General features: G+C 40.2%; 2 protein-coding genes and 2 long non-coding RNA genes across 5 annotated transcripts; 3 read left to right on the top strand and 1 right to left on the bottom strand.

Moving 5' to 3' along the window:
- The first annotated feature begins 7,749 nt into the window (after positions 1-7,749).
- Positions 7,750-12,937, top strand: LOC145458275 (uncharacterized). The gene is made up of 13 exons (XM_080336607.1): positions 7,750-7,954; positions 8,048-8,151; positions 8,299-8,364; positions 8,422-8,472; positions 10,345-10,389; positions 10,585-10,620; positions 10,685-10,735; positions 10,873-10,908; positions 11,162-11,209; positions 11,276-11,308; positions 12,485-12,532; positions 12,606-12,638; positions 12,753-12,937. Exons 1-13 carry the CDS (start codon positions 7,819-7,821, stop codon positions 12,819-12,821), a joined length of 756 nt encoding a protein of 251 aa, XP_080192733.1. The 5' UTR covers positions 7,750-7,818; the 3' UTR covers positions 12,822-12,937.
- Positions 12,938-17,043: 4,106 nt separating this feature from the next.
- Positions 17,044-68,397, top strand: LOC145457911 (uncharacterized). Of its 2 annotated transcripts, none has more exons than XM_080336215.1 (19): positions 17,044-17,149; positions 39,054-39,189; positions 39,711-39,840; positions 42,055-42,266; positions 45,412-45,604; positions 46,198-46,346; positions 46,525-46,584; positions 46,653-46,726; positions 47,864-48,021; positions 48,394-48,546; positions 56,419-56,517; positions 57,007-57,135; positions 60,888-61,049; positions 61,885-62,040; positions 62,434-62,574; positions 63,108-63,351; positions 63,940-64,036; positions 66,051-66,253; positions 67,429-68,397. In XM_080336215.1, exons 1-19 carry the CDS (start codon positions 17,089-17,091, stop codon positions 67,809-67,811), a joined length of 2,940 nt encoding a protein of 979 aa, XP_080192341.1. In that variant the 5' UTR covers positions 17,044-17,088; the 3' UTR covers positions 67,812-68,397. The 2 variants fall into 2 exon arrangements, with proteins under 2 accessions (XP_080192341.1, XP_080192334.1); XM_080336208.1 differs by having other exon boundaries at positions 47,852-48,021.
- On the bottom strand, positions 26,456-31,550 carry LOC145458389 (uncharacterized). Its single transcript, XR_013921129.1, has 2 exons — positions 28,921-31,550; positions 26,456-27,478 (listed from the first exon to the last, which is right to left on the bottom strand). It is a non-coding gene; the product is annotated as an uncharacterized LOC145458389 (long non-coding RNA).
- Positions 33,032-38,126, top strand: LOC145458383 (uncharacterized). The gene is made up of 2 exons (XR_013921128.1): positions 33,032-35,661; positions 37,104-38,126. It is a non-coding gene; the product is annotated as an uncharacterized LOC145458383 (long non-coding RNA).
- Positions 68,398-117,343: the final 48,946 nt, after the last annotated feature.

Below are 117,343 nucleotides of genomic sequence, written 5' to 3'. Positions count from 1 at the left end.
ATTAATCTTGGAAATTTTCTTCGCGCTGCGCGCTATTCACTGTGACTTCATTTTTTGATTTTAATACAGTAGCTCCCTTTGCAATCTGAGCCCCACAGTCGACGCTAACAGCACAGGAAAATGGTGCACCCCATATACAAATATCAACTTGGAATCATGTGCTCCTCACGACAGAAATCTGTTTCTGGTACGTTTGGGCGATTCCAATGTCTTTCCACTATACCGACAATCCTGATGGGAGTTCAAGAAATACCAGCATGCAATAAAGTGACCAATACCAATTGGCTCACCCGAAGATGAATCATCATTTATAACTAGCCCTAAATTTTCGAAAGCACCCCCTTCATCAACTCTACCTGTGAATCTGATCACAAGGGCTGAGAAAGGATAAATATTTGATAGTAATATGTGAAACTACTAATATTAATGACGAACATAACGAGTCCCAGTAACTATTGATAACATGACCAGATTGACCACTCGCGATTTCAGTGCGTCTAGTACGCCGATATCAAAATGTAGATTAGTCCGGAGTTCACCGGAAATGGACATGGCAGTTTAACATGGGTATTCGGCGTCCTGTTAGTTCATTGCGGCCGTTTCCTGGAATGCGGCCGTAGGCTACACAAGTAATCGAAATGCGGCCGTGAATAGAAAAAATGTTGCTCACCTCTGCTTTAAATAATATAATTCACACTTTTTCATCACCATAACTTTTAATATAATGTAATTTGTGGTCCAACAATCGCTGTAAAGTGAAAAGAAAGGAAAAACTCGAAATGACTTGGTGTTGTCAATCAATCAAACCGCAAATTAGGCCTGCAATTCTTTTACTGTAACAAATAGAATAATGCGTTTTCAGCAGAAGCTATTCGTGCGATTACGTATAAAAAAGTCTGTGGAATCTGCTTTCCTTCATAACAGCGGCTGACAACTATATAAAGTTCGATCTCTAAGTGACTGCTGCTGCGTGAAGTTTTTGTGGAAATTTCAATAAATTGCAGCTCCATTACGGTACCGTTCTGAAGAAAACAGCTGCGGCAATTTTCTTTTTTCGTTTTGCCCTTCAATCTGAGGCCACATCATTTTTAAAGTGCAGTGCCCCTTTAAGAAACTGTATTCGAAAAGCTAGAAACGAGTTTGAGTGCGACTGCCGTTGTGCTTGCGCGCTCTCTCGAGTTTTGGAGCTCTATGGTATTCAATGAAGCTATTAGGGCAGTGGCTCTCAACCTTTTTGTCTTCGCGGACCCCTTTTGGACTGTCACGGACCTCCGCGGACCCCCTTAAGTTTTGGTTCAAAATTAGCTCAATTATCGTGCAACCGTCAACTGTCTTGTGCAAATAGTAAATGTTTGGCTAGTGATAAACAGCCACAAAATGACTTTTCTTGAAAATAACAGCACACTATATGCAGAAATTTGGTGGACTTTTATTATTTCGAAGGTAATTTTACATCCGTATTTATTGTCGATAAAATCTGCGTATTCGATTTGATATGAATGAGCGCCGAAAATCCATTTCGACAAAGATATATTGGTCGCGAATGTATTATTAACGCGTACCGCTTCCGACTACAGCTTTTGGTGTGAGTTTTTAATGAACATACCACGTGGGCCCAGCCCATAGTCATTTCTATATAGCATCTCATATTGAAGTTATTTAGTGGTTGTATCACACGAGAAAATGGATTTCGTGGCGAGGTTTCAATTCCTTCATCGGGACATATTCGATAAAAACTCAGGAATTTCAATTTCAAACGATTGTTTACTAATTTGCTGAAACTGACGACTCCAAATCCGAAATGTTTGCTTGTCTGACCACCACATCTCCAACATTTCATTTTTACACAAACCCCAACAAAACATCCGTGAACCGCAATATGTTCGCATCAGCAGGCTATTAAATGAGTTTGAACAGTCGGATATTTCAACTCAGACGACAATTTCAATGTTGTGAGTCCTAGAGTTTTAGCTATTATGAAGCGAAACAGGTCAATGCTTTTACTAATTAAAAAATGAAATAAAAATTAGGTTATCAAGCATTTTACAAATTTAGAGGCTTCGCGGACCCCCTGAAAAAGCTTCACGGACCCCCAGGGGTCCGCGGACCCGCGGTTGAATAACACTGCATTAGGGTGAAGTCGGTCTCAAAATGCGAGATTTCAGCAAGCGTTCTCCAAGTCAAGCCGTGGGCAGACTTAAAGCCTTACTCATTCTCTTTTTAGACGGTTTGGCCGCGGATACATCGTACAAATTGTACTGTGAGGATGATTGGTAACTGAATTCACGATTTCAACTGTAATAGCCTATATATCAATCTGGAATGTTGTAAGAAGGACATCACGTTCAACAAAATATGTAGAAGCAAATCGATGATGTTACTGAAAACCGCCGCACATGCCGTTGTCTACAACAGTGGTTCTAAACCTTTTTCACCTCGCGGACCGGTAAAATTTTAAAAAATGTCTGGCGGACCGGTGCACTTCGAAAATTGAAATGAAGCCAAAATGTAAAGTATGCAGCCGTTTTTTTGCAATTATATGGTGCTAGAGAGTGACATTTAAAGGGGTTTGATCGTAATTAATTATCTTCATGAACGCATCCATGGGATTTTATGGTAGTCAGTCTGCTGACTCGAAGTAAAATTGCCTTATCCAGATAAACGTGCTACCGCCGAGAGTCGTTTACAGTCTTTGGCGCCGAAGGCCGTGGGTTTAACCGACCTCGCCAACTCGAACCAAGTCGAACTAAGCACTAAGTCGAACCAAGCACCTTGCCGTGCTACCTTGCTCATTGCCCACTTCCATCAGACGCATACGCTACTCTGGCAACTACGAATACAAAGTGTGCCGCAGGAAAACACCTTGTAGCAACTATATACCGGCCATCCGGTAATCCGGGCCGCAAAAGCACTTCGTTAGTCCACCCCGAAAAACGTTGGTCTTGGTCACCCACAGGGAGATAAGCCAAACTTCCGGGGGATTCACCCCCAGACCCTGCAGTTCGGTGGATGTTTTCACTTGTACTTGTGAGCACATTCATTCTACTCGGTGTAAGCAGAGAGTTTATGTAGCTTAATCGCGGCAATACCGAATATTATCGATCATTAATGACTGAATTGGTTTTCTCGCTGCCGAATTTTTGGTACACACTTCGGAGTTCCATGTTAGCTTATACTTCATCAGGGGTTGGTGCGTCGTGGCACGGTAATGGCTGACTCCGAAATACCTATTTCTATAAATCATGCGTATATCTCGGAGAACATTTAGTGACACTAAATCAAGCAAAGCGCGAAAAGAAATTGAAAAATGTTGGAAAAAGTTTCAGAAAAATACGTTATGATTTAGGTTCATTTGCAAAATAATTTTGGGCACTTTTCAAGCTCGACCCCTCTCCAATTAGGCGGTTTTTGGTGCCCCAGTTACGGTCCTACACAAAATGAATGAATCGAAAACGAATAATCGCGCAAACTGCGCTGTTTAGCGATTTTTCGGTTCGTACCTGTTCTGTACTTGTCGCTCGTCAAATAACACGCCTTCAACTTTAAGTCAAATCGAACATGTTTCACGCCCTAATGATACCTCACGAACTTCTGAATTATATTATAATTTGATGTTTTATTTATTCTATCAATGGACATCCTTCAACATTACATCTTGAAATTGAAGTATAAAATTGTAATATACCTCGCGGACCGCTGAACCACTGGTCTACAATCGCTACTTTTCAGTCTTAACAAGATCCGAAACCTCGGCGATGCGTGCAGACAATATGGAGCCAAAGCAGACAAATGCATTTTGTTGTCACAGCATAATGGGATTCACAATTGCATATGATCTGACCCTTGCTGAATGTACGCAATACCGCTAATAAAAAAAACCCTTTCGCGTGTCTGGCCGAATTGTCAACAACACCGTACCACTACTCATCATCAGTAATCCAATAAATAACTTGAGCTTGTTTCTGAAGTCAGATATTCCATTATTTGAAAATATTTGTTTTGTCATAAGTAGGACAAATAGTTTGCTAAATTGTGATTAAAGTTTGGAGATACGTATTATATATCTTTGACTATCATAAAATGAATATTAGGCCTATGCGGCGAGCTATAGGCTACCTGAATAGAGACAGCTATATGGACACTAGTGATTACAGACAGCACGGTATTATTTCGTCGCTCCCTCCACTGTACAAACCTAATATAATGTGTTGACGTAATTGTAGGCAAGCCTAGGCAACCAACATAGCATCGATGCCCGCGGAATGCAAGATGCCAACAATTAGCAAGCACCGCCACCGTCTGTAGGCCGTCGTCAACTGTCAAAGCTATTGAGTATTGGTGCTAAAAGTTGATGATGCATCCTTATTTACCTTTTGTGGTGCACGTCATTTATACTTTGGTACACCTATTGAAGGGGTGTCAAAGTCAACTTGGGTCGTGGCCCGGATTCCGAAATTCAGGTTGCTTGCAGGTGGACAAGTAAAATGATTTCAAACTGTTACCTCCAAATCCATACCTTTCTTTGTCACTGGAATGCTTTATTATCAAGCGTACATGCATATAATAGTCCTGTGAATTACATTTCGGATCGTAGCCGCTATATTGTATAGGGTTACCGTATTTTTGAAACCGGAAAAGAGGACACTTTTTTAAAATCCTAAAAAAAAATTGTTTACCGAAATTGAAAACAGCTGATTTTTTAATAATAACTGGAAATCTTGTTGTGTTGACTAAAAAAGGCCATCCCCCGCATTACCCACTTTTTTACGATTATTGTGGTGTTGTCTAAAAGGATAGTCGCTATTTTCACTATAAGGTCAGTTGCAGTATCAACATATCCAAGGTGAGATATCACAGTGGTGACCCAGTCCGAACACACCTCAGACGTGATGTCCGAACACGCCCCAGACACAATGTCCAAATAGCAACACAGGGCGAACACATCCCAGACATGATGTCCGATCACGCCCCAAACACGATGTCCGAGTGTCAACATAGTTCGAACACACCCCAGACATGATGTCCGAACACGCCCTAGACACGATGTCCGAGTGTCAACACAGGCCGAACACGCCCCAGACACCATGTCCGAATGGCAGCACAGGGTGAACACACCCAAGACATGATGTCCGAACACGCCATAGACATGGACATGGTGTCTTGGGCGTGTTCGGCCTGTGTTGATACTCGGACATCGTGTCTGGGGCGTGTTGGGATATCATGTCTGGGGTGTGTTCGGCCTGTGCTGCCATTCGGACATGGTTTCTTGGGCGTGTTCGGCCTGTGTTGATACTCGGACATCGTGTCTGGGGCGTGTTCGGACATCACGTCTGGAGTGTATTCGGCCTGTGCTGCCTTTCGGACATGGTGTCTGGGGCGTGTTCGGCGTGTGTTGACACTCGGACATCGTTTCTGGGGCGTGTTCAAACATCATGTCTTGGGTGTGTTCACCCTGTGCTGCCGTTCGGACATGGTGTCTGGGGTGTGTTCGAACTGTGTTGACACTCGGACATCATGTTTGAGGCGTGTTCGCACATCATGTCTGGGATGTGTTCGCCCTCTATTGCCATTTGAACATGGTGTCTGGGGCGTGTTCGGCCTGTGTTGAAACTCGGACATCGTGTCTAGGGCGTGTTCGGACATCATGTCTGGGATGTGTTCGGACTGGGTCACCACTGTGATATCTTGCATTGGATATGTTGATACTGCAACTGACCTTATAGTGAATATCGCGACTATCCTTATTTCAAACATGAGACTGACCTTATTTCTATCATGACTATCCTCATTTAAAACATTAGACTGGCCTTATTTCGAACAAAACTGACCTTATTTCAAACAAATCGAACCAACCCTCCTCGAATGACCCGCTCGAACGTCCGCATTAACCAACTCGCCTCATTTATGTCGATTTTCAGTTAACCCTGTCCATTAGGGCATTAGCCTAGCTGTAAAACTGTAAATGAGGATGAATTGTAAAAATAGCGGACATTTAGGCGTCCTCGGAGGACATTTTCAATATCGTAAAAAAGGAGGACAAATCTCCCTTAAATGTGTATGAACATGGTCAGCACATTTTGGCAGCGTGCAATATATCAATAACTAAGGTTGCATTTAAAACAAATGGTTGTTTAAAACACTTTGCTTAAAGCATGTTTTAAGCAGTGTTTAAACAAAGGCCTTTGAATAAAAGAAAATTGTAATTTTTTCAAGTTGCAAAATTATGCCATAATTGTGTAAATACTCTCCAAAACACATGTTGTATGAGCCTACGGACAATTACCACCCGATATAGCCGACGTATACGATATGGGATGGTTGCAACCCTCAAAATAATCGGTTCAACAGCTATAGTACGTATACGTTTCGTCAAAGGAGCTATATTTACCCTATATTTTCAAATGCCAATGCCAATTCAATATGACGTCACAATTGAATATTCGTGACGTGGCTTGAATAAACAAAAACATGTTTGTTTGAAATTGACTTTTGTTTTAAATGCAACCCTATCAATAACTATAGAGATGATCAATAAATTTGCAAATGATATTCGTGATCGTCGACCCGTTATTATCCAAGATCACCCACATTCGTATCGGAAAGGAATTGGCCGTTGACCAATATAATCACCAAATTGTGATATATCTTGGACTATATGATAATTTTCGGTCCATGGGTAGGACTACTGAGCGTTGGATTTAAAACAAAACTCAATTTATAACAAACATGTTTAAAACATCATGTCTCTTGTTTAAAACATGTTTGGTATTGTTTTTTTTTATTAGCCATGACGTCACAAATCTTAAATTGTGACGTCACAGTGGAATGACATTGACCAATCTCAAATTAGGGTAAATATGGTTCCTTCGTCAAAATAGGCTTCCGACCTCTGTCTTGAACGGACCAAAAATATGTTTGACCAGGTATTCATTGAAATGCAGCATGCTTACGGTTTGCGGTCATCATTATCAGAACATCCATTCCGTACCAATTATATAAAATAACGTGCAATAACCGTTGAAGCAATGACGATTTCGAGGGTTTCAACCAGTCCATATCGTATGCGTCGACTAAATCGGGTGGAAGCGTCCGTAGGCCCACACTAAATGATTTTTTCAAAAGTATTTACACAAGTATGGCATAATTATACAACTTTTGAAAAAGAAACACAGTTTTGTTCTTTTTGAAATGGCAATGTTTTAAAAACAATGTTTAAATAAAACATGTTTCAAACAAAGTGTTTTAAAACACCTTTTGTTTTAAATGCAACGCTAGGTATGACGTTGTGATTTTTGAAAATGTGCATGTTTGTGTGCGGGTGAAATAACCGAACTACTATAATCTGCATCTGCGTTAACAATTTTCACGATAAATTATCAGAATCGTCACATAATTCTGTGAAAGTCAGCAAGACACAAACATATCCGCTGCGTGTACACCACCAGAGAAATTAAAAGCTGAGAAAGAACCCTATTTGATGTGATAGCGATACCCATATTGCGGAATTTCGATTTCTTCGATTGTAATTAGTTTCGACTGCACGAAATATGTTGGTGTAATGCGTGTCCAAAACTCAGACGACCCATACCATGGTATTACTTAATTTTCATTTGAAACGGACTGTTCCGGAAACTCAATCCGATAGGTTTTCGATTTGTATAGGCTACTTTCAGAGAAAACCGCAATTTCACTGGACCACATATTGGCGGCACACACTGCAGAATTCCCCACAAAGTAGTATATAATATCAGCCAACCACGTAAAATCTCTATATTGAAACTTCGGAAAATATCGAAGAGACAGAATCAGGCATAAATCATGATAAAGACGACAGTTGCTCTTTTAGCCTTTGCTGCTGCGCTCCAAGTCCAAGCTGCTACTTTGCCTTTGCGAAGATGCGAGTTGAACAGACTTGTTCTTGTCCATATAGGCATTTGCTCCACCGACATGGAAGGTAAGCAGTCCATTTAGGAGTCGTAACTCCCATGTTGCAAATTCGTATTGGAAGCATTGGTGGTCTACTTTCACTAATTAAATATGTATGCAGATGCGTGCGTGGACCTCTGCACCGGAGAATCTGTTGACACCGCTGACAAGTGCCTTAAGACTCACGAATGCTGCTGGAATGGCGTGAATTGCGTTTTGAAATCGGTAAGTGGAATTTGGTATGCCGCTTTATTGGCAATTTGCGCTCAGTTGCTATTTCGGTTCTCCCCGTTACCAACCCTTGTGACTGGGACGCATTTAACTGAATTATCTTTCCTGTATGACGCCAATTTGATTCGCAAATCGTTGCAGACACCTCGCTTTGAAGTGCCGGATGATGACAAACAGCGATACGATGAGCATAGCGAACCGACTATGGTAACCTGATATCCTTTTTATATTCAATGACCGCGAGATTTATGATTGCTTTTGTAGCCACGACGCAGAACGAAGCGACAAGCCCGTGGAAGTGTCGAAGGCAACATTGTAAGTATAGTAGGCTACTAAGTAAGGGAATATGGACACTAAACAGCAGGGGTGTAAAACTCAACTTGCGACACGCGCCGGATTCGAACCTTGAAATCGCTCACAACCGGACCCGTATAATGGTTTGAAAGTGTTACCTCAAAATCCACGACCTTGTTTTTCGCTTGAATACTTCAATATCTAACCCAGTGGTTTTTCCTAAACCATTTCTAGGTTTTATGCAGTGCTCGCGTATTACCACCTACATGAGTTACGCGTGCCGAAGGCGGTCAAAAATGTTTCTACCGTGAATAAAATGCTCATTATACGGCGCAGGATATGATTTCTGTATTGGATCCATTTGGAATTCTTGTGGTCAAATATAATAAAACGGAATTTAATTAGGTGAAAATCTCAATGCTTTACGACTATATCTCTTGCCCGTAGGCCGTCATTGGTGGGATTGCCCCTACCCACGACGGCTTTAAAAAACCCACCCCACCTGAACTAACAACTCCCATCGGTCTAAAGAAAAGTATAATATACTCGCGTACCACCTGGAAGACCACTGATCTCCACTGATATCCACTGATCTCACCTATATACAAAATATTATAATATATTACATTGCGGATCATTTCTATTCTATTGTAACAATGGAATCATTCGCAACAACGGAATTGGCAAATACTCAATGATTGGCCGGTTGAATACAGTTATTAACCGCTAAAACATAAGTTGGCAAAATAAATATTTAGCTGGCGGCCGGGAATCTTTTGAGCCAGAAGTGATACCGCAGAGCGACCACAGAATATTTAATTATACTTTTGTAAAACTGTTATATTCTGCCTTTTTGTTAATATTTCATAAAAATCGGAAGTTAATGTTCACTTTTTTGCGTTTTCGGAATTGCCTGTCAGTGTCGCCGACTTGTTTCTGATGGTAACTAGAGTGAAACCAAAGCACCGGTGTCGGATAGTTTTATTGCGTCTTGTGATTTCGACATTGCTGTATTGCAGGAGATATTTCTTACTATAAGATCTCAACATTTGTTAGAAATGTGCTGGAAAATACAACTTTTTTCAATCTACTCAGAATTGCTTGGCGGGCCGGATGAAATCGCCTGGCGGACCATATGTTTGACACCCTCGCTCTAGTCTATACATGTGCTATATGATATGCAGAAGTAACAATCACATTGTGTAACCTTAAGGAACTATATCTCTGGTGCATGGCCGTAAGTGAATGATCAAATTGATCGTGATCCTTGCATATCATGGACATATTTTTGAAAAGTAGTGAATTTTGTTGTTGTCAATTTCCATGCAATCCAAAACAATTTGATATGTTGGATGGGAATAGGGAGCTTTGATCTATCACAATCGCGTTCAAAATTGTTCAAGACATCTAAGATGGACATTAACATTCTGTGAATATGTTTCAAGGTGCATCTATAAAATTACTGTCGACTGATTTAGAGATCTACCTAAACGTGTTTCGAATATATCGTTTGATCTTGATATTATTACTGTTCTGCCTCGGCTAAATAAAAGTATAACTTTTATTGAAGAATGGCAATCTAGGCAATACTAATGATGGAATATATGGGGAATTGATAACAGATCACTTTATTGTTACGGTTTGAAGATGTACAGACGTAAACAGTGATCGTCTATTAACGACAATCACTTCTTCCTGGGATCGCCCAACATGCAGAAAAAAACTACTTGAGTACCCGGAAAAAGTAGCAATAACCCATTACCGACCGCTTTATTGACTCTAAGCGCTTTACAATTGTGCTGCAATGTTAAGAAAACGTTCAATTATGACTCCGATAAAGTCGGAATTTAGCCAGGTAGTATTCTGGTTTTGACGATTTCTGTTTTATTTCAGGAACATAATAGATCAGGAACTACGTTTAATGGACGTTTGAACCGGGTATGTAGGAGATCGGGTGTGTTCAATACCCACTGTGTTACATTCCATATACGAGACGCATAGCTAGCATAATCGTTAATGAGGATATATCAGTTTATGAAAGCAAGATCAGTGGTATGATATATTGATGATCTACGGTATATCATGCAGCATAACCTTTCGACATAAAACTAAATTTTAATTCTCGATTTTCAGGGTGTCGGCAGGAATGGAAACACCTTTTTAGGCGGGGTAAGTGTTTACAATTATATAATCTGCCTCACTACTAAATCAGTAACTTACTGTGTCGTTTCAGAGTTTCCACCATCCCAGCAACACGTGGCAGCTACGTGGAGGATACGAGCATGTAAGCATTTATAAGCAAAGACCTCTACACCATCTATCAATCAGTGATGGTCGTCTCCAAAATTGTTGGTCATCAGAAAACACGGAACGAGTCATCAATGAGAGTAATTGTTGAAAGTATCTTTATTTCTATTTCAGAGGCTACCAAATAATGGAAGAGTGTCAATATCTGGGGTGAGAAACAATTACTATCTTGAGTCGCGTAATATAGTAGCCAACATGAATGTATAGTAACACTCTGTAATGCAATTTACAATGACTGCTGATGCAATGAGATGTGAATAGAGATTAACATGGTCCTACGTGGAAACGAGTTTCGATTCGAAATATATACGATATATTTTATATACATACCAGTGATTATAAAAACGAATGAGTTTTCATTCCCAACTCGAAATCATTCAAAGTATTATCTTATTGCAAACAGAATAGAAACTCATACGGTGGATACGGGATGAACGCTGGATATTCCGGGGTAAGATTAACAACAATCGATTTAATCATAGCATACGATACGAGTATCCCGATCTTCTTTTTACAGAGAGCTTTTGGTGGACAACTTGGTGCTTCGGCGGTGAGTGTAAAGTAATTAAAAAGACTACCACCACGATCGAATGTGTGACGCGGCCTTAAAAGACTTGCCTGGCTGAAGTTGTAATGTCCGAACTAGGGGTGCAACTCGAACGCACTCTCATACCACATCAATGGTGACAAGCGTGGCCTCTTGTTTCAAGATGTGTCCTCACTTTACTACCGAAAATATTCAACACTTTCAAATTCACCCCGAGGTGTCCTCCCTGATGGTTTTCCATATATAATAAATTAATCAGGCCATCGCTTACCCCGAGGTGGTCAGGAACGAAGTACTTCTAATTTTTCGGAGTACCAAAGTAGACATACTCACTCACTCAAGGGCAACGTTCCCTCAAATTTCTGCCGAGTCTAAGCACACTCACCTACTTACTGCGCAGACCCTTGGACAACAGTGCGTAACGACTAAAAAAAGGTCACCACTTCGGATTTTTTGTGCGCAATTTAGATTTTCTGTGCGCATAGACCGTGTCAGCATTGCGCATTTGCACAGGTGCGCAGCTTAGAGGGAACATTGCTCTAATGCCTAGCTTTTTAAACTAACACCACTTCTACTTACCTGATTTAGGCAAAAATACATTTTGCAATTTTTAATTTGAAAAGCAGAGAGTAGTGATTGGATAAGTTGGAGTCCCTTTTATAAGTAAAATTGAGATAACAACATCTTTAAATAAACTAGGGTTATCATATCTTGGAAAACTGAAAAGAGGACACTTCTTGAAAATTTTCAGACCTAGTATGCCGGATTAAAATACGGAAAAGTGGTAAATTTTTCCCGATTTTGTGGTTGGTTGACTAAAAAAAGGTCGTTTTCTGGCTCAAGTCCCGAAAAGCCCGTCGGACCGTCAATTGAGCGCTGATTTACTTCATCTCAGTCCAATTTCCACGTACATTTACCAATAATGTCAAAAAAGAGGACATTTAGGCGTCTTCCGAGGACAGTTTAAAAAAGTCAAAAAAGAGGACAAATCCTCTTAAAAGAAGACGTATGGTAACCCTAAATAAACCATGTACGAGGAAGCTAAACCTACCTCCGGAGATTCCACGAATTGGTAGTGTCAATAGTCAGACATATCTTGCAACTTCGGAAGTAGCCACCTTCGAGCAACTCCGAGGATTCGTTAAACGATGAATACAATACGTTGCATTTGCTTTCCAGTACGCCAATTCATTTGGAGGTCGTGGTGCAAGTGCCGAGTATTCCCGAGTGAGTAATTGTATCTTGACGTGCCTGTGAAATGAATCATGCGCTCACAAAACCATTTGCTACTTTTTAACAGAAATTTGTAGGAGGAAATCTCGGAATAAATGCGGTAAGTGATAAATGACTATACATCAAATGTAAACATTTCCTACTCGTCTTAGACAAAAGGAGCAGTAGCTGCTGGATTTCAATATAAATATGATACAATATTTGTAATATACAGGGCGTTGAAAGAAATCCGTCTGGTCGCACCAGTCCCTCGTTCCAACTTCGCTTCTCAAAACGTTTCTGAAAATAAATGTCGACTCGAAACAAAGAAATGGATGATGAAACAACTATATTTGCTATCAAATTTGAAATACTTTGGAAGACGATTGTTTTATGAAATATATATATAATAATGACAAATGATGAAATTTGTATTTGTTTGTGAGTATTGTAGTGACTAAAGACAGGTTATTGTCATGGATTTATTGCAGGCTTATTTTTGAAGGACATTTCAGCAATGTAAAGTAGTCAGGAATGGTGTCTGAAAGGACAGCAAAAGGTTGTGATATTATGGAGACTATTGGTGGTACAAAACCTCGGTGTACCTTTGCATAATTTTGAATTTATACTTCATTATCATAATTCATAAAAATGTAATATTATCTTCAAACTCGCATTAACTCGCCCAGAAAAAAAGACTTTACTTGCTGAAGTCAAAGTATTAAAATTTCGAATCGGCCCTATACAGTTACAAATCGAACAACGTGTTTTCAGCAGAAGCTATTCGTGAGGGCAATGTTTAACTAAGTAGTTCGAGTCCGCGTATTCTAGATGATGATATATTCCTTGATAAGAGTCAGATTGAAAAAACTCGTATGAAAAAAAGTATTATTATAAACTTCAGTTTGCTATAATATACCACACATGAAAATGGCTTCACTATTGTTCGCTATCGCTCGTTTAAAATGATCACAAGTCTGATGGTAAGCTGCCCGTTTGGCATTAGTCAAAGAATCGAGGGTAATGGTCAATTCGAATGTTTTCTGCGGCGCACGAATAAGGGTGGCCGGAAATACCATTATTGACTTAATTTAAACGTGCAATTATGATAATTTTCGGGTGTGAAAATCCTAGGTCTTCTGACGATTGAAGGGTATGATGTCGTAATTGCTTGCTGTGTGAGTGTTTATGCCTGGTTTAAAGTTAGGGTTTGCAGAGAGCAATGTAAAAAGTGATCAGAGTTCCGCTGTAGTGCATGATGTCGTATATTCATATATCATATACAATATATCAATCGATTCCTAATGCATATTTCTGCAGTTGATCTTGCGATATAATGGAATATAGATTTGTATGGGTTTTATCATTCCTCTGTGTCAAGGTTAATATAATAACAAAAACTCATCACGAAAGAGTATGACGAATTCGACAACGAGGGAAAGTGTGACGCATAGAATTTAGAAAACTTTTATTTACTTTGCCGATTGTAAATTGCTCGACCCGTTACTTCTACCTTGTTGTCATATCTTTCGAAAGCACTCGTGGTCATAATCAGTGTACTCAAAACAAGCGTAAACAAGATATTCAGCGCGAAACGGCATTCTTGACGCCAAATTATCGCCCCGAAAGTTGTTGAAGTGGGTGCATCTCACGCCGATTTTTAATCAATTTGTGAAGTAGCTGTACTGTGTCTAGCAGATTTGACATACTACTGGGAAATTACGTTTATGTGCAAGGTGGAGATATTTGGTCTATCTGAGTTTATTGCGATATTTTACACTTGCTAGTGTGTGACTAGGGCGCGGATTTTATATCTTGTAGCTGGCTTCTTCGTATACCTCATTAACACATTAGTCACTTAAACGCCGTACATACGTATATATTTCGAAATGGTAACATAAGGCTCCACGTATCAGTCATCGCCTTCTTTTTTGCGTATTGACGAACGCAACCTGGATAATTACAAGCACGCATTACGTATTCACTATGAACAAACGGGAGACTAATTTTAATCTAGCTAGTTAGCAATGGAAAGTCAGGTAAGATCTGAAGTTTGAAATATCTTATGCAAAATTATAAGAAAAAAGGTTAGCTATATATATTGTTATTTCAAATAATGCAAACTGTATCAACTACAATATCATTATTGCGTTTGTCTAGTGATGTTAACTGCGACAATGCTATGATGAATATGGATATGACACTGACCTAGTCACAGTTTTAAAAATTACTAAAGTACTAATTAGAGTTTGGTGCGTGCCAATCACGCGGCTACCATCGTCTTGGCTACATATCATGATTTGATTACTATCGTTTGACGGCACTTGCGGGTTCTGAATTTACGAAACGTAATTAGGATCGATTGCATGTAATACAAACGCCAATGCCTTATTCTCCCGACTTCACGGATTAATTCTATCGATTCGAACTGCACAAAGCAGGCATGCTATCGCTTAAGAAGGATAGATATACAAAGCGATGCAATAGAGATTTTCCGAAGGAAATTGCATTGCCATTGACTGGTGGATTTAAATCCCACTTCGTTTACATATGATATCCGAGTTACGAGGATCTCGAAGGAGCGATTGGAGGCGTAAATACTGTTGATTCATTTGTAATCGTCATTTCCTGGGGAATATGACCACATCAATGCATGCATTTACATGCATGTATATTGCTTTCAGCCGATTACCTAATTGGAGATGTTCGTTCCATCACAGCATTAACTGAGAAAGAGTTCTTGTGTCGTATCAGTGGATGACAGATGATATCGTAACAATTAAATTGCAGATAAAGGCTATATGAGACGACAGATTTGAATTTCCTTCATGTATTGCGATTGGGTAAACGCAATTGTATATGGAGATCGATAGAGGCGAACGAGTGCTCATTAGTCTTATCCATCGCTACAAATTCAGTCTGAACAATCGAATGCACCTGTGCGTGCGGATGAGATGAGATAATGATCTCGTCGAATCAATATAAGTCCACCATAGGCGCGTCCGATGAATCGCAATATTATATGGTTGAACTATACATTCAATCTTTTCGTTCTCCGCGGTTTCTCCACTAGTCAACTGTTTTCATTAGCAGCTCTTGATCAGGGTTCGCCGCACGTCGTACTTATCAGGCCACTTTCGACGGCCCATCGCTGGTTTGAGATTTCACATAAAATACGTGATAGTATGTATTAGGGATGGTGTGAACCTCTAGAAGGTTAAGGTTCGTGTGAACGCGCACCATTTTGAAAGTTTCTATGTGAACGCGAACCTATGACGTCACGTGACGTCATAATGCTATTTCCAACCCTACATTTCAGTGAAGTTATATATACATATATATGCACACGATGCCAAGCGACGACTCATGCCACATTATGCCACAATGCTGAAGTACAGGCTAACTTATTAAACGTCACCAAGTGTATCAACTGCTGGTGCAATCAGTTGGTATAATAATTCCATAAAATCAATATCTTCCGTCGCTTTGGCAATAATTTCGACGAGGACTTGCAAGGAAATATAAACTGATCGGACAATGTATTCGACCTCTGGCAGACTATTACTAAATTCATATTAAGCAGAGTGTAAAACATGTTTTTATACCTGCTTCCGATTTTACCCCATTAACAAGCATAGCCAACACCCCAAACGCACTGATTTGGTTTTTATGATGCAATAAACATATAAAATCAAGATGGATCCCTATACGTCTGCTAGATTTTTTATTACATTGGAAAGCGTATTCTTGATTAATTTAATTGATTAGCTGAATATGCATCATTCGCTGACTACCTAGTGTATTTCGCTCTTATGGTGTCATGTGATTGCGGGCAAGCTCACAGCAGAGAGTCACAAAATATTCATAAACGAAAAGCTGGATATATCGAGCATACTTTTGTAACAAGCGAGTAAAAGTTTTGAAATTGGCAAGGTCCATGCTCGTTTAGTGTTGATTTTTTTATGCTGCCAGCGCCATCCGAAGAGTGGCCCGAAGTTGAAATGCAAAGAATTCCAACCAAAGATGTTATAAGGACGTGCAAAATTGTAATATATGAAAAATGTTCACAGTACAGAACCTGCCGAGGTTCGTTTGTGAACGTGAACCTCACGTTCACACTATCCCTAGTATATATCAGAAGGTGGAAATGAATTCAGCTTCGTAACTGTGACCAAGATCATAATAATATCATATCATAGGCTCACTCCCATCAGTATTCAATTTACAATACGCCTTTTTGGCAAGAGAAGAGTCCTCTCGGAGTTGAACCGGCTAATAGCACTAGCAATGGACCAGACGCAAACATAATGACCGGCTAACAGCAACGCAGTCTGACAATCTGTATTATTGAGTCCTCAGCATTATTGAGTCTATACTGCACATAGCTTTGAAATACCCATATAGATCTAATGACGTTGTGCTCAGGACTCCTTTATATGACAACGATTTTTCCCCTTGCCGCTGACGAGTGTCAGTGGAAATATTCGGGTTTATTTTATTATGAATATATTTTTCAATTGCATATTGAAGTTCTGTATCCCCAACAAGTTCTTCCAATCCACATTTCAGCTATGTTACATATAATTCTTGTGGTGTGTTTCTATCTTGGTATCGAAGCCTACGGAATTCCAGGTAAGTTTATTAAGGTTGCATTGAAAACGAAAATAAATTTAAAACAAACATGTTTAAATCATGGCCTTTGTTTAAAACATGTTTTCATTGTTTTTTAGTAGTTTTTAATGCCCTGCGTCACGAGTCTTAAATTGTGACGACACATTCCGGTGATATTGGCAATTTAATATAGGCCTATAGGGCAATATGGCTCCCTTGACGGAAAAGGCATCCGACTCCTTTCATAAACTGCAGAAAACTAATCTGCCTAGGTTAGTTCTCAGTACATGAACGGACCAAACTATCTTTAAGCAGGACTGCATCGTTATGCAGTTTTACGATCGGCGATCATCATCACTCCATTCCGTACTGATGATTTATTGGTGATTTCAAACCGCGACTCTCAGCCGCATGCGGCTCCGAGGTAGCCTTCTTGCGGCTCTGATTGACCTCCAAATATGCCACAAAAATATAAAAGACTACAGTTGTTGTTTGTTTCTATGAACAGTAATAGTCAATTTATGTATATGAATGCTAAAATGCGGGATATTAGTTATGTCTGAAGCCGTCCAAGGCAGCTTCTGAAAATCGAAAAAGAGAATTCCTGCAGACTAGCGTCCAACGCATGGATGAATACCCGCCAGACAAGGATACATCTTGAGTTCTGCTAGTCATACACCTTTATTTATCGTCTCTGTGAATAGTAAATTACGACACAATTTTATTAACATAAAAATAACTGCTCATAGTCAGGTATAAATAGCAATAAGTCCAATACGATTCAGCGTATAATCCCCCGCAAACTTGTGCATTGAGTGCTAGGATGTATGAGGTGAGGAGCTATCACATAACGACATAAAAGTATGATGCAGTAATGATGTGCATTTTCGGTTTATTTCAATGTATAGCTCTCGCCAATCTGCCTTTATCAATGCTAAAATTACCGATATAGAATATATAGAGTCTATGTGCATGCTTCTGAATTAGTTGGATGGTGAGATCCATTGGTAGACTATGCTACCGTTAAATTTTCGTTATAAGTAGCCTACTCGAGTGTTTTCATGGGCTCCATATGTGTTCTGAGTCTGAAATGCGGCTCCGACATTTAAAAAGGCTAGGAACCACTGCTCTACACTATACAGTAGGCTAGGGTTGTCCATACTTTGGAAGATCTTACAAATCCTCCGTTGTAATGTCTTATTCTATAGATTATTGATTAAAAATGACACTGAGCCTGAAAGAAGCTCACAGGAAGGCCGTTAAGATTTCGTGCAAAGCGTTTGAAAGTAGCTGCCGAAGAATGGGCGTGCCACCGACCATAGAACGGCGAGAAGACTAGTAATCACGAAACCACGGCTCTTGATTGGCTAATCGGCTATGCTTCAATGACCACGACAGCAGCAGCTTGCTAATTAGGTGATAAAAAAGACTGCCACCGGCTACGATTCTGACAGCGCATTGCATGGAGGTTGACAGATAATGATTTAGGATTGATTAAGGGTATGTTGAGGTACGAAATACATGATGAACAAACAACAGCTGCTTCATAAAAACGTGTAGAGCAGTGGTTCCCAACCTTATTCGTCTCATCACCCCCTTTTGAAGCTCCACGCCGATCATTGCCCCCCAAATTGTTAATCCAAAAAATGGGCATACAATCTGGGATCACCGGCGAGTTGACTAATAAAAAAAAGTCAACTTTTCGGCTCGACCTCGAAATTACACTTCTACAGCTAAATTTTCGTGAGTTGACTAAAAGAAAGGTAATTGCTCCAACTTGACTCCCATCAGGACCGTAACAGCACTTCGTTAGCCCCCCTCCCCCCCCCAAAAAAAACGTTGGTCTTGGGCCCCGATAGGGTGATAAACCAAAACCCAGCCCCCCTCAACCAGTGGGCTTTTTGTCGTTACATATCAGCTATACCCTAATTCGTGTACTGTTTGGTGAATCTACGTACTTCGCCTAAACGCGCGAAACGCGACAAATTTATATAATTCATGTTTGAATCGGTCAATATGGTCGGGAATTGCATATATATTGCTGTCAATTTTTTATCCTCTCTCTGCTCACGTAATCAGATTTATCGGTAGAGCTGAGTGTGGTGTGTTGGAAAAGGTAGGAACCCTAAATAATAATTAAACATCTTCGGGTGGACCCTTTGTTATATTGACTTCGTTACATGATGCTATTTCGTTACCTCCTATATCTGCTATGTCAAAAGATATGGATATCGCCAAAACGTACCAAACTAAAAGACGCATATTGTTTCAAATGGGTATTTCTTTAGTGGCTTATAATTTTTCCCTGCGGGGTGGCATTTGTCTTGTCGGGTTCAGATCGCCAGGACAGGAACATTCGACGCCAGCCATTGAGGCGCCTAAGGACAATTAAACATATATGTATATCGAAGTTTTCGGTCAGCACAAGGGGATTCCTTTTCGTCCAAGGTCTTCTCGCTGCTGATCGTTCTGGCACACTTCTCGGAGTTGCATGTTACATGGCCTATAACTTCATATGTATTGGTGCGTCGTGGCGCAGTAATGGCCGATGCCGAAGTCTCCATTTCCATAAATCATGCGCATTTTTGTTGGGGGAAGGGTACCCCAAAATCAAAATATATGACAATACTAAATCGCGCGCAGCACGAAATTTTTTAAAAAAAGGTTGCTTGAATTTCTAATAAAATACTCTATATAATTTATGTTAATTCACGAAATAATTTTGGGCCCCCTTCGAGTTCGGCCCCCAAATGGGGGTTTGGGGTACGGCAGTTACGGTCCTGACTCCAATATAGCCGTTTTAACGGGCCATCGCCCCCCTCTATCGCCCCTTCGTTGTTTTCGCCCCCTATCGCCCCCTTCGTCCGCTTTCGCCCCCCTATCGCCCCCTTCGTTATTTTCGCCCCCCTAGACCGCCAAATCGCCCCCTGGGGGGCGATATCGCCCACGTTGGGAACCACTGGTCTAGAGCATGACTGCTTTATTGTGAAGGAAATCGCCGTAGCCTATATGCCTTGTTTTCAACGAGGGAAAGCATAGGCTCTTATGCAAGTGGTGACGGATTCCTAGTTTCAGAAAGAATATATCATTACTGAATACTACGATAAAGCTTAACAATGACACTATAGTTTGCGTGATCTTATCGGGCTCAGGCTGTAGTACATAGTTGAAGTTTTGAAAGCTCCAACGGTCGGCTGAATCAGCGTGTTATGCTTGACACTTGTCAGATGCTTGCATCAAACTGTATTCACTTGCAAGTGCTGTCAGAGTTCTTGATGATGACGCAGAAAAGAGGTTTAAAAGTAAGCACATAATATGATGGATATGATATGTCAAATTCCTTAATAATCGCGCAGAAAATGGGTGTAAAGGTAGGGTTAACATACGTCCTCTTTTAAGAGGATTTGTCCTCTTTTTTGACTTTTTTGAAAGTGTCCTCGGAGGCCCTTTGTCCTCTTTTTTGGGATTTTGTCCTCTTTTTTGAAAATTTAGGTCAGATTTAGAGGAAATTGCGAGTGATATGCCGTAAATTAGCACAGACGTGACGGTCCGGCGGGTATTTCGGAGTTAAAAACGTTTTTTTTTTTTTAGTCATCCACCAAGAAATGTGGAGAGAAAAACGGTATTTTGAGTTCTGAGCGGACCGGTTTTGCAAGTCTCAAATTTCTGAAAAAGTGTCCTCTTTTTAGATTTCCAAAATATGGTAAGCCTATGTAAAGGTAAGCACAGACAATGCTGCATAGTGCATAGTATCCAGCATAGTTTGTATATTATATCAAGTAGGGTCTGTCTGTGCTTGCATTTAAACTTCGTTTATGCGACATCATTAGGGACTTAGAAGACATTTACAAGTGAATTCAATTTGCTGCAAACATCTGATAAGTGCCAAGCCTAACCGTCTGATTCAGCCGATCGCTAGAGCATTCAAAACTTCAACTATGTACTACAACCTGAGCCCAATAAGATCACCTAACTTATAGTGTCATTGTTAAGCTTCATCTTTGTATTCAAAAATGATATATTCTTTCTGAAACTATAGAAATCCGTCGCCACTTGCATAAGCGCCTATGATTTCCCTCGTTAAAAACAAGGCATATAGGCTACGGCGGTTTCCTTCACAATAAAGCGGTCATGCTTAGACGTTTTTGTGAAGCAGCTGTTGTTTGTACATAATGTATTTCGTACCTCAACATACCCTTAATCAATCCTAAATCATTATCTGTCAACCTACATACAATGCGCTTTCAGAATCATCGCCAGTAGCTGACTCTATTACTTCGTTTCCACGCTCGGCCGACGGTCGGTCGAAAGGCCATGACGCATGCGTTGTACATGTCGGCCGTGTTTCCTTGACCAGACGTAACCCAACCGTGACTTGGCCGAACTAGATGGGCGAAGCGTTCGCGATGAAGTTTTTGGCTTACTTACTCAGTAATAATTTCATAATAATCACAAGATTGCGATAAAATGACTCAGGAGGAGTGAGCCGAGACGGCTTGGAGCGGTCATTCAATCAAACAACCCGCCGCTTTGACCTTGAACACGGAGGCCTAAATCAATCCAGCATGTAAAATGGTCATGAACAGTGATTCCCAAGTGCGGCCCCCAGATAGCCTTCTTGCGGCCCCCAAAATATATTGGGAAATCGATTTATGGCAAAAATTAAAATTTATATTTATAAAATACTCTTGCTTTGCTTGGCCTCTGTAGCTTCTATTTATAGAATTGCAGGAAAGTTGTGAGTATAGACTGCTAACGTTAAGCCACTGCTGTTTCAATGCAATGTGCCCTAACTTTCCAGTTGAACGAGCAGTAGCTATAGATATAAATAGGTATTGATAATTTTTCCCACTTCGTGGTCGCTGGACTAAAAAAAGAGGCTCAACTCCAGGAAAATACAGTTTTTCTTTCACATTAACAGGTTGTTGACTGAAAAAAAATGTCAATTTTCCGGTCCAGCTCCCGAAATAGCCGCCGTAGCCTTCCTACAGTGCTGACTTAATGTATATTAGTCTAATTTGGCCCTATATCTAACCAAAATCCTCAAAAAAGAAGACAAAATCTAAAAAAAGAAGACATTTGGGCGTCCTCCGAGGACACTTTAAAAAAAATCAAAAAAGAGGACAAATCATCTTAAAAGAGGACGAATGGTAACCCTATGATAAACTAGATGTACAGCCCGTGACTCACGGTTGAATACGCCGAGATGCATACTGCTTTAGCCGACTAAAAGCAGCATAATTGGTAGTCCTATATTCATTGCCGTAACTGCAGCACCCCAAACCCCCTAGTTGAGGGGGGCCGAGCTCGATGGGGGCCCAAAATTATTTCGTGAATTAGCATAAATTATAGAGTGTTTTTTGAAAATTTATGCAACTTTTTCAAAAAATTTTCGCGCTAGGAGCGATTTCAATTCGCCACTATATCTTGAATATCGGGTACTCTTCTCCAAGAAAAAATACGCAAGATTTATAGAAATGGGCTTATCAGCGTTGGCCATGACCGCACCACAACGCACCAACATATAAAGTTTTAGGCCATGTAACATGTGACTCCAAGAAGTGTGTCAGAACGATCGGCTGAGAGAAAGCCTTGGCCGTAAAGAACTGCTTTAATGCTGACCAAAAACTTCGAAATACCAAAAACTTCGTTATATATACAAAATACATATAGGTTTAATTGTCCATATAGGCGCCTAAATGACTGGCGCCGAATGTTCTTGTCTTGGCAATCTAAACCTCACAAGACAAATACCATGCCGCAGGAAAGAAAACTATATGTCAGTGAAGAAATACCAATCTGAAATCGTGTGATCTTTCAGTTTCAGCCCCCAAGGGGGCGATTTGGCGGCCTAGGGGGGGCGAAAATGACGAAGGGGGCGATATGGGGGCGAAAATGGACAAAGGGGGCGAAAATAGCGAAGGGGGCGATAGGGGGGCGATAACTTGTTAAAACAGCTACCTTTTTTTTCGGTCAACCCACGGAAATTTGGTTGGAAAAGTGTAAAATTCGACAACGATACGAAAAGTTGACCTTTTTTTTAGTCAAGCCGCCGATGACTACGGATTGTATACCGATTTTTCGGTTCACAAAATCTGGGGGGCGATGATCGGCGTTGAGCTTGAAAAGGGGGCGATGAGTCGAAAAAGGTTGGGAACCACTGGGCTAAGTCGAAGTATTCACTCGATGGCCGACGTGGGTGTGCTTGCGCAACAAATTTCTCTCGTTCGTCGGCCGAGTCTCTTGAAAATGGGCCCATCGGCCGTGCATGGAAACGCAGTACTTGATCACCTACTCAGCAAGCTGCTACTGTCATGGTCATTGAAGCATAGCCGATTAGCCAATCAAGAGCCGTGGTTTCGTGATTACTGGTCTTCTCGCCGTTCTATGGTCGGTTGCACGCCCATTCTTCGTCAGCTACTTTCAAACGCTTTGCACGCAATCTTAACGGCCTTACTGTGAGCTTCTTTCAGGCTCAGTGTCGTTTTTTTTTTAACAATAATCTATCGAATAAGACATTACAACGGAGGATTTGTAAGATTTTCCAAATTATGAACACCACTACTATACATGCTATAACTGTTGAACCAACGACGATTTTAAGGGTTCCAGCCATTCCATTTCGTAAACGTCGACGAAAGCGGGTGCCATCGTCCGTATGCTCGTACTACATGGTTCTTGGAAAGTATTTACTCCGGTGGTACATATACTTTATTCTCCCAGCGCTTCATTTCGGAAGTTTTCATGGTTTGCCCCCCCCCCCCCCCATATTTTAACGTTTGCACTGAAGACGATGTGGTAGAGGTCCAAAGTCCGGTCGATGTTCTCGAGTTTGGATGCGACTATTGGAAATATTTCACGCTTGAATCGCACGAGATGACCACTCGCCTAATTACCGATCTGACAATTGTATGTACTATTTTCGGGATTAAACCAATGTTCTTATAACAACTGTTGGGTACGGGCGCATGCCTATCAGGTGAGAGCCCAATGTACACACCCAAATTTAGTGACGTTGAATTTTGTAGCTCTCGAAAACCTGGATATTTAGTTTATCATTCTTTTCAGAAAGCTTCTAATCATGTGTACTGTACCAATGGCTGTCGCCCTCAAAAGTGGTATATAAAATCACGCTTCCAGATTTCGAGATGCAGTGTGCTGCAGTATATAACACCCAGCTCAAAACATTTTGTCGGCAAAACCCCTATATAGTGTGATTGAACTGCGTTGAGGGATAATTAGCTATCTAAAAGTACACGCATGGAGCATAAAAAGCACATTTTAGAGGGAATATGGTATAACCACTGCATTCGTGGAAACATAACTACATCATCGGTACTCGGTATATTTCGTGCAAAGCGCGGATGATTGGTAAATTTAGAACTCAAGGATTTATAGAAACATAGTATTTTGTGACCCTACGGGAACTACTACACCATCTGTACTGTTCGGCACCTCCATAACGCCATAGTACCGCCGATATCGCCCCTGAGTGTTTCCACTAACTTTGAAATCTAATTGTCCCCAGGTGGCGCTGGCGACATGGCTAAGAACCACTGATTTACACAAATCTGACATACATATTCAACTTTAAAAAAAACGCAATGTTTTTTAATGGCAATTTTTAAAACAGTGTTTAAAGCATACTTTCAACAAAGTGTTTTAAAACACCATATTTTTTAAATGCAACTCTAATAATAGCACGAATGAGATGTATATCCTGAGCAATACAACCTTAGTACAGTAGTTACGGAGAATTGCCAGCATCAATTCGATCATTATCATCGGCGTTTTCTTTCTCTATTGGCATTCTCATTTGGTTATCTTACGAAAGTGACGGTTCCTAATAATTCATGGTGCAGGTTCTCAACTTTTTTATTAACGCGTACCACCTCGATGTCGTATCTTCCCCGCAATTATCGGTCAACGACAATTTATTGGTTAAACTCTGAAGTTACTGCTAGCCTTTACAATACAAATGGAAGATCCGTATTCATCGTTGCGATCCCGGGAATAATCATGACCTTCGCTGACGCGATTAATTATAAAGTTTATCATTTAACACAATGATTTATCCTTGAATGATTAACATGTACCATTGTTACGGGCAAACATTTATGTGAACTCCCTTCGAGTGTTCAATTATATAGTTCTAACTCTATAGTGCACCTTCCCCTAAATTTAACAAGTGCATAGGCCTACGTATGTTCCCACTAAGCTGCGCGCTGGCGCGGCCGCGCATTGCTGACAGAGTCACCGCGCACAGAAAAATCTGTGCCGTTGACAGATAACGCGAAGTGATTACTTTTTTTGTCGTTACGCGCTGTTGTCCAAGGGACCGCGCAATGAGTTGGTGAGTGCGCGCAGACTCCTGAAAAAATAGAGGGAACATTGTACGTAACCATAAGGAAAGAAACAACACGAAAACAATACGTATATTGTTCCTACGTGATAGAATGCATCAGTCTAATCAGGTTAAACATGTCTAGCAAAATAGCGAAATGCATGTGCTGTGCAATCATTAAAGAGCCGCAAGTAGTAGGTATGATCGGTCGCGATTCGTAATGGGCTCTTATGGGTGCACCCGACCGGTGCCGCGAAAACTCGTCCTGAACCGGTGACCCTTTCAGACCCCCCTTCCACCCGACCGGTGCCTGGGTTGGTATAGGCATCTCTCGACCGGTAACCCTTTTCGGTATAGGGATCTCTCGACCGGTGCCTCGAAACTCGTCTTGAACCGGTGACCCTTTTCGGTATAGGGATCACTCAACCGGTGCTAGTATAGCCATCTCTCGACCGGTAACCCTTTTCGGTATAGGGATCTCTCGACCGGTGCCTCGAAACTCGTCTTGAACCGGTGACCCTTTTCGGTATAGGGATCACTCAACCGGTGCTAGTATAGCCATCTCTCGACCGGTAACCCTTTTCAGCATAGGGATCGGTCGCACGCGGCTTCGTTGTTGGCATATCGTACTTTTGGGTATAGACATCTCTCGTGTGGTGGCTTATGGTTGTGTTGACATGTCGTACTTTTGGGTATAGGTATCTCTCGACCGGTGTTGAATATGTATCAAGTAAATAGTCACGTGATTGGTTCTTAGTTAATGTGTATATCCCAAATTATTTTATATGACCGATTCGAGTTGAGCCCAACGTTTACGGTGAATGCGACTTTAATATATCGTTATTCTTATGGCCGCGGTTGCATGTCGTACTCTCAGGTATAGACTGCGTTGACATGTCGTAATTTCAGTAAAAAGGTGTGAAATAGTTGGATAAATCTAGGAATCAGCCGCATGATAATGTTTTGGTAATTAGTTTGCGATAGAGCCGGCGTAGACGGCGATTCGAATACCAACAATATCCGCGTTCACAAACTGACGACGATTCGAATACCAACAATAACCGCGTTCACAAACTAACACTCCAAAAAGGTGCGAAATATTGGTAAAATCCCGCGATCGCTCACAAGATAATACCTAAGACATAACCATCGCTCGCGACTCGCTGTTACATACATGCCGATCGTTGACAATGTAATATTTTGGTAATAAGTTTGTCATATAACCGGCGTAGACGGTGACACCAACAATAGCCGCGTTCGCAAACTAACACTTCAAAAAGGTGTGAAATAGGTTGCAAATCCCACGATCGCTCACGAGATAACACCTAAGACATAGCCATCCCTCGCAACTTGTTGTTACATACATTCCAATCACCACAATGTAATATTTTGATAATCAGTATGTCACAGAACTGGATTTCACTGGTAAAATTTAATAAGTAACGAATAACAGAACCGTCGCAGACGGTGATTCGAATACCGACAAATTCTCACTTATTTCTGATCCAACCCTAATCCTCTGTGAAGTTGAGGCTTATTCAAAAAAGGTGTGAAATAATTGTAAAATCCTACGTCGCTGACACGATAACGCATCAGACATAGCGATCTAGTTTTAGTACGGTGTCGGAATCCATTCGGGTTCTATATAGGTAAATCCAAATAATCCAAAATGAAATATTTGGACTTTGACATAGTCTGAATTGAAATAGATTGACAAACATGACTACCAACTTTCCCGCAGTCCCATTTCGATATTATATGCACATTGATTTGAAACAAGTAATGAAACATTACAACTCTATTCGCGATCCCGCTTTCCGTTTGTCAAAGAGATATTTTAACATCTTACCATACTCAAAAGAATTCTTCACAACATTAACAATTGTTAAAAATCTAGTTTTCACTTACTTGATTATATCACTACAACTCACAAACTTGAATTAATTCATCCTGGCTGTATTCGTATGATCGGTCTTTTTTATTCGATTGTAAAGGTCGTTACTATTCTGAAGACAAAGTATTTACTAATCGGTACATATACGATTTGACTTGGACATATTATATTTTGAGTATACGAGATTTGAATGTCCGAACAATAACTGAGAATTAATTTATCACAATTAAATCCGTATATTACAGCGTAAAAGATATTGGGGGGTCAGCAACTCTGTACGATCGTAGTTACAACCACATTAACTAATCTACTCAGGTAACTCGTCATGATCATTCCTGAAATCAACACAAACACGACCACTGACTTGAGTTAACCGCGAAACAGCATCAAGTTTTAAATCCGCTTGCAGCTGACGGATTATTCGAATGCATCGATGGAGAATATTATTGAACTCGTCGGTATTGTTACTTCAACAAATTACATGACAAAAAAAAACATTACCGAGATTTTATAAACTAGTCATATTACTCTACACATCTATCAATATCAAAATGCGAGTCATCCAATTTTTCTACTAAAGTAACATTGCACTTTCGGATTCGGTATAGTCATACAAATTGTATTAAATCCAACATCAAAACAAAAGGATTTTTTTTTAGTTTATTGAAATCAAATCATTCGTCTTCGACTTGTGCTTTTCTAGATTGCAAGCAATAATTCGTTACGAACGAGCTGTAACCAAAGTTAAGAATTCTTTGTGTCCACAGATATAGAAGATGAATATAGCTAACACAATCGCGAATCGATGTTTCAGAGTATTTCACGGATGTAATAAACTTGTTAGTGTCGCCTATCTAAAAGTATGCATGCGTTCGATTTCCATACCGACTGTTGCGATGTTTAGGATTCGTTTACAATGACCAAGAGTGAGGATTTAACATCAATGTCGTTACTGGAGGTATTCACAACAGAGAATCGAAACATTACACAGTGTGAAAATATATCTTTGATATCAAAGCACTATCCCAAGTACACGATTAATACTCAACTCCGTTCACACTTTCTATAGAACGTGCTAAATGTAAAATATCACGAGGTTGCACTCTAAGACTTTGATCATTACAAAAGTAAATTGAATATGTTTGCTCGACGCATTCAATTCAACTAGAAATGTCTAGTGCACAACAATCGTAATATTAAGGAAGTACTTGCTACACTGTAATTCACTAAACGTGTTTTGCATTGTTGTTCATTTGTAGCATTGATTGAAATTGAACCCTCAAATAATAATTCCCGACACGAAACCAAACCGCTGAAAGTCGTTACCAACACAAAGAAACACTTTGTACGATGTTTGCCAAATGTATCCTATGGCTAGGTGTACTAGAATTATTTGTGTAACACATACACCGACAATGTAATCGAAAATTTTTCCGTTGTCATTCGCTAAAGTAAATGTCATCACAATACTCTGTCACTAAAGATCTTACTTGTATCTGATTGAATCACCGATAATTAACTCGCTAAATCAAACCATAAGGAAATTTCACTCACTCATCAGATATGAAACAGCGTCGCTTAATCGGTGTAGATCGTTTTTCTAAATGCAAATCATACCTGACCAACAGAAAACAATTTTCACTCACCTTGTAATGAAACCAAGTGGCGGACCTTCGTTCAATATTTTGTTTGTGTCAAATACTTTGCAATAAACACAGTGGAGTGGTCGAGCTTTACATCAGCAGACTGTAATCTGTAAATCAAGCTTACATCCGACTTGTAACTGTATCGTTTACCTAACCGAGTTGTATGCACAGTTTAATATTTTTTGTTATTTGGTAATTGCTGAATATACAACTTCGAAATACTCCCTTGAACGTAATTTCCATCATCGTAATAATCAAAGTACATTTGTGTCGAATTCGTAACAGCCGACTATGACATGATAAATTTTTGACAAGTTATGCTTGGAAGATTGGTTGTATATCACGAAAATAATTACCGCTCATATTGATACTGTTATCCATTGTTCGGTATTTTCAAACGAGTAAAATTTATTACTTGAGTAACTCCGCTTAATGCAAATGTAAACACAACCGTCTTTCAACATCACAAAGACATCGATACAAAGTATACAATCAAACGCAACAAGTTTTACTTTTGTAGGTTGTGTATGGTTATCCTGCATAACTCATTTCTTACCAAAGTCATATGAAATATATTCATGTTACACGAAAATATTCACTCATGCTACAAACCTGTACAATGATTGGTGGTGCTTTCAAACTGTTTCGATACCTCAAGAACTTTATTGTCTGAATGGTTGTTCATGTATCGTAATAATCAAGTAGTTCAACACAGAACTAGTATTAACAGAAACACCAGAGTTGTTTACACAAAAGTTTGTATGTGTACAGTATACGAATACCATGTGTAAGTCCAGCACAATTGTGGTATCCATACGAGTTTAGTTAACACAATTTACGACACCGAGGTCGCGTCATCTTTCGTAAGACAACAAACCAAGGCTTCAGGATATGTCCATGTCATAGCAATGAATCGGCTACTCCAACAACAGAGTGCATATGTTTTCTAGTTACGGTGCTTACATCTTACACACAAATCAATCTACTTTGCTAACGAAAAGTGGTGAGTCATCATATGGTTATCCTCACTAGTAAAACATACTATCATACAAAATGGTCGTTATAGTTTGCACACCAACGGTACATCGTACAAGTAACAAGTCTCGAGAATCCAGTTATTCAAAAAACGTGAAAGTATTTCTACACCAAGTCGTTATGTTGACGAAAGCGTATATTGTAATATCATGATCGATTTGCATTCGTTGGTCACAAACTGTCACTACTCTAAATAATTCTTTTTCACTCAAACGCATACTTGTCACCATTCGTTTTCATCAAGTACGAGTTCAAGAAACTTACTACGACATGAATTTTTATTTTTATGTTGTGTAAATAGGTAATAATTAATTCAAGTAACACTATATCAACATCATCGAGTTGTGCTAATAGATTTACATGTGGTCTTGTTCATCGGGACATACAGCACGAACTAACTGTAGACTCCTCTCTGTTGTACAGCTACTCGGTAATCGAAATGCATTAACATGTAAACAACGATCTTGTTTCGTCACACCAAAAATATGTTCACTATCGCGATACTCCGCACAAGACGTGCATAGCCTTTTCACAATCGTAATAGTATACCAACGTCAAGCGATAACGTTTAACAAGACCAACGACACTGAACCCACGACGTTTACCTATGTAAAATTACCACTTTCACTTGCCAGTCCATCGTTTACCTGACTAAACATATTATTTTCCTTTGGAGATCTGATGTTTACCCAGAGTAAGAAACCTTTTTCACTTGGAAATCTATTTTTTCCTTGGCTAACAAACCTTTTTTCACTTGGAAATCTATTTTTTCTCTGGTTAACAAACCTTTTTCCCGGGTAACAAACCTTTTTCCCTGAGCAACAAGCCATTTTCACTTGGTGGTCCGTCGTTTACCTGAGTAAAAATATCATTTTCCTTTGGGGATCTGGCGTTTACCCGGTGTAACAATACATTTTCGCTTGGAAAAATACTTTTACCTAGAGTAACTAATCATTTTCTCCTGGGTAACAATCCCTTTTCGTCTGGAAACTATCATTTAACTGAGTACCAATACCGTTTTCACTTGGAAATACATTTTTTTCCTGGGTAACAATACTATTTTCGTTTTGAAAACTGACAACCACACCGGTCAATTTGATATTTTTGTATATTGTTACAACGAACAGTGACGGAAATATACACAGACTACCGGTTTCAGAGTACACCCCATCGGTCGTATCACGTCAATATCATCGGTTAACCACATACAATATACTCTTGTACACCGAAATGCACGCTTTGGAAAATTGGACAATAGGCTGCGATAGTTCTGTGATGTCCGGGTTCGTGCTTTAGATTTTCCAGAGTCAAAATGTCTGAATAAAACACCTCCTCGACGACGGTTGGTATGTGGATAACGGTGTTCGGAAAACGGTTGGATTTATGTCGCCCATTGCGATAACAATTCCTGGTCGAGTTTTCCTCCGGCATGTTTGCTATATTGTGTCTTTATTGGTCAATGTATGTCTCGACATTCAGTTTGAAATCGGGTATGATAAAGTATGTAACCGGATCCGGATATCAACTCTGAATCGATAAACCAATGAACAATATTCAAAGTAAACATGTCACACCCTGTGTTTCCACGAAAAAATACCATCCAGACATACGTCGCGCTTGTTTGCCCACATCAGTATACGCGCAAATGGAGGTGTGTGACATTGCATGCAATGTGTTGGTATACAAACATCGATCCACAGACATTATCATAGCCGTTAGTTTTGATGTAGATCGAATGTCACCCGATAACAATACCAATAAGCCACATTGCAATGACTCTGAGTCCGCGCTATTACATCGATATTTCGACACCGTTCGCTGATTTACTCGATGGTGTTATCGTGTTGTTACATTGCAAGATAGTCATGACCCTATCTCCCGACAGATCACCCAGACCAATTGGATACATCGTCAATATCCGTCGTGTTGTCGACACCGAAATTTTCTGTTGTACAGCGTTTGACCAATGTGAACTATCGAAGTACGGTGCTCGAAATGATTGCGATCAGTCTTTCACTAAATCACGGGATGTCGCTACTCCCACATAACGACTCCAGGTAAATATCGTGAACAGTGATTCTGAAAATCTCGGACTGATACTGTGATCCAATAAGGTGTGTGTTTCTGTGGAATCTGCAATCCTACACCACAATAGAACACTACCTCGTGATTTCACACGCAATCAAAAAACACACTTTTGTAAGGGTCCAGTTCATCCGGTGACATTTCGAAACGGTCATCGCCACAAGAGATCGGTAACATTTTGAAACGACATCATCACAAGGGTATTGACATCAATTCTGCTGGTCATATCGAGGAACATGTCAATCAGTTTCGCAATCCATCGTTTTTCGAGTCCCTGCACCATAGTGTTACGACACAGGCAAGAAGCGTCGGTGGAAATATTAAAACACGGAAGACACACTTTGGTGTTATTTGACATGGATTTTACACCCGACGAACCTCACATTCGAGCGATGCATTTGAATGGCGATTGTAATATTGATGTCCAGAGAAAAGAAATGTATCGATTTATTGGTTTCGTACATATCCAGCAAAAACCTGGGTATATGATTGTGCACGGTTCGCATATTTGACTGTGAACACTCTACTGGTATATGCTGTATAGTTCACTTTCACCGTCGTGCGAATACCCATGTTACGGTTTCTATGTTTGTGTGTCTGTATGTCATGCTCAGACGGACTCAGAGTCATTGCAATGTGGCTTATTGGTATTGTTATCGGGTGACATTCGATCTACATCAAAACTACCGGCTATGATAATGTCTGTGGATCGATGTTTGTATACCAACACATTGCATGCAATGTCACACACCTCCATTTGCGCGTATACTGATGTGGGCAAACAAGCGCGACGTATGTCTGGATGGTATTTTTTCGTGGAAACACAGGGTGTGACATGTTTACTTTGAATATTGTTCATTGGTTTATCGATTCAGAGTTGATATCCGGATCCGGTTACATACTTTATCATACCCGATTTCAAACTGAATGTCGAGACATACATTGACCAATAAAGACACAATATAGCAAACATGCCGGAGGAAAACTCGACCAGGAATTGTTATCGCAATGGGCGACATAAATCCAACCGTTTTCCGAACACCGTTATCCACATACCAACCGTCGTCGAGGAGGTGTTTTATTCAGACATTTTGACTCTGGAAAATCTAAAGCACGAACCCGGACATCACAGAACTATCGCAGCCTATTGTCCAATTTTCCAAAGCGTGCATTTCGGTGTACAAGAGTATATTGTATGTGGTTAACCGATGATATTGACGTGATACGACCGATGGGGTGTACTCTGAAACCGGTAGTCTGTGTATATTTCCGTCACTGTTCGTTGTAACAATATACAAAAATATCAAATTGACCGGTGTGGTTGTCAGTTTTCAAAACGAAAATAGTATTGTTACCCAGGAAAAAAATGTATTTCCAAGTGAAAACGGTATTGGTACTCAGTTAAATGATAGTTTCCAGACGAAAAGGGATTGTTACCCAGGAGAAAATGATTAGTTACTCTAGGTAAAAGTATTTTTCCAAGCGAAAATGTATTGTTACACCGGGTAAACGCCAGATCCCCAAAGGAAAATGATATTTTTACTCAGGTAAACGACGGACCACCAAGTGAAAATGGCTTGTTGCTCAGGGAAAAAGGTTTGTTACCCGGGAAAAAGGTTTGTTAACCAGAGAAAAAATAGATTTCCAAGTGAAAAAAGGTTTGTTAGCCAAGGAAAAAATAGATTTCCAAGTGAAAAAGGTTTCTTACTCTGGGTAAACATCAGATCTCCAAAGGAAAATAATATGTTTAGTCAGGTAAACGATGGACTGGCAAGTGAAAGTGGTAATTTTACATAGGTAAACGTCGTGGGTTCAGTGTCGTTGGTCTTGTTAAACGTTATCGCTTGACGTTGGTATACTATTACGATTGTGAAAAGGCTATGCACGTCTTGTGCGGAGTATCGCGATAGTGAACATATTTTTGGTGTGACGAAACAAGATCGTTGTTTACATGTTAATGCATTTCGATTACCGAGTAGCTGTACAACAGAGAGGAGTCTACAGTTAGTTCGTGCTGTATGTCCCGATGAACAAGACCACATGTAAATCTATTAGCACAACTCGATGATGTTGATATAGTGTTACTTGAATTAATTATTACCTATTTACACAACATAAAAATAAAAATTCATGTCGTAGTAAGTTTCTTGAACTCGTACTTGATGAAAACGAATGGTGACAAGTATGCGTTTGAGTGAAAAAGAATTATTTAGAGTAGTGACAGTTTGTGACCAACGAATGCAAATCGATCATGATATTACAATATACGCTTTCGTCAACATAACGACTTGGTGTAGAAATACTTTCACGTTTTTTGAATAACTGGATTCTCGAGACTTGTTACTTGTACGATGTACCGTTGGTGTGCAAACTATAACGACCATTTTGTATGATAGTATGTTTTACTAGTGAGGATAACCATATGATGACTCACCACTTTTCGTTAGCAAAGTAGATTGATTTGTGTGTAAGATGTAAGCACCGTAACTAGAAAACATATGCACTCTGTTGTTGGAGTAGCCGATTCATTGCTATGACATGGACATATCCTGAAGCCTTGGTTTGTTGTCTTACGAAAGATGACGCGACCTCGGTGTCGTAAATTGTGTTAACTAAACTCGTATGGATACCACAATTGTGCTGGACTTACACATGGTATTCGTATACTGTACACATACAAACTTTTGTGTAAACAACTCTGGTGTTTCTGTTAATACTAGTTCTGTGTTGAACTACTTGATTATTACGATACATGAACAACCATTCAGACAATAAAGTTCTTGAGGTATCGAAACAGTTTGAAAGCACCACCAATCATTGTACAGGTTTGTAGCATGAGTGAATATTTTCGTGTAACATGAATATATTTCATATGACTTTGGTAAGAAATGAGTTATGCAGGATAACCATACACAACCTACAAAAGTAAAACTTGTTGCGTTTGATTGTATACTTTGTATCGATGTCTTTGTGATGTTGAAAGACGGTTGTGTTTACATTTGCATTAAGCGGAGTTACTCAAGTAATAAATTTTACTCGTTTGAAAATACCGAACAATGGATAACAGTATCAATATGAGCGGTAATTATTTTCGTGATATACAACCAATCTTCCAAGCATAACTTGTCAAAAATTTATCATGTCATAGTCGGCTGTTACGAATTCGACACAAATGTACTTTGATTATTACGATGATGGAAATTACGTTCAAGGGAGTATTTCGAAGTTGTATATTCAGCAATTACCAAATAACAAAAAATATTAAACTGTGCATACAACTCGGTTAGGTAAACGATACAGTTACAAGTCGGATGTAAGCTTGATTTACAGATTACAGTCTGCTGATGTAAAGCTCGACCACTCCACTGTGTTTATTGCAAAGTATTTGACACAAACAAAATATTGAACGAAGGTCCGCCACTTGGTTTCATTACAAGGTGAGTGAAAATTGTTTTCTGTTGGTCAGGTATGATTTGCATTTAGAAAAACGATCTACACCGATTAAGCGACGCTGTTTCATATCTGATGAGTGAGTGAAATTTCCTTATGGTTTGATTTAGCGAGTTAATTATCGGTGATTCAATCAGATACAAGTAAGATCTTTAGTGACAGAGTATTGTGATGACATTTACTTTAGCGAATGACAACGGAAAAATTTTCGATTACATTGTCGGTGTATGTGTTACACAAATAATTCTAGTACACCTAGCCATAGGATACATTTGGCAAACATCGTACAAAGTGTTTCTTTGTGTTGGTAACGACTTTCAGCGGTTTGGTTTCGTGTCGGGAATTATTATTTGAGGGTTCAATTTCAATCAATGCTACAAATGAACAACAATGCAAAACACGTTTAGTGAATTACAGTGTAGCAAGTACTTCCTTAATATTACGATTGTTGTGCACTAGACATTTCTAGTTGAATTGAATGCGTCGAGCAAACATATTCAATTTACTTTTGTAATGATCAAAGTCTTAGAGTGCAACCTCGTGATATTTTACATTTAGCACGTTCTATAGAAAGTGTGAACGGAGTTGAGTATTAATCGTGTACTTGGGATAGTGCTTTGATATCAAAGATATATTTTCACACTGTGTAATGTTTCGATTCTCTGTTGTGAATACCTCCAGTAACGACATTGATGTTAAATCCTCACTCTTGGTCATTGTAAACGAATCCTAAACATCGCAACAGTCGGTATGGAAATCGAACGCATGCATACTTTTAGATAGGCGACACTAACAAGTTTATTACATCCGTGAAATACTCTGAAACATCGATTCGCGATTGTGTTAGCTATATTCATCTTCTATATCTGTGGACACAAAGAATTCTTAACTTTGGTTACAGCTCGTTCGTAACGAATTATTGCTTGCAATCTAGAAAAGCACAAGTCGAAGACGAATGATTTGATTTCAATAAACTAAAAAAAAATCCTTTTGTTTTGATGTTGGATTTAATACAATTTGTATGACTATACCGAATCCGAAAGTGCAATGTTACTTTAGTAGAAAAATTGGATGACTCGCATTTTGATATTGATAGATGTGTAGAGTAATATGACTAGTTTATAAAATCTCGGTAATGTTTTTTTTTGTCATGTAATTTGTTGAAGTAACAATACCGACGAGTTCAATAATATTCTCCATCGATGCATTCGAATAATCCGTCAGCTGCAAGCGGATTTAAAACTTGATGCTGTTTCGCGGTTAACTCAAGTCAGTGGTCGTGTTTGTGTTGATTTCAGGAATGATCATGACGAGTTACCTGAGTAGATTAGTTAATGTGGTTGTAACTACGATCGTACAGAGTTGCTGACCCCCCAATATCTTTTACGCTGTAATATACGGATTTAATTGTGATAAATTAATTCTCAGTTATTGTTCGGACATTCAAATCTCGTATACTCAAAATATAATATGTCCAAGTCAAATCGTATATGTACCGATTAGTAAATACTTTGTCTTCAGAATAGTAACGACCTTTACAATCGAATAAAAAAGACCGATCATACGAATACAGCCAGGATGAATTAATTCAAGTTTGTGAGTTGTAGTGATATAATCAAGTAAGTGAAAACTAGATTTTTAACAATTGTTAATGTTGTGAAGAATTCTTTTGAGTATGGTAAGATGTTAAAATATCTCTTTGACAAACGGAAAGCGGGATCGCGAATAGAGTTGTAATGTTTCATTACTTGTTTCAAATCAATGTGCATATAATATCGAAATGGGACTGCGGGAAAGTTGGTAGTCATGTTTGTCAATCTATTTCAATTCAGACTATGTCAAAGTCCAAATATTTCATTTTGGATTATTTGGATTTGCCTATATAGAACCCGAATGGATTCCGACACCGTACTAAAACTAGATCGCTATGTCTGATGCGTTATCGTGTCAGCGACGTAGGATTTTACAATTATTTCACACCTTTTTTGAATAAGCCTCAACTTCACAGAGGATTAGGGTTGGATCAGAAATAAGTGAGAATTTGTCGGTATTCGAATCACCGTCTGCGACGGTTCTGTTATTCGTTACTTATTAAATTTTACCAGTGAAATCCAGTTCTGTGACATACTGATTATCAAAATATTACATTGTGGTGATTGGAATGTATGTAACAACAAGTTGCGAGGGATGGCTATGTCTTAGGTGTTATCTCGTGAGCGATCGTGGGATTTGCAACCTATTTCACACCTTTTTGAAGTGTTAGTTTGCGAACGCGGCTATTGTTGGTGTCACCGTCTACGCCGGTTATATGACAAACTTATTACCAAAATATTACATTGTCAACGATCGGCATGTATGTAACAGCGAGTCGCGAGCGATGGTTATGTCTTAGGTATTATCTTGTGAGCGATCGCGGGATTTTACCAATATTTCGCACCTTTTTGGAGTGTTAGTTTGTGAACGCGGTTATTGTTGGTATTCGAATCGTCGTCAGTTTGTGAACGCGGATATTGTTGGTATTCGAATCGCCGTCTACGCCGGCTCTATCGCAAACTAATTACCAAAACATTATCATGCGGCTGATTCCTAGATTTATCCAACTATTTCACACCTTTTTACTGAAATTACGACATGTCAACGCAGTCTATACCTGAGAGTACGACATGCAACCGCGGCCATAAGAATAACGATATATTAAAGTCGCATTCACCGTAAACGTTGGGCTCAACTCGAATCGGTCATATAAAATAATTTGGGATATACACATTAACTAAGAACCAATCACGTGACTATTTACTTGATACATATTCAACACCGGTCGAGAGATACCTATACCCAAAAGTACGACATGTCAACACAACCATAAGCCACCACACGAGAGATGTCTATACCCAAAAGTACGATATGCCAACAACGAAGCCGCGTGCGACCGATCCCTATGCTGAAAAGGGTTACCGGTCGAGAGATGGCTATACTAGCACCGGTTGAGTGATCCCTATACCGAAAAGGGTCACCGGTTCAAGACGAGTTTCGAGGCACCGGTCGAGAGATCCCTATACCGAAAAGGGTTACCGGTCGAGAGATGGCTATACTAGCACCGGTTGAGTGATCCCTATACCGAAAAGGGTCACCGGTTCAAGACGAGTTTCGAGGCACCGGTCGAGAGATCCCTATACCGAAAAGGGTTACCGGTCGAGAGATGCCTATACCAACCCAGGCACCGGTCGGGTGGAAGGGGGGTCTGAAAGGGTCACCGGTTCAGGACGAGTTTTCGCGGCACCGGTCGGGTGCACCCATAAGAGCCCATTACGAATCGCGACCGATCATACCTACTACTGCCGCAGTCACAGGTTCACATATCTGCTCTACAGTACGCTACGATGCATGTATATGAACTTACGTCATATAGATTTACTAAGTTCCTTGTATTCCCTCGCTATCAATTCGATTAAAATCAGCACGTGGTTTCAGGTTTACAAAGATTCAAATGTCGAAACGGCCGAGCCATTCAAATTGATCTATTCTGCGACGGGACGGACGACTGCGGTGACGGCAGCGATGAGAAGTCTCACTCTACCTTATTCGACCAGTTCGCGGAATGGCAGAGGTATATGCCCATATTCCACTTCATATTTCTGTATTCCGCTTCCCTCGTAAATTTGAAGGTAGTCTTACATTGGTTCGCCATTCGGTGAAACAACTTCACTTGCATTCCCAATTTGCCAAAGTGGGGATCCGTGACATATGCAATTTACATTTGTCTTTGCGGCGCCCCGAGCAAGGTCTTGCCATGTTCAATTTTGGAACCGCCGCTACCGCAGCAGCTGGCATCATATTTTGAATCCCGCTATTCCTTCGGAGCCAGAAAGAATACTCTTTGCTGCGTATCGCATTTGAGACTATATTAGAAATGTACGCGTTTTTATAATTGGTCATGCTAAGTCCCTTGCCTGCAGAAGAATATCAACACATGTAAATCGACATTAAATCATAAAATTGGCCTTTTGAACTTTTCGAGATAAGAGTGAACTTATACTAAATATGATGTGCTTAGGATCGCCAGGTTGTGGTACCAAACAGAGAATGAACTGCTGCGCAATGAATTAGCCTCGATTACTACCGTTTCAGCTGCCTCAATCCATACAACCTATTCAATGGTTCGTGTCTCGTACAGCGGCAGCTCGTATGTGATGATGAAGTAAAATGCATTGATCTGACGCCGTGCGACTTGAAATGCGCTTCACATTATAAGTGCCAGGTTGGTGGAACTTTCTAAGAGTTGATAACGTCCTTGGACTAAGAAGTCATCAAGCCTACTCTTAGGATTAGGATCATTTGGTAGTAGGATAATCCTTCGGCTTTTCTATTGTAAATAGGCCTCTACTGTCCGGACGTAGGCCTACTTTCCTTGGAGCATGGCAGGGTTGTAACCAAGTCACACGGTTCTGAGTCACGAGTCAATTTTACTTTAGTGGTATTGACTCGAGTCAAGTCGAGTCATTTTCAATTCATCACCGAGTCGAGTCCGAGTCCAAGTCACCGTTTAAAGGGTCAAGTCCGAGTCATAGTGTTATGACTCGAGTCCGAGTCCAAGTCTCAGCATTGAAGTCATGTTCAACTTATGTATTCAATCCTGAATTAGCTTATAGCTGATACAGAACCAACGAATTCACGTCTAGATACCAGCTGATAGAGAATCAACAGGTGCATGTTTATGTAGAGGTACAGTTTTTATTTCAGATTATCAGGTGGATGACTAAAAAAAGGTCAGCTTTCCTGCTCAGCTCCCGAAATAGCCGCCGGAGCGTTACTACTATCATAGAAAATTTTGGATTAATTACAAATAGAGATTTTCGAATTTGACCGGCTACATGAAATTGTTATATTGTGTCAAATATGATTCATAGCAAATTGGGCTCAATTCCAACTAGCAAAAGCGAATTTATTAGAGTGGAATATTTTGGACACGAAAAAATAGTTGGCTTACTACTAGTAGCCTATGTAATTATATTATGTGCAAGAATTTCTCACTAAAAACACTCCATTTATTTTCAAATATAAAATTTTCTCCTCTCATATCATTGATTCTACTTTGTAAAATTAAGCCAGATTGAGTGTTCTTTTTATGCAACATAACAATTTTATCAAGTAGCCACCCAGTAAAATAAAAAAGAAGTTATTTTTGAACAGCCCTATTGTACAAACATCACACAACATTAGCCATTCATTAACACTCACGTGCACAATGCACATACCTAACAAAACGCCAAATGGCGGAGGGTATTGTGTGTTTTCATAGACAGCAGATCAAATCAATGAGTTACACTTCAAAAATACTAAAGTAGAAAGGAGATCCTCATATATGTTATAGCGGCATGGCCTTAGAATAAATCCACATCTACTGAATACACGTAAGGTGCACTAGATACAGGAATTGACAAGCATTTTTGAACCACATTGAAGATCATTGGACTCATTATTTCTAGTCGCCCAAAAATGCATAGAATCATCGCCTTCAAATCAACTCATGAGCTTATCAGTCTCTTACAAGTAGGCTACTTGACCATCTGAGTCATTTCGTCGGCTCTAATTGAACGTTGCTGCGATTGTTTGCTTGTATAATTGAAATGTCTTGAGTACTTTGATTGCGGAGGATATATTACCTCTTCATCACAGGATGATATTGTACAATGCATTGCTACTATATATGTACCATTATCTGCTGTTTTTACGGCGGCATATCTGGTATCAGTCGAGTGCAACGAAAGCAGTGGCGACAAATAACGATGTCGGCAGAATTCGACAGATGCGTTGATCTAGCCATTACGATTCGCAAATTTCTTCATCTTCAAGTCATATAAAATAAGCCGAGTCAATGACTTGGGTCGAGTCATGCGTAATGCCTCGAGTACAAGTCGAGTCAATCCAAATATTGACTCGAGTCAAGTCGAGTCACAAAAAAATCGTGACTCGAGTCGAGTCATGACTCGAGTCATTACAACCCTGGTGCATGGTCGCATATATAACATATTATCAGTCGCCGGGTTACTGCTGTAGATATAGATTATAGCAGGGCCGGCCAACCCCTGGCTTATAGCAATATTAGACATCACTTAATTTAAATTATTCAAAAACAAAGAGTGTATGAATTGGTTGGTGCCAATGATACAATGTAAGTATGACGAATGGACACAGCTATCTAGCGTGAGACGTCACTTTCCCTCTATTGTCCGCAACAGGGAGTCATCATTAAGTCGTCGTGAACTTTATTCTTCAATAAAAAATTATCGACAGTTCAAACTTATGAATTTCGACTACAACATGGTGACGTCATTGGTTTCAGTGTGTCACGTTATATCCTATTATGAGTCATATAATTGTGAAATGTAGCCTATAACAGTCAAGAATTTTAAAAATACACATCCTTCTTTTTTCCTGGCTAATCTGCTGCCTTTTCGGAATGATTTTCCAGGAATGGAATGATTGCGCGCCCCGTTCTACGATTTGTAACCATGACTCGTGCGATGGATGCGAAGAAGATCACGGCTGGAAAAACGGCCACGGATTTAAATGCAGACGAAACGGAATGGAATGCGTGCTACCGCAACAGCTTCTGTACGATGACATTTCAGACTGCGACGGCGGAATAGATATTTGCTTCAGTGGCGTCGATGAAACTTCAAGGTACCGGGACCAGTGTTTTGTATATGACTTGTGCAAGCGGAGGAATGGTAATTTAGTTTAAAGTTAACATATAGATTATCCAGAAAGGGTCAAAGCAGTCATTGTCGGTACTCAAGTAAAAGTTAAGGAACGCCGTAAATTTCCTTACAATTGTTTGTTTGTTTTATTCACAACATTGGCGCTTATCGCCTATAAGGTAATTTGCGCCAAACACGGTAATTTCATTAACATCAGTTTCTTTGGCGGTCTTTTTCTCGTATTACGGACGACTTCCATGCTGGCTCTCTCCCACCATCGCTCACTCTCGTTTTTCGCATGTCCGCATCCTGAGTGTTTGCTGCCTACTTTCGGCTCGGCTCTCCTTCTCTGGGCTTTTTCATGCACTGCAATCGCATCGTGGTTAGCGATGAGGAGTCGAGACCTTTCAATTAGAAGTAAAAGTAGCGACTTACATGGCATGTCAAAACGGGTCCAAAATTAAGATCAGATATGTACTCGAGTAAGTATTGTTTCAAAAGAAGAAGTTCTTCGATAATTACCATCTCTGATATTATCCAACGTTGATATTTACAGAGGTGGTTTGTACAGAAATAGCAGATATACTAAATTAGAAATCTCACCCCTGTTCTGGACTTGAGTTTCAAATTCAAGTTTAAATTCGAAGACGATCATGATTTGCAATTAGGTCCAAATACGAATCCAGTAAAGAATCGAAAGTCCAAGTCTGCGCAAAATCAGCGGATCCAATCCAAACCGATGCTTGTTTCTTGTCTCTCGAATTTTCAGACTCTAGGCATCGTTGATATCGTAGGTTATAAACAAACGCAACAAATGCCATGCCGTATTGATATACTAAATTGGTTTTAAGTACTGAGGATTTGATGCACGCGTATCTGGCGAAACAAAATTCCAGGCGGAATTCATTCATTTGGAATGTGAAATTCAATGCTATGGTAATCCGTACCGCAAACGATCTGTTTAATAAGTACATTTGCAGAGTTAACGATGACCTTACTATTCATACATATCCTTTACCAACTTATTTCCAAACTACCAAACTGTTGAAGCATTTCGACCATTTCTAACCGGAACTTCGAAGCCACCATAATGCACAATTGCACATGCTCTTAGCTGCAAGTGTAACACGCAAAATGCCTCAATCCATAGTTGATTAAATTAGTCAATTTTGGTGATCAAGCAGCCTATTTACAGGTAGGCTATAAATGATAGCGCGAACTTCTACTCATTTTAAAGTAGAAATAGATATTTTCAAGTCATGTGAAAACCACCTCAAATGGATGTAGCAAACGGAAAGTCCGACAAGTAATGAGGTAAACAGTTCGAGAAATTAGATCTAGTCGACGTGTTGCAGATAAGATTACATTTAAAACAAATGGCTGTTTAAAATACTTTCTGTATCAAACAAGGTCCTTTTTTTAGAAACTAAAAAATTGTGTTTTTTCAAGTTGTATAATTATGCCACAACTGTGTAAAAACTTTCCAAAAAACATGTTGCATGATGCTACGGACGATTACCACCCGATAAAGCCGACGTATACGATACGAGATGTTGGAACCAGCAAAATAGTCGGTTCAACAGTTATAGTACGTAGATATAGATCCTTGATACGGAATGAATGTGCTGATGATTATGACCGCCGACCGTAAAAATGATGCATGACGATGTAGTCTTGGTTGAAAATATTTTTGGTCCGTTTATGACAGAGGGTTGGAAGCCTATTTAGTCAAAGGAGCTATATTTACCCTATATTTTTAATTGACAATGTCAATCCACTATGATGTCACAATTAAATATTCATGTCGTCATTGCCCAAAATCAACAACCATAAAAAAAAATGCTCTAAACAAGGGCCTTTTTTTTAAACATGTTTCGTTAAATTGATTTTTGTTTTAAATGCCGCCCAAGTGGCAGTATTATGCTAGCCTGTCGGCGGTGACAATTTTTAAATTTTCATATGCATCTTCACGACTAGCGACCATTTACCAAGTCGATGAAAATACCTGTATTTATCGAAGGTATAATCTTATACCTCTATACCACCGAGATTCTCAAATTCAAATGATCTTCCGCGGCAATTTCCTACTTTTTGATGGCGCCGCGGCCCGCAGCACCAATAATAGGGTAATTCAATGTATTTCCAAGTAGGCCTTATTTGACGGCACCTAGCAGACTGACATTCCACACGCATCGTGAAAATGTGATTAACTATTGTGAATTCACTCCTAGCACGTAAAAAAAAATCACATTTTAAAATATTAGAATAAAATTGTTACTGTACTTGCCATAGTGGCTGTATATTTAGTTGTAGACACAATGCGAGAGTACAAATGCCTCAGGACATCGTAAAAGCTATCGCGTTATAATTTCCAAGGTAGCGGACATTTTACGTGTCACAATCATAGGTAAAATATTTTAGAATTTTGCAAAGATTAATCTGATATCAGAGCATTGGAGTGGTATACAGCCTAATCCAGGTTTCGAGCGTACCCCTGATAACGAATAGGCTATTGATCATGTCATTACCAAAGTTAAAGTAAATCAGGGTTAGATTTACCTCCGAATGTTGGAACAGATCTATAACAACTTGAATACACTGATTAATGTGCCGTAGCAATAGAAATATTCAATCGCCGAAGAATCCATAGGTGTTATAGCTGTGAAGCGTAGGCGACGACTAGGTTATACTCGCCACATTTACTTGGCGATAATAACGCTACTCAACTCGAGTCATTTCTATTTTATCACCCAGCCAGTCCGAATTCGAGTAATTTTCAGTTCCGAATCATCAACGGGTCATGTTTTGCCATCATGAACAAGTAATGTGACGCAATAGTTGATCTTCCACGGCGTGGTAACTTTTGAGAGTGATGTAATAGTGAAGTTTGATGAGTAGTTTCAAGCTACTGGAGTAGTTTAAGAGCGAATTTCCAGTTCTCAAATTGAAAAAAGTTATTTGGCGGTTAAATATCGAATACTTCGAAATCCAAAATGCTGTCGTGGGCCGCACAAAATGGTCTCGCGGGCCGCGTGTTTGAGATCTCTGCTCTATACTGTCCCTCAATCCCCCAGTTTTTATGGCAATATCATGGCAGTATCCAACGAAATATCGAAATATTGTTTCAGGAACGAAAGACAGCCGGCTAGTAATATATTACGTGACAAGTGTTTCCAATGTTTGGACAACAACATGATCATCCCTTCGTCCAGTGTTTGTGACGGAGTGATCGACTGTCCTGATCTTTCCGATGAATGCCTCTGTGGAAGAGTGAGGAGAAGGCCGAAAATATGCGATAAAGTCGTGGATTATGTTGACAAGGTACATGGTGCTAATTTCATTATTATCAATTTAACCCATTGAAAAACATTCCTTGCAACATGATGAAAGTTAAGTAAATTTCGAAAGTTGCTGTAGAGTGTAGGCTGTCTCAAACATAGAAAAAACTTCGCAATAAAAATTAAAGAGTTGCCTTATATACATTTAAATAAGAACTTGTTTATAAGTCCTTAATTGTAGGCCTGAAAACAAACGAAATGAATTTAATCTTGTAATACATGACACACATTTCCCGTATAATATTTATAAACTGAATCTCACGTGTTTTCCATGTTTTCTGTCACTCTGTCTAGCGTTATTTTAAAAATTATCTTCATGCGTCATGCTTCACGGAATTGGTTTTCATTTTAATCTCTGTTCATATGCCTGTTATTGTGCCGTTAAATCTTGCTAAGACACACACGAAACGTCTTGTAGTTGAATAAATTATATCGCCATAAATGTAGTCCCTAAAGCAATACTCAAATTTTATACCGCCAGCCCCCTTTTGAAATATTATATAAACTTGATGCGCCTCCAGTCAGGCCTAGAACCAATGCTATCACGGCAGCATGTAAATTGTACATCTGTCACAGACAGCAACGTCAAACAATACCGAAAGCAAGAGGTCGGGACTCGAGATTGCCGCAACATGTCCAATCGGCCACGTAAAATGTGGCAGTGGGAAGTGCATAACACGACGCTCTGTGTGTGATGGAATACCTGACTGTGACCTCGACGAAAAGTGAGAGTCAAACCTGTTATTTAAGCAATAATCATGGGAGTGTGTCTGTGTGTGTCCAGTGAAAAGGTTTATGACTAACATTTGTATCCTATTCACAGATATTTATCGAGTCAAGTTTCAGATGTAAGCAATTTACAAAAGGCTTTTCATTAAATTGTAACATTTTCAACCTTTCTAGATTCCATTACTGTCAAGGGACTATCAGCTGTCGCGATGCCGGGAAAAAAGAAAGATGTCGGTACGCCTGCTTGTGGCACAGACCCCTGTTTTCTTCACGTGATGATTTTCACCTCAACTTTTTATCAGGTGTCACGTCAGTAGGAATCGGTGCGAAAATTTGTATGGAATTGCATGCGACGGAAAGGCGGATTGCCCAAGTGGTAAGTGTATCAGGGTGAATATATTCCGAGATCTGGGTCCACGGTGGGATGATGTCTTGGCCTACTAAGCCTGTGGAAGGGGAGGCTGAATAGGTTTCCAATATACTCTGACTTGGGGCAGAGACAGACAAGTCATTGATAACCATAGATTATATGTTTTTTCGAATCCTGGGGTGCTGACTGGGTCGTTTCATATAGCTTCCAAGCACTATTACTTGTTATTTTATAAATAGGCCCACTTTACCCGCATGTTAACCTGGGCGGATATACCGAAGTCAGATGATGCGAAATCATCCATACAAGCATGCTTTTCAGTGTGACTCGAACTGCCACCCGTTAGCATGTAGCATGCAGCGACGGAACTGCCGTATATGGTATTGACAACCTCTCAAGAGTTTTAGGCGCGGCACAGAACAGCATATATGGGCCTGCCGTAATATTTAGAACAAGTATGGTCACTGTTTAGTGATCACCTATACATGAGACAGGGATAAATTGCGTAGGCTATTTCGTATAGGCAACTCCACAGCATTGTAGTGCAATGGTTCTTAATCAGTGTTCCACGGAACAGCAGGGGTTCTATCAGACGATGTTGGGGGTTCCACAGGAGGTCAAGACACACAGAACTCATATACATTTGATTTGTGTCGACTGGGGCGATGTTTATACCTAAAAACGGGAGATTTTCACCTAAATAATCAAAATTGTGACATTTTGCGACCTTAAAAAATTAATTTTGACCCAATTTTAACCTAACGTATGCAAATTAAGTATTTCCCGACATAATGTTAGAATTGTACTATACTTATCTTCATTTTTGGTTGGAACTATTTGTCCTTACGAAGTAGTTTGGCCTGAAAATGGTTTGGCCTTGACTATTGTTATGTGTAGCGCGAAACCGAACTTTATTGATGAATAAGACGGTGTGCATTGTAACTCCTAGACATCCTACTTGCGGTCCACAGTTGCACATAGTTAACCTGTAGCCTGCTAACGACAGGTTTGCGCACCATGAGGATATATGGTCGAAAGAGTTATAAAATGGAACAGATATTGTAGTAATAACATCACTAGCCGTGTATGCATAGTGCAATCCTAGACAGGGTCAGTGATACTGTTCGTTAGCTTTTCCCGGAGACATGGACACAAATGGTCGCCCGGAGGACGAATGTGATGCGTTTTGCGACGAGGTCCCGAGGTGGAATTACCAATGCGCGAATCTGATGCGTGGATTTTCTCTCACAATTACACAAACAATTCCTTGTAAACCTGTGGCGACGGACTCATTAACCTCGGTAAGTCCAACCTTGGAGAGATTGATCAAGTCTTATTTCCATCGGTGTTCCTGTTGCTGTAACCCTAATCTCCTAAAATTTGATGACAGGAAATTCATTTTACAATCAACAATGCTTTTTGGATTAAAAAATAAATTCAAAATTCGCGCGAAATTTGGATGATACTAGAAATTTTATTTATGGTTTTTACGACCTAAATTCCAAAGAAAATTGTTTACATGTGGTACGTGAAATAATGCCATATAGCATGGTTGGAGTAAAATCTTCCTGCACGCAATGTAGGTTATATCACTTGGACAACGTACGCTATGCGTTATAAACACGCTGCATATTTTGCAGTCCAATTCACAAAATGTTTTACTGCAATTTTAGGTCGGAGTTTCAAATTTCCTAACGGCGTACAACGAATCGCACAAGTGCGACGGAGTTCAGGACTGTGCGAAGGGAGATGACGAAGAGAACTGCCCGAATCGCTTTCGATGTGACGTCATCAATGGGATAATTATTAGCATTGATCTGAATAAGGTAAACGTAGGACAGGGGTTGGCAAACCCCGGCACGCGTCCCATTTGTGGCACGCGAGATGATTTTTTTGGCACGCCAAATGATTTCACGCAAACGACATATTAGGACCATGTTTTTGCAGAAAGTGAAACAGAAGTTTCCAAAATGTACAAAGCTCGTAGGCGATCCAAAATTATTTCGTAAATCAACATGAAATAGAGTCTTTTGGAGCAGATTTTACTTATCCGAGCTTCTCGCAATTTCTTGGAACCTGATGTCTTGATTTTAATGTCGGAACGCCCAATAAATAAAGATATATGTATATAGAAAATGTTTTTAAAAACTATGCATTATGAACAGAAATGAGTCAATCGTATTAGCAGTTATGAAAGAACGTCAACCGAATATCGTATGAAACCGTTCGGATCAGGGCTTTGAAGCAGTCGTAAATTTTAAACTGCTCCAGCTCCGGCTCCGGAGCTCTCTTCTATGATGAATTAGCTCCGGCTCCAAGCTCCGAAGCTCATTGATACAACTGCTCCGGCAACTATGGTTCGGTTGTAGCCGTCGCAAAGAACCAACATTTTGTGGGGGTATGCCCAGTCCTGTGACTTTATAATTATTTCGTGTCATCTGTCGATGACGTCATATCTGCTCGAGAACACTATTTCCTCAAATTGGACATTGTACACATGATACGTCATTGAAACAGTGACGTGATGATTTTAATACCGGTACTGCGCTCGTTAACATCGAGCCATGCACTCTCGGATATTTTGGAAATGGTGCGATTTGTACAGATGTAACTACAGAAATGAGCGCATGTTGCGACCTTATCAGCAGAAATCAACTTTTTAACAAATAAGCCCAATGGCTTCAAATTCGATGTTGCTGCGCTCGTTACCAGTTCGTACTAGCTTGCATCGCGGCAATTGTATAGGCTATCTAGGGGTGGGCAATTATTTTTCTCCGTGGGCCAAATGCGAATCATAAAATATGTTGGCGGGCCGAGTCAGAAATTTTAGCTCTATTCTCCAGCGTATTGCTTTTATTTCTAAATTGTTGTTTTTATTAACTCATATAATTGGCGCTTGCAACTCGTGGTTATTTGCGCCCACACAGTAAATTTCATAATCGCATAATGGCATGTCTTCATGAACTTCAGTCTTTTTTTCGGCTCATTTGCTGTGCCTCCTTTCACGAGTTCGGCTCTCTCTTTGTCTGGGCTTTTCAATGCGCTGTATTACAGCGGGATCGGCGATGAGGAGCCCAGATAAACCCCCGACACATAGAAAGATGGCAGAGCCGAGACTCGAACCATCAACCATCGATGTCGTGACTACAGCGTTTAACCAACTGCGCCACTCGCTTCCCCAACGGAAAGCAGTGAATTTGACTAAATCGTGCTCAGTGGATGTGTTGATATTGGGGAATGAGAAAGTTACAGTTGATTACAAACAAAAAAAGTATTTATTTGCCGTCATATTTTGAAACAATGTTAAACATGATACATTTCGATCCTTCTTTAAACCCCTATCCGCGTTTTTCTATCAATGCATTTTAAAGTGTTTTGGATGGCAGAAACAGCCCCTTGTCAGCCCCCAGACTTTGGTCTTGGGCCCCCCATAGAGGTATAAATCAAACTCCTGGGGCTTCGCCCCTAGACCAGACCCCATCGGGATGCACGTTTTTAACACTACTTCTGAGCGAGATTTCTTGTATACACTATGATTGGCCATGTCTTATGCCCTAATCGCGCGAAGCGCGGAATTTTACAATGATTCGTGATTCAATCGGTCAATAATATTGATAATTGCATATATATTGCTATATTTTGTTAACCTCTCTCAGCCCACGTACTCTGTTTTACGGCTAGAGCTGAGTGAGGCGCTGTCTTGGAAATATTCGAGAGTGTCCGTTCGTTCGCATAAATACTTCGTTGCATGCTGTTATTTCGTGACCTCATGTCTGCTATGTGAAAAGATATTGAAATCGTCAAAGCGTACTAAACCAAAAGACATAAGGGCAGTTCTTTTCGGCCAAGGTTTTCTCGCTGTCGAGCTTTTTCGCCTTTACTCAGTGAATTTGATCAGCAGTTGCAATTGAAGTGCATTCTCGTTATCCCGTGTTGGCCTAAACTTCATATATTTTGGTGAGTCGTGGCGCGGCAATGGCTGACGCCGAAATGGCCAATTCTATAAACCATTGATCTCTAAATCGCGCGTATTTGAAAGAAGTTGAATAAATTTCCAAAAAATACTCTATAATTCATGTTTATTCACGAAATAATTTTGGGCGCCCGTCGAGCTCGCCTCGCAATTGGGGGTTTGGGATGCGCCAGTTTCGGTCCTTGGGATACTATAAAGCTTATTGTCTTGATAGCTGGTTTTCGAGAAGTCTGCAGCTTACCGAAATGGCCTTGTTATTGAGCCAAGCTTACAGTTATTCCGAAATTCGCCGTGTCTTAATCGAGTGTATGTCTTCGTGATTTTGTCATAGAACCGACCTAAATTATACTCCTTAAATACGGCGACTTTCTCGGCACTAACTCCTAAAAAGACGGGTAGTAAACAAATATTTAGTCCTCCGAACCATCTTTGAATTTAAGCTTTCGGATTTCTTTTTGACATCCTTTATGGGTGGTGATATACTCATAGAAATCACGGACACTGTTTGACTTGTATTACGAATTAGGGATTTGGAAACGCATCACGTAACAATTTGAAACACAGACCGTGTAATGCGTAATGTAGCAATGGCAACAAAGCAGGTTTGGTGACTTCTTGTGACTTTAATTGTAATGACATAATTTGCTACATTGACTTTACTTTGAATCTGGATTAGGCATGTGGGGCACGTATGTAGGCTGCGTAATTACGGCATGTTAATGAACAGGCTTGATGGTAAATTTCAGGTTCAGTTTATACATCCTATGGTTTTAGTCCATGCAGCAACATTAAAAAGTAGGTTTTATATTTTCAATTTCAAGCAACCTTTCGCGGGCCGAACAGAATAGCTCCGCGAGCCGCACTTTGCCCAGGCCTGGGCTATGCAGGCAGACTACAATAGAGATCTGGGCGGCTTCGATGCATTTCCTTATTGACGTTCGCAAATCGTTACTGGAGTAAACGATCGTGCGCTTGAATGGATTTCAATTCACAGGCGAAAATGAAAACACACTATCTAATTTGGCGCTGCGAAGCGATTAACAAACTATCAACGAAGAGCGTGCATTTGCTCGTCCAATTCAGAAAGAAGAGTGGAGACAATGTTTCTCGGCGTGCGGCATGCGCGCCTATAAATCAACAAGTGCCCTGTGCAATAATGCCACGGTTATATCCTATGGCGTCGCTTTTATATTCGTCTCAATACTAATTAGGCATATAGCTTATCTCACAAAAGCATCAATCCCGTTTTGTAACTTGCATGGTTCTCATTATTTTTCGAACCACACAATTGGCCGTCGATGTTGTGCTGATTACGAATTTGAGGGTATTCCTATAATGCAGTAATGACGGGGCAAGCGCGACAAATCCAGCCTAGCCAGGTTTGGCGCATGTGTATAAGCATTGAACAATTAAACTTGGTTACTGGTTAATTAGAAAAGGAGGTGCCAACGAGGCAACAATTCCTAATTTTTTGAACGATTATCGGAAAATTATGTAAATTCAGTCATCAGTAAAAGCATAGCCTCATATGCAATACATCGGAGCCCGAGCTACTCTTCATAAAACCGGCTCCTTGCTGCGGATCCGGCTCCAAAGCCCTGGTTTGGATGCTTTAGTCTAGGAGTGTTATTCAGTGTGAAGCCTACACGAGCGCAACTTAAGAATCGGCATTCCGGCGCTGGGCATTTTCAAGCTATAGAAGACGCGGCCTAGACATAAAGTTTCGGACAACATGCGACCATGCGACTCCCATGCGGTGTATGCGTTGCCAAAATGATTAGCGGCGATAAAACCTTGAAACATAATAACCGCCGCATGCTGGCCAAAACGTTCAACATTGATATGTTCGCTGCCAAGTCGCCGAAGTGACCAGCGCCGAATAGTCCAGCGCCCGCAGCTTCAGCCGCACGTCTCAAATGTGACCTTCGGGGAGAATAATGAGCCCCGTTTCGAAATGCGAATTTGGAATCGTGGTCGCCTTTCGGAAGGAGATATTATTCAAGTTTCGTCTAGTGTGCAAGCGATTCCATTATATCTGCAGCAACGACAATCTTTACCTCATTACCGCGACTTTTGCAGACAAATCTATCGCTATCAGTGTCAGACCGACCTTAATATGACAACAAACCGACTTGAATGATACAGGGTTGGGCACATTTTCATCATCATCATACGATAACATGGTAACGACACTGATTGGCCTGTCACTTATCGGATCTGGTACCGAACACCCTGGGCTTGGAAACGACCAAATCAACCACAGAAGATCGATCATTGCCCTATTGCGCGACTGAAAATAAATTATGTAAACATCACGACATGTAAACGACAGGTCGGGTGCGGTAGCGACCAACATTTATTCCCTTCGCGACCAATCAAGAATCACTGGCGTGACGGATATGCCGTTGCCCGCTGCAGAAAAACGGTTGGTGGTATTCCTTGCTTGAAACGTTGAATGTTAATAAATTGAATGTTTGGCAAGCAAGCTGATAAAAAATGGACATTTTTGACATTTTGGCACGCTCCACACAAAAGGTTGCCGGCCCCTGACGTATGACCTCCGAAGAGTGGAAGGAGGATTTAGCTTTGGATTGGAAAAGAGCAATAGTAAAGACTGTGAATGGATTATAAAATTACCTACGGTTTTGCATTTACAATGATACGACTGCTGTCGTTTGGGTATCGGCATTGAGTGTAAACATGTTTCAAATTTCATCCGACTTTTAAATGAATTTGAGACACGGATTTGGACATGGATTTGAAGCGCAATATGAAACGTGATCTGGATTTAATAAAATTAAAGTCAATTCCAAGTCATCTAATGTAAGTTGTTCGGGTTACCGTTCGGATACGGGTGTATTTATACATACGGCGTGTCAGTAATTTTAAATGTGGTAGCATGTCATTTCAAAATTTTCAACACCATATAAGTCACGGGATATTTATGTAAGTTAGATGCCCTACACTATTTCGATGAATGAACATAAATTACACATAATGTTATGACGACTCCCCCACGAAAAATACGCATAATTATAGAACATAGAAATAGGCGTTTCGGCGTCGGCCATTACCACGCTACGATGTACGAAGACATATGAAGTTCCGGCCAATATGGGACTCCGAGACGTGTGCCAAAAGATCGCCAGCGCGACAACCTTAACCGAAGAGGATTGCCCTTATGATGACCGTACACTTCGATGTATATAAGTCTAATTGTCCCTAATAGGTGCTTGAATCACTCGTGTCGAATTATCATGCCGTAGCAGTCTGCACCCCACAGAACAAATATCATCCATCAGAAAAAAATTATCAGCCAGTGAAGAAATACCAATTTTGAATCGTATGCTTACTTCAGTTTAATACGTTTATGCGTTTCAATACCTTTTGACTATATAGTGGACAAGAGGTAATAAAATAGCAACATGTAACGAACAGAGGTGTTCAAAGTAGTCAAGAAATCTACTCAAGTAGAAGTAGAAGTAGCGACGAAAAAAATCGACTCAAGTACGAGTAGAAGTACTTCTTCCATAAGCAACCTAAAGCTAGGCCTACTTGAAGTAGAAATATAAATGACTGACTTTAAAAGTACTCAAGTATGTAAGTAGTTATGAAAACGATCCTAATTCGTTCACAAGGATTGTAAAAAGGTGCAAGTTGAGCTATGCGATAGGTGACGAGCTTGATTCATATTGATGCATACCTGCAGGTATCCAATTCTCGATAGCATAAGTATTCGTCCACAACATGGGATGAAAATGATAGTATTGATATGGAAATGCGATGCTAGTCCTCTGTTTTCTCGAACAGCACGTTTTAGAAAATAGCATGATATGGCGCCATTACCCATATTATAAGGCCAGTATAGTTTAGTCGTAGAGCAATACGGAGAAGTTGTATAGGATACGGTGTAAACGATTAGTAAACGTTAATAAAAAATATGGTGGACCTTAAAATGCCATATTGCGTAGCTTTATTTCCAGAAATTAAAGGGATTACTACACTTGCTTTTATACTTCAACATGTATGTTATCCAGACAAAAGAACTGATATTAATTATAACTCAAAGTATATGATGCTGAGAATTGAAAGTGAAATATAAATACTACTTCTAAAAGCAGAATATTCATTACATGTTATTAGTCCAGAAAGTTTCAAAGGTGGTATGCTAAAACAGCTCTAAAACTAAAAAAAAAGTCGGAGTCCACTTTTCCAGATTTGGACACGCCATGGACATGCTAGATTACGATATGACAAGTAAATGCTAGATTACGAAACATCAGTTTCAAACGTTATGATGAGCCATATATACTGTGATGAATTATTTGATATGGGCGAAGGGCGACAATGTGGTGTGAACGGAACCACGCCAACCCTTTAGCTAAATTATATTCACCGATACTTCCGTGAAATCATACTGGTCACTCCGGATCTACTGCGCGCGAAGCGCGACGAAAATTCTGGGCTTTACTAAACTTTTATGAAAATTAAATGTTGATACTCCGTGAAAACAGCCCCGAAATTCCTCAGGCTATCTTCCTGATTGGGAGATTGAACTACTTCTACTTGACAAACTGAAAATAGCGAAACGTAAGTAAGTAGATCACAAAATATTACGAAGTAGAAGTAGAAGTAGCGAAAATCAGATCTACTTGAGTAAGTACCAGAAGTAGAGGGAAACTACTTTAGTACTTCGAAAAGTAAAAGTACTTCGTTACTGACCACCTCTGGTAACGGAATAATTGTACCAACGGGTATACGCCCGAATATGTTTAATCATTATTTACGTGGCCTTCATCTTCCAAGACAACACCTCACTCGGCGCTATTGGTAAATCTGATTACGTGGACTGAGAGGATAAAAAGTTTATAGCGACATGTATATGCAATTACCACGTATTCATTCATGCATTATCGAAAAATTTTGCGCCTAGGGCGACCAGGCCACACATACTTTGCTGACCATCGAAACCACTCCCCACAAGTCTGGTTTATCACGCTATGCGTGCGCTAAACAATCGTTTTTTAGGGGGGCTGATGAAGTGCTGTTACGGCCCTCCCTCTTACCCCTTGTCTTTATTGCAGTCCATACAATATAGGGGGCCCGATAATTTTTGAAAGGGGGCACTGGAGGAAAGAAGGTTAAGAACCACTACTGTAGATGAAACAGGGATGTATCTGCATGAATCGTGTATTTGTGACGGCTAACATGTAGTCGCAGAGAAAATAAATTCCCTCACTGATGTAGTTGTTATATATAAATATATATAGTCGCTTCTTACGCACTCTGCGTGTGAACAGTGCTAATATGACGGCAAACAAGTCGCCAACTGAATCAGCTTCCATTTTGGGTAGGCTATATATATTAGTAAATATGACTGTAAAGGGGTCGATTCCTCACCAACCATGAACCTCACCACTCGTCACTTCTCCTATCCCAACATTTCTCCTATACTGTTACCAGTCGTGAAGTCAGCCCAGGAACATGACTGCCGTCATCCCAACATTGCGTCGTCATATCTGGTCATTACATCGAAGTGTGTCGTATGTATTGTACATTGCGTGCTTTGATCAAATAAGGAAAATAAAATAGCTGATTATTATAAGTTCAACATCACAGTCCAAATCTTACTCTACGTTTAACCTAAACATACTTCTGAATCCAAATCTACTCGAAACCTTTAAATCCAGATACAAAACATGCTTATTCCTCATCTCTGTTACAGACATGTGACGGACACCTGGACTGTCGTAACGGCACCGACGAAAGCGAGGAGCTTTGCGGAGACTCACGATTTCAATGTTCGGCTCTAGGTGGCGAGAAGGTACGAGTAGTTGTGTTTAAAGATTTATTTTCGTGGATTGCAGTAGATGAACCTGTAACACTTATTTCATATTCAGTTGCTGCAATGGGTGGGATTGTATTTTGTTTTCACTGACAATGTCTTAATTGCGGTTTTAGTGGTGGATAGAGCAAGCAGCGTGTCATATTGAATATCCACGACACTGCGCTGCTTTGTATCTAGGAAGTAACAACAATGATTAGCATGACAATTTCCTTAAGGTTAGTGTAGGTTTTCCTTAATTCTGCCAAAATATGGTCAGACTATCTCTCCCAGAGCTCAATCGGGTCATCGTTTATTTTTGCAGCTTCAAATTCAATCGATTTTTGTTATGGTGAAGTAGTCGTACATATTATAAGTGTTAATGAATTTTTTCATGGACCCCCTGAGAAAGGTCCACAGTTAGGGAGCTCCTGATTTTGAGTGTAGTGCTATGCTTGACTGTTTGTATTTCGTTATCATCGAACGTAGGTGAATATAGACAGCGCCCTTGTATGCGATTTCCACATTACTTGCGACGATGCCTCTGACGAGAAATATTGTTCGGACGGACGATTTTACTGTGAAAATGGGGAGCCGCTTTTCGTGCACCAAAGGAAGGTAATTGGAGGTTGTAGATTTCTGGGAGTTTCTGAAGTGTGAAATGTTACATTTTATACATTATAATGACGTTGGTACATTTGGGCGAAATTGGTATAGCACATATTCGCTAAAATCCTAATTCTAGATCAAAATCGCCGAAAGTCTTCCTTCGTGGCTATGGAATCGAACAAATGGGCAATTTACGGGGTACGAGTTGTCATACGTCTTCAGTGTCCAAAGACTAGTTGAGTTTGGCCATCATGATCTATGCCAGTGGTTCTTCACCGCCGGTCCACGGCCACTTTTCTGCCGATACGCAAGATAGATTAAAATGGTATACCCTACTTGAAAAATGCCAGCTGTAATGGCCCATCAATAAAATAAATGAAACATCAAATGTTAAACAGACTCTGAACTTCGTCAGTTCCTGTAGCATTGTGAGGTAACATTGAGCCTGCCACCATGTTCGCTTCGACTTGGGATTCAAACTGTCACAGGTGAAGATAGGCGCGTGACAACTCCCAGCTCACTCCCTAAACTGCGCAGTTTACACAATCATTCGTTTCCCATTCAATCATTTTTTGGATGACCGAGTGTCGTTGTTACCAGATGTTTTCTTTGGCACTGTATTGTTTTCGTAGTTCGGTCAGTTGGAAATGAGCAAGGTAACAGGACTAAAAACGCTTCTCGCGACATTGTCGAAAAGAAGAAGATATTTCGAGTTGACGTAGTCGGTTAATCAATGGCCTTTGACGCGAAAGATTATCCAGGCCCGTTTATCTGGGTAAGGTAATTTGACCCCGACTCAGAAGCAGACATGGGGTAATCGCGATTAGTAATCGTAATCGATTACGACGATTACAGCATTTTGAAGTAATCGTAATCGCAATCGATTACATTCGAAAAAATTCCGAAGTAATCGTAATCGTAATCGACTACTTACCATATCTAATCGATTTCTTTGTGAAAGAACGATTACTTTTTATTTGTACAAGGACTATGACATAAACTGAACATTCTCGAACAATGAAGAGATATTATACCACGCTCGTGATAACACAAACGTCTGATTTTCAAATGCCATTGCTCATTATCACGTCAGAAGTACCATATTAGCTTTGCTAGTCATTGCGTAACAAGTATCCACAGCAAATAGATATATTCGATGTACGTACATTAGTCTGATCGTAAGAACACCTACCGTGCTGTATATCAGGTTATCAAAACGTTTCACACGCCAGTACCTCGCAACAGGATACTTAATCACCACTCTGCCTAAGTTAAAATAGTAACTTGTGTAATGTGTATTGATGTTTGGTTATGCTTATAGTTAAACGCAGTTTGACCGATGCTGCTTTGCGAGCAGTAGGCCTATGTAGTACGTACGTACACCGGACAAAGATTTGAAATTTTGTACTCGTCTAATAAAACATTACGGTTTCTACAACGAAGCATTGAAAATCAACAGCTGCATCATTACCGAGCCGTTTTCGCCGTTTCTCGTAACGGCAGCTTGCAGTACATTATCTGTATTAAGTTGAATGCAGAATTTTATGAATGAGAATCTTATTCTCATATGACTCTACTTGAAACGGGCGCCAATCCTCATTTCACAATTCTTTACTCAACATTGGAACCTGCCGTCATAGCCATGGGCTTATATATCATGTTAGCGTGGGTTGTAGCTAGAATTAGCGCCAAAACAGCAACTCGTCCCCCAGTCCAAACGTTGGTCTTTGGCCCTCATAGGGTGATATTTTCAAGTCGAAGTCTGAGTTTCGTCAATAATATTGGTAATCGCATTTGATTATTATTAATTTTTAATCCTCTCTCTGCCCCGATATAATTACAACGTCTGGTATCCTGTTTTACTTTAGTGTATGTTGTTAATTCGTGACCTCCGGTCTGTGATATATTCAAAAGATATTGTTGTATCTCAAACGTAGCAGACTAAAAGAAAAACTTTCGTGAGACGTAGACATAAATTGTCATATCTTTAATGCTCTGTGGGTGCCCGGGTGGCATTTTCTTTGTGGGCTCAGATTGGAAGGACCGTGGACTACTAGTCACGCCCACCCAGCGCGGCTATTGGCAATGTACACATACCCTAAGTTACGGCCAAGGTCTTTCTTTAGTAGCACACTTCGTGAAGTCGCGTCTTGTGGTCGAAACTGCATATGTCTTTTGGCGTGTCGTGGGCTCATGGCACGGTATTGACTGGAATCTAAATTCCTATTACTATAAACTAAGGTTGCATTTAAAACAAAAATCAATTTAAAGTAACCATGTTTGAATCATGTTTTTTGAGCCATGACGTCACGAATTTGTATTGACATTGACATTAAAAAATATAGGGTAAATATAGCTCCTTTGACGAAATATCTGTCGTATAACTGTTGAACCGACTATTTTGAGGGTATAAACCATCCCATATCGACGTACGTCGGCTAAATCGGGTGGTTACTGTCCATATAGACTCATTCAACATGTTTTTGAAAAGTATTTACACAATTATGGCATAATTTAACAACCTAAAAAAACACATTTCTTTAAACAAAGTGTTTTAAACAACCATTTGTTTTAAATGCATTCCTACAATAAATAATGTAGGCTATGCTTTTTTTTGTTGAGGGGAAGACGTATGTATTTCAAAATCAAGCTTATCTAGAGAGAATTTTCAAGTCAATTTAATCTCTCGAAAATACTCAATAATTTATGTTGGTCTACGAAATACTTTAAGTCATGTTCGATCTCGCTCCTCACCCTATTGAGAAATTTGGGGTGCGGCAGTCAAGGACCTGGCCAGAATGCAAATCGCTGGGTACGATAGATCGTCCTATGTAAAAATGGGCAATAGGTAAGCTCGATTATGACGCAACAAGCAAATAACGCATCCTTTTTAAATGAAGTGTGTTATCTCATTAGGCCTTTTCAGCGCAATCCATATATTGTCTTCCAATATAACTTCTAAGATGCAAAATAAATGTAATCGTGAGTAATCGTGATTACTTTTCCAATGTAATCGTAATCGTAATCGACTACTTCCGGATTTTGCTGTAATCGTAATCGTAATCGTAATCGCGTCATTCGGAAGTAATCGTAATCGCAATCGATTACATTCATGAAGTAATCACCCCATGTCTGCTCAGAAGACACACTGCCGTGAAATTATCATCTGACGTCATGTAACGTCAAAATGGGATTAAAACACTTTTGCTATCCTGTTAGCGGCCCCGTCTAGATATTGCCGGAGTAGTATTGATTGTTCTTTTACGATTGTTGCCATTCGAAAGATGTTACTGATTACGATATGAGTAGAGTGAATTGTGCTATGATGATCTTATTACAACTTGTTGGCGAGATTAAAGCTTTGTGGTGGGCTGCAAAATACCCTTCGTTCGCACCCTGCAGTATTTCAGAGATCCTCAGGAAATCTAAGCCCAGGAACAATTCAGCATTACGGGGCCAATATATATCATTGACCAGGAATGACAAACTCTGCAATCGCCGGAAATAATAAGTTGGTCATCTCGAATTCAAGGGCAAAGTTGCAAGTTCAATGTTGCAAAAATGCGATATCCAATCCCACCTTAGTACCAATCGTTAACAGAAATTCTGTTTAACAATTAAAACAATTTTCGGTCCAAGCCGAATGTAAATCCTTACACGTGCCCATAAAGTTGAGCAACTACAGATTAACTTTATTGCTAAATCTATAGTACCAATATTTGAAATGTTCTTTTGGGCACTAAATACAATTTCCGTTACAGATGTTCAACAGACGCGCTGATTGTTCGGACTGGAGCGATGAGTGTCCAACCAGCGACGCTGGTACTACTGACATGTTTTCGTCACGGTCCGAGCTGATTGCAAATCCTATCCTACGGGCACTCGTGTGGATCATGGGAATTTTGTCGCTGTGCGGCAACTCTGTGAGCTCTTTATAGTAGCTAACTTCGTTACGTAGCGTGTTGCGCATAGCTTTACGAGACGACTAAAAGTTTGAAATTCGCTTTTTTTGTTGTCATTGCCAGTAACACCATGTCAACCTTGTTTCATTTGACCTTTTGATCGGTAGGCCTATAAAGTAGGCTACAAGCTGTAAAATGTCAAATGATAGGTTAACCGACAGTGCAAACATCTACGATGCACGCGATATGAAGGTTGCAAAATAATTTTGACTTTGTAAACAATTTTTGCAATCGCCCTGATTATCACTTAAAAGTTTGCGGGTCGGGCATTATATGGAAAAGGAAAGGAAAGGAAAGGACGTAGTTTATTTTTGTCCTTGATGTTTTTGCGGCATATACACCGACTCATGATATACATACACACGATCTGCGCATATGCATACCATGAGTGCATGATGTGCATATGCCGCTGGACAAGGCAGTGCAGATATAGCCTTTACGACTTTCTAAGTCATGCACCACCCCTCCATGCTATCCCTGTAATGCATGAGCGCCAAGCAGGGAAGCCATGGATACCAGTGTTACTAATCAGGTCTTTGGTCTGACCCGGCCGGGAATCGAACCCACGACCTACCGATCAAGAAGCCGGACGCTTAACCATTACGCTATCTTGATCGGCGACGGATTCCTTTTGACGTCGGCATGCCTTCTCCAACAAATCATTGCTTGCAAGCCCTAGAACTATATACGCGGTTCGGGTGCACTTTCGGTGACAGTGTAAGAAAGTGAAGCTGCATATTTAGTACAATATTTTCAACGAATAATCTTCATACTTCATTTATGGCATATGGGGCAGACGGTTCTTCATCTTGAATCGAAGAAACTAAGAGAAAACCACAACTTGACTCCGATTGCTTCGGCAAACCGACTTCTCGTGTTAAACCTCGCTGCATCTGATATCCTCATGGGGATCTATCTCCTGTCGCTCGGCATTTCAGGGTTGCTGATGCAGGTATGCCGACACACTGTTTAAAGGTTTTGTGCTAAGAAAAACTATTTTCTGATGTGCGACTTTTAACCCTCATTTTGTACGTTCATATCAAGTAGTTTGACACATCTTGTACATTGCTATAATTCTACTTGTAGGCTATTTGAGTATAGAAATTTACGGAGCTACGTCTGCTTCTATACTTGAGTACCAACGCGGACTACTGACCCCCTCAGATTGTGATTAAGTGAACACCGATGACGAGATCAGGGTGAATTCAAAATTTTGGAGGGATTTGTCGGTAGTTATATATAACTAATATCGGCTACACTCTATACCCATCAACATAAAATGACATAACATTGCAAACACTTTATTTGACATGTGCCACGACAAACTTTTGTTGTCCCGTTGCAGGGGAACTACTGCTCGCAGAAGCTATTATGGCGATCCAGCACATCCTGCGTAGTCTTGGGAGTGTTGTCAGTGCTATCCAGTGAAACATCCGTAATCACGATGATTATGCTCACAAGCTGCAGACTGTACGCTGTGTTGAAGGTGTGTTTACTGGAGGGTTTTATTTCAGTATATAACAGACTCATATATGTTGTAAAACTAGTCATTGTTGGTACATAACTGCGCTACAAGTAGAATGTAATACCCGCATGTCCACTCCATTACAAGTATGTAGGGATTCTATGAGATGAACATATTCCGTTACAAGTGTAAGCAGACTGACAAATAACCAAGTAGTAAAGACTAAGTATCAAAGAGGCGTGACAGAAGTTTCTTATCAGTCACCAGCAACATTTTTGAATATTATGTTACAGTTTCTACATTGTCGAACTGCTGTGGCAGTTAAAATGTTGACATTGTTGAAAAATAAAAACTAATTTCTATTTGGACAAATCTGAAAGGTGAAAAGCAATCACAGTTTGACTACGGAAACTGTTGATGTAGAAGTGGAAGTATGGTGTAAAATTTGAGTAAATATTTGAAAAAACCTAAACCCAGTGGAATAGTGAGAAAATTAAATTTACATAGTTACCTACCGGAGACAGAGAAATTAATCAACTCCGTTTTTCAAAAAGCCGTTCCAATCAGCTTGTCATCCTCGTAAACGCACGGTGGCGCTGATGATCGTTGCATCTTGGTGCGTATCTCTCTGCTTGGCTCTGGTCCCATTGCTGCCCGGGCTGGCGACAATCTTCGTCTCACACGTTCAATTCAAGGAAGACATTTTCTTCGCCAGCCCCCGGACGAAAATTACTAAAGCCAGAGAGTTATTTTCAAGTCTCCTGACGTATGACATGCAGCCTAATGTGACGATACCTGGTTAGTATTATTTCATTTTATTCACTCACTCATATTCCGAGGCTGATGCTGTGAGATAACAAATTTTATATGTATCTAGTTTCAGTGTCTTTTGTTTCTCTCTTTATATATTTCCAAAGGTTTTGGGTGATTATTTTATACGTAATATATTTTTATCGTTCTCCCGATATCATTGTAAGTCCTGAGGACCAACTACACCCGCGCAGTCAAGCTTTTCATTGTCAGCACATGACGCTTACGTTAACTCCATTCAACTTCTCAGCCTTGAAAGAAGATGGAGTCATGGACGATAGAGTTGTTCCACGAACATAATTATTTACTAAGAAACAGTTAGTAGCAATTAATCAGGAATACCAAAGATGACTCCAGCATTTAACGGAATTAGGGGGGAAAGGGCTATTAAATAAGTCGTGAAAGATTGTAGAAACGGAATCACTTGAGTAGACTAATAGAAATATAAAATTAAATATTTTCGTAATCCAGAAAAGTGGAAGTATTACGTTACTAACTTGCTTTGCCCAATAACGATGACTATCAAAAAGTGACATTTCAATCCCAGTCGGTGATCAATTTCCGTTATGTCGACAGGGAATCTGAACGTCGAGGAGCTATCTTGGCATGAGATGAGGAGCTGGTCAAGTAAAATCTTTGTACACGATCATTTCGAAGTCAGTAGATCTTTCGGGTGAGACACATCATCTCAAATAGCTGGACCTTTAGGTCCGCATCCGAGATTCTCTTGTTTTCAAACTATCAAACTCGTGGTAAACTAAATGTCTTTTGCCGTGAGTGCGACAGTGTTGGGATCAAGTCACTACCTTCGAGTCACAAGTCATTCGACATTTTGACACGAGTCAGCCAAGTCACTCGATTTTTGAAGGGGACTCAAGTCAAATCAAGTCACTCGATTCACTTAAGTCTGATTTGTGATAAATATTCATTAGAATGTTTTCATTTTACGTGAATATTATATTTTCATGTTTTATTTATTATTTTAACACTCCGTTGATGCACAGTTGATTTTGTGCACGTGCAATCTATAATATTGTATTTGATGTTCTAGTTTGATGTGTAGTGTGGTATATTTTGGATATTTAGGCTAGCTTTCCTATATAGTGACTCGAGTTCTCAAAGATGAGAAAGATCTGAATCACCCGAAATCGATACCATCACAGAGCAGATTTCGCAACAGACCTGGTCAGTTCGATTTGCGATAATCGTCGCCAAGGTTGCGTTACACGCAATGCGTATTCAATTGATTATTAATTATGCGTATTTAAACTTCCTCTCTTTCGGCTGGCTACGCGCCTCTATTAGGGATGTTTATCTTTTCTACAAACACCACCAAGACATCTGTAAATAGCAGTTACGTTTGTTTGAATTGGCCTTCCGTCGACTGAATGACTTCGGCAATTATAATGAGTTTGCTTAGTAGAATATTTTATCTCCAAAAAGGCCGTTCTGCGCATGCGAACCCTGTAATTTTAGTAGCTCCAGCCAAGGCTGCTTTATTGTTGTTGTTTGTGGTATTCATCGTGTTTGTCAACTCCTATAGTCATTTACCCAGACCAATTTTCTCTAATTTTATTCCGAAGCTGCGGCTGACTTGTAGCAAGGCCAACTTTTAGGCTTTTAAAAGACACGCGCTCACACGGATGAGGTGGCGAGGAGGAGCCTAGATAAACATCCAACACGTAAATAGGAATTCTGGGGTTGACCTTGGTCGGACGAGAACCCGCAACCCATTGGATGCTTTATTAGAGCTACCGTAGACAGAAAATAAATTACGTTCTCAACCTCGTTGCAGATTTAGAGGTCACGAAGATGATCTCTACTTTAGTTAATTAGTTTGTATAAAAACACAAGACATAAAGAAAAGCTAGAGTAGCATTTTTTTTTGGGGGGGGGCTAAAAAATTTGAGAGGTCCCTTCCCATAAATCTATGACTGTAGAAGAATACAGTAAAAAACGATGTTTTTTGGCCTTATTTTGTGATGAACCCAACTCCCGGGGGTAATTCTTATACATATATTTCACCCAAAATCACAGTGTTATGTTATATTATTATTATTAGAGAAAATCAGTGTGAATATATTCACACTGCGCACTGCGCAATATTTCACTCTCCTGGTCGCATTTGTGCCGCGGGACTCAGAGTGCCAGGACAGGGCCATCCGACGTGATCTTCGGCCACGGTTCTATCGCCGGCGATCTTTCTGGGATCGCACTTCGTGCTGGCTAAGACCTTATCATCTGCATTGGAATATCTTTTTTGGGGCCGAAAGATGGTGCCTAATAATTCCGCAACCACAGACACCTCATACGAATAAAGTTATATTCAATTCTAAACATCAGGCGAAGAAAATACTCCACCTTATGTCAATTTACAAAATGTTTCGAAAGATTTTTGCCCTCCTGCTCCTAGCCCATTTTCTTTGTGATGTCGTATGCGTTTGGGAAGACGAATAAGAGAGAAAGAAAGTCGGTTGTGTTCTGTAATCATTGGATGTCTTTAGTTTCTATACATCAAAAACCAGGTTTCGTGACCCGACTTGTTATCAGGTCATTCCATAGTCGAGTCGCATTTGGCTACAGGCCTATTCATATCGCTATGTCAGCCCTACTTAGGATAATCGTGTGCTGTAAATTTTCCTTCGGAGTTCGGATCACAACCAGCCATATATTCCATTTCTTTTCAGATATTACAGCATAAACAGCGTGTGCATTCCGAAGTTTTTCGTGAAGTCTTCCGACCGCTCTTGGGGATTCTCTTTCTTCGTGAACCTCTTCAATTTTTGCTCTTTCGTGTTCGTTGCCACTGCGTACGCGGCGATTTATCATCAGTCTAGGAAAAGAGCGAAAGTTCGAACCGTAACACGAAAAAGTGATAAGGGAGTTACTGGTACAGTGGTTTACATGTCAATTCTTCCTTCGTTTATTGGACAGTATAGAAGAGTAAAACCATTGCATTAATGTGAATATCAAAATTGATGAGTGCCAGTGATGGGCATCCGACGGATTCGAATAGGGCTCGGACCGGATTTTAAACAATTTTGAGACAGTCGGATCGGATTCGGATTCTATCACGAATTTCGTTTCGGAAATTTTCGGATAGTTCTGACCAGACGCGACTTTGGATTTCAAGTTAAAAGAAAAAAATCGTCCGCTCGACAACCAAACATGAACAGTTACCACGTTTTGATATAGAACCGGTGGCACTCTAAAGTTGTTTTGCTGAAGGTCCAAGCAAATATAAATCATCTAACCCTAGCCTTAGCCTTTGTAAAGACCATACTATTCTGAGATGTAGAATTACGATTCTTCAAAAAAGTTATTCGATTCGGATTTGTCGGATTCTGGACGGCATTATTCGGACTCGAGTAGATTTTTGATCCCGATTGTTCGGATTGGGACGGATAGGTCCTCAGGTACCCGGACTGTCGCACGGATTCGGATTCTCAGAAATCAATATCCGCCTATTCACACTGCCGCAAGATGTTGCGATGGTGATACATTCTGAAAACTACTGTCTTCATACCCTTGCCAATCGATGTTTGACTCGTGAAGAAATATTCAGCATAATAAATGACATTCACTCCCGGATCACACCTGGCAATGTGCTTGTATTTTCATTCTGTAGCGTTATCCCACCTCTCGCATTTCCGACAATATAGCGCATTATCTGATAATATGGTGCAATATCACCCATGTCAATTTTCTGAGGTAGATAGCAGATATCGTCGCAGTGGAATCAAAGTGACTTATGTCCATTTTACACATTTTGAGAAAATTGACTTTAGGTAAAGTTTTCATCATCTTTCAGTAACATATTGGCCCTGATTAACTTTGAATTAACGAAACAGATATAACCATGGCCAATATATGTCCGAAAATAATTGAAATATTTTCAAAAACTTGATTTTCGTCAAGTTTTAAAAATGGACCTTCAAAATTTGTAAACAGGACATAAGTCACTTTGATTCCACTGCGACGATATAGGCTCTGAACGTTTCTTTGTATATATTGCTACATGTCGACACGATGCTGATTTTAACCTTGATGTTGCCCGAATTACAGATTTACAGAAGAAAATTCTCCGTCTTATCATAACGGACTTTTTCTGCTGGATTCCCATTTGCATCATGGCGTTCGCCAAGCTTGCCGGAGCTCACATTACCGAAACTGCATATGTTATCGCTGCCATCGTACTGCTTCCGATAAACAGCGCGCTCAATCCAATCCTATATTCCGCCTTACCGGATTTTCTTTACCAAACCGCAATGTCGAAATTCAATCGAGCACCATCCAGCGTGGATAACAACGTTTCGGACCAATCTTCATCGAAGGCCGAACGCCGAGCGACAGACTCTAGTCTCGTTATGAGCATTAAAAAGTCGTTCAGTAATAAGAATTCGAACAACTCATCGCACAAATCGAAGTATGCATCGTCCGCGAGATAATGCACGATCCATTCTAGTTAGCTGTTTGTCAGAAGTGGTCCGGGTATGCAGAGTTTGTATGTTTGTTTTGTGTGGTATTCATGGTGTTTGTCGACTACTATGGTCATTTACACCAGGCCGATATTCGTCATTATTTTCAGTAACCGCCGACTTATAGCACGGTCCACCTCTAGGCTTCCGTAAGACACCGCTTACGCGGATGAGGTGGCGAGGAGGAGCCTAGGTAAACCTCCAACACTTAGATATCGGAATTCTGAAGTATTCAGAGTTGAGAATCATCTACGACAGTGGTTCTCAAACTTGTTTTAGACACGACCCCCTTTATGATAGTGCAAAATTCCGCGCCCCCTATCGTCATATCACAAAAATGCAACCAGAATGCTAGCAATACCAACGGATAGTTTGATGACATGGAAGGTTATGACAAGGGCAAGTTTTCGTTGCACTAAAATCGCGAGAAAGTTGCATTTTATTTTAACAAAAGTTGCAGTAAAAAGTTGCATTGATAATTTTTTCGAATTATTAGGGTATGAGAAACTCGAAAGGCTTCGTTGTATAACCTAGTTCCTGCAGAGCTGTCAACTATGTTTTTGCAAGAAAATTACGCAATACGGGAATAATTTTCCCCAAAAATTCCAAACAGCATAGCGATAACCCCTCCCCCTAAAACAAGTAGAATATTACACCCCAAACCGCCTAGGTCCGTGAACTTGACCCAAGGCATCACAGAAAACTCACTCTTGACGACTTTAACAAAACTAATAGCCTGAAGAAGGGGACCAAGTTAAAATGTAATTTTCGGCGGTCTCGTCTGGGCGTTCGTGAAATGGGAAACTATTTCAAATTTAAACGACAGAATTATTGAAGCGATCTATTTACATATTGATCGGGCACCGTCGTGCTTGGCAGGGGAGATGAAATTCTCTCCATTGTGTCATAGATAACAGTGTCTTTGTTATGCAAATCGAAGAGAGTAGAACCATACTAGAAATCGTTTATAGCATGTTTTTAAATCACTCCTTTACATTTCCACGCAATATTTGATAAAAGTTGCAGTAAAAATTGACTATGAAAAATAGAGAAAAATTGCAAAATGTTGCACTATAAAATATCTACAAACAGCTTAAAACAACATAGTACATAGATACTGAGTATCTGCGAAGCTGTCGGAAGCTGTAAAAAAAAGTGGCTAAAGTTGCGCAAAAACTTGCCCTAGTTATGACTGTTGATGAGAGAATTCTAAGATATGAAATTGGGACTAAACACGGAGCAGGATTTAAAAAATGGAGGTAAATCGAGCCCACCTTCAAATTTTGACGCTCCCCAAGAGGGATGTGCCCCCCAGTTTGAGAACCATTGATCTACAAGATGACTACGAATCTCTATACCCCAGCACAAGTAGAAAAAGCACAGTTTAAAGCAGGTCCAAACCATTCCAAGTGAAGGGTGAAACGAAATTTCTCGAATGTAATTAACATAGCAGTTGAAAGAAATAGATTGAGACGAGACATTGCTAATTTTTACCATCAGCAGTGACACTTTTCGAAATTTCTAGATGTATCTTTGTTATTACTCTAAATGACATCGTTTGCATCGCTCAATTGTGCCAGTCTCGCTCATGAAAATGATGAGAATCCATCTATATCGTGCGTTTTACGTGACAAACTCCAAGTTAGAGGTTTACCTGTAAAATCCGCAGAAAAAGCAGTGGAATTAATTTTGCATCATAACCGCGCGACCAAGTAGTGGAATCAGACGACAACCACTTGAGTTGCTGCTAAATGAAGGATTAATACCTTACTCACCACCTCTGGGTATTCGAGCATAGGACGTACCTGCGAGCGTATATTTTATGTGAATAAGATCGTATATTGTAGGAAGTATGCTGGTCTACTTTCGATGACAGCGAGTTATTTGATTTATATGCACCTAATTGCACGTATCTTTTCCAAGGGTCCCGCAGATGTATGGTTCATCCCGTAATAAACTCAGCTATACGCACAATTTAGTGTTGCTTTCGTCGCTTTCTCGCTCGATATTGTAAGAATGGTTGACTGTCTATTATAGAGTATATGTCAGCCCTGATATGACTCCGGATTTACGGCTTGCAAGATCATTCATCCTTCATATTCAAGTGATTTTTATGAGGTACGTGATGATTGGAGTTCCAATAGGCAGTTGAAGGCCGAACTTATATTTTTCTATGTTATGCTTGGCAAACAGCAATGCGATTGTTGTCCTCTCAGTTTGTTAAACAATGTTTTAAAAATACCATTTAAATTATTTTTTCAAAGGTTGTATAATTATTTGGATGGTGTGAACGTGAGATTCCCGTTCGCGTTCTGTGTGTGAGCCTTGGAAATATAGAGGTTGACGTTCACAAACGAACTTTGGTAGGTTCTGCACTGTGAACCTTTTTCATATATTACAATTTTCACTTCATTATAACATCTTTGGTTGAAATTTATTGCATTTCAACTGCGGGCCACTCTATGCATGACACTGGCAACATAAAAAATCAATACTAAACGAGCGTGTACCTTGACAATCTCAATAATTTTACCTGCATTGTTACGAAAGTTTGCCCGAAATATGCAGCTTTTTGATTGTGAATATTTCGTGACTCTTTGCTGTGAGCTTGACCCACAGTTGACACAACATCGAGAGCGAAATACACTACATGTGGTCAGCGAATGATGCTTATTCAACCAATCAATGGAATTGATATCGTTGTCGGATGTAAAAAATCTAGCAGGCTTACGTGGTCAATCTTGACATCATATGTTAATTGTATCATAAACACAAAATCCGTGCGATTGGAGTGTTCGCTACTGCTGCATAACTTGTTAACGTGATAATATCGGTAGCAAGTATAGAAACCCGATTTACACTCTGCTCAGTATCAACCTCGCAATACTCAGAAGCCGAATACATTGTCCGTTCTGGCCTAGACCGTTCAGGCAAAACATTGTATTCCCTTCCAAGTCCTTGTCGAAATTGTAGGCATAGCGACGGAAGATATCGATTTGATGGGATTATTATATCATTTGATTGCCCCGGCAAATATATTTGGTGACATTTAAAACGACAATATGTACTTCAGCATTGTGGCATTATGAAGCCCGAGTCGTCGATAGGTATCGTGTACATGTACAATTGTACTTTAATATAGGCTATCACTTCACTGATATGTATGTTTGTAATTAGCAATATGACGTCACGTGTGGTCATGAGGTTCACGTTGGCGTTCACACAGAAACTTTCAAAAAGGTTCGCGTTCACACGAGCCTGAACCTTTCAGAGGTTCACATCATGTCTGCCTCTTATCCATTGTTTTTACCACAGTCTTTAAAATATGGGGGCGCCAGAGCTAGGCAATTTTTGAGAAGGGGCGCTGGAGGAAAAAGGTCCAACAACCACTGGTGTAGAAGAATCCGGGATTGTTGTTGTGTTTTTTGTATTGATAGTGTTTCAACTATATATGCTCAATTACACCAGGTCGATATTCCATATTATCCTTTGTGATCTGAAGACTTGTGGCACAATCTCAACGAAAAGAGTGTGTCTTCCCACCCAAAAGCTGTTACACGAGAACACAAATTAACTCCAAGGAATTCTTCCCGTTTGAACGACGCGTCGGCCTGTAGCTAGACCGCGAGATAACTGACCTACGTATGACGCCACTCTGTTCAATTAACAGCACATTGATACCGGAAAAAAACATGTCGACGATAAAGCTCATTATATAAATATTCATGAAAATCCGCATATCCAAATACAAATGCGATCCGAATAAATAGCATTCTCAAATTATAATCCCGCTAAAATCACCTCATTGCAAATCCAAATGCATGCTCATCTCCGATGGCCTGGTTAGGATAATCCCACTCGTGAATTATTCCGACTCTAGGAACCGTCGAAAGGCAGCGTGTTAGCATTATTGTGAATAATATTCACCACAATGACGGTCGCCCGTATCGACTATCTAGGACAGGGGTCGGCAACCTTTTGCTAGTCGCGGGCCAAATTTCAGGTGCACAACATTTTGGCGGGCCGGACCGGAATTTTTCTTAATACTATAGTTAACAGTCACGTCGGTATATTACCCTACAATGCTGCAATCTCAATCATACAAATCACAAAAAGAGCAACACACATGTATTTACACTTCAACAACGCAGGATAAATGTGACACTTGGCGCAGCTTGCTTTGTGATAGGTTTTCAACTTCTGGCAACAAGTCAGATGAAGCTAGAATCAGGCCATATTCAGAATGTGCGTTGGGATACGTGATCTTAGCTTGCTCTTCGTGAATTTCATTGTTGAAAACTATTGTTCACATGCGCCCGTGCTACCCCAAAAGTCGATGCTACTTCTTTTGCATTGTTGGTCAAGCTGGGATGAAGACCCATTTCAAGAACGTACTCTTTGTCAAAGTCAATCAGCGATATGCTCTTTGTATGAAATTTGTCATTCAATTCAACTGCATGGCATTTCAAATGGGCCCATTTGAAATTTTCTGGCAATGGTATTGGCGCCCACATTAACCGGAGTACTGGGTAGTCAGAATTTATTTTGTACAGAACGAATGTCGGAAAAGCGGATGGAAATTCATTAATTAAATTTGGTAAATCACAGTTACAAATGTATAGTGCTGGTACTAGGTTTACTCTCCTCCAGTATAGGAAAGTGAGCTTATTTAGTTGTTTCCCCCTGAAGTTGCAAATTCAATTTGTTTAGATGTGACGTTAAATGTTCTACGAAAGCAAGATTAGATACCAATTTTCGATGACAAGATTATGAGTCGGCGATGTTTGTATTTTCAAGGAACGTTGCTATTTCATTTCTCAGTTCATACACTCGTGCAAGCATCTCGACGTAACAAAGCATGTACCCGTTTTGCCAGTGACACTTGCAACCGACGGGTTTGCCCAAGACACAGAAAACTTCAGAAGAACGCATATTGCTTGGAATGCCGAACAGCTTCTTGTAGTTGAAGTGCTATATGTTTCGTTGTTCTTGTGTTTGAAATATACGTGACAAAGCAATGCTTATTAGGGTAGGCCTATCTTTACTATTGCTTTTGGTCTGCATTCATTACAGTGGAACATATTGACTCAAAGGCTTTTCGCGTGCGCCTTGTCAGGAGTTAGCGACACAAGAAGAGCTTACTGAAATATAGACATACGAAAACCAAATTGGCAAAATATGACGTAACAAGGCAATATTAAAAAGGATCGCTAACAGCTGTACCGGTACTCCGGTAGTCATAACAAAGTGACAAGAGAAAATCAAACCATACAAAACACAGACAATTAGCGGTATTTTATTTAATATTTTAGGATTGCATAGATAGGCCTACTCTTTGTGCTTGTTATTGTGCCGTTAACTTTTTGATGGGGGCACGCGGGGGATCTTTGAGGTGATGGATTCTGCTGTGGTGAATGTGGTTCTGAGAGCAATATTCAAGTTCAGTGCCGCCAGTAATATTTGAGGTATCTCTGCGTTTCTCTGAGAGCTATTAAGGTGATTAACATTTAAAAAGTGGTATTCTGCGACTCACGCAGCAGCCTGATTCTAAAATCGGAATATGACGAACCCGGACCAGTACGGGGCTCGTTCACTTTCGGACCAAAAACCCTTTTTCTCCGTAACGCTGTACTGAGTTTGGTCCGAAAGTGAACTAGCCCCGTAGGTGCGTGAATTACATGTTCCGGAATCATAATCCGTAAGTGGAAGAAAACATTATAAATTTTGACATTTTTCGAAGCAGTGCTGCACTGCAGATTGGAACTCATTACGAAACGGCGGGCCGTATTCTTGTGGTAACGAATCATTTCGTCGCGGGCCGGACGATTTCGCTTGGCGGGCCGGATCCGGCCCGCGGGCCGTAGGTTGCCGACCCTTGATCTAGGACATATGCGCCACGTCAGTAGATTTGATAGCGTCTATGCAGTGTATTTGCGATGGTGCGACATCACGGAAGACTTCTCGTTCCCGCGTATTCCCTCTTTTCATTATTTTTCACATTCGCTCTCGCTGCTGTCGACTTAAGCAATCGGCTCTCTCTCCATTGTACAGTCTAGCTAGTATTTGCCGCAAGTTGCCGCAATAGAAACTGGTTACGAAATCCGGATGATGAAAACGAATTTTGCACATATGCACACAGAGAATTGCCACTTGCACATATGATTATATATAATAATTCAAGATATAAGAATACAAATAAAACATCGCAATCGCTACCTCATCGTTATCGGATCCACAGCATTAGCGGTGTTGTGCTGCAGTCACGAAAGAAAGTAACCGATTGACCGTGCTATAAATCGATAGCTCATTATTAATAATTAATAGAAATATCGGCTCGATGTAAAATTACCTTAGAGATTAAAACACAATCAATTTTTAATAATAACAACATCAACAACAACAGCGATACTGGATATCGGGATCTCCGTCGAAATTGGTGCCTAAATAAATCTCAAATATCCGTTATCTGGTCTTATTTGGGCCCTCGTTGCTTTACCGTGCGCGTTAGCTGTGATTTACCAAAGCCCTGAACGCAGATGGTCAATTGGTCATGCTATACGTCGGCAGCCAACTACTAATTTCTAAACGTGATTTAAAAATATAATTTTTAGGGGTATCGGCGCGGTTTTACATTTCATAATGAACATGGACGTGGAAATGCAATGAATACCAAGTAATAACTAGGGCAAGTTTTTGCAACTTTTGCAACTTTTTTTTACAGCTTCCAGGAGCTTCCTAAATACTCAGAATATATGTAGCATGATGTTTTTCACTGTTTGAAGGAATCTTATATTGAAACTTTTTGCAACTTTTATTTAATTTTTTCATGAAACTTTTTAGTGCAACTTTTATCAAGTAGGGGAGATGTGGTACCGATGGATCAAAAATTGCAAAATGATCTCTGGCCCTCAAATCTTCAGCCGAGAATAGCAGATCTTTTGTTGTCTCAACACTTCGATACAAGCTCTACCTATCGCAGACATTTACATGAATATCCGCCTTTTCAAAAAATATTTATAAACGTTTAAAATTTGTTGCTCGAACGTGTCATCGGTCCCCACCCGGTGGGTCCAAAGGCACACGATCATGGGACCTATGAGACATACGCTCAAAATCTCAAATTTGTTAACTTGTTTTGTTGTGTACTATAAGCTAAGCTACAGCAAGCCAATGAAGAATGTTTCGTCGCGACCTTCAACAATAAAATAGAATATATCAAGTAAAATGTTGGCATAAAATCATGTTTTGATTTACGCCTAAACTTACAAAATTAATGACACATACATATTACCAGCAAATCGACAATTTGACTTTCAAATACCTCGTAATAGCGATAAAACACCACAGGTAACTATGATTTACAGCCTATATATATGTAGGCGAGATTTTGTTGTTAAGTGATTATAATGATTATAACTAATTAGTTGGTCCATCTATTTTGCTTGATTTGGCTATGGTACCATAGGTCCCCCACCCCATAAATATTGTAATCGACTTGAAAATAGTCCACTCGAGGATGGTATTGATTCGAAAAATATGTGCCATTATATACCCTGATACCAGCTCAATATTTCACATCAAAAATTATGGCGGGTTTGTTAGTCTGAAAGGTGATATAGAGAAATGCAAATGTCGATCCAAATTTACTTTACACCCCTAAAACGGAAATCATTTTTCACAGACCCCATAACTCACGCAGGTCGAAATGTTTTTGCATGTGAGGGAAGATTCTGTCAGCATGTAATTGTAGACAAATTCACGGAGTGTAATCATGGAATTATCATGGAGAATTTTTCAAGTATTTTCGGTCTCGGTACCACATCTCCCCTATTGCACAAAATGTAACGGAGTGATTTAAAAAACATGCTACAAAACTATTTCTAGCATAGTTCTCCTTTTGATTTGCTTTAAAAAGAAGTATGTGGTGGATTAGCGGCATCACAATGTTATCTATGCGAGAAGTTCAACAACCCGAGTCAAGTACGACAGTGCATGAACTATATGTAACTCAATAATTCGATTAAATCACTGTTGTTTAAATTTGCAGTTTTATCCTATTTCACGGACGCCCAGGAGAGACCGCCGAAAATTACATTTTCACTGGGTCACCTTTTCAGGCTATTGATTTTGTTAAAGTAGCCATTACTGAGTATTTCTGCAACGCCTTCGTTCAGATTTGCAGACCTAGGGTGTTTGGATTATGGTGTTTGACTTTGTTATGGACTAACTAGAATATTTCCGCATTGCGGTATTTTCTAGTTGCATACAGGAAAAATGTAATTTTCGTCGGTCTCGCCAGGCCGTCCATTAAATGGGGAATTACCGAATTTGAAAGCGAAATGCTGCCATGTAGATTTGAAACCTAAAGAGCATAAAGTGTATGCATGATCAATTGAATAGCGAAGAAAGAAACGAAACAAGCAGATATCCTTTAAATCTTAGACTGTTGGCGTGTTGGGTTATACAACGGAACCTTTCGAGTATCTCATACCCTATTATTTCTGAAGAATTATAAATGCAACTTTTTACTGCAACTTTTGTTGAAATTAAGTGCAACTATCTCAAAATTTCAGTGCAACAAAAACTTGCCCTAGTAATAACAGTGACTGCAAGCATTTGCTAGACTTGAAGTAGTAGCGCGAATATATATTCAGGTTATTGAAAATATTTGAGCAAAAATATTCATGCGCAAGGTAAGCATATCCATAGGTTTGTGATTTGCCTATTTTTATTCATTATATTACACTATTTCAGCTTGAGCTCAAACCGATCACTCCAGTTGACACCTTTTCTGCATGCGTATTACACTAGAAATATCCTTTCGCCAGAGCATTATGGTATGGTATAGACCAGGGGCTACCAACGCGGTGCCCGCGGGTCTCAGGTAGCCAGCGAGGTCTAGATGCGTAGCCCGTGAGCCTGTTCTTTAAACAGATCGAATAGCAGAATTCACCAATATTTGTCAGATTATTACCAGTGAGCTTTTAAATATATAGATTGAATAAGTTAGCTTTTCTTGTTTAAATCACTCTAACATGTAACGTACCAATAACAACACTTATATATAAACACCTAAAATGACGATATCAAATATCCTCAATTGCAATTAGTAATTTACCAACATGTAATAGAATCACAAGATATCGAAGACGTAGGATACGGCGCACTGTCAATATTGGCAACATAACGGAATACCTTCCACGGTCTTCTTGAAATGGCGGGGGGTTCCGTTACGGTAGCTCGACGTCAAGGACAATGCCAAAGTATAGTCCACAACATTACTATTCGGTAGCAGATAGCCATGAAGTACTAGCACAGTTTCAATATCTGTATTCCCGTCACGTAATGCATCTTTTGACACAGCTTGTTTCTCTTAAACTCAACGCAGTTTAGTACCGTGCTGTGTAATCGTTGCTGCTGTCCGGTATAATGAAATCTGTCATGTCCGGATGCTGAACAGTTGGATATCGAAATTGTAGCACTGCGAAATGACCTTCACCTCAAAGACCATCAGGCTGCAGAAAACCAGCAAACTTTTGATGCTATGTTGATATGAAAGAGTACAGTGGTGTACCCGGAGCAGCTATGAAGGTTGCGAGCGTGTTTGGTTTTGTGAATTAGCCTTTTCGGACATGAACTTCATCAAAAACAAACACAGAACACGCCTCACTACTGTACATCTGGAACACTCGCTCACAGTTGCAACGTCAAGTTACATTCCCCAGTACAGCGCACTAGTTGATAGCATATAATGCCAGGCTTCCCACTGAGTGATAAAGAAACAGATAACATCATGTCCAATCTAAAGTGTGACATGATTATTTTCAAATTTGAGTTGACTGTTGTTGTATAATTTATACAAATATGGTGCGAATTAATTAATGATTTCTTTAAAAAAATCTTAGTGGCTAGCTAGATGAAATGAGATCTTTTGACTCTCTCAGAAGTCTTACCGCAATGTGATTCCTGCCCTGTGCTATGAATGTCAAAGCGGAAATTCAGTATTGTACGGATAAACGGCGGGAGTAAATGGTAGACCGTTGCTTCAATAGGTAACCAAGAAGTAGCTCTTGGTTGCAAAAAGGTTGGTGACCCCTGGTATAGACCATATAACGAGATGTAATGGAATATGGAAATATGCAAGTATGATATATGGCAGTGGTCGGGAACGTATGGCTCGCGAGCCATATATGGCTCTTTTGGGCATAAAGTATGGCTCTTCGCGAAAATTCTAATTTTGTGCATAATTTATCAATATTGCAACAACTTGTTATTAAATCTTCAGCATGACCAGTATAATTATTCTTGTGGCGGTATAAACATGTCTTTGAGAGGTGAATACAGTGGCGTATTCAGGGTTAGGGGCTCGGACCCCGTTTCAAAATCCTCAAATCAAGTTGCTGTCTCGCCTGCGCCACGAAGTCTCGGATTGCACGATGCTTTGATTGCTCAATGAGAAGAGCAGACAAGGCGACGCCTGTATGACAATGCAGTTTTCAAATACACATTGTCTTCCTGATCTACGGCGAGAAATGAACTCCGTGGAAGTGACATTCTCAGCGATTACAAATTCAAATTACAAACAACGCCATAGGGATCCACGTTCTTGATTGAGAACGTAGCTTTGTAGTTGCTGTTCAAAAGTAGGCGTGTGGCACAACGTTGTCTTACCGCCGAATACTTTGAAAATTGAGAAATCGAATCGGAATTGGTGCAGCAATTACATTCAATTATTACTTTATCAATTATCAATTTATCAATTATTTATCAATTACACTGGCCAACAGAACGTAAAAAAATTGGGCAGAACATCTAAGAGCCGTTTCTGGGGTTTTCGAGGTTGCTGATTACGAATATCACATTAGTCATTAGAGATTGGCTCTTGTACCCCTAAAAAGTCCAAAATTACTGTATTTACCATTGAATATTTCACTTGGCTTAAAAAAAATCGTAGTTTTTGGTAATTTTTACTGCACTTCAGTAGATAATAATTGACTATGAAGAACCCTCATGTCATACCCATGGCCATGGGTTATCTCCAAAACAAGATCCAATTTGAAAAAAACTAAGGTAATTTTCGGAATCAGCGCCGTTCAGAACCACCAAAACTCTTACTTTGTATGCCTAAAATATGTGTTGACCAGTGTTATCAGTTATTATAAATTCTATGATATTTACGATTAATTGCGCTATGCTAATCCCGGCCGTGCCTCATCCATGCCTTACCTCCCCTTTCACGCTATATTATCGAACAATAAATATGCAAGTTGCGTGTTTTTCGTAGTAAAAATGTTCAAAATCTAGTAGACAGATAAGGCACTGTCGCACGTGCCTCCCCTGAAACCACGTCACTGACGCATCACACATTACAGTGGGTATGCATGCTGCTGCGTATTGACTATCATGTTTGGTTCCGCCTACTTATGTCCCCATGAGTCCTCGCATTTAAGAATATCGTCAAGACGAACCTGATCTCGCATAACTGACGAAAGTCGACGAATTTGCGCTACCATGACGTCACGATCTTTCAATTGTAACGTATTAGTTGATTAAAACGTATGGCTCTTTTGAAGTTAAGATGGAAAATATGGGGTCAATATGGCTCTTCGGACAAAAAGGTTCCCGACCACTGATATATGGTATGGAGATTTCCAGGTATGACATGATGACTTGTTTTCATACATACGTACTTTGGCTGTTTTGCCAGAACCACTACAAAGATCCTACTTCGGATTTGTCAATTCTATGGTGTATATCAGACAGTCGTTCTCTGATAGATCATTGTTCAAATCTTAATTTCCATCTCCTAGACTCACCCACCATGGTGGGGATATTATTAAAGCAAATAACGTTTAGAAACACGCATACGCGGGAAAATAATACATATGATTAATATTTTGATATATAGAAACTAAGCATATTTGATCGCTGCAGCGCTATATAATGGATATCGTAACTTCCACTCCGCAAACTACGAATAAGAGTCATGAAATCGTGAATAATGAGTTCGTCGCCACTCGCTTGAGAACCGTCAAACTATCTCGTAATAATATTATGAATATTAGGGTTGTCCAAAATTTGAAAAATTTCGAAAATGCTGCGTTGTAATGTCTTATTCTATAGATTATTGATTAAAAACATCAACAAGCCTGAAAGAAGCTCTCAGGAACGTCGTTAAGATTTCTTACAAAGCGTTTGAAAGTAGCTGCCAAAGAGTGGGCGGGCCACCGACGGCGAAATTGCAACTAGGCGGGCAATGACGAAACCACGATTCTTGATTGGGTAATCGGTTATGCTTCAATGATGACGGCGGCTGTCAGCTCTGATTTGGGTGCTTCACCGTGTTTGACAGAAGAAGTAGGTTTTGCTGCTGCTGAGTCTGTTGGTGACGGCTGTAATACTGTAAAAGCGTGTTGTGGTTTGATGAGTCAATAGTAGTAATGTAACAGTGGTTCTTCGAATGTATCAGTTGTAGCAGTAGTTTCTGTTTTGCGGAGGTCGAGTCTGTTAGTAGAGACGGGAATTTGTAAAGCGCATTGTGGGTTGATGCATCGATAGTTGTAATGCAACACTTGTTCCTTGCTCAATGTTTTAGTTGCAGCAGCATTTTCTGTTCTGATGAGGTCGATTTTGTTAGTAGTGGTTGTGGTTATGTACAAGGGCATTGTGGGTTGGTGAGTTAATAGTCGTAATGTAACACTTGTTACTTAAATGTTTTAGGCGTAGCTGTAATTTATGATAGAAGGCAAAAATATTACTGTCATGGCAGAGGCAAAACGGCGGAAGACTGTGCACTTGCCACAGAGAAGAACAAGATCTCGATCTGAGCATTACTTGGTCGGATATGCTTGCGATTACATCTGTGGCTCGAGATTACCAACCTTGCGAGAAGTAATGAGTTACTTTCTGCATCTGAAAGACCATTGCCCTCAGTCAACCCCTACTCGTGAGCTATGTAATGTGGTGGTTCATGATGTTATGACAGTGTGGCAAATGGCGAGAATTGCCACAATACTTAAAGGAAATGCGGTGAAATTACTTGAAAAACTGAACAAAAAATATATTTTTCTGAAGGCGACCATGAAACGGGAAAGTGATCCCAAGGGTAAGAGGAAAAAATTCACGGAAGATTTGGACACGTTGTGGGATATTGGAAGTACAGATGCGATAGCAATAATACAAAATGACATTTATCTATCACATGATAGAAAGCTCGAAGACATTGCATTCTATGAAGATCAACAGCAATCTCGCAAATGCATAATGTTGGGAAGAGACAAGATTCTCGCTAAAGACATCGAAAAGAAAACAGCAACCATGGCGGATAGAACTGTTAAAAACATTCAACATGACTCAAGTGATGACTATGTTGTTTTAGCATCTTCTTCATCTTCAAAAGAGGGTGATAGTTTGAGTTCAAGTTCTGATTATGATGCTGATGTTGGTCTTGGCACCTCGACAGCCATTAAGCTGATGGCACCTAAAAATATTATGAATAATACCCATGTGTCCCAAGCTCTGGATCGATTGCAAATAACAGACAACAAGGCAACAATGCTGATCGGAGCATTTATTACGGCTTGTGGCGGTGACATAGCAATGTTCTCTCTGTCAAGATCTTCGACAAAGAGAGCCAGGGAAACAAATCGTCTTGAAATTTCCAAGGATATTTCAGAAAAATTTGCAGAAAAATTAACCTCAACATGTTGCTATTCATTGGGATGGAAAGCTCACAGAGGATAGATTAGGAAATCGGTATGAGGCTCTGTCAATTGTCCTATCTTGTCATCCTCAATACTCAGAAGGAAAACTACTTGGCATTCAAAAGATGCAAAATGCTGCAGGTCAGACGCAAGCAGAAACCACTTTCAACATAATTGAAAGTTGGAATATAAAAGATGCTGTAACAGCTTTGGTTTTTGACACTACAGCAAGCAACAGCGGCTGGAAGAAGGGTGCGGCAAAGATTCTTGAAGACCTTCTAGGAAGGAAGGTGTTCTACCATGCATGTCGGCACCATGTGTATGAGCTGGTAGTGAAAGACGTTTGGAAATCTTTATTTGGAAAGGCCACAACTGGACCAGAGAATGCATGGTTTGCCCACCTTAAAAGGAACTGGAGCAGTCTTGACAGGGAACAGCAATTCAAGACTCTGACTATTCCTCTATGTTTTGCTGAACGAGCTGCAATGATAGTTGATAAGTTCAAGCTACTGTTGAACAGAAAAGATTTTTTCACACGGGATGACTACAAGCAATGTGTGACTAATGCTCTTGCTCTTCTCGGTGCAGATGAAGATATACGTCATCACAAACCTGGTGCAGCACACCATGCGAGATGGATGGGTACAATTCTGTATGCTCAAAAGATGTTCATGTGGGCCGACCAATTAGATTACAAATCTGAAGAAGTTGAACTGCTGCGCCGCTTCAATTTATTTTTGGTTCTCTTTTATATCCCTGCGTGGGTGGATTCAAGCATTGGTCGTGATGCAGCTGGTAATGACTTGAGATTCGTTCAGCACATGTTGAGTTATAAGGAATATGATGAGCAAGTTTCCACAGCTGCTTCACGAAAGCTTTTGAAGCACGACTGGTATATTGTTGAGGAAACCGCTGTATACGCCTTGTTTTCACCGACGGAAAGCAAGGAAACCCGGGAAAATATGGCAAAGGCGCTCCTGCAAGTAGAGCGAACTTCCAGTTTCAGAAGGGGCCCACCCTCATTGAATGCAACTATACAGATCAACAAGGACAGTACGTTGTCTGACCTTATTGGGCCCCAGTCGTGGTACATATTTGAAGTTTTTGAATGCTCTGGGGATTGGCTGCGTCAACCGGTTGATGATTGGCACTTTTCAGATTCATTCAATAAAATGAATTGCTACGTTAGTTCTGTCAAAGTCGTTAATGATGCCGCAGAAAGAGGTGTCAAGCTAAGCACAGACTATGCTGCAATCTTGACTGACAATGAACAGCAAAGAGACAGTTTGCTTCAAGCTGTGGAACAGCATAGGAAGATTTTTGGAGACAGCAGGAAGTCTACTCTTATCAAAGGCCAGTGATCTGCAACACTGACCCTGCGATATACTTTTTAATGATGCCTTTTGTAAATAGCATTTTTGCCTTTGTTAAATCTTGAATAAAAAGTGTAATATGCGTTCGTTTTAGAGAGAGACGTCGACTTACCATAACAAGCCATAAGGAGAAATTGACTACTGGTTTGCAATTTATGAGTTACAGTCGTTGTCAACTGGTATGTTTTAGAAGGCTCGAAGGTAGCACGATGCATGCATCTAGTTCATTCTTATCTTAATTGGCCAAGCTCCTGTGCAAGAAGTAACAAAACTGTTATACACAGTGTTCAGGTAGAAAATATATTACTGGATCGTTATGCTGTTGTCGATGGCAGCATTAACAACGTCAATTTACCATATCGCCAATGCCACGAACAGAAATGGCTGCAAACCAACACAACAGAGTAGAACGAAATCGTGACCAGCAATGATCACAAAATCAGTATTTCAGCCAATCAGTAGCTTATTATTACAGGTTCCAACCAATCAAAATTCTAGGTTCGTGATTGCCCGCCCACTTCATCGATTCCCCGCCCACATGCAGACGGCTACTTTCAAACGCTTTGTAAGAAATCTTAACGACGTTCCTGAGAGCTTCTTTCAGGCTTGTTGATGTTTTTAATCAATAATCTATAGAATAAGACATTACAACGCAGCATTTTCGAAATTTTTCAAATTTTGGACAACCCTAATGAATATCATACGTCAATAGCATGCGCGCATCGCATGTTTAGGACTTGTGCGCCACGACACTGCATTTGATAACATCCATAGTCTTTGCGTTGGTAATCGTTCATGGAAGACTTCTCTTTCACGCGCATTCCTTATCTTCGTTCTCTGTTACTATCGCGCGTCCATCTTCAGGTCTCTTACACTTATTTCACAGAGAGACTCTCTCTCCATTTCGACCTTTAAAGACGCTGGCACATAGGCGGTCTCCGTGATAAGGAGCTCCGGTCTTGAGCTCACATGACGGAAAAGGAAGTGTCACAGAATAGTGAAGAAAAGTGATATCGCTCTATCTGAGCTCGCAACATAGTGTGTTTAGAGCAGAGGTTACGAATCCCTAGTGCATGACTTCGCACTGTCACTGCACATTACACATTAGCGGAAGATGGGGTGCAATGGACTAAAAACACATTTTTAGTCAAATAATATTTATAATCCATAAATACTAATGAACTTAAAAAAAACGATGGATGAACATGAAACGCATGGGGGAAATGGAACGTTATCAAAAAACTTATCCCCAAATGAGTTAGCAAGAAACTGACTACTGTTAAAAAGAAAGAAAAACCAGCAGGTCTCCAAGACCAGTCTTGCTTTACATTCCAGAGTTTAGAACCGCAATGAAACTTGTCTGAAGACAACTGACGGCTCGTCGAGCCACGTTAATTATAATGGGTGGCAAAATAACGTTAATGTCATCCATTTAATGCGTAACACTCAGAGAGAAGTTTTTTTATGCGCGTGCTAGTGATGATCTTGCTTCTGCGCACTCTTCTTCCCCACCCGGTGGGTCCAATGGCACACGACCCGGGGACCTATGACACATATACCCAAAAAACTCAGGTGTGACAACTTTTCTAGCTCAGTATTATAATCTAAGCTACAGCAAGCCAAAGAAGAATGTTTGATCGCAACCGTCCAAAGATAGAATAAGTATTAACTCAAATGTTGTCATAAAATCACGTTTCGATTTAGGCTCGGACTTATAAATTTGAGGGTACATACATATTGCCCGTAAATCGACAGTGTGACTTCCAAATACCTCGTTTTAGCGATTAAACATCATATGCAGTTATTACATAAAGATTTTCTGTACGTAGGCAAGTTTCATTTATTTCATGATTAGTATGCTTGATTTTTTGCTTGATTTGGCTATTGTATCATCGGTCCCCACCCTACGAATTTTATACATGAATCGAAAAAAATTCCACTCAAGGAAAGTACTGAAAAACATAATAGGTGTCATTAAATAGCCTGATACAAGCCCTACACTTCACAATAAAAATGATTGCTGGTTTTTTCGTGTTGAAGGTTACAAAGAAAAATGCATATGTCGATCTAAATTTACTTTACACCCCCCAAAACAAAAAACATCTGTGAGAGACCCCATAGCTCGCGCACGTCGAATTTTTTTGTATGTAAGGAAAGATTTTGCCAGAATGCAATTGTAGACAAGTTCACGGAGTGTGATCATGGAATTATCATAGAGAAGTTTCAAAGTATTTTCGGTCCCAGTGATCCATCGGTACCACATCTCCCCTAATCATCAGCTACACTAGTAGATAACACTGGTCAATACATATTTTTAGGTAAACAAAGTAAGAGTGATTTTGGGGGTTCTGAAGGGCACTGATTCCAAATATGACCTTTATTTTTTTTTTCAAATTGGCTCTATTTTTGAAGATAATCCATGGATCGATTTTGAGTAAAATCTCATATTTTCACTGTATGGGCTGGATAAAAAATCGGCTCAGTCGTACTATAAAGTTCAGAAACTTAATCTACTTGTTATTTTGACTCGCTGAAGACTGTTTTAAATGAAAATACATACACAAAGTTATATTTCCGGGTATTAGATTTATCATAATTGGAGACTTTGACGGATATCACGTACACAAATAAACTACAATCATGTATATAAGTATTTACCTAAATACTCAAATAACGTTGCATTAATTAAATCAGTTTTAGGTCAACCACCTATTTCAAATTCAAAATAATCAGTTGGAATATAATATTAATAACTTATCCTGAAGCAAAATTGGTTCTTTTACTACTATTTTCGGCTGTAAGCAGTTTAGTGCAGTTTTTCGGAAGGTTCTAACAATAGTCTACCATAATATGTTCGTCGCATCTGCACTGATATCTTTATTTTGTTGTTTTGATGTATTGAGGGAATCTTTCCCCTCCTTTCTATTCCCTCTAATCAACAGTATTATCAGAAAATATATCAAAATGACTGAATAGAAAGTGAGAATAAATGCTCATGTTTGTTCCAAGGTTTCCATATGCAGATACAAATTCTTAGACCAACTGTTTGTAGTTGGTTGCTTTATGATCTTCCAAAAACTTATATTCACTAAATCCTAGAAGGGATTCCATGCAGTGAGCACCTTTCTTAGTATGAAATTGTAATCTTTAGTCCGTATTCGAATCTGAGATCCTTCAAAGATTCCAGATTTAACTTCTCGTTTGATATGGATACTAGCTTGACATACCCACTCTGTCGGCTTTACGGAAAATTATCCAAGAAAATTTACAAGTGAAAGGGAAGAGACGCATATGAGTATAATAATTAGGCTTTCCAGGGAACGCTTGATAGTTTTATACTTCTCATTCATCTTGGTAGAATGACCAGTTGGCACAGGAGAACATATATTTCAATTGTGCAAAAGTACAATTTTTAGGCTTGAAAAACTGCTTTTTTAACAAACAAAGTTATAGCATCAGGTCTTTTTAATATTGATGGAATTACTGAGAACGACATGAGTGTTCAACTGTTCATCTTAGTCAATTATCTATATATGCTCAGTATAAAAGTAGAAAAATCTAAGATTTACTTACTACCAAGTGAAATATTCAATGGTAAATAGAGTGATTTTAAGCTTTTTTAGGGGTATAAATATCTACTTTGCTATGGCCAATCTGGCAAAATTAATCTGATATTCGTAATCAACAACCTTGAAAACCCCAGAAGTTTTTCATTTTGTTGACCAGTGTACAGTAATTGAAAATAACTTTTAATTCGCATATTTGGTTGCATTTCTGTAGCATCAATAAACGTAAAAGCAATATATATTTTCAGAATACGTAATTGTGAGCGATACTTCATTCAGGTTACATGTATCATATAAGTAGAATAGATCGTATATTGAGAAATGTCTGACGGGTATAATGACCTTGAGACCCCCACCAACACCACTTCTAATACATCTGCAAAAGTTGAAGTTGAAAAGTCTCTGCTATTCTGGACACTTTTTGCGTCAACAACTGTATTGTTCTTAATCATATCAATTTGGATAACCGTGGCATATCTAAAGGACTATATTTGTCCGACCGGCCCTAAAAGGATGACTTCGATTCAAAATCGCATCAGAATATTCTCCGTACTTGGCGCTGCGTGCACAACACTTTTCTTCGTGGCGACCATCATGGAGGATATCGTCGCGGAAATGTTTGCTCATGAATTGTGCGCTCCAGTGAAGTACTCGAAAATCCTGTTGTTGAATCTAGGAGATTCGTTCATTTACGTTGTGCTGTGGATGAGGCAAAGATCGCTTTACCAGAGCCCGTCGATGAGTCATTTGACGACTCCTAGTTTAAGCACATTGAGTTGGATATCCGGAATTCTGCTGGTGATTTCACCATTCTATTTCTTCGCCGCTTTCGTAGCAGCCTTTGAGTTGAAGGTTCTGGAGTCAGGATGCGCCGTTACCGTAGCAAGATTCAATCCGAAGATCGCTTATTTCCCAAGAATCATAATGGTCACCGTCACACAGTTCTCACTTCTTGGATTGTTCGCATACCCCCTGACCAAACACATTTCACAAAACCAGAGTGGGGGAGAAAGCTTGAAGCCGCTGGTCGTTAGATCGTTAGTATGTGCGTCAGTCTGTGTTGGCACGGATGTCACCACCAATCTCATTGTTATGACCAAAATTGTCAAAGATGGTTTTCTTCCTGCTGCTTTGGGTCAAGTCAATCCTATGGTGAATTTGTGCATGATTGTGGCTGCATTTCCGAAATGGAGAAAAACAATGTTTCCTTTTTTTCGGGAATGACTAACCAATGGTGAGTGCAGTCAACAAAACGTCTTCCTCACCATCGCAAGTTGTGAGCTATAGAGAAATTGGATATGGAATGTGGACAAGCTCACCCAAAACTCATAAGTTGTGAGCATCTTTAACTCATCCGCATAAGCTTGATGCTGACCGATTAAAGGCCATCAATTCTGCCATCGGCAAACATCCGTTAGATAATCCGATTTGTGCAAATGATTGTCGAGACGACAGATTTCGCGTCGTTGGGAGGGGCCGTTCACACCACTTCCATTTGTGTGCCTTGGAGTCGACTTTTATCAAAATATACCAATCAAAACTCTGTCAACGAAAGGAGTTCGTGTACCACATTAAAATAGTACATTGAACGCTCTCTCATTCGAAATTTCATGCTGGTGACGTCATATTTTGTGATACGATTGTTGATATACAATGTTCTTTCCAATTCTCTACTAGTTGCTGACGATTACCCCTGATGAGTGTCAGCCGAAAATATTCGCGTTCATTTCAATATGAATATACTATTCTATTGTATATTGAAGCTCTGTACCTCCAAGAAGCTCTTTAAACTGTAGTGGTATTATTTTAACAAGGTTAATACTTTTGATTGTGAAAAATAAAAAAGTATATAGTGTCATACTAATAAATATTTGTTATCCTTCAGCACACGTAGTTGTTAAATGAACTTTTTGATCATATTTTATTCAAATTTCAATACTTGGTGTTGTAATGCCATATTTTTGTTAGGAATATTGTAATCGAATGATATTTTCCGTGCGTATATTAGTTGTAATCATAGCAAACTTATAATTATCTGAGTGTATAGGATTGGGATTAGGTATAGGCTACACTACACTAGTAAAATCAATGATATCTACCATACTTCGAAACGTGAGGAACTCTCAAATCCTATTGGAAATATATTTATATCACTACGTAACAAACTGATGAAATTTTTCTTTGGCTTGATATTTGTTTTGTTTTCGGTTAGTTTTAGCGCACTGATTACAAAAATATCAATATTTTTGCACTCTAACCGATTGTTACACCTCTGTATAGCAAGGTTGCAACGAAGTCAACAAGAATACGAAACTAATGTCAATCCTTCTTTAATAATTTGCACTCGAGTCAAGTCGAATCATTTTAAATTCCCCAGAAAGTCAAGTCTGAGTTCAAATCAGGGTGCAAAGGGTCGAGTCTGAATCACTGTGCTGAGACTCGAGTTCAATTCCAATCGATGTTGTTTAATAATCAATCGCTTGTTCAGGGTTGTAATTACTCGAGTCATGACTCGACTCGAGTCAGACTCGAGTCACGATTTTTTTGTGACTCGACTTGACTCGAGTCATTTTCTTGAAATGGGAAAATGACTCGACTCGACTCGAGTCAATATTTTGATTGACTCGACTTGTACTCGAGTCATTTCGCATGACTCGACTCAAGTCATTGACTCGGCTTATTTTATATGACTTGAAGGTGAAGAAAGTTGCGAATCACAATGGTTAGATCAACGCATGTGACGAATTCTGTCGACATCGCTATTTGTCACCACTGCTTTCGTTGCACTCGTCTGATATCAGATATGCGCCGCCGTAAAAGCAAAAGACAATGGTACCTATTAGCAAAGAGCAATGCATTGTACAAAATCATCCAGTGATGAAAAGGTAATAGATCCTCCACCATCAAAGTACTCAAGACATTTCAATTATACAAGCAAACAATCGAAGCAAAGTTCAATTAGCGCCAAAGAAATGACTCAGATGGTCAAGTAGCCTACTTGGAAGAGACTGATAAGCTCATGTGTAGATATGAAGGCGATGAGTCTTTGCATTTTTGGCCGACTAGAATGGATGAGTATCTAATGCTCTTCAGTGTGGTTCAAAATTGCTTTTCAATTCCTGCATCTAATGCGCCAGAGGAACGTGTATCCAGGGGATGTGGATTATTCTAAGGCCATGCCGCCTCAACATATATGAGAATCTCCTTTCCACTTTAGTATTTTTCAAGTGTAACTCATTGATTTGATCTGCTGTCTGTGAAAACACACAATACCCTCCGTCCGTTTGACGTTTTGTTAGGTATGTGCATTGTGCACGTGATAATAATGAATGGCTAATATTGTGTGATGTTTGTACAATAGGGCCGATCAAAAATACCTTCTTTTTTGTTCTACTGGGTGGCTACTTGATAAAATTGCTACGTTGCATAAAAAAACACTGAATCTGGCCTAATTTGAAAAAGTGTAATCAATGAAATGAGAGGAGAAAATTTTGGATTTGAAAATACATGGAGTATTTTTAGTTAGAAATGATTTCATATAATATGATTACATACTAGCAGTAAGTCGACTATTTTTTCATATCCAAAATATTCCACTCTAATAACTCCGCTTCTTCTAGTTGGAATTGAGCCAAATTTTCTATGAATCATATTTTTACACAATCTAACAATATCATGAGGTAGCCGGTGTATTTCGAAAGTCTCTATTTGTAATTAATCCAAAATATTTTCTCTTAGCATTGCTTTCTACTGGTTGGAATTAAGCCAAATTTAGGTTCTTTTAGATAATCTAACAATTTTAAGAAGTAGCCTCTTTTTTGAGATTCTGTCCTCATTTTTGAGAATTTTTTTTGTAAATATAGTGTAGCCGTTCGGTCGTAGTCTTCGCTATCTAACTGAATGCGGCTAAGTTACTTCAGGTTCGACTGGACCCAGAGACACATTGCAGATTCGACGGATATATATTACGACGAAGGCAGGCACAATAAACACACCAATACTTCCAATCCAATCCAAGACTTAACACAGTAACAACTCCACACAAAGATACACCAAGACCAACTCCATACCAAACCCCAACTCCTACCAAAGACTAACTCCTACCAAAGACTCAATCACTTCCTCATTTCTCCATCCCGCATGCTACCTTACGCATGACTGGTCTTACAACCAGATAGTCCGGAGTCACTATGGCTCCGGAGCCGAGCGGTTACACATCCCCGTTCCCAAGTTGAGTGATCTAGTAGCAAAGATCACTCACAAGCGACAAGAAGGAGCACAAATTTAAAAAAATTAGGTAAAAAAAAAATGCAGAGTATAAAAATGGCAACAATATGTACAAAGAATAAACAGAATCAGGCAAGGCTTGTTACAACGTTCTACAACCACCAATAGTAAATACAACACATTAGTGAGATCCACTAACAACACAAAGGAGGCCACCACAATATCTCCAAAAGTTCTCTCAACCGTCAACAATACAAAATAACAGACACAAAAATCCAATAACAATTACGAAAAAGCAACCATTTGCCACAGACAGTTTCCCACATCATAACACCGTGCGTTACAACCAAGCCAACAACAGAAACAAAAAAAACGAGGTGTCAATATACCCATTAACAATCGCAGTTCATTATCAAATCAAGCCACAGTTCATAATATGTCAACATCAGGGGCGTAGTCCAAGTCCGGTGTCAAATTCGAATGACCCATCATATCACTCAAATATCTCTCGAAGTAAAAGCTTTACGGTGCGACGGCTACTTTATATTCACAGTGATACACTCAATGGCCAGCTTACAGATCACCAACGGCTTTAAAGTTCCAAGTATATCAGATACGTTTACTTCTCTACCAACCAAGTCCCATAGCGAGTTCATGTTTTCAATAGATGAAACCAACGGAGCACCATCATCTCCACAATCCGCAGCCAAATGTCCTTCCATCAAAGAGTCATCCATCACGCTTCTTTCTTCCCCATGAACATCATCATTCATCTTGTCACACGACTTCAATGGTACCATGACTACCATCCCAGATCCAATATCTTCAACAACCGGCGCAGTAACAGTCTCTTCAGAAACCGAATCCATTGTACTCTCACATGCCAACATTTCATGAACGATTTCCTCAACATGCGGTTTTTCAAAATCCTCCTCTTCCAAGGCCACATCAACAACAGAGTTTCCAACAGACGAGCATACCGACACATGTTCCAACCCATCACGTGCCACATTATCCACTTTCCCAACAGCACGAGTGTCCAATAACTTCACAATTCGTTTTCCTTCCTCGTCAAGTCTCCCTTTTACCAACTTGTTGAAAAAACGTAAAAGCACAATTTCTTCTTTCCTCTTCAATAACTGTCCACCGCATCCCTCTCCTACTGCAAGCGGCATAACTATACCGGATCCAGCATCAGGGTGCGTGCTCGCCATTTGTAGCCGTTCGGTCGTAGTCTTCGCTATCTAACTGAATGCGGCTAAGTTACTTCAGGTTCGACTGGACCCAGAGACACATTGCAGATTCGACGGATATATATTACGACGAAGGCAGGCACAATAAACACACCAATACTTCCAATCCAATCCAAGACTTAACACAGTAACAACTCCACACAAAGATACACCAAGACCAACTCCATACCAAACCCCAACTCCTACCAAAGACTAACTCCTACCAAAGACTCAATCACTTCCTCATTTCCCCATCCCGCATGCTACCTTACGCATGACTGGTCTTACAACCAGATAGTCCGGAGTCACTATGGCTCCGGAGCCGAGCGGTTACAGTAGGGCAAATTAGACTAAGACAACAGTAAATCAGCACTAAAGTAACGCTCCGACGACTATTTCGGCAGCTGAGCAGGAAAGTTGACCTTTTTCTGGTAAACCACCTGATATGATGTGAAAGCAAAACTGTACCTCTACATAAGCGTTTATCTGTTGATTCTTTACCAGCTTGTATCTAGCTAGACGTGAATTCGTAGGTTCTCTATCAGATAGTATGTAGACGTGAATTCGTTTATTCTCTATAAGCTATTTGTGAGCGGTCGTCGATGTGCTCGTAATAAAAACTGAATGCTTTTATTTGTGAAATATCAGACTGACAAGACAGATATTTGATTTAAAGTTCTAAGATTAGTAACGTTATCGTATTGGCGGCCTGTCTCGTCTATCTGTAGCATCGGTATATGAGGCCAGGAACTGCCTGTTATCTGCCTAACTAAATAAACTTGTGCCAAGACTATGATAGGGACAAAATAAGCATGTTTGGCAAGCAAGGAATTCGATATCACCCAAGCAGGATTGAAAACATAAGTTGAACATGACTTCAATACTGTGACTTGGACTCGACTCGAGTCATAACACTATGACTCGGACTTGACCCTTAAAACGGTGACTTGGACTCGGACTCGAGTCGGTGATGAATTGAAAATGACTCGACTCGACTCGAGTCAAAACCACAAAAGTCAGATTGACTCGTGACTCGGAACCATGTGACTTGGTTACAACCCTGCTTGTTCCAGTCATGTTTATTTCTCATTTGAAATTTCTAACCCTGCTTGGGTGATGTCGAATTCCTTGCATTCATAATTATGATAAATATTATGATATACTAATCCTTCCTACTCCTATTTTTTTAATTCATACAGATAAAATACGCTAGTACCGGCACTGGAATATACGGCATAGTAATATTGCAACTACCTTACTTAGGTTTACCATACATCTATAAGGAGGATTTGTCCTATTTTTGGCAATATTTTGAAAATGTTTTTGCGGGGTTCTTCAACATCCTTCGTTTTGGCAATTTGTCCTAGTTTATAGCTTTGAGAGCGAGACGATTGTAAAATGTACTTAGACAACTAAATAATGCCATACGCGGATATCAGTGGCATCACAATTTTCCGTTTTCAAAATTTTCGTTTAACTCTATGCAACAAACCTGAATCGTGTGCGTCGAATCATTCGGCGTTCCATGAAAACTCATGCTACTTGCTACAGGTAACGACCTCTGACCTTCGGAATTCACGACAGTTTGCTAAGAACTCCAGTCGATGTACTATGGAATATGCAATTCATAGAGTGACGTCATAATTGTTTATTGTTTATTTCGTGCAAATCAGTGGTTATTAACTCCCAGTAAGGTTATTTGTTCCACGACAATGACTTGGTACTGTTCAGGATCTTTGCCTTCGTAATTTTCTGAACGACTTCCACACTCGCACGTTTCCAACATCGGTCACTCTCATTTTGCGTGAGCCGGATTTTTATCTTTGCTGCCGACTTTTTTGGTTCTGATCACCATCAATCTGGGCTTTTTTGAAATACTGCTATGGCAGTGAGATTACTCAGGTTAGCGATGAGGAGCCTATAGATAAACCTCCGACACGTAGAAACGTGGCAGAGTCGAGACTAGAACCAACAACCATTGAAGTCGTGACGTTGTCGCTCAACAAACTTCGCCACTCACATCCCAGTGGCGTCATAGTGAGAAACAATGTGTTCATACCTCATTTCAAGACCCGCTAAAAGGTGCTAAAGAGTGCAAAAATATGGTAACCCGATCTTGCATCGAAAAATCAATACCCCAGGAGTATAGATAAACGAAGGCTTTTGGATGTCATAAATATTATAGACGTACGAAAATACAAAGAAACAAACATATTCGATCACCTACCATTAATGTCAATATAGGCAGTATGTATAGCAGGGCTGTGCGGTTTGAGTCGGAATCGATGAGTTGGAGGCTGATATTTGCCTTAATGGAGCCGGAGATTCTTATAACACTACTTGGAGTCAGTTGTAGTTAAAGTTGTGAAGAATACTGGCTGGAGGCGGAGGCCTACTTCGTAAAAATGCTCCTGACTCCCAATTCGACTCCAACTACTTTAATATGAAGTGAAGTACTTTCAAATGTTTCTAAAACTTGCGAGTAGTGAATAAAATAGGATTTGTTATGTGGGGGACCTGTCGCAGGAGCAGGAAAATTTATATCTCTGTTATTAGTAACATTTTTGATAAATTTGCACATATAATTTACAAATTGCAATTCAGTTGCAAAAGGAAAAAATATTTCAAGATCTTCGCGGCAAACCGAAATTACTGATGAAGACGGAAATTGACGCAATTTTTGGAATTACATACCTTGTTACTGCGAAAAAGTAAATACACCGCCTGGTTTTGCGAGTGACAATATATCTTATAAAACCGAGACAATTATAACAAAACACTTCTTCCCACTTACCATATGGGTTCTTAAAAGTATAGGTCGTGAATGGTTTAAATGTGATTCGCGACCGCACCACAGCGACATTGTATTATGTATGTAATATTTGCCCAGATACTTCCAATGCATTTCTTTCGCGATCCGCGAGACTTATGTGAATGCTTTGTAAGTACCAAAGTTCGCTACTGCAGTCAATAAGCGAGACAGGCAGAAAAGTGCATGGTGTTAAGACAATCGGGATCGTGGAGCTTTGCCGACCTTGTTATCACGCGCATTGGTTTGATGTCATGATAATATTTGTCTGACACTGGTGTCAGCTCTAAATTGTGGTGAAACACTACGGAAGGCTTGAGGAGAAGAGTGGAGACATAATTGCCGTACGCCATAGTGTTCTTTTTTAATACGCATAATTTACAGCTATGAAATACAGCTACGACGTATTCTCGATATTGCTTAACACCGCCGGAGATCGTTGGGATGCTTTAGTCTAGTGGTGTTCAACGTGCGGGACTAATAAAGGCAATTCCGACCGAGACATAAGGAGGCATGACGTGTTGCCAACATCCGGGTGGGCAAAGTGTGGCGGTAAAAAGATCGGCGGCGATAAAACCGTCAGCCGAATGACTGTCACTAGTTATCAAAATCCTTCGATATTGATATGTCCAGTCGACGAAATGATCGGCACTGAATGGTATCATCCTTTCAATCTGAGTCCTGTAATACAAATGTTACTCGCAGACGAAGATGATGCCCCGCCCCCCAATTGGACAACACACATTTGTCATAGAACTGCGTAGCGTAGCCTATAACTGGGCACCGTCTCCATTTCCTACATCCCAGTAAAACTGAGAATACTAACATCGACAACGCATTCTTTCCCAAAAGTAATGTTAGGCTCGCGGTTTAGGTCGCGGTCGAAAAGTTTAAAAATCACTGGTGTAATGATACCTACTTTTATGTGATGGCAGGTCAAGTCATAATATTTTGCTAAGTGTTCTTTTATTATTGACCAAAAACGTCAAAAAATAATTACTTGTATCATTCTATATACTCTGTCTACCAATCAACACGCGTATTGAAATCACTCGCGGAACTTGAAAGCTCACTGAATGATCGACCATTCAATATAAAGCAGGGGGGGCCAACCTTTTCAGCCAAAAGGCCACATTTGATTGACGAACTATTGCGCGGGCCACTAGCCGCGCCAGGCGCGAAAATTTTTCGAAGTTCCCAGGTCAAGAATATTGTCACTTGACTATATTGCGGGCCTGCTGTATACGGCCGTAAACCAAACTTTACGCTGATTGGTCGAGAGACAATGGCCATGGATACGGCGCAGCAACGGAGGACGCTGCATTTACTTCAACCTATAGTCGGCACTACGATGTATTCCTATAGCCGTGTAGACTGTGTAAAAACAACAAGATTACAGTTAAATGTTTATTTCTTCATCAATAATGAAATTAGGAAAGGAAATAAAATATTTAATAACATATACTGAAATATAATGTCGAAATACTACTGTGTTTATGAATGCAGTGCCACCAATGGCAATGAACTGGCGAAGAACAGATCTTTCCATTCATTTTCTTCCAACGCAAAGGACAGAAAGGCTTGGGAAGGCAGAGTATAAGAAGGCAGGACTATTTGTGGCATACATTTGGGCCTGAATTTGATGCTAATAAGAGTGATTTACTTGTAATTATCTAGCAGCAGTCAAATAAAGACTCCTTTCCTGTGATTTCTGCCCAAGTTCAAATTTCATGAACTCATCGCATGTGCTGTTACGGTACCTCAAGCACACCAGTGCAGATGAGGTCTCCTCAGCTAGAATCACTCTATCATGTGAAGCATCCAGATATCCATATGGAAAAAGAACATGACCAATCTTTGCTACATTTACATGCGTGATGCTTAGTAGTCTTGAATGGCGCTTTCTTCGTGCAATAACCTCCACAATATTGAATACCTGTTCATACTGTTCTGTCATTGAAGTGATTTGAAAAGAGATGTTGCATATGGAGTACCTGCTGTCTTGTTCCCCTCAAAGCAGTCCAAAACCCTACCAAAATTGCTACTTGTGAGTCGAAGAGCCCTATGTATTTACCCCATTCTGCACATCCTCTCTGTTCTGATGTCCTGTGGGCTTAGGTAGCTAATCTGCATATGACTGACTTCATTGGCTTCTCACTCTAAGATTCAGGTGATGGATTTGATGATTCCATTTCAAGGCTACACGATGGCGATTCCAGATCAGGATCACCAGATGACAATGTAAGATTTGCATGTGCAGCATCCACAACATTGTAGGAAGACAGTTGACGCGGCATGGAGTTCAGGGTCCGCCTCTTTGCAATGCGCATAATCTTCTGCTTCAACACGGAGATTGCGACTGGGAATCGCATCTCTCTTTAGACGTGACTGTATTGGTGTATCTATAATGCACTAGCAGCAAAATCTTCCTTGCAAAAGTGGTAGGAGCAAATTATTATTATTATTATTATTGTACACAACAGTGGTGCTTTTAGCCTGTTTAAGGCTTTGTGCTCCACGACATGACAGTGTTCGAACTGATCAATGCATTTATTCTTGTCTTTGACATTCTTTCCACTCTCTCATGCATCGGCTCGCGATTCATCGGCTCTTTAGCTGCCGACTTGTAGCTCGCCTCACTGTGATTTCTGGGCTTTTTAAGTCACTGCAACTGCAGTGAGGTCGGCGATGAGGAGTAAATGAAGCTTGTGGAAGTAGGCTTGAAATCCTGCCTTCTTACTCTGCATTCCCAAGCTTTCCTGACCTTTGCGTTGGAAGGAAATGAATGAAAAAATCTGTTCTTTCCCGGTTCATTGCCATTGCTGGCACTGCATTTATAAACAAAGCAGTATTTCGGCATTATATTTTAGTATACGTTACAAAATATTTAATATCCTTTCCTAATTTTATTATGGATGAAGACATAAACATTTAACTGTGATCTTGTCGTTTTTATGCAGTCTACACGGCTATAGAAATACATCGTAGTGCCAACTAGGCTTAGGTAAATGCAGCGTCTTCCGTTGCTGCGCCGTATCCATGGCCAGTGTCTCTCGACCAATCAGCGTAAAGTCTGCAGGGTTGTAACCAAGTCACATGGTTCCGAGTCACGAGTCAATCTTACTTTTGTGGTATTGACTCGAGTCAAGTCGAGTCATTTTCAATTCATCACCGAGTCGAGTCCGAGTCCAAGTCACCGTTTAAAGCAGGGGTGGGCAATCTACGGCCCGCGGGCCGCATGCGGCCCGCGACACCGTTCTGTGCGGCCCGCGAGAGTCTAAAGAAACTTTTTTTTAAATATTGATAGAATGCGTACTAAAAATCGAAATAATGCAGGGACTTGATTAAACTATCTCTTAGAATTTCCCCATGATAATTCTAAGACAGTGGTTCTCGAACTGGGGTGCGTGAGAGCATCAGAAGTGGGGCGCGAAGCTGAGCTCAACCGAGAAAATTTTCGCGCTCCGCGCGATTTACCAACAATTTTTTAATTGTCGCTTTGTATTTAGTCTGAATTTCACATTTAAAAATCTCACATCCATAGTCGTAACCTTCCATGCCATCAAACTATCCGTTAGGTTGCTAGGGACCTGGTTGCGTTTTGTGATATGACGATACGGGGGCGCGAAATCTTTCACCATCATAAGGGGGGGGGGGGGCGTGTCTTAAAAGGTTTGAGAACCACTGCTCTAAGGTAAATACTACCTATGATATTTTTTATGTTTAATTTATGGTGCGACAGCCCGATCTCAAGGCCCACACAGATTGAAAGGTTTCAACTGCTAAACATCGCAGAAATCCTAAACGAGATTGACATAATTTCGGATCACGAGTGGCATTTCAGATTGGCCACTCCAGTTTTAATTATTTCAATGATGTGCTTATAAAAACAGATTCGCGCGTGTCTCTTTATGCGTAGTATTGGGGCATTTATATTTCATCAACACATAGTAGAAGCGTATTTGAAGCTAACATAGTTATGATTTTTTGAGCATTGTGTGTCCTGGAACTGAACCAAAAGTGAAATTAGTAAATCTATGAACAGATCGCTGCTCACAGATTTAAATTTTAATCCTGTTCTAAGAATTGGGACAACCGACTTTCATCTCTATAGTTTTGACAAATTGGTTATTGAAGTCGACCATAGCCTATGAAATCTCGCCATTATCTTTCTGACCCGTGTACGATATCACCAAAGCAATGTTTTTGTCTTAAATAAGCACATATGTTATCTCCATGTCCTCAATATATAATCAAATACCAATATTGCGTTTTGGTTTATAATCCCATTTTATATAGTGCGGCCCGCGAATGGGTTCAGATGTTGAATGCGGCCCGCGAGCTCAAAAGTTTGCCCACCCCTGACCTAGACGCATCCACCAATTCTCCTGATTCTGAGACGCATTCTGATGCTGCAAGGTCTGGTATCGCTCACAATCTAGCGTCAGTGTATGGATGGTACGACGCAATTGTTCCTGTGGCCATTTCATTTTTCTTTCAGGGTGTTCAACACTTTAGGAGCCATATTTGTATACGGTAGAGGGCGTATGCTTGACTACATTTCTTGAGCTTGTCGATTTTGTCTATGGGAATATTCTGGATTTAGCTGTTATAGGGTATTGTGTGTATCAATAGTATTCGGCCCATCGGACGATCCCGACTGTGTATAGCGATCTTGTTGGGTCTTCAACTATCTTGTTTGGAACTATTACCCTATTGTCAATTGGTTCTTTCAAGCAATATCCTTACTACTTCAGAATCGCGTATATTTACATCGGTAAACTTATAGGACTTTGCGGGGTTGGCAGTTGAAGGGGAGACAGCTTTACATAGAATCATTTATAAGCAGTTCATCGACAGTAACATCAACTATATTGCAATTAAAATTGGTTGGAAACTTGAATTTATTTTTGCAATTGTTGTAGCAATCCTCGGTACTGGTCAGAGATTGAAAAAAAAACTCTGACCGCGGTGTAGGAAACGGCTCAGCCCAGGTTTCATAAGAGTTTATTTGCTGTTCATCCATTTTTGAAATATTAAGATTTAGTTTAGCTAACTGGTTCTCTAACTTTTTAGACACGCCTCCCTTTATGACAGTGAAATATTTCGTGCCTCCTTCTATCGTCATATATCACACAATGAAACCAGAATGTTATCAATCCTTACAGATAGTTTGATGGTACGGAAGGTTATGACTGTTGATGAGAGAACTCTCCAATATGAAATTCGGACTATACACAGAGCAATAACTATGACATGGAGGTGAGTCGCGCCAAGCGCGGAAAAATTTCAGTTCACTGGGGCTTCGCGCCCCCTTCAGATGTTTTCACGCCGCCCAAGGGTGGCACGCCTTCCAGTTTGAGAACTACTGGTTTAGCCTATCTTGTAATTCACAAAGTTTTGTGTTGCTACTGAAGTATGGGAAACAGTTTAGCATGGCTGAATTATCTAGTTATAACGCGGCACGCATAGAACACCGATGTTAATAGGCTAATTATTAAAGGTGGCGACTGTGTACTAAGGCCTTAAAGCCTTGCGGCACCTCGTCTCATCCTGGTCCGTACCGGATTTTCACTGGTGTCGCGAATAAATGATTGATTAATTATTATATGTTGTGATTGTCAGGTTTCCATAACATTGTAATTGAAATTGTAATTGAGCAATTTTTTTATCAAATAACAATTACAATTACAATTACATGAAAAAATGCAATAATTACATTCAGCTCAATTACAAATTACAATTGATTCAACTCTGATGGATACCACCATGAACATAATTAATTACGAACAAAAGCCTCAAAATATCACTATTCAGCACCATTTACATGCAAAAAAACGGTTGGATACTTTACACTTTTGGTAAATTTCATTTTTGAAAGTCCACCGGTCCGCCCAATATATTTTGAAATTTACCGGTCCGCGAGATGAAAAAGGTTGAGAACCACTGCTCTAGAGCACACTAATAACCTCTATACTGGGTCAGAAGAAGCATGTCGATATGTAAAGCCGCTTGCAGAAATAATTCTAAAAATCTGTTCATTAAAATACGAATACAAACGGATTTATATAATCTTCTCGAAACCAAATCCGGCATGAATCACCAAATCCGGGTTTTGCAAAACAGCACCCATGCTTATCTCTAATAACCAGATTGTGATTGTCAGTGTGACTCGTGAATTAATCTGCGTCTCTAATCGATTACAAACCTCCAAAGCGTAGGGGAGATGTGGTACCGATGAGACACTGGGACCGAAAATACTTGAGAAATTCTCTGAGATAAACCGATTATTGCAGCACGCGACTTTGTCTACAATGACACGCTGGTAGAATCTTTCCTCACGTGCAAAAAACTTCGACCTGCGTGGGTTATGGGGTCTGTGACAAAAGATTTACGTTTAAGGGGTGCAAAGTAAATTTCCATCGACATATGCATTTTTCTATATCACCTTCCAGACTAACAAGCCGGCAATAATTTTTAATGTGTATATAATGGCACATATTTTGGAATCAATACCATCCTCAAATGGGCTATTTTCAATTCAGTTACAATATTTCTAGGGTGAGGGACCTATGGTACCATAGCCAAATCAAGCAAAATAGTAGAACCAACTGATCACGTAACAACAGAAACACGCCTACATATTAGGAAACTGTAAAGTGTAAATCATAGTTACCTGTGGTGTTTTATCACTATTACGAGGTAGGGGAGATGTGGTACCGATGGATCAAAAATTGGAAAATGATCGCTGGCCCCAAAATGTTCAGCCGAAAACAGCAGATCTTTTGCTGGCTCAGCACTTTGATACAAGCTCTACCTATCGCGCTCAAATACATGAATATCCGTCTTTTCGAAAAATATTTATGGACGTTTGAAATTTGTTGCTCGAACGTGTCATGGGTCCCCACCCGGTGGGTCCAATGGCACACGACCCGGGGACCTATGACACATATACCCTAAAAAACTCAGATGTGACAACTTTTTATGCTCAGTTTTATAATCTAAGCTATACAGCAAGCCAAAGAAGAATGTTTGGTCGCAACCGTCAAAAACTAAAATAAATATTAACTCAAATGTTGTCATAAAATCACGTTTCGATTTAGGCTCGGACTTATAAATTTGCGGGTACATACATATTGCCCGAAAATCGACCGTGTGACTTCCAAAGATCTCGTTATAGCGATAAAACATCATATGCAATTATTACATAAAGATTTTCTGTACGTAGGCATGTTTCATTTGTTTCATGATTAGTATGCTGGATTACTTTGCTTGATTTGGCTATTCTATCATCGGTCCCCACTCTACGAATTTTGTACATGAATCGAAAAAAATTCCATTCAAGGAATGTACTGAAAAAAATAATAGGTGCCATTATATAGCCTGATACAAGCCCTAGAGTTCACAATAAAATTGATTGCTGGTTTGTTCGTGTTGAAGGTTACAAAGACAAATGTACATGTCGATCTAAATTTAGTTTACACCCCCAAAAACAAAAAACATCTGTGAGAGACCCCATAGCTCGCGCACGTCGAATGTTTTTGTATGCGAGGAAAGATTTTGCCAATTTGCCCTATTTGAAAATCAAAATGTCGATCTTCCGGTAATATGTATGTGGCATTAATTTTGTAAGTTTCGGAGGAAATCAAAACGTGATTTTATCCCAACATTTGAGTTGATAAAATCTATTTTATTCTTGTACGTGGCAACAAAACATTCTTCATTGGCATGCTGCAGCTTTGATTATGGTACACAACATAACAAGTTGAAAAATTTTAGTTTTGAGCGTATGTCTCATAGGTCCCATGGTCGTGTGCCATTGGACCCACCGGGTGGGGACATATGATACGTTCGAGCAACAACTTTTAAACGTTTATGAATCTTTTTTGAAAAGTAGGAGATCCATGTAAATGCCCTCGATAGGTAGACCTTGTATCAAAGTGTTGAGACAGCAAAAGATCCGTTATTCTCGGCTGAAGATTTGAGGGCCAGAGATCATTTTGCAATTTTTGATCCATCGGTACCACATCTCCCCTATGTATGTACGAATTTAGGACAGTGGCGGTGGCGCGTTTCGTCTATTCATGACTAGTGCTCAGCGGCACTGTATTTGATAAAAATTCTGGTGTTTGCGGTATAGTGAGGCGGCATTATGAAACCTTTCTCGTCGGCGAGTAGCTAAATCCTCCTACAAAGATTCTACTGTTTGATGATTCGCGGAAAACGAGTAGTACAGTGGTCCATGGAATCCTGGTTAAGCAGGCTATCGCTGCAGAGCAGGGGTCGCCAACTCAAATCGGGTCGCGGGTCACTCTCAAAATTTTGTAAAGGCCGCGGGCTGCAATAATGCAATATCGAGACAAAATGGGCCACTTTTTTAACAAAGCGTATATTTATGTCATTACAACACTGTGCTCTTTAACATGGGCGATGGACATAGTTATCAAAAAAGAAGTAATCGTCTATTAACGAAATGTAAATACAACAAAAAAATCGATATCGGCAATCTCATTTCCTTTTGCACTATGAGCTGCGATGCCAGAAAATGCTTTTCAGTGACTTAAGGAATCGACATCGGGGCTATACAGAGACACATGTACTCTAGCTGAAAGACTATCTCCTCGTAAAGCTTGATCTTGTGGGGAAGCCCCATACGCCTCCGTCTCAGCAATTTCTGGAACATTGCGCGTCACGGCAATATGCCTGTGACTGTACAGCAGTGGTTCCCAAACTTTTTCGGTGTGAGGGCCAAATTCAGAATTTCAGAGTACGGTCGGGGCCGCACGAATACTACGGCTATAAAACGGACCCAAACAGTCATCATGGGTATTTCGAAGTAGTTTTATTTCCCTAGCGAGATTTCGAAACTGTACAGTGTACACTGCTTACCGCTACTTATCTTCTGCATTGGGTGTCCGTTGAGTGAATCAGCTTTTCTCGTCTAAACGCGTGAAGCGCGAAAAATTTCTTTAGTTTCATGACTGAATCGGTCAATATGATCGGGAATTGCATGTTTCGCTATCAATTTTCATCTTGTCTCTGTTCACGTAATCTGATTTAACGGTAGAGCTGAGTGAGGTGTGTTTGTAAAGGTATAGGCCCCCTCAATAGGAATTAAACATATCCGGGGGTATACCCGTTGGCAGGAACGTAACGGCACTTCGTCAGGACCCCGGGCTCCCATTTGGTGATAAACTGACCCCGCATGACGTTGTTCGCTTTTGCCACGAAATTAAAATCGTACTGTTTATTGAGACAGCGCGACGCCCGAATATTTAGATAATTCATGATAAAATCGGTGAATAAGATCGGGAATCGCGTGGTTCTCCTCTTTGCCCACGTAATCCAATTTGCTGGTAGAGCTGAGTGAGAGGTGTCTTGAAACTGCAGATTAAACATCTTTGGGCGGGCAGACCACTAGGTATGACTTCTTCACATGATGTTATTTCGTGACATCCTGATGTCTGCTATATCAAAATGTAGAATTGTCCAAACCTACTAAACTGGAAGATCACACGATTTCAGGTTGGTATTTCTTCACTGGCATATAATTTTCTTTCCTGCAGGATGGTATTGGTCCCGTGGGGTTCAGATTGCCAAGACAAGAACATTCGGCGCCAGTCATTTAGGCGCCTATATGGACAAATAAACCTATATGTATTTTGTATATATAACGAAGCTTTGGTATTTCGAAGTTTTTGGTCATCATAAAAGCAGTCCTTTACGGCTAAGGCTTTCTCGCTGCCGATCGTTCACACTTCTTGGAGTCACATGTTACATGACCTAAAACTTTATATGTCTTGGTGCGTTGTGGTGCGGTCATGGCCAACGCTGATAGGCCCATTTCTATAAATCTTGCGTGTTTTTTCTTGGGGGAGAGTACCCAATAATCAAGATATGCGGCGAATTGAAATCGCGCCCAGCGCGAAAATTTTTTGTAGAAGTTGCATAAATTTTCAAAAAATAGTCTATAATTTATGCCAATTCACGAAATAATTTTGGTCCCCCTTCGAGCTCGGCCCCCTAAATTGGGGGGTTTGGGGGACCGCAGTTACGGCCCTGAACATAGGACTACCAATTATGCTGCTTTTAGCCGACTAAGCAGTATACATCTCGGCGTATTCAACCGTGAGTCACGTGATGCACATCTATAGTTATAGGGTTACCATACGTCCTCTTTTAAGATGATTTGTCCTATTTTTTGATTGTTTTTAAAGTGTCCTCGGAGGACGCCCAAGTGTCTTCTTTTTTGAGATTTTGTGTTCTTTTTTGAGTGTTTTGGTTACGTATAGGGCCAAATACGACTGATATACATTGAGTCAGCACTGTAGGAACGCTACGGCGGCTATTTCATAGCTGGACCGGTAAGATTTTTTTTTTCAATGTTAAAAAAACTGTATTTTCCGGGAGTTGAGCCTATTTTTTTAGTCAAGCGACCGCGAGGGAGAGATTGTCCTTCGGTTTTGTAAGTTATCAATACCTATTTATATCTATAGCTACTGCTCGTTCAACTGGAAAGTTACGGCACATTGCATTGAAACAGCAGTGACATAACGTTAGCAGTCCATACGCACAACTTTCCTGCAATTCTATAATTAAAACCACAGAGGTCAAGTCAAGCAAGAGTATTTTATAAATATATATTTTATTTTTGTCAATAACCGATTTCCTAATATATTTTGGGGGCCGCAAGAAGACTCTCTGGGGGCCGCATGCGGCCCTCAGGGCCGCACTTGGGAATCACCGCTGTACAGTGTACCAGTACATATCAGCTGATTCTCCCTTGATGGAATGCTCTTGCCATCGCCGAAGCCGTTAAAGCTAGTGAGGAGTAGTGATGGTGGGCACATAAGAATAGCTTATTTTGAAACAACAACGACAATATTCGGAAACTGGAATCAATTTCAGCATTTCAAAATGCGTTATTTAGCGTTCTTCCGAAATCTGAAACGACGCCGCGGGCCACAAAATACAACTTCACAGGCTGCGTTTTGGTAACACCTGCTATAGAGTCTTCTGCTAGATCAATTCGCTCGCCTGCTCAATATACTCATTTTGCACTTCTATGAGAGTAGTTTCCACCTGTTGTGACCATTGCCACTTTTCTACTTGAATATCATTTTTTAGCAGTGTAGCACTAAATAAAATCAATAATAGAATTCCTATTTTTTCTAGTGGCTGTAGTTGTTTGTACGACGTAATTGAAAATATATTTAGGCCTATTATAACTAAGACGCTGTCTTTCTCTATTTTCAGTAGACTTTAGATCATATCTAGAGAAATGTCTACTAAACAGTATAATGACCTAGAAACTACTACGGGTACCTTTTCTGATACATCTACAAAAATAGAAGTTGTAAAAACATGGCTATCTTGGACCCTTTTTGCGTCAACAACTGTAGTGTTTCTGATCACGTCGATTTGGATAACCATGGCATTGCTGCAGGATTACATCCGTCCAACTCGTGCGACAAAGATGACTTCAATTCACAAACGTATCAAAATATTGTCCGCTCTTTGTTCTGCGTGCACAACTCTATTCTTCGTGGCGACCATCCTGGAAGATATCTTTGTTGAAATGTTTGCTCATTAATTATGTGCCCCGGTCAAGTACTCGAAAGTCCTGCTACTGAATCTCAGCGATTCGTTGATTTACGTCGTGCTGTGGATGAGGCAAATATCGCTTCCCCATCAGAGACCGTCGTTGAGTCATTTAACAATCCCTACGCTACGTATTTTGAGTTGGATTTCGGGAATTCTGCCGGCGATTTCACTATTTGCTTCCGTCTCCATTTATTGGGAGCTTTCGAATTTGGAGTTCTGGAATCAGGATGTATCGTTACCGAGATAAGGTTGGATCTGAAAGTCGCTTATATTGCGAAACTGATCGTCGCCACCGTCACACAGTTCTCCCTTCTTGGATTATTCGCATGCCCCCTGATGAAATACACTTCAGACTTGGCGGGGAAAGCCTGAAGCCCCTGATTATTAGATCGTTAGAGTGTGCGTCAGTTTGCATTGGAACGGACATCATCACCTCCGTCCTTATTATGTCCGGTGTTGTCCCCGATGGCCTTTATCCTTCTGCATTAGGTCAGGTAAACCACATAGAGAATTTGTGCATGATCGTAGCTGCATTTTCGACTTGGAGAAAACAAATGTTTTCATTTTTCTGGAAAGACCAACCATCGCTAGGAAGAGTCAATGTGACTTTTCCCTATTTATCGCGAGTAGTCAATTAGAAAATTGAATAATAAAATCCGAAACATCAAAGCGGTGTCTCATCTAGCAAATATATATTCGGTATGGATATGTCGATCGACAATGATAGGCCTAGTGTTGTTATTTTATTGTACATATTCTTAATTGTAACTTGTAAATCATGTCATTGTTATTTTGCAGCACATGTAATTGTTATATGAACGTTCTGAATCTTCTGATCACGTTTTTGTTCAGATTTCAATACTTTGTGATGTAATCCACCAATCAGGGATCATCTGCGCTCATTACCATCCGATCCAAGGCAGCGGTGTTTTACAAAAGCCTTGAATTAAAATGACCAATTCGTCAAGCAGTGAGATATTTCGGAGTGGTATGAAATGAAGGTCATTTAATGACCATGGTCACAATAAAATCGCCTGCTAAATTTATTAAAACAACAGCAACAACGACGACGAAGACAGGGATAGCGGACAAGACATTGCCATCCGATCCGCATTACCAATACTTTACTAAGGTCATGCTAGAATTCCTAAGTTAATTAATGTTTGACAAAAATATCGGCATGATGTAAAATGACTTATGGGGATCGAAACATAGTGAATAATAAATAATCACAACAACAATTACATGCGTGGCCCATATCAATTAGTGAAGTGCCAAGTATTGTTTCAGGTATTGAAAGAAACGCCAAAAATATTTTTTCGCTTGGATAGCATTTCTATATCTTTGTGAATTGTGTATTTATATTTTTTGTCGTATCCAACTTGAACATGACCACAGACCTAATCAGGTTATGGGTGAAATAACAAACCTATTTAACGGTTGTCATAAATTTGAACTTTTTCGCGACTTTTTTCTAAGCGCAATAGGCAACTGGGGTATTGCACCACCTGTATTTCTGTGTATAGCAACAATACCACCATCAATATATTACTAATATATTTATATATTTGCAATTAAAATAGAAAATGGCTACGCAAACCGCGGTATTTTCTGTGATTGCGCTTGGGAATGTCCGATCGCAGAATACATTTCTCGCAGCGCATTTGTCGAAAAGCCGCTTATGATGGAGCAGTGATTTACCATCTTATTCATCTTACTCTGCAAAATTAATTAGCAGATGGCGTAACTTTTGCAGTACATTGCATCTATGACTTAACCGTGATGTCTGCATCTCACCTCCATATTGTTACCTTAAGCATTGATATACGTTGATTTCGTCGATGTTCCACACCATTGTAAGTTTTGAAACGTCGTATGATAAGTCATAATGTTGGTGACTAATACTGAGTTGAGTTTTGTTATGTTTTTGCATTTTACGTTGGTATCGTTTGTTTCTTATTTGTCTAGGATTAGTAATTACCGCCAATCATTATTTCCTCGTATTTCGTGTTTTGTATATATACCCTGTGTTCTGTTGTCTACTGGTCTTTCGTTTTACTGCACTCTGGATCGTGTCGCCTGTCCTAAGTTATTCTGCTGTATAATACAGGCTACTGATTTCATATTGCAACCTCATCGTATGAGTTATTGTTCAAACAAGATCAAGAACATAACAATTGGTGTCAGAAGTCGGATTCATGGTAATTTCTGCGACGAATATATATCATGGAAACGGGTATTTTGAAAATTCTTGAGAAACAGCAAGAGATTATGGCGCAACAACAAGCGAAGCAGCAAGAGATGATGGTGCAACAACAAGCAAAGCATGACGAAGCAATGGCAAAAGTCATGACTGAGATGGCGCAATTAACGAAGAGGTTAAATCCCGGTGCGTCAACATCTGAAGCAGCCGCTCCCAAGTTTGATTCGTTCGTAAAATCAAAGGAGAAGTGGGACCAGTATCTGCAACGATTCAACCATCATCTAGCAATTTACGGCATTTCCAACATGGAGAAAAAGATAGCGCGTTTACTCTCATGGGTTGGACCCGAAACCTACTCGCTCCAACGTAATTTGTTTGGCGCTGCTGAGGTCAGTGCGCAAACCTTCGACGCGTTGACTGAGAAGTTGTGTATACACTTCAAGGACTCAATTCATGTGCAAGCAGCCAGGTACGAATTTTACAATTGCAAAATGCAGCCGGGACAGTCGTACGCCGATTGGATCGCTACTCTACGCGGAATCTCCAAGGATTGCAACTTCACATGCTCAAGAGAATGCTGTGATCAGAGTTACGTTGATGAGCTAATGCGCGATCTCATCATTAAAGAAACGCCTCACGCGGATGTGAGACGGCATTGTCTAACACAAACAAATTCATCTCTTGACGACCTTCTCAAAGTAGCCGCAACATACGTGAGAACGCTGGAAACTGATAGGGTTATCCAGGGCGAGAGTAACGGTAAAGATACTTCCATCGTCAATAAAATGACGGGAAGTTATCAGAAAGGGAAAAAACCTTCCAAATCCATCCAAGGCAACTCCCGGAAAGACTGAAATCCTGCAGCCGCTGATTCATCTCTCACCAGAGAAAAGACTGTCAATCGACATGCAGTAGCCTATGTCAGAAATGTGGTCGTAAAGGTCATATCAAACCTGTGTGCATGTCTACCAAACCTAGTATCACGCAACAGGTCACATCCGTCAATTTCTGCACAGTGCCACTCCTCTCCTTCGACATCTATCAACTATATCGACGCGTGGGAAACCAGCTATGGATCAACTCCAGCATCAACGGCATACCGTTGCCGACACAGTTGGACACTTGTGAGCCCTCCGGGCTCTCCGAAACTCTCAGCATACCATTGCTCTTTCGTAGCGTACGGCGACAAGCCACTGAAAGTGAAAGGTATTTGCACTGTAACCGTGCAGCTGGGTTCCGAAGTTCCGAGTTGACTTAAAATTGGTAGTTCTCGACGAACACCGCGGGCAAAACATTTTTGGTCTCGATTGGAGCGATGCTTTCTCCATGACCGCTAAGGGAACGCCTGCTTTGGATGCAATTTCCTCGCAGATGGTCAAGTCGCAATCATGTAATACTATTGACATAGTGATTCGAACGACAAGCTGGTATCTTTTCAGTCAAAATTTCCCTCCGTTTTCTCTAGTGTATTAGGACGATGCACCAAGACAAAGGTGACTATTCACTTGAAACCTAATGCCAAGCCCGTATTCAACAAGCCACGTCCTTTGCCTTTCGCAAGACAAATCACTGTTCACCCCGAATTGAATAGATTAGTCAATCAAGGTATCCTCGAACCATCAACTACAGCAGTGGTTCTCAACCTGGGGGCGCGCCCCATTGTGGGGCGTGAAAGCACCTGAAGGGGGCGCGAAGAAGCGGTCAACTGTATAATTTTTTCGCGCTCTGCGCGATTTACCTCCAATTCACGCGGTTTTCTCTATATATAGACCGAATTTCATATTTTTGATTCTCTCATCAACAGTCATAACCTTCCGTGTCATCAAACAATCTGTTGGGGTTGCTAGCATCCCAGCTGGATTTTGTGATATGACGATAAGGGGGGCGCGAAGACGATAAGGGGGACGCGAAATTCTTCACTATCATAAAGGGAGGCGTGTCTAAAAAAAGGTTGAGAACCACTGAACTACAGTGATTGGGCAGCACCAATTGTTGCCGTCACTAAATCTAATGGATCAGTACGCATTTGTGGTGATTTCAGAGCATTGAATCAACAAATTCAAATAGATCAACATCCCCTGCCCTCCTTAGATGAAATTCTTCATAAGTTACAGGGTGGTTGTATTTTAACGAAAATTGATCTTGCCGATGCTTATTTTCAGCTAGAATTAGATGATGATGCGAAGAATTTGTGTGTCATCATCACGCAATTCAGTCTATTCCGTTATCAACGCATGTGTTTCGGAGTCGCATCTAGTCCTGCAAATTTTCAACGCTGTGTTGATGCCATGATCGCCGGCTTACCCGGTGTTGCTAGTTTTATCGATGACATAATCGTAACTGGCACTGCTGAGCGCGATCATTTTCGCAACTTATTGCTACTTTTTGAGCGCCTCACCGAATACGGTCTCACCATCAACTTCCCTTAATGTGAATTTTTCAAAAGTAGTATCGAGTATCGTGGTCACATAATTGACAAGGATGGCAAACGCCCATCCAACAAATCCGTCGAAGCAATCAAACAGTTGCCTAAACCTCGGGATGTTCGCCAGCTACAGGCAAAGTCAAATATAATAATCGCGAGTTTATTCCTAATTTTACGAATAAAGCCGCTTCGTTATATCACCTTCTTCAAAAAGACGCGAAATTCATTTGGAATACGGACTGTGACGCAGGTTTTCGCATTCTCAAAAACGACGTAATCGACGCTACGCAGTTAGCTCATTATGATGTAAACAAGCATCTCATTTGTCAACGGATGCTTCTCAATTCGGAATCGGCGCTGTCCTCCCAATCGAGCACAATGGCGAAGAGAGACCGATCGCGCACGCATCGAAAACGCTTTCCGATTCGCAAAAATCCTACTCGCAAATAGAGAAGGAAGCTCTGTCAATCATTTAGCCTACGGAGTCAGTAAAGTTCGTCAATTTTTATATGGTAGAAAATTTACGCTCGTGACGGACCACAAACCGCTTTTAGCTATTTTTTTGCCGGACAAGAAAATTCCCGTGATTACAGCGCAGCAGCGATGGGCACTAACGCTCATGGCTTATCAATATGACATACGCTATAAACCGACTAATCAGCACGGAAACGCTGACGGTTTATCTCGCTTACCAAAGGGTCCAGACCCTGAGTTTGACGAACTGGAAATTCGTGAAAACGCGGAGATCGTTCACGCTATTAATATGGCATTCGATGGCTTACCGTTAACTCGCAATGAAATTCGCGACGCGACGCTGAAGGACAAAACTATGAAACTAGTAAAATTATCTGTCACTCATGGTAACTGGAATCCAAAGACGCACATTGATGGTTTTTCTTGGTTTTCGACTCGCAAACTTTCGCTTTCTCTGCACGAAGACGTAGTCATGCTCAATATTGATGGTTTTCAGCGCGTAGTAATTCCGCAGTCACTTCGCTCGCGAGCCTTTTCATTGTTGCACCAAGGACATTGAGGTATCGCGAAAATGAAGCAGATGGCTCGACGTTACATCGCATGGCCTTCCAACAATCGCGACATTGAAAATCTCGTGAAGAGTTGCGACGCTTGCTGTAAAGTAATGAAAGCGCCTGATCGTCAGTATCGCGAATGGCCCAAAACGTCTGAAAGCTTTGAATTGATTCACTTGGATTTGGCAGGTCCAATAGAAAATAAAATGTTTCTTGTCATCGTCGATGCGCATTCGAAATATCCTTTCGTTAAAGTAATGAATGTCGGATCTACCACAACCTTATGTGTAGTCAACGCTTTGAGGGAAGTCTTTTCTATCGAAGGCTTGCCCATAACAATTGTCACGAATGGCGGGCCGCAATTCACATCGAATGAATTCGATACGTTTTGTTCGAATTTGGCAATCAGCCATATCACCGTCTTTTCATACTGTCTCGAACGGGGAAGCGGAGCGTTTCGTCCAGACTCTAAAAGCTGGATTGATAAAAAATTGCGACGGGGGAAAAGATATTAACTTCGCGCTCCAAACACTTCTCGCTACGTACCGATGTGCATCGCACCCGGGCATAGACTGGAAAACGCCTGCTGAGATTTTACATGGTCGGCAGCCGCGAAATTTGTTAAGTTTGTGCTCGCCCTTCGACAAATCGAAGCCCGTTACGCCTGGACAATCCGTTACTCATTTCGACATTGGTTCTTCGGTTTGCGCTCGAAGTTACCGACGCGGACCAAAGTGGGCTGATGGAGTGGTGACGGAAATACTGGGACGTGTTGTGTACATTGTTAAAACAGATCATGGATATTGGAGAAGGCATAAAAACCAACTCTAACCACGCTTGATTTCAGCTGGCAATAATACAGCCACACAGGAAGCTGTTCAACCTCAGCAACCACAAGTTGAGCAACCATTGTTCAGGAATAGGGCACAACGTCTTGCAGCTAGTCCTGCTCGAACGTCGGGCAGACGTTATCCGCTTAGAATGAGAAAACAAACTGAATTCTATCGGCCAACGTAAACTACCTTGTACTCTTAACTTACAGGGGAGGACTGTTATGTTCATGCATTTTACGTTGGTATCGTTTGTTTCTTATTTGTCTAGGATTAGTAATTACCGCCAATCATTATTTCCTCGTGTGTCGTGCTTTGTATGTAGCCTATACCCTGTATTTTGTTGTCTCCTGGTCTTTCGTTTAACTGCACTCTGGATCTTGTCGCCTGTGTTAAGTTATTCTGCTGTATAATATACTGATTTCATATTACAACCTCGTCGTATGAGTTATTGTTCAAACAAGATCAAGAATATAACAAGTTTCAAGGTTTGCACTCGATTATTAGGTCAGTAATTCTGTTTCCTAATAGGAGTATGTGCCGATCCGTCATATATGGCATAGCAGTCAGTGTTTGCTTGTATTGATTTTGCCGACGTTGCATACCTTGATCGGTCATGGAATATGACACGGTATGACGTCATAGAGGTCCCTAAGACTGTGTCAAATGTAAAACATGGCCTTCAATGATTTGAGTGGTAATTTCACCGTCGAATTTGAGTACCTATGTATATAGGCATGTGTTGATCTGGTATCTATCTACACGGCATTACATATTTTTGTACAAACTGGTGTTATTCTGTGTTGATTTTCACAGTGTTCCATAAGGGCATGAGCAATGAGATTTCGTATGTTACATTTGGATGGTATCATCATACAGAGTACTCAGTTTCGGTATTTCTATCAAATAATTATTCGTTAATATTACATTTTCCAATGTCGATTTCGCTGGAATATTAAAGACTGCAAGCCATCTGCGTCGTTTTCTATTCCTCATTATCCAAGTGCGTGAAAATAGATATCGTATAGTATTGATGATAGTATTGTGCTCTATCTCTATTAAAATATTAATTCGGTAATGGCAACTTTTTCATAGGAAGAGAAAAGACAGAATGCAAGCTTAGTCTTTCAGTCAGTGTTGGGATCAAGTTACTACCTTCGAGTCGCGAGTCATTTCGAGTTATTGCACATTTTGACTCGACTCAAGTCAAGTTACTCGATTTTTGGAAGTGACTCGAGTCACGTCGAGTCAAGTCAAGTCAAGTCACGAGTCAAGTCACATTTCAAGTCAAGTTGCTTTTTCGAAGTATGGGGCATGATTACGTCATTGCAATTTTCCAGATGTCTGAAATACAGATTGAGTGGTCATTGATTCCAAACCGATGAACGAATATAGAGTATAATCAGTGGCGGCTCGTCCTATAATGCAACTGGGGCATTGCCCCACCTAAAATTCTGTTCAATAACAATTCTTTACCATTTATAGACGCACAGCAATCTATATATACCGAAATCACAGCGAAAATCGTATTCTTCTTGTCCTTTCGCTTGTAAATGCCCATATATAGCGAAGTCTCTGCAAAAATCGAATTCTCTTCTGTGTTTTGTATAATATACAAGCAAGAAGGCGCTGTATCGCTCACATATACGCACTGGCGTAGCAGCATGTGCTGCCGCCCCTGGCTCTCGCCTAAAATGCCGCCCCTCCCTTAAGTAGACCGCTGAAAATTTCGACATAGATTCATGTTCAAGCAACCTTGTCAATAAAAATAATTACAAACAATATGTCGCGCCTCAGCCTCACCATCTCAACGTTAATGAGGTCAAAAGTAATAAAGATAAGAAATAGCGAACGATTGTAACGTGCAAATAGAAAGTCAATAGCCGCCTCACAGCAAAATCAGTGATAACATCCTCAAATTCAAGTTTTTGAACGTAGTCTCTTTTTATAGGCAGAATGGATAGAGCTGATAACCGATCATCATACATGGTAGAACGTAAATAAAACTTAATAAGTTTGAGCTTCGAGAAGCTCGCCTCACACAGCTCGCAATTGACACACCAATGGTCAGATAAAGTTTCAGAAACAAGCATAAATATGGTGTCGAATCAAGTAGCTTTGCATTAACGAACCACTGTAAATCATCAAACGCTTTTGCAATACGATCAAACGTGGTTTCACTGCTCCGCACCAGCCTCTTAACCCTTTTAAAATCTCAAATGGAACAACTTCATATGATCATATCTTAATTTGTGTCCGTTCTAAAGGCCTCATATTGGTTTGTACAAAAAGCTACCAATCTTCTGATTTATATGATTCGGAGGTATAACGCATGACAGTTATCGCAGCTAACTCCAAAAAGTCCACCTCATTGTCATAAGTGATTCTAAAAGCGCTGGTTTGTTTGTTTGTTTTGGGGTATTCATGGTGTTTGTCGACTACTATGGTCATTTACACCAGGCCGATATTCTTCTTATTTTCCGTAACTGCCGACTTATAGCACGGCCCACCTCTAGGCTTTTGTAAGACACCGCTGACGCGGATGAGGTGGCGAGGAGGAGCCTAGCTGGTGAATAAATTGTGACTTTCGCTTTGAAGCAGCGCGTGGGAATTCAAAAATCCAAACATATCATTTAAGTGGTGTATGCCAGTAAACCTAGTTTCAGCTTCAAGTTTAAATCTGTCCAAAGCTTGAAACATGCATCGCCTAACTTCTTCAACAACACTGAGGCTAGCATCATCTTCTGATTGTTCGCCTGGCATTCTTCTTTTTTCTGCGAACTCTCCGAACAATCGGCATTGACGGCTGTTTCGGAGTGGTTCCATCGCCATGTTAACATATCAATTCGTGTTTTCGGAATCAGTGCGACGCTAGCTTTCGATTGATACCTGCTTGTTCAAATTTTAGCTCACGGGACGCCAGCTATAGGACTACCAATTACCGCTTCTTTTAGCCGTGTGCCGAGCGAGATAGTGTATAATGGTGATGCGTCCGGCTTCTCGATCGGTAGGTCGTGGGTTCGATCCCCGGCCGGACCAGACCAAAGACTCGATAACTGGTATCCGCGGTTATCCCGCTAGGCGTTCAGCAATCACTGAGGGAAAAACAGGGGTGCAGACTAGATGACATTATTATTAAAAAAAAGTCCGTACCGCACCTCCGTCGTCAAAGCATCTCGATGGTGCAGGTGAAAAAAAATACCATAACTATTTCTCTCTCTCTCTCTCACACACACTGTGCAGCCACATTTTGCCGCCCCCTTGGAGCCTGCCGCCCCTGGCGCAGAGCCAGAACCGCCAAGTGGCTGCTACGCCACTGCATATACGTAGAACTAATAAAGTACGTAAGTAATTGCATAGCCTCAGTTTATAGTTACCAGCCAAAATAGAGAATAGAGAAACGAATTGATGAGATACAATACTTTACCCATTTACAAATAGATATGATACAATCAGAGGTGGTCAAAGTAGTCAAGAACGCTACTCAAGTAGAAGTAGAAGTAGCGACGAAAAAATCTACTCAAGTACGAGTAGAAGTACTTCTTCAATAAGCCACCTAAAACTACTTGAAGTAGAAGTAGAATTGACTGACTTCAAATCTACTCAAGTAAGTAAGTAGTTTTGAAAACAGTCCTAATTCGCTCACATGGACTGTCAAAAGTTGCGAAGTGAGCTATGCGGCAGGTGATTCGTACGGATGCATCCTAGGAGATATCAATTTTCGACAGACTAAGCATTGTTTCGCATCATGAGATGCAAATTATAGTTTTGATATGAAAATGCGATCCTAACCCTTTGTTTACTAGAAGACCCCGTTTTTAGAGAATATCACGGCATGGCGCCATACCCCCATATTATAAGGCCCCAAGTTTAGGCGAAGAGCAATACTTGTATCGGATACGGTTTCACCACTTTGCGCGATTAGTATACGTTAATGACAAATATAGTGGTTCGTAAAAGTGATATTCAGTGTAGCTTTATTTTCGGAAAATAGAGGCATTACTACCCTTGCTTTTATGCTTCAACATGTATGCTCTGCAGACAAAAGAACTAAAAGTAATTAGACCTCAAAGTATGATACTCGCAATTGAAAGTGAAATACAAATACCACTTCTAAAAACCGGAAAATATATATGTCATGTCTTTGGTCCATAAAGCTTCAATTTTTTCCAGATTAGCAAGACACGCGATGGATTAGATTGCGATATGACAGGTAATTGCTAGATTGCGAAACGGTAGTTTCAAACGTTATGGTGGGCCATATTTACTGTGATGAAATATTTGATACGGGCGACAATGCGGTGTGAGAGGAACCAAGCAATCCGGTACCTAAATTATATATTTACTGATACTTTCGTGAAAACATATTTGTCACTCCATCACTACTCTGCACCGTACAGGGTTGTAACCAGGTCACGGAGTTCCGAGTCACAAGTCAATTTAACTTCTACAGTTTTGACTCGAGTCAAGTCGAGTCATTTTCAATTCACCACCGAGTCAAG

The sequence above is a fragment of the Botryllus schlosseri genome, chromosome 2 (assembly GCF_051294905.1).
Source record: "Botryllus schlosseri isolate E-star chromosome 2, Bs_hap1, whole genome shotgun sequence".
In the NCBI taxonomy this organism is placed as follows: domain Eukaryota; kingdom Metazoa; phylum Chordata; class Ascidiacea; order Stolidobranchia; family Styelidae; genus Botryllus; species Botryllus schlosseri.
The sequence above is the reverse complement of the archived record's forward strand: the minus strand, read 5'-3'. Positions and strand labels throughout refer to the sequence as shown.

Coding starts and splice junctions, on each gene's coding strand:
- LOC145458275 (XM_080336607.1), top strand. CDS start 7,819: ATGATAAAGACGACAGTTGCTCTTTTAGCCTTTGCTGCTGCGCTCCAA. Junction 10,909..11,161: donor GAAGAGTGTCAATATCTGGG/GTGAGAAACAAT, acceptor TATTGCAAACAG/AATAGAAACTCATACGGTGG. Junction 12,639..12,752: donor GAAATCTCGGAATAAATGCG/GTAAGTGATAAA, acceptor TGTAATATACAG/GGCGTTGAAAGAAATCCGTC.
- LOC145457911 (XM_080336208.1), top strand. CDS start 17,089: ATGTTACATATAATTCTTGTGGTGTGTTTCTATCTTGGTATCGAAGCC. Junction 42,267..45,411: donor GGCGTCGATGAAACTTCAAG/GTACCGGGACCA, acceptor ATATTGTTTCAG/GAACGAAAGACAGCCGGCTA. Junction 46,727..47,851: donor AAAGGCGGATTGCCCAAGTG/GTAAGTGTATCA, acceptor ACTGTTCGTTAG/CTTTTCCCGGAGACATGGAC.